Source organism: Squalius cephalus, assembly GCF_949319135.1.
Source record: "Squalius cephalus genome assembly, chromosome: 15".
In the NCBI taxonomy this organism is placed as follows: domain Eukaryota; kingdom Metazoa; phylum Chordata; class Actinopteri; order Cypriniformes; family Leuciscidae; genus Squalius; species Squalius cephalus.
In genome coordinates this window covers 27,117,919-27,246,894 of record NC_137136.1, presented here as the reverse complement: position 1 = coordinate 27,246,894, position 128,976 = coordinate 27,117,919, and the positions used below count along the sequence as shown (strand labels likewise).

Genomic DNA, 128,976 nt, shown 5'->3' with positions numbered 1-128,976 from the left:
CGTCTGCCGAGCCTATGTCTTCGGACAGGATGGCCGCCGCTGAGCCTGTGTCTTCAGACAAGATGGCCGCTGCCGAGCCGGATCCAGTGTTTGCGGACAAGATGGTTGCCGCCGAGCCTGTTCACGTCACGTCTGCTGAGCCTGTGTCTTCGGACAAGATGGCCACCGCCGAGCCTGTGTCTTCGGACAAGATGGCCACCACCGAGCCGGTGGTGTCTGTTCCTGAGCCGGTGTTGTCTGTTCCTGAGCCGGTGGTATCTGTTCCTGAGCCGGGGGTGTCTGAGCCGGTGGTGTCTGTTCCTGAGCCGGTGGTGTCTGAGCCGGTGGTGTCTGTTCCTGAGCCGGTGCCTGTTCCTTGGCCCGAGGGGTTGTCTCCGCCGTGGCCACCCGAAAGGTCGTCTCCGCCCTGGCCGCCTGAGGGGTCGTCTCCGCCCTGGCCGCCTGAGGGGTCGTCTCCGCCATGGCCGCCTGAGGGGTCGTCTCCGCCATGGCCGCCTGAGGGGTCGTCTCCGCCATGGCCGCCCGACGGGTCGTCTCAGCCCTGGCTGCCTGCACGATCTTCTCCGCCCTGGCCGCCCGAGGGAGAGTCTCCGCCGTGGCCGCTCGAGGGGTCGTCTCCGCCCTGGCCGCCTGAAGGGTCGTCTCCGCCCTGGCCGCCCGATGGACTGTCTGCTCCGCCCTGGCCGCCCGATGGACTGTCTGCTCCGCCCTGGCCGCCTGAAGGGTTGTCTCCACCCTGGTCGCCAGATGGACTGTCTGCCCCACCCTGGTCTGTCCCTCCCGTCCCGCCCTGGTCTGTCCCTCCCGTCCCACCCTGGTCTGTCCCTCCAGTCCCGCCCTGGTCTTATGGAGTGTCTGGTAGCTGCTCCGTAGGGAGGGGGTAATGTCACATGCCTGTCCTGTCTTGTGCTACACATGGGTGTTTTGTCTGATCCCTCCCCCTTGTTATCTGATTATTGTTTGAGTTCATCCACCTGTTCCCTCCTGATTAGTTTCCCCTTATATAGTTTCTCTAATGTTTTCTGTTCCCCGTGATCCTCCAGAAAGTTCTTGTTCTGTTCTGTTTTGGTTTGGTATTTATTAGTTATGTTTTCCCCCTCATGGGTTTTGTTTTGTGTTTAGTGTTTCTTTTATAAATAAACTTCATTTCTCTGCACTTGAGTCCTCGCACCTTTTTGCATTTATCCCACCGTGACACTGATGACATGTTGATTGGATAGATTATTTGAACGTGTTCCTTCTGAACTTTTCATATTATTGTACATCATATTGAAACATCATATTGTATAAATAAAATGTTAAGATCCCCTCAGGGAAGGGTGATGGGGAAACAGAAATGCTAGGGGATGAGACTTTCACTTAGTGGCTGAACAAGCCCAAAAGCTCTACACATCGCTCGCTGATGATTTTCTTAGTGCTTCCCTGCATCAGGAAAATTAACATTCCCTGAGTAATTCACTGCGAGAGCTGGATATGAATGCTTGGTTTAGAAAACAAAGATTTCACCTGGGGAGAGTGCAATTGCTGTCTGTCAAATTCAACCATACAGATGCATAAGGGAACAAAAGCCTATGAAGCTTTCACTACTTTCACCCATCAATGCATGAGATCAGCCCTCAACCAAGTCTATGATGCTTGGGTGACATCTGCACTTGGGAGAGAGCTACTACTCAATCTCAACCACATAGATTGAACCCAAGCATTGACAGTACACACATCCTAGCTAAGAGAGCAATACAATTTCTCTCTTCTGCCATAGGTGTCTTATATCCAACACTAACACAGATTTGATGACGCAGATGGAAAAACATGGGCAGACAATGGTTTCCCACCATGATGTCAATACCTTTCTGTTGAGATAAGGGAGAAACGGAAGGTTCGCGGGAGGTCAACGCCTATGACCCACTAAGAAACGCTCATCCAGTCTGCCTGGAGTTCCTGCTTTTCCACCAACCAGTTTAGATTAAGTCTGGCAGCAACTCATGCACAGGTGCAGGGGAGGAGGCAGTCTCACTAGACACATCTGCCTCAACTCCCGTCACATCTAGTTCCTTGGAACAACTTTGCATGCGTTTTGCCGCCCTGAAAGAGTACGACGAGTGGGCTTCCTGGTCTGGTTTGAGAGCATCGGGGATAGACCCATCTCAAGATCCTCAGCCAGATCCATCTGCGAGCCCTACAACCTCAATCACCGTGCTGTCTCAGCAGCAGCGGGACCCAAGCCATGGGGTTCAGACGCCTGGCTCCCATATCCCTTAAAGAGAGCCAGGCAGGAGCAGAGCTTCCTTACTGTGAAGCGTCACAGTGAGCACAGCCAGCCCCATCGAAGGCTGACCGAGAGTGCTCCGATTCCTAAACAAATGACACACAAATCATGTGTATCATTTGGTTTAATAAATATGTCGCATGGAAGCACACATCTCCTAAATCTGCTTGTCATTTATTTTTTTACTTCTGACACAGATGGAGATCACACACACACACACACACACACACACACACACACACACACACACACACATGGTCCCACCCTTTGGATTGGAATCTCACTTAAGATGGTGGAATACCCTGAGAAGTCCTCTTTGCTGAATTTGGTTTGTTAGATAAGAGAGACGTACAAAATGTACAATGTGATGGGTTGCCAGTTCACATCTCTTCATTTGTCTTCTACATGAAAGTCATGTAACCACTTGCTTCATGAATCAGTTAAAATTTCTGGTTCCTTCTATGGCCTGATTCAGTCTAGGAGAGGCAATGTGTGAATTTGATGCTTGCTATGATTTTAGATCCTCAGTGAAGTCTAGATTCACAGTCAATGGTGATGGTGGAACTCTGCTTATTTTTTCTAGACCAAGTGTATACCTTGTTTAGGATTCATGTATCTTAATTCTTAGATACATGAAGCCTGCGCAAGGGACACCTCTGTGAACGGCCTAGGCCTTTCATAGCAGATTTGTACCTCTTAGGCTTTACACTGATACCATTATGTTCATCCAGAATGTGCCCTATTTTCTATACTAATGCTTATGTAAGTGGAAATAAATAGGTTCTTTCTTAGAAGTTATAGTTAGTTATTGTTCCAAGTTTCTACCTTTCCTAGTTTTAGCTCAGATAAAGATGTTTTCTTGGTTATAATCTTTTTTTAAGTTCTGTGGTTCCTATAAGCAAAGATTCTGAAAGATCTGTCTCCTGAAACTAACTGTCACGGTAGACGTATTCTCTGTTCCTTTTAGTCTCGTGTTTATGTTGTTGTGTGAGCGCGTGTGTAGTGGGTGTGAGTGTATGACATCACCTGATCCGCTCCAGCTGATCATCATCACTTCACCAGCTGCAAGCAATTCACCCTTCTATAAATACTCACAGTTGTTGTATCATCTTTGTCAGATCGTTTGTTGATGTCCTCCGTGTTGGTGTTCCGGTGTCCTGTTCCTGCCTCGTGTTCCTGCCTCGTGTCCTGTTCCAGTTTCGTCGTGGATTCTCTGTCTTCTCACCGTCACCGTCACAGCACGTCTTCACGGATCCTGACCATCTAGTCCCTGCGTCACCCACCATCCACCTGCTTGTACTGTTGACTTGTGACCTAATAAATATTCTTGCACTTGCTTCCTGTCTCATCGAGTCTTTATGACACTAACAAGGTATTGGTTAGTCGTCTGGTATTCATTGTTAACATAATTATTTGCATTATGGTTTGCTTAGTCATTTCCTAAATCACTAACACAGACCTGAATGGTAGTAGTTATGGAGCAGACTTCAGGCAGTTTCCTGATTGAATGCATGAATACTTTAATGTAATGCTGTGTTCCAGATAACTTGGAATTCAAAATAACTTTGCATTTTTCCCACCTCCTACTTGGAAATAACATCTGGAACACCACTCGAAGTCAGACATGCAACTTTTGAACTAGGGGCAGATCGATCAAGCCTGACCTCAGCGAGACACATCATTTGATGTCACTTCCAAGATGGCGACAAGTCCTGCTTCCAACGAGCATTGCGTGGAGCTACCTTATGTCAAACGTAAAAACTAATTTTGACATTAGACATTGTTTACATATTGATAATTTCCTTTTGCTTTTCGTCAGCTGTTTTTCAAATTTAAAAAAAAAAAAAAATTCTGTTTTGAATGTGATGCGTGATTGACTGTTACTCACTGAGGTCAGAAGTGGGAGATTTTAAGTTCTGACCTTGTCTCGAACGTGGCATATGTCCAAGCATCTTGCTGACCAACTCAACTGGCTGGCCATTAAAAAAACTTAACACTGCATCATGTCTAAGGTAAAATCAACCTTTTTATCCAGCTCCTGGTAAATTCAGTTTATAGTTTCAATTAATCTCAAAACACATATTTAGCTAAGACCTTGAGCTTACCCTTGGATTGTTTCCAGGTTATTCATTCTCATTGCTATGCCTGGAGAGGGACAGGTTCTCCTCCAGACGTCTTAGGCCTTCTTAGATTGTAGAACCTTAACTCTGCCCAAAGCCCTTCATGTGGTTGGCTCTAACTTCTAAGAAAGATGAACTGGCCCATAATGTGGCCACAGAGTGACCGTCAGTGCACCACTACTGCGGTTGGGGAGATCTCACTGCGAGTGACTCAGGAAAGAAGAGTTTTAAGGAAATGCTTTTGACAGCCCCTTAAACAAATACAGTAGGGCAAAAACCATGGTACACATTCACTGATATTTTTTTTTCTCCCATGTGAAATTGGATCTCTTTTTGAATGAGAGACTTATTTCCATTCTGCACCTATCAATTTCTAGTGAAGGATTAAACAGTTTTCTCTGTTCTTCTTCCAGCTACAAAACCTCGCCAGACAAATATAGTTCTAAATGCCCTTTTACTGGCAATGAATTCATTTTATTTAGCCTTTCGTGTCTGGGATGTTACTGTAGTCAAATCATCTGCTCGTCTAGCCTTTGAGGAGAGTTTTGTCTTTACTTCCCTTAATCTGTGTAAAATTGGTTAGTGTTTGTATGTCCTTCATATCAAATTAATAAATGACAATTCCACTAAATGTGCCAGTTGCACCAGCAGTGCATAAAAATCTGAATTTGGCCTACCAGCATACTGTAAATGGGCACTAAGGGGGCCTTCACACTGGGGCAATTTTTTTGCAGACTGAGTGGGATTGTTCCCGGCATTCCCCGCAGCGTAGGTCACTTAACTACTGAACCCTAGTGCATTTTCATTCATCTTGCTTCATCACAAATCTTGGATGAGTTGAATCAGTTGTGTTTGATTAGAGCGAAATCTAAAATGTGCAGTGCTGGGGGTACTCCAGGACCAGGGTTGGGAACCACTGCCCTAAGACCTTAATCACTTGGAGCGAACTAAAGTTTTCCCCAAAAGCCTAAGCATACCTATAGACTGGTACAAAAAAAATAAATAATAATAATAATGCTAACATTAGTTAACTACTTTATTTAACATTAACTAACAATGAGAAATACTTCTAAAGCATTTATTAATCTTAGTTAATTTCAACAGTTTAAAAGTTATTAAAAGTTAATTTCAACATTTAATAATACATTACTAAAATCAAAAGTTCTCTTAATATTTTTAATGGACCTGAGCTAATATGAACTAACAATTTACAGTTGTCTTTTAAAATAACATTAACAGAGATTAAAACTGTAACAAATGTATTGCGTATAGCACATTCAGATAATTAACACGAGTGGAGAGCACTCAGCAATCAACGATAAGAGGTGTATATATATTCAGTAGTCTCACCTCAATTCATTGACAGTTTAGCAGCATCCCTCCACCACCCCTTCTCCACAGTTCTAGTCCTAACCACTTACATACGGGAGGAGTACTCTGGGTTTGGGCCGAACTCCGAGCTCGGAGCCCTCCCCCCGGACAGCACGGCAAATACGCATTAAACTTTACTCCCTCTAATTGTATGTTAGTGTGAACTCGTGAACTAATGTTAACTAATGAGACTTTATTGTACAGTGTTACCACAACTCTTTTTTTTATTATAGGTTTAGGTATGCTTAGGTTGTAGAGGAAAACTAAAAAATGACAGAAATGAAAATGACTAAACATACAAAACTATACAATTAACAATGTGTAAAAAACAGTAATAGGATGGTTGTGTGGGATGGGTATAAGTTATGCGTAATATGCTGTTACGTCACAATCGTGTTTCATTATGGTATATGAAGCTGCCTGAAGTGACTCCCTACGAAGATGAGGGTTTGTCAATATAAAATTGGCCTACAGTGGCCGAGAGAGCTCAACGCGCTGCAATTTACGAAAACACATGCAAATAGAAAAAAAAACCTCAAATTAAGAAAACATCTTCATCAGTTTTACAACACAACCAAATACAGAAACGCGCTGCAAAAGGTCACAACACAAACAAATACAGAAATGCGCTGCAAAAGTTCACAACACAACCAAATACAGAAACATGCTGCAAATAGCACAGAACACAAAATGTTTTCAGGGGACCCCAATAAGTGGCGAACCTGCCTGTGTGGCACTTCTTCAAGTGAACTGTATGTGGACTAACGTAGGGATTAATGAATGAGGGTTTAGGGGGCAATTTCGGATTCAGCCAACGTTATTTCCTCGTTATTTTCACCTGGGATGCTTCCATGACAATGCAGCACAGTGTCCAAAAGCTGAATGGTAACACTTTATAATAACATTCAGTTGTAAGTCATTTAAAAGTGGTTAGTTAATGATGAACTAATCATTTACAAAACATTCATAAATGATTAGCAAGCGATATACTAACATTTTATGTATGTTTTGTAAATTCCATTACAAGTCATTTACTTGTTTGCATGGTGTGCTCTCGTGTCCGCATAACAGCTTTTACATTACCAGTGTTCATGTGAACTAAACTTCCAGCACAAGTTACAAAAGCTAAAGTTTCCCACAAAAACTGATGTTAATTAACTTAGTTCATTAAATTTGTAAAAGTTAATAAGAAATAACTCTTGGAATACACTTTCCATTTGCATGATGCATAGCATGCATGTGTAGAATTGAAAATAATCCAAGATATTTTAAATGAACAAAGATATTTGCTTGACTGTTTTTCTACCCCCTCTTTCAGAGACAATGACCATTTGGAGTTCCTAAGGCACAGAGGGGCTGATAGTGATCTAGGCATGCAGGCCAAATGTTTGTACTTTGGGGGGTCGATGAAATGCATGTTTCTTATTTCTCAAATGTATGTTGTTTTTTTTAAGGGAGGGACAGACAGATGAACAGAGAAAGACAAATAGATGGATATATTGTGAATTGTTCTTAATGGTCTTGTTTACTGCACATTGAGTTCAATAACATGAGTTTTAGTGTTTTTCGATAAAAGCATCACACTTCCTATAAATATGTTAATTTGCATTTTAATATTTGTAATTGGTTAAAATACAAGGATTGTTTAATTGATTTAATAAATTGATTGTTTCAATCTTTTTTAAGATAGTATGGCGCTTTCATTTTTTGGCAAATAAATGACTGGACTTATTATGCGCTACATGGTAGAATTATATATGTCAGATATCAAACACTGTCTTGATTAATTTTCCATTACAGACTTATGTTTGTTTCCATGTTTGATATGGATGAAAACAAATCCTTATGAAAATAATTATTTTAAAAGACAGCTAGAAAAATCTGGTAAATCTGTGCTGATGCAAACCATGCCAGAAGCTTTTTTGTCATGTTTTGATGGAGATATACTCCATGGAAAATGCTTACAAAGATAGTTTTGGGATATAAAACAGTTAAAATGCCAGAAGTCCTTTTGGAAACACCATCAGTTTTGATCATTCAGTTTCTCTATTTGTTGAGAGGTATTGGATTCTGAAAGAAAGATGGATAATAATATCCTAAAGCTATAGTCCTACAGTGTATGGGAGTGCCATGGACAATAAACAGGAAGGAGGGAAGCCAACCCAAATTGTGGTGATTCAACATTTCCTCTGGCAGGAGATTAGAATAAAATTCATGACTTTTCTGTCAATCCAGTTCAACAGCTTCACTGACGTCTGAATATGCAAGAAATGGTGACCTTCATGAAGTGATTTCTTTCTGAAGGCATTGCTTACTGAGGGGGTGAGAGGTGTTACAGAGGAAGGCAGTATGTGAGGCTTATTTTGGTAGGTCTCCACCTGTAGATGGGTCTCTACAGAGAGAGCATTGCTTGACCACATTCTCGTTTTGGATTGCAAACACCAGGCACAAAACATACATTCATGTAGACACCCATGAAATGGAATTTTAAAAAAAGACAGAAAACAAGAACTTCCCTTCATTTGTTTACTTTCTTCAACCATGAGTTTTTACTCTTGGCAGTGAACTGTTTAACACATAAATGAATGCTATGATGTTTGTTTGAAATGCATAGTGGTGAATTCTGGGCAAGCATGGTCTGAAAGCTATTTTGTTTTAATGTAGGTGCCATGGATTTTAGGCTGCGCTATCACATTACAGTTTAAAGGAACTGATATGGGAATAAATCTTGAGATCAGAGGCAGCTGCTTTGCCACTTCAGTCAATGGCTTACAAGACAGCGTTTTTACATGAAGGAATTTCCAAAAAAAAAAAAAAAAAAAAGTTTTCAGACAGACTTCCAAGCCATCTTGACATCACATCTCATGATCTAAAACCAATTCAAGTCAAAGCCGAGACCAGAACAGGGTTGAGTCTGAGTCTGTACAACTCACACTTTGTAAATATGTTTTCCTTTAGAGTGAATGAAGCCTGGTTTCCGAGTAAACTGCAACACTGAGAATCCGACCTCCCTCGATGCCCTGAGGGGATATTTCTGCCAACCCTGCATCCTCTGATGTTTCGGGACACAGAAATTGCTGGAGGTTTATCTGCCTCAACTTCGCTCACCAGCGATCTTTTACTCCAGCCTGTTCAGTCAGTCCCTGCTAGTGTGTCAAGTCAATTCAGTCACCTTTATTCATAATGCACTTTTTACAATGCAGATTGTTTCAAAACAGCTTTGCATTTGCTTAGCAATGATAACAGGAAAATAATGCAATATGGTTGTTTCGGCTGTACAGCAGATCTAAAAGAAAATAATGTCATAGTCCAGCTTAAGTAAGTTCAGTTATGGTTCATTTTTGTTTTAGAAAAGTTATTAATTTAGTTTAGTTATCAGTTCCACTTTATTTCGATGGACTTTGCAACTACATGTCAACTAACTCTCATTAGAGTATTAGTAGACTGTCAGTAGACTGTTGGGTTATGGTTAGGTGTTAAGGTTAGGGTTAGGAGAATAAGTTGTTGTAGTTGCCAAGTTACTTATAGTCAGTAGAATATCTGTTGGGGGACCATCAAAATAAAGTGTTAGCAGATGTTAAGCATACAGTTTATTAATACTGTAATGACAGTTAGTTGACATGTAGTTGCAAAGTTACTTATAGTTAGTAGAATGTCTAAAGTGGACTATCAAAATAAAGTGTTACCAATTTATCTATACAGCCGCTCTGAAGAAAACAGTGATGTCATCGTCCAGCTCAGTTCTACCAGAAAGACTCGGGAGGCAAAATAACATAACAAGTATGCATTTATTAACAGCCCAGCAAGCAAGTATTATGATATAAATGTATTTGTTCGTAGCTCACAATCCGAGGGTCCGGACTTTTGCATTTCCTGCCTGAAGACGAAGACCCTCTGGGGAAAGACAGTTTCCACCTCATTATATGTGGGCCGTTCTGCCAACCCCCTGGCTAAACCTGGCTAAAACCAGACAATTACATTACTTTAAATGAGTCCACCCCCCAAGATTACTGTTATAAAAACGAGCCACGTCTGAAAGGAAAAGGGGGTGGTGTTGCTGTAATCTATAGTAATATCTTCAGAATAACTGAGAAGTCTAGTTTCAAATATAATTATTTTGAAGTGTTGGTGCTTAATGTAACACTATCTAGTGTAAATGATAAATCGCGCTTGACATTTGTGCTAGTAACAGGCCACCAGGGCACCATACAGACTTTGTCAAAGAATTTGCTGATTTTCTATCAAAGTTGATACTGGCTGCAGATAAAGTCCTAATTGTTGGTGATTTTAATATGCACATAGATAACGAAAAGACGCATTGGAATTGGCATTTAGAGACATTCTGAACTCTATTGGAGTTCTATCACTCATTGTCATAATCATACTTTAGATCTAATATTGTCACATGGAATCAATGTTAATGCCGTTGAAATTCTGCAACAGAGCAATGACATCTCAGATCATTATCTAGTCTTGTGCATACTCAAAGGTTGCAAAGCCGACTTTGTGTTACAAATATGTTAGAAGTAGAACTATCACTTTTGCCACTAAATATTGCTTTATTAATAATATTCCTGATCAGTTTCATCTCCTCAGCATCCCAGATAGCTTAGAATAACTCGATATTGTGACAGAAACTTTTGACTCTCTCTTTTCCAGCACTTTAGACACAGTTGCTCCTTTGCGCTTAAAGAAGATTAAAGAAAATAGCCCAACGCCGTGGAACAACGAGCACACTCAGGCACTTAAGAGAGCAGCCAGAAAAATGGAGTGCAACAAGAAGAAAACAAAACTACACATTTTTGAATTTCATGGAGAGAGAGCACGATTGCGTACAGAAAAGCCTTAAAAACTGCTCACATCTGCTTATTTTTCGACTCTCTTAGAAGAAAACAAACACAACCCTAGGTATTTATTTGACACAGTGGCTAAATTAACAAGAAATAAAGCTTCTACTTCTGAAGTTTCCAAAGAGCATAGCAGTAGACTTTATGAACTTCTTTACTTACAAAATTGATAATATTAGAGAGAAATTTATAACTATGCAACCATCTACTACAGTATCGTATCAGGCAGTACATTGTAGTCTCCCTGAGGAAAAATCCATTCATTCGTTGCAATAGGAGAGGAAGAATTGTCTTTAGTGATCCTTTAGTGATTGTTGAACACAATTGAATAAATTCAAGGCACACGTTTTTATTATGCAAAGCTCTTTGTCTTTTACAAGGAAGCGAGTCTCTTTTGAACTTCACTGAATGTGTGCCACTCAAACTAGCAACAGATAAAGGAACAAATGATCATCTAAATCAGACTGTATGGAAACACTTAACAATTAAAGCTACAAGCAGCATTTATCGGGGTTCAAGCAGTTAAGGCCTTTAAAGGGTTACTTCAGGATTTAGAATTAAGCTTTGTATTAGTAGAAAACCTGTAGTATTTTCGAATTACCATGCTTTCCATCCTCATATCCCCCTGAGACAAGAGATTTATGTATTTTTTGTCTGGAAAAAATCCTCCGATGACGCAAAAATCGTCATTTTGCGTCATCGGAGGATTTTCTGGACAGAGGCTAAAGACTACAGCCAGTAGAAGGCGTTGTTCCGCATATTTTCAGCCCGCCCATACAGGGTGGGATCTCACTCACAGAATGTACAGTGTCAGCCGTCTTTCTTTGGAAGCTAAGCTAGCAGGCTCTTGTTCTGTGGAGAAAGCTGAATAGTAGGAGAAAGCTGAGTAAGTAACCATCCTCCTTTCCCCGGACTTGTCCGGCGGGCGAGATCGTTCAAAATGTACGGGATTCAGCTTTTGCTTTCTGCGGTCGCCATTCATTGTTTAACGTTAACTTACATGCACACCTTTCAATCTAACTGAATTCATTCCGATTGGTGAATTTGAATGTAGTGTTTACATGAACGCTAAACAAGTGATCGGTTGATGTGCGTTTTACCATTGTTAAGAAAAAATTCCGCTCCTCCGTGAGAGATGCGAGACCCGGCGCGTCTCAGAAATCATTGCACCGGCCTCGCGCTGTTCTCCCGCGGCCGTCAGCCTCGTCCTGCTCGCCATAGTAAACATGATGAATGAATGGCGACTGTAGAACGCAAAAGCCGAATCCCGGACATTTTGGACGATCTCTAATCCCTCGCAAACTCATCACGTAGGCTAGCTATTGTTGTTGCTAGCCTACGCACTCTTACCGGTAGGCGTGGCCTCCTAAGGCAGCGAAGCAAGTGCATTATGGGAGTTGTTGTCTTTCATCCACATAAGCCAAAAATACATTTTCTGGCTTTTCTCAGTCTAGAAAGCTCCAAATTCAAAAATTTCTTCACATTTCTTCTACTTAAATGACCTATTTTAAATACACATTCATCTTCCCAGAGGTGAAGTATCCCTTTAAGCACAAAAGCATCAAAAGTGATTACGTTTTATTTAGCAAGCATGTAACCACTGACATAATAGATGGAAAACACCATTTACAGCCAATACAGGCAATTTACCATAGGAAATATGTGGTTTTTCAAAGCTTTGTCAGTTATAGCGCCACCTATGGTCCGATCTCCATGAAATTTTCCATGCTTTTTAAGCACGCCCCTTTTCTAAATGACCCTGTTACAGCCACCCAAATGCAAAACTTTTTTTCGATAACTATTGATCTAGAGAGTCCAGAGAATTGCCCTAGACTGCTCTGGTTCCGATCAGGCGAAAAACCAGGGACTAGTTCGCAAAAGTAAGTTTTGGACAAAATTCGACATAGCAGAAAATTTTTCCTGCCTAAATCGAAATTGGCTAAATAAACATTTCATGCTTGAACCCCTAATAAGGTTCATTAGTTAAATACCTTAGTTAACATGAACTAAGAATGAACAATACTTCTACAGCATTTATTAATCTTAGTTAATATTAATTTCAACATTCACTAATACATTATTAAAATCAAAGGTTGCATTTCTTAACATTAGTTAATACACTGTGAACTAACATGAACAAATAATCAACAGCTGTATTTTTATTAACTAACATTAACAAAGATTAACTAATATAGTTACAAATCTATTGCTCATTTTAATACGTAACCTAATGTTAAGTAATGAGCCTTATTGTAAAGTGTTAACTACTGACTTTGCTGTTTGATGATCATCCAACCATCAAACAATGAATGCAGTATCAAACTGAAATGTCAGAGGTGGTGGGTTTTTTTTTTTTTTTTTTTTTTTTGGCCTTGGCCTTGGCCTACAGCTCTAACTGCGGTGGACCAGTGTGAGCCTGCCTCCATTAGCGGCGCAGGCGGCCTATTTTCCACCCCAGCCACTTTTCCAGCCATTTGTGTCTAATTTGCTGGTATGTATGGAATCGACAATATCTAGGGCATTTTCAACAGGTTTCTCAGTGGGTGCGTCACTAAGTGGGGAGAACCTGTTTAATGTTTTGATCGGAATGAAACAGCTGTGTTTTGTCACAATGTATGATGTAGGATTTAGGAGTAGCTATAAGCTTTGACGTTATTTTAGTTTATAACATTTTTTTTTATAATTTATAATTTTATAATTTATAATTTTGGATGCACTTTTTGGGGGCATTAAAGTCAGGACCGCCATTCACTACCATTATAAAGCTTGGAAGAGCAAAACAATTTTTTTATATAAATCCAATTGTATTCATCTGAAAGAAGAAAGCTATATACACCTGGTTTGAGGTTGAACTATCTCTTTAAGCTTACAGTTGGAAATTCATCTCAGTAAGCCTATTTTTCACCTCTCCCCAGCACAGAAATGTACTGAGGGCAGCCAACTTTCAGTTAAAGTTCCTGTTCTTTTTATTTATGGAATCAGTTATGGAAATCAATTGAGTTTTGAGGGCCTCAATGTTATCAGTAGACTCATTCAATAGAGGAAGATCTCTATATCAATCTACAGTGTATGTAAATGAACTGGCTTTTTAGACTCACAGCTGCCCATGGTAAATCTGTTTACTTGTGTCAAATTTGCAAAATGGGGATCCTTTAGGAATTAGTCAGACTGCTGAGTGCTGAACTGAAAAAACTCTGACAAGAGTTTTGCATGTGAATGGCAGAACACAGTTGAAAATTATTTACCCCACCACAAGTAACACATATATTAGTCATTCAGTATATGCTATTCTCCAAAAAGAGGTGTAGGTTAATCTTCCTGAATGATTTTTTGGTGAAAACAAACTTATTAACTGTAGATGTGCAGACATTATGCTGTTCTTTATAGAAGTGACCACACAACACTTATTGTAAACGATTCGTTGCTGCATGCTATTCCAAAGAGAAAATGAAAGTGCTCCAATGACTTTAGTGGTGGTGCTTAGCAATGCCCAAATACTAATGTCAAAATAAGAAGAAAGAAAGAAAAAAAAAATTGGAAATGTTTCCTCTGTTGGAAAAAGGTGTCTGTGCAATGTGTTATAGTAAGTTTAATTTAAATTTGTTGCAGACATGAATTCATATTGACATTAATTGAACATTTTAGTTATAATCTTTTGGGGCTGTTTTACAGAAATTTCCTGTTTTAGTAATGTTCTATTTCCTAAGTGAAACTGAACAGATAGGATAGAATTATGAGTTAGGATGTTTCTGCAATACAGCACCTGGTCCCTTGTTTGTTTCACTGACCTTTTACCGTAGTTTGTGTGGTCAGTAGTATAAAACTGAAAATACAGTAGCCTTCAATGATTCAAAAGCATTGTCATTTTATGATGAGTGTGTCAGTAAGGGCTTTGAAATGGTTTGTAGACTGGCCACATGGAAGCACTGATGGTTGACCTCTTAACACCCACATCATGTCTGGGTATATATCGGTGAAGAATTCCACAATGCTTCACCACAGGTCGGGCAGCCGATCCACGCGTCACTGATGGCGTTGAGAGCTACGTCTGTCTTAGACTGCCTACATGCTGTGGTGTGTCTTCTCCCACAACCTTACGAGGTGTGGTCTGTATTGTTCCTACTGTTGAAGTAATGAACCACCCATTACGTCAGTTAAAAAAAAAAGTTCTTAGGGTCTTTTGTGAACTTATAGCATCTCTGTCGAAAGCACAATGATAACTGTTTTCTGGAAATGGTGGTCAGATATTTTAAATATATCAAGACTGCTAAAAAAACTTACAATATTTGACTTTTGGTTGAAAACATTTTAGGAAATAACTGAAAACTTAAATATCTAAAAAATTAACTCATAAAGGTAAAATTCAAAACCTAAGTTCGGTTGAAAGAGTAACCTGGAAAGGGGATGTGCCAGTGAAGACATCATTGGTGTTCTAACTTTGGGTAGAATCTCTCTGGACACACTCTGGTGTGGTTACATCAAATTTCAACATACTTTGTAGCTATGTCATAAAATAAGAACTGTTAAAGTACTTTACATGCAGCTGGTGTCTCTGTTGTCCTCTGTGACCTAAAGCATGTCGCTTGGCAGGACTCTTTAATCTCTGAGCTGACTATCAAGGGTGCAAAGACCACAGTGAAAGAGGATCTTTGCAATACTCTAAAAGAATAAGAGAGCCTATAATTGAAAAGTGCTTGTCAATATAAATTTGCAACTTATTTATTTTACTCAGTCAAGCCACCAAAGCAATCTACTGTTAAGGTCTCGGTTTAAAAGATTTTAAAGAATCAAAGATATTTATGAATAAGTAGTTTAGGATTTAAAAAAAGAAAAAAAACTGCCTTCCCATGAATTATAAAACAATGCTTCTTGATTCTGATTACAACACTCCTTCCTAAAGAATATGTGATAAAAAATGTTGTCAAAGAGTCTGCTTTATTGTGAATACAGTCACAGCTAAAGGGTTTACCAAAAAAATCAGTAAATTCATTATATAGCATAGCCTCTCTTACTGTTACAATGGGAAACACAGAGGCAGAGGATGAAGTATGGGGTTTTATTGGCAGGTGATGTCATAAACGAACAGTGCAGATGAATGAAAACAGTCTGTGAAAACAAACAATGAGTAAATAAAACTTAACTGAATTGTCTAGGGGGAAACAAATCTTGAGGCACACAAAGACTGATGAGGCAAAAATAAAACAGGAGAGCAATAGTTCAAAAGGGGTAGAAACAATCAGCCTTAAGGCCCGTTCACACCAAGCACGATAACTATAAAGATAACGATAAAGATAAATATATGCGTCCACACCAACGACCGATAACGGTCTTTTTATTCTAAGCATGCGCGCGCCCGGATGATCCAGATCCATTTTAAATGCGCGAGACCTTTAAATTAGAATGGATTCTGATTGGCTGTCAGTGTTTTATCGTTCGACAGCTGGAAAAAATCGTTCTGAAAGTGATCCCAACGATATCGTTCCTCATATCTTTATCGTTATAGTGGTGTGAACTCTGTTATTCTTTAATATAGAGAACGATATTTAGAATTATATCTTTATCGTATCTTTATAGTTATAGTCCTTGGTGTGAACGGGCCTTTAGGGTACATTTACACAACAACAATGTACTAAATATGGAAAAGAAAGTTTTGCACATGAATGTTGTCAAAACAATCCCCGTTCACAATCCACAAAAATGACTAAAAACACTGTATTATGCATAATTATAATTAATTAATTAATTCTTTACATTTATATAGCGCTTTTTCTTAGACCTCAAAGCACTTTACATAGATGGGGGAATCTCCTCAACCACCACCATGTGCAGCATCCACTTGGATGATGCGACGGCAGCCATATTGCGCCAGAACGCCCACCACACACCAGCTTGGTGGAGAGGAGACAGTGATGAAGCCAATCAGTATATGGGGATGATTAGGAGGCCATGATGGACAGAGGCCAAGGGGCAAAAATTTGGCCAGGATGCCGGGGTTACACCCCTGCTTTTTTTCGAAGGACATCCTGGGATTTTTAATGACCACAGAGAGTCAGGACCTCGGTTTAACGTCTCATCCGAAGGACGGATGCATGCCAGGCCAAAAACACTACATGATAGACTGAACATGTAATACACATGCACATGACGTAACCATTTTCACAAATCTGTGTAGTTTACTCAGAGATGATAATTGTATAATTTTCAAAAACTCTTTAAAACACATTTTCAAAAGTTTGTGTTTTCAGGCTTTTCATCTATGTTAAAAAACATTCCATAGACTTCTATTGTTTTTATATACGGTTAGTTATAAATACTCTAACCTAAAAGTAACCCACACCCTAACCCTAACAGAAAACTTTCCACTTTTTTATAATTTATTATAATTATGTTTAATTTATTTACTTGATTTTTATACTCTTTTACAAATGAGGACGGTGTAAAAATGAATATAAAACGAATATAATAATAATACATAATAATAATAATCTACTTATACTAATGCATTTCAAGTTGTACAAATAAACATCAATGTATTATATGTGAACATAAATAAATAAATTATATTACATTATATTATATATAAATGGCTCTAAAGACGTGTATGATAAAGAGAATGAACTAGAACCATTTTTAATGACAAACACTTAGGAGAACACTGGGAATACACCCATCAACGTAAACATAAACAATAACCGACAAAGGACTAAACTGAATGGGGGGTATATACAGAAATCGTCTTATTATTAGGAGATGAGAGGGTCTATGGTTCTAACCATTGGGAAAAGCGTAACGGCTAACTTGGATCACATGAGGCACCTCATGTGCTATTATATAATGGCAGTGAAGTCAGTGGCCAGTGTTCAGACTTTTATAAAAATGAGTTACAGTTTACATTACACACAGTTTCTTGTGATTAGAATGTTCATCTTGTTTGTGGAATGTGCTTTACTGGGCGGTAAAAAGAGCGCAAATTGCTCTATTAGCTGCAGATTACTGGTCACTAAGGTGGCCATAAAACCACATTAAAGATTAGATTTTAATCTGTTCATTAAAAAACAGCTTTATTTGTCATACATAGCAGTTGATACTAGTCACTATAAATGTAACTGTAATTTAATTGTTGAAATCTAGAAGCCATTGAAATAATACATTTATTTATTAAAAACTTTATATCATGTTTACCTTCATTCATTAAAAAGCGTTATTTTTATTAGGCATAGGGCCTACACAGCAGTCATAAATCATTACAATTCAAGTCTAATTCATTTGTTGAAACCTGGAAGCCATAGAGAGAACACATCATTATTTTATTTATTTATTCATTAAACAACAATATAATACAATATTTATGATTAAATTATTCATTTTCTCTTTATTTGTTAAAATGCATTATATCAGCATCATAGTGCAGTGCAGTCATAGTCATTCAAGTCTTAATATAATTGGTAAAACCTGAAAGCCAAAGAAAGAAAACATCAATATTGTTTATTTTCTTTAGACAATATACAATATCACTCAATATTACACAACACCTATTATTAAATACTTCTAAACATTTGCTGGTGGTAATGTCGTAAATGAGTCCTACATGTCGTGACATTCCCTATGTATCATGTATGTTACACAATGTCGCACACAAAGGCTCGCCTGCCTGGTGTGGGTCATTGAGGATCATTCGACAATTTTGTCTAGTGGGTGTTGGTGAACTGCACCCCTAACAGATGTCATTGAGGGAGTATTAATGGAACACGAGGGTTCAGAGGACAGTCCTGCCCACAATCCTGCCGCTGTGTGTGAGTCTGATTTGGTCTCTGGAGGACATTTTGATGATTTAAAGGATTTGTTTGAGGAGGACCTTATTGACTGGTTTGGAGAGTGATATCTAACACCCCATGGCGCGGATTAATGCACAGGCTTGCGTAGGCTGCAGCCTAGGGGCCCCACGTGTGCAGGGGCCTCGGATTGGCCAGACAATTGTTTTTAATTTTAAATTTACTTAAGCGCGAAGGCGTGGCGCCAGGATTACAGTTTGGGATGGGTCAGACCAATTGTTGGTGGGCCTTAAATTAAAAATGTTAAATTAAAAACCTTATCCAATCACTGTTTAACCTAATAAAAATTACTGACTAATATACTGTTATATTATCTGTGCGTATACATAATATAGATTTTAACAGCTTGATGCTCTTTAAAGGGGGGGTACAATGGTGTTTCATGTATTCAGAGTTGTTTACAGTGTTAAAGAGATAGATTCTCATGCTAAACATGGGCAAAGTTTTAAAAAAATATTTTGGACGAATAACGGAGAATTTCTATGCTGAAAATCTTACTTCCGGGTTGGTACAAGTTTCGGCTGGTTTTTTTTAGATCGTGGATCTAATGACGTAGATCAGAGTGCAACTCCTTATATGAGCATTTCTCTCGGAAAAGCGCGCCCGCGCGCACGTCGACCAGAGAAGAGCGAGACCGCGCACATCAACGCGCTTCAACAGGAAATCATCGGCAGCGCTGCATAGGATTTGTTCAAGAATGTCTCCAAAAAAGTGTGTATTTGGATGTGAGGGAAAGCTTACCGTGTTCAGTTTTCCAAAGAACCCAGTGTTACAGGAACAGTGGATGCAGTTTGTTTTTCCGGGGCAGCAACGGAGTGTAGGAAGTGCGGTTGTGTGTTCTGGTCGTTTCAGTGACGAATGTTTTATTAACAAGGCTCAGGTCGACGCTGGATTTGCAAATCGTTTGCTATTAAAACGTGGAGCGGTCCCAGTGATAAAAGACCCCATTCATGTAAGTACAACTGGATCAGATTTCTGTCTTTTGCTGGAAATCAAGAACTACCGCTTGACTCTATCCACCTTATTCTGCTCAGTCTAAACAATGCGCGCTGCCATGACGACGACTCCGGTTGCCTACTTCCGTTCGTAGCGCTTGACCTGTACTAGCAGCGAGAGAATGAGTTCAAGCTCCTCATGTGCTGTTGTTATTTGTTTTAACAATTCAAAGAAGATTTCAAACTTTTTAGAAACTGAGTGTTTCGAGCATAAGATAAGAAGGAGATAATGCCCATGTCCGATTCCGTATCAGATGCATTCAATAAAGTAAACGTTTAGAGTGGTTAGCGTTAAAACTGAACTTCTCTCGCTACTAGTACAGGTCAAGCGCTACGAACCGGAAGTATGGAACCGGAGTCGTCGTTATGGCAGCGCCCATTGTTTAGAGCAGAATAAGGTGGATAGCTCCGCCTCCAGGACCTCGGCTTTTTCCGGAGAGAATCGGAAAGCTGTATTTTTCTTTTCTAAATATAATAAAACTAAACACTTTTTTGAGATATTAAGGATGCACTACTACTCTATAGGTACTCAAGATTAACATGAGATTAGGTGAAACTGTGCATGTTATGTACCCTTTAAATATTTTGTTGCATTGTAAAAAGTTTCGGTGCTTAGGACGGACCTATCCGCGATCGCTCTCCATGTTTCTGACCAAAGAAGAGCGCTTTGGAATCTCCATTACGCATCATACGCATCATACCTGGGCTGCGTTTCCCAATAACTTTGTCTCTTAGCGCGCTACGAAGACTCTTAAGGTATAACTTAACTAAAGGTATACTACCGTCTTCAGGGCTATCATCCACTCGCGAGGCAGAGGCGCTGGCGCCCTCCTAGCAGCGCTAGCACCCTGGAGTGGCAGAGACGAAGATGTGCTAGGTGATGTGGATCTCAGCTCTCTTCATCTCCTGGTTCATTATGTTTTTTAATTTAATCAATGTTGATTATGAAAGTGAGCATGCAGTGAGCATGCAGCATGAGAAAGATATGATACATCATGAGATGCGCAATATGTCTGGAGACATGGAGTGGGTAAAACATGATTTTGACCACTTCATTGAGTTTTGTTTTGTAGAAAGTCTCTTTTTAAAAGATTATCATTTTGTATAAATTGTTTCTTAATTTTGATCAATGTTTTATCAACCAATTGCCTGTATTTAATAAATAAGAAGCAAATATATAGCAGACAATGCAATGCAAAGCCGCCGACAAGATCACTTGCATTGCACGTGAACTGGAGGGCGCCGAAACTCAGCTTGTGCCTCACAGATTTGAGAAACATAGGCTATATATTATAGAAAGCTTGAAATGTCTACTTTTAAACTAAAATATTCAAAACCAAAAGAAATAGGCTACTCTCTGAATATGTAATCCATATGAAATGTGCATTTCTCTCTGGCGTTCATTGCGAGTCCGCATCGTCAACTTCATCTTTGCAGCGACACAGAAAACACCAGTTTATTAATAAATTAATTAAATGTCTCCTTGCTATTTTAGACACATTCATAATCATTACTTTTACCGGTTATTTGTGGCAAGCTTTATGCGTGCGGTCGAGCGCTTGAGTGCGGCTATATTACGTAAACGGTCATTATCTATAGGGTATATAGCCTAAGTAATTAAATTAATATAAAGGGGCGATTTGTCCACGAATGGCTTAAATGAACAACTACTAGTCGACTAGAAAAAAATTTAGTCGGAGGCAGCCCTTATTCCACATATTTTCGAACCAGGCAGCAGGACATTCTGAGCGAGCGACTCTGCGGAATGAGCGAGCGGAGCGGAATATTCAGAAATGTGCTCTCTGCTCACAAGCTCTGATCGGAACAAACCCGAACCACTGTCATCTGAACTTGCACAGAAACATCAAAATAGACATAACCAGCTTTTTAAAATTGTTTTTAAAACTAAACATTTAGACTATTTTGTCTAAAATTAGGGGGGGGGGGGCTCACACAAAGAGCAGCCTAGGGGCCCCTGACCACCTTAATCCGCCCCTGATAAATCTCCAGTGCCCCCTGTATCTCCAGCGTTTCCTGAGCCTCCGGCTCCACCTTGGTCGGACATCGTCCCTCCTGCACCTTCGGCTCCGTCTAGCTCCACCTTCCCTCGGCTCCGCCTTCGTCCTCTGTCCCACTGACCACGCCTCTGTCATCTGTTTATCCGGCTACACCTTGGATGCTCATCGCCGCGGCTCCTCCTCGGTCTCCAGTGCCATCGGTCTCGCATGGGCTCATAAGCCTGTCATCTCCACTTGGGTCTCCATCTTCAGTGGCGGATTCTCCAACAGTCATACTGGTTCTACATCCATTAATGTAGAACCAGTTAAGACGCGTTAAAAACGGACACGTGCAAGAAAATTTGTCCTGAGTTTTACATCATCAATCAATGACATTCAGTGACAGTGAGCTGCGTTACACGCGGGATTGAAATGGTGGCTACAAAGAAATCTCTAACGTTAATTTTGGTCACGTCTTGAAAAACTAAGACAATTTGACGGTCGTCAGAGGAGAAGTCACACTGCAGGACTGTGAGCCAAATCTTCTGACACTGGCAGAATTTCGTCTGAGGTAAAATTTGATTTCAATGGTCAGTAAGCGGCTGTCGGTGAACATGTCAAACTTACGATCAAAAACTTCAGATTTAGCCTAGGATCTGAGTATTCTTTTATGATTTGCAAAATTTGTCTCAGACTGCAAAATCGTGGCCAAAAGCGCACAGTGTGCACCCAGCTTAAGTTTAGCAAAATCATCTGCTAAAGTCTGTTGCAGATATGGATAATTATATATGCGTCCAACTACGGTTGCAGATTGCAGATGGACAGTCAACTTGTGTTGTGACCGTTCCAATATGGTGGATGGCTTATGTATAGGCTCATTAAAAACAGCCACTAATGAGTCATCTATGTATATACAGTATATGGATTCAGCTGCTAGCGCCATCTTCTGGCAAGACACGGGAATTCATTCGACTTGCGACTCTCACAGTGCATCAAATGTACAATGGTCTGTTGTACACTTGTTATTCCAGTGCATTGAAGGATTGAATGAGTGCACTCAAAACATCCACTATGGTTTCGGACACCACTACAAATGGCTGTCCCCTCAAATAGTGCCCTATTTAAGGGTATAGGGGGCAATTTCGGACACAGCCGGGACATAAACTGAAACTAGCAGGAAAACATGAACTAAAGGAAACAGAACAAAATATCAAATAAGAGTCCATAACCATGACATATAGTATAGATTAATATGAACTAGATTAATAAATAAAAGAGGTTGTCCATTGTTAGTGAACTTATGTGAACAAATTTAACTGTAAAGTGTTTTCTTAAGTGTTTTAAATGAAGTGGGTGGGTTGGGTTGATGATGAAGTGAGAATGGATGCCATAATGAGCTGAGTTCTCGACTAGGCGCAATATCTCTTCTGAGATGAAACTAAATTGGGTTTTATCTTTACAAAAAATCCTTTCACAAGGCGTTCAAATTAAGAAAAAAATAAGGATCACAGAGCTTGGACAGAATTGGCTAGCACACTTTTGTGCGTGACCAGCTGTGAATATATGTGTGCAACACGTCAATGGAATTGACTTTGAGCTTTTATAGCCTCAGACAGTGACATCATTGGAATGCGCGCATGTCTGAGGCTATAATTAGATGAGCCACAGGTGCACTGGCAGGTCTTTTGTCTTCAGACCATACTGTGATGTGTGTCTGCTTCTCATGCTCTCAAAAACTCTCTGTTTCCTATGATATGAGTTAGTTTTTGGACTGGCGCATCATCGTATAACCACACGCCCCTGCACTCACGATAGTCTAATAAGTTGACGCCGAGGACACACGCCTTGTTGGCTGAACAGAGTTTGGTTCTCAGAAATAATATCGCTCCCCGGCGGCTCCCATTGGCCCCAGAAGGGTACCAACTGAGGGACACTGGGTTTTCAGCTGATATCATAGAGACCATTCTCAGTGCCAGGGCTCCCTCCACTAGAGGAAGTTATGCCAATAAATGGGGTGTCTTTGAAAGGTGGTGCACTGCACGTAATGCAGATCCAGTTAACTGCCAGATTGCTTCAGTTCTGGACTTCATGCAGAAAAAATTATCAGCAGGCACATGCCCCACCACTCTCAGGGTTTATGTGTATTTTTTCGGCTTGCCACACCTTGATTAACGGGGTGCCACTTGAGAAACATCCTCTGCTCGGGCTCTCACATCCATGAGTCGACATCACAAGCTCATGTCTGCGTTCTTCTTTGCGTTCTTGTGAGCTCACACTACTCAACTGTAAGAGGTCCAGACACCCACAGTGCAGCGGCATGGGTATTCACGTTTCCCATAGCGCTTAGATCAAGCGCAGCATTGAGTGTAGCTTTTGAAAGGGAACGTCTCTGGTTACTTGACTGTAACTCTGTTCCCTGAAAAAGCGACAACGAGATGCTGCGCTTTATTGCCGCACTGGGGATGTCCCAGGACTGCTCTTCAGACAAAATGATACCTGCCAATGCACCTGTGGCACATCTAATAATAGCCTCTGACGTGCACGCATTCCAATGACGTCACTAATCAAAGTCAATTCCATTGGCGTGCTGCACACATATATTAACAGCTGGTCACGCACAAAATAGCGCTTAAATCAAGTGCAGCATCTTTCGCGCTTTTTCAGGGAACAGGGTTACAGTCAAGTAACCCGAGACGTTTTTCCTGTTTGCTATTTCAAAGTCCTGTTACCGAAGTGTTGTGAACAACGACACAGAAGGTAAATGTGTAGATACAATGGGCATGTCTCTTTCCAAATAAAATATATTTGTATTTTATGGAAGTATTATTACATGTATGCTACTATATTAAAATAGACAAATAATATAGTGTCTCTTCTGCAATTGGAGATACATTCAGTCATGTCTGCAACTTGACAAATATGTTGTGAATATCATTAGGATTAAAAAAATGAATGGTCTATAAGTATTTTGGAGATCAGAGTTTTTGCAAACTTATTATATTGGGCTTTATTAAACTTTATGAAACTATATTAATATGCCTTTTTTTTTTTTGCTTTTTTTTTGCTTTCTTTTTTTTTTTTTTTTACTAAAAGTCAATTTATTGAACAATTTTCACAGTCTTTAAACTGAGATCTTCAAAGGATTTGCTATCCTGTGGCTCCCTCTAGTGGATAACATTAGTATTATGGTCTTCATTTCTGAATTGCATTGAAACAAATGGCTGATTTTTTTTTTAATGATTACACATTTTTTTAATGATTACTTTATTACTGATAACATACCCATGATTCGTGGTATATTATTTCATGCTTTAACATTTGAATTTTCCACTTCCATGTTTTTAGCTAAGCAGTTATATAATACATTATTATATCACTAGTTAAATGGTTATTTATCAATTACATTCAGTCTTGCATTACTAACAGTGTGATTCAGTTTGTTTGCGCGCAAACCAGCCGCCACTGCCTGGGACTCCTTATAAATAAATAACTTTTATAATAACTTTTAGAGTAAGAAAAATCCAGACATTACAAATAGCAATTTTCATTCTGGTTGTATCTTTCCGGAACATGTGATAAAAGGAGTTACTGGCATAAATAGCCTGAAATATCCCATCGTAGTTTGATCCATGCCCTTCACCAGTCACCACATTTCCCGAATAATCTAAAAATACGCATTTATTTCATACTGGCTTCATCAAAAGTTTACTTTCCGCAGGTAAAAATTATTCAAGCCAGAGGAACAGCCAGAGGACGGACTGCAGTGCCACAAAGTGGGTGGGTACATTCTGACCTTTTCCCTTAAACTATAAGTGTGGAAACGATCTTGTCCGTGCGGACTTCTGCGAGACTTATGAGTGTGCTGAATATGCCTCCACTGACAGCAGTGAAATTACAGATGGTGAGTATGATGAAACTCAGTGCCTGCGACACTTCAGTAAACCTTCTGCTTAGTTTGTGTTTTTTTCCCAATACATGATGCTGTTTTACATAATATGATAATATGAGATTATAAATTATGTTGAAAGCTATTTAAATCGCGTTGTGGTTGATGCTTTAACTTACAGGGATATTTTATATTCTGTCAAGTAGCGCAGGTGAATGAACCTGCCAATCAATTGGTCTTTTCGCGCGAAATCTACAAAAACGTTCGCATTTGGTGAATAATATCGGCTTGTTTGGAGTCGAATCTTTTTTTAGATTCCCCAGAATGCTGTCTATTTTGGCTTCCTACTTGGTTTTGATACATTTATGTTGCTTTATTTACGCAGAATTAACTTTGGCTTCTCGTGTGCCAAAAATACATTGTCCCTGAAGTATTTGCATCAAGAACCCTGTTAATGTGGCATCATATTTATTCTTTTAGTATTTTTTTCCTAAAGGTGTTATAAAAGAGTTGAGAATATTCCTGATAATATGCATCTTACAGTAATTTGGAGTTGTAAATAGTTAAATATATTATTATAAGAGTATTATTATAATAGTATGTAATAATACGTATAATAGTATGTTATAATAATGTGGATATACAGTATTTATAATAGTGGTTTTTGGAATTTTTATTCATGACGTGTTAGTGGAGACAGGAAACGATGGAGACTGTGGTTATGAGTGAATATTACCCTACCCCTAAACCTAAATTCTACTCATAACCTTAATGCAAACAATAATCATTATAGCCACAAATATAAATCCCCTGATAGATTTGCAAAGCATCAGGTATGTACCCAATGAGTACATTGATCATATCTTTCCATTTTAATGTTGGTGCACCTGATGTATGGTTTCACTGTCCTTCACGTTACCTGTGTACTTTTTGTACAGTTGTAGAGTGCTTTGCATGTGTAGCTCTTTGTGGTTCTGAAACATTATTTGCATGAATCCATGTTTTGGAGATTGTCAAACATCATTGGACTTTCCATGTGCCTTTTTTTAGGAAGACGTTTTTTTTTATGAGGCCATGTCGAATAATGAGGTACTCGAATAATGGTGGTTGAGCTGGGCTTTAGTATGGAAACTGTGAAGTTGTTGTCAAGGAGATGTTATCAGTTATCATGAAAGGGTGAAAGAGTCTGAACTTCCCTATAAATGGTGTCTCTCTATTCGGCTGTTACTATTACCTTGAGGATGTATAAAACTTGTTTTCACAGTTCATCTGTACAATAGGAGAGGCCATGATACATTAAATAAGTTATGAATATGATAACAGATAATAGTGTAGCTTATTCATAGCTAGTAGTTCTAATCAAGCTGAAGGCCATTTTTAATGATTGCTAGACAGCACTGTATTGAAACACATTGAAATACATATTGAAATACACCTCTTAATTTGTCTTTTTTTCCCCCCACCTTAATTGTCTGAAATTAATTTACAGCTTAATATGCTCCATGCAGACATTAGTCACGATTACATGAAATCTTTTTCTTTCAATTTGAACGAAATCAACATGATTTCAACATGGGGGAAGTTGTGGCCTAATGGTTAGAGTCGGACTTGAAACCTGAAGATCGTGGTTTCGAGTCTCAATACCGGCTGGAAATGTAGGTGGGGGGAATGAATGAATAGCACTGAAGTTACTCTTCCACTCTCATTACCCACAACTGAGGTGCCCTCGAGTAAGCACCTAATCCCCAATCGCTCCCCGGGCGCCGCAGAAAAAATGGCTGCCTACTGCTCCGGGAGTGTGTGTTCAATACTCACTGCTGTGTGTGTGCACATCGATGGGTGAAATGTAGAGCACAAATTCCAGGTATGGGACACCATACTTGGCTACAAGTCACTTCACTTTTTATGACTTTATGTTTACATGAATGTGAAATAAAGTGACCTGGTTGATGTCTGCACGTATAACACTTTATTTTGATGGTCCCTTTTGAACATTCTGTTGACAATTAGTAACTTTGCTACTATATGTCAACTAATTCTCATTAGAGTATAAGTAGACTGTCTGCTTAATATCTGCTAACTCTTTATTGTGATGGTCCTCCAACAGACATTCTACTGACCATAAGTAATTTTGCAACTACATGGCAACTCATTCTAACCCTACCAGTCTAATGAGAGTTAGTAGACATGTAGGTGCAATGTTACTTATAGTCAACAGAGTGTGTTAAAGGGACCATCAAAATAAAGTGAATCCGAATTTCCTGCTGTTGTCCCAACCTAACCATCCTCATCTTTCTTTGTTTTAAAATGTAGATTTAATATACAGTATATATTCCGGGTCCTAGTTAGGAGATGATGAGGACACAAAGCTTTGTGCCATGATGCTTATGTTTATCAAACAATGAAAACACCCATTCCCGCGCCATATTCAACAACAACATCAGCTCGTTATGTGCATCATAACTCATTAACGCCATTTCTACATCATTGCACTTAAGCAAAACGAGTTTTTTTTAATCCAATCAAGTGATTACATGTCCTATCAAAAGGATTAGAAAAGGTTTATCCCACCCCTCTCAAACCGATTGAAATTTCAATCAGATTGGGCTAGGGGTGTAACGATACCCTCATGTCACGATTCGATACACATCACGATACTGAACTCACGATACGATATTATTGCGATGCTCCAAGACATATGGTAAAAGGTTAATGAAAAATGTTCTGTTACATTTGATATAATGCTAAATTGGTTTTACATTGGGAGTGGAAAAGAATAGTCGTGGACTTGGTGCTGGTAACCCAATGCACAGGACAATGGTGACACCAGAATAAAAGTAATTGGTCATTGTACTGTTTTGTTGTTGTGTTTTTCATTAAGAATAATAGGCTAATGAACTTACCATTCAAGCAATCCGCCCCCGAATTTGAAAACGAAAATTAACTGCGATAATTTGAAAGCGAAAGTAAAATGTGCACAGCCGCATGGGCATTCATAACGGTGCGTGTCCACTGGCGCGGAATGAGCAGAACAGAGTGAGCTCAACTTCCATAGGAATTAATTAAAAACACTCACTCTGCTCCACACCATTATGAATGCCTGTGCGGACGTGCACATTTTTCTTTCGCTTTCAAATGAGCTATTTAAAAGCCTTGCGACAGCAAGTCAGGTTTTTGATTCGTTTAAATGTCTTTGGTCTGTGTTGAGTTCATATTTCATTTGAACAGCGCCAGAGTATTTTTGGAAGCTGATCGAGACCCATCATTTCAGCTGTCTTGGTCAACGCTACCATCTGAACCCTGGTGCGCACCAAACAAGCGGTTTGGTGCGCACCAGGGTTCAGATGGTAGCGTTGACATTTATTCAAATGAAATGCACTAACAGAGAAATCGCACCAGGATTAATTTTAATCTAACGAAATATGCCAAGTGTGAACACACCCTAAAGTTGCAGAAAGCTGTTTCTGAAACAAGTAATAAAAACTCAGTGAGTGTTTTAGCGCAATTTTCTCACCTCATGGGATCACAACACTAAGAGATAGTAAATCTTTTCCTGGATTTTTTTTTTGTGCGTTCCCGAGATTAGACCTTCCTTAACATAATGCCGAAAACCCGAAGTCTCTAGGTGGTCTGGTTGAGGAGTAGATAGAAGTGCAAGATTGGTGCGCACAGACGCACAGAACAGAAATCATGAGTTAACAATCGCAATTTGTCCGGTGGAAAATTGCGCTAAAAACACTGTTGAAAGTGTAATGGGCTTACAAACAAACTTAAACTTGTAGCACATCAGCAGTAGGGGCCTATACACTCGTGATAGGGTAGGTAGGATGGGGACACTCATCGATTGCTCCTGTCTGCCTCGTTGCTGCTGCTTAATTAGCTTGCGTCTGTAAGCTTCGTATATCTTTCTGTTTTTAATCATTATTTACTATCATTCCTTGTTGTTTATACTGCTAAATATAGCTTACTCAACATCACACATTAACCTGACATCGCTAGCTTCAATCTAAATCGTAATTGCTAGCACAACACGCTAGTAATTTGCTAGCCTGTTAGCGTGCCATCCGTGCGCTCTTTATTTATTTATTTATTTATTTTTCTCTCGTGCCTTTTACAAGTTCATCAAACCTTAGATGAGTAGGATCAGTTAACACGGTGAGTCATGTCATCTTCTCCTCTTATTGTCACTTGCACTTCATGTAACATGTATACACATCCAAACTTTAATCGAGGTTAATTGTAAGAGTGCAACTGCTTTGGATGCGACTAGCTTAGTGAACTCTGTACATTGTTCGGTTCCGGCTGTAGTAGAGCCCGTGCAGAAGGGCAATTGGGTGACGGTGAGATGCTGTAGTCGCAGGACAAAACACCGCTCTTTAAATTGAACATGTATCAAGCGTCACTCACTGGACATTTCACTTAAAAACTGCTGCGAAACAAGCAAGGTGCAACTTTGTATCAGTTTGGACGTTTTTTCAAACTTTATACTCAATAAAAACTTGATATACATAAGAATAAAATGTGAAATATCCCATTTCAAAATCAAACCATCAACGACATAATTATATTACTAAATTGTGATTTCTTTCTTGAATTTCTATATTCATATATGTTCTTTTCCTAGATAAAAACTGTAATGGAGGAATTGTTGTTTACTCCTCTTCGTGCCGTGGCCGCATTACCACCTCGGGTGTGTTTTATTTTTCTAATAATTCAACGGCCCATCGTCAATTATTCCTTACTTATTTAGTCAGTCTTGTTAGCCATCTTGTATCACACTTGAATCTTTTTGGATTCAAATCTTAATTTCAGTGTCCTGTTTTAGGACTCTTCGAACAATGAGATTTCTCTGAGAGCCTTATGTCTGCCTGAGATAAATGTAGCTTACCTTGGAATTAAGCATTTGAAATCAGCACTGACTGAAGGTCACTGGTTTCTTTGTGAGTTTCCTTTAGATCATTTGAACGGTGTAATTACAACTCTCAAAGACTCCATGGTAGTATGTAATTTGGGTTAGAGTACTGTACACATCTTCGTCAAATGGCAACCTTGCTTAGAGCTCCAAAAGGCTAAAAGTTCACAACGTTTTCCACAGTTTCACTCTATATCTGTGGCATTCACTATGCTAAAAAACGAGTTTAAGGACTTAATGATTTCCTTGCTGAAATCCACCACCTGCTGTATAGAACACAATTTATGGGTAGCTTGGCATCCTTTATCTCCTTCCCATACGGAAATGTAATATATGTACATATGTCCCTATATCCGAGCAGTGTTGGCATATTATAAGGCAATATATTATTATAACATATATACATCCTCAGGATATATAGGAATATAAGTTTATACCATGGATGAAATTCCCATAGTAGAATTATTATTTATACATATATTGAAATTATTGATATGATGACGTTTTATATGTTAAGGCCATAAATGTGAACAATATATAAATATGTAAATATGTACAATATATGCAAGTTTATTCACAGAACATATATGCAAACATTCGGTATGCTTATATATGATTTTCTATAGGTTTATACCATATATCAAATAGAAAATTGTATATGATACTCTATGTTAAGACCATATATGTGAACAATATATGTCTCATTTATATATGCAAGTTTTTTTAAACAACAAATATGCAAACATTCAGTATGCTTATATAGAGAGATTTTAGATTTTTTCATTTTGTTTTTAATTGGATCCCATGGGTAACGGTAAAAGGCAAATACTCCAAATGTGTGACCCTAGAATCATCACCACCATTTGCCCCTCCAGAGATTCCACACTTTTTGTCTGTGGAACATAAAAGATCATTTAAAATATGTCTGTTTTTTTTATTTTTCTCCAAAGTCAAGGCTAACCAAAATGGTTTAGTTACCAACATTCTTCAAAATACATTCTTCAAAAAAACATCTTTTATTATTTGTTTATGTCCTATTTGTTGTATTCATTTATTTATTCCAATTTAAGGCCCTAACCCTTGCAAAACGTCTGTGGCTGAAGTTGAACTTGTGGGCCGCATGGGCTGGATTTGTCGGTTTCAAGTTTCGCTTAGGCAGTACGTTCTTTTTTTGTGTGTGTTGTTGTATTTTGTGTAGCATGCGGCTCCTGTTTATTATTGGCTGTGAACTTTTATGTTGTGTTCTGTGTAGCATGCAGATCGTGTTCATCATCGGCCGTTTGCTTTCATGATGTGTTCTGTGTAGCATATGGCTCGTGTTTATCATCAACTGGGTGCTTTCATGTGGTGTTGTGGACACTCAGTCAGTGAGAGCTCTCACTGGCTGCGTGTTCATCTGCTCAGCTGTCTATTGTCTTAACCCCGCCCTTCTTATTACCTGATTGTTGGTTCATTTGTCCCACCTGCTCTCTCCCTCGTTACTCCCCTAATTTCCTTCCCTTCTTATTCTCCATGTGTTTTCAGTCCTGTTTCTTGTTGTGGATGTTTTCTCTGTAGGTGTTGCAGTGTACTGTTCTGTGCTGTCATGCTGTGCCTTGCTTAGTGGTGGGCAGATCGAGGCTTCGTGGAACACTAAAACAGTTTGAGGCAGATGTGCCATATTGTGTCGAGGCTTTGAAATAATCCGACGCCTGTCTCCACAGTGACCCCTAGTGGTCAGAACAGTATAAATGCAACAAAAACCCGGGCCAAACATGCATAAAAACACCTTTTGCAATTTTTTTTTTAAGTAAAATCTTTCAAATGCAATTATCTAATCATCTTATAAGATTGTCAAGTGTCTATATGTTCTTTTATCAATTGTCAGGTTTTTTTTTTTTGTTTGTTCTATGAATGGCTCAGCTAAACAGGCCAATAAGAGACTATTAACTACCATTATTCATTTTAATTATACTAATGTCTAATTAAAACATCTACGAATGTATAAAACTGATCAGAGATCAAGTATAACCCACAGACACTTGTTCATTGGTGACACTTGTTCACTCAGTGACTCCTCATGTTAATGGGTTTACAGAGATCATCGCCCCCAGCGGTGAACCATTGACATTTTGAAGTGTTTCAAAATGTTTCGAAACAGTTATGACGTAATGAGGCCTCGTTTACTGAAATCACGTGTCTCTGGCAGTTTGATACACGCTCCGAACCATTGATTCGGAACAAAAGATTCATAAAGGTTTCGAAGCTTCATGAAGCAGTGTTTTGAAATTGCCATCACTAGCATTGCTATACTGTGACCGTGTTTCCCCTTGGGGGTAGTTTTTGTTTTATTTTGTTTATTTTTGAAGTCTAATAAAAGCTCATTAAACTCTGCATCCTTGAGTCCTCCTCACATCCCTTACCTCACCTCACAATAAGTTACATATTCAAAATACATGTGCACACCATGTTTTTCATAAACTACATTTATATGTCCCACATATTTATCAAAAATACATTTAATTTTTGATATGTAAAATCTATACTAAGACTCTATGACATCTATATCAGTGACATATACGTCACATGTATGTAAACAATATGCTACGCATGAATGTGCAATTTGCATGTTACACATTCAAAGACATATTATTGATTATGTGTATCAGTAATTATAAATGAGACATATATGTAAAAATATGGATTATACATACATAAACATATATATTTATATGGGATATATTATATGTCAATATATGGAATCGTTCCAATTTCTTGTAGGTTATATATGGTTTTACTTTATATGAGCATATATTACATATATTGATATTTCATGTTTGTGCATATATTACATTTCCGTATGGTCTCTCTCTCTCTCTATGACATGAGCCAAGAGCTGTCACACCACGGCTTGTGCGATATCCAGACCATATTGTTTGTCATGGCAGCAGTGTGAAGGGGAAATCATCAAAATGACTTAGAAAACACTTCACATACATACCAAAATGCAATCTCTAAACTGTATTTCCTATTTGTTTCCTTAGCTGTTTGCCATGTCTTTTGCATGGGCCTACCAAGAAATACCCAAGTACCAGCACCGAGACCCTCTGACCTCTAAGGTGCTGCTTTGTGAGCAGTGTCCACCTGGCACGGCCGTGGAACGCCACTGCAGGATGGGGGAACCCACCATTTGTGTCCCCTGCCCAGAAAAACGCTTTGCGGAACAGTGGCATTGGGGAGACAGCTGTCAACATTGTACATCTGTTTGCAAAGAAAGGCAGATTGTACGAAGGGAATGTAACAGCACTCATGACAGGCTCTGTGAGTGTATACCTGGGTATCACCTGGTCGTAGAATTTTGTGTCCATCACACAGCTTGCTTACCTGGCTCTGGAGTCACTGTACAGGGTACGTACACTCATTCTTTGTCAACAGTGTGCTAGAACAATATTTATGAATTCAAGCATCGATGTTTGAACCAGTGTGTCTAAATACGTAATTTAGCAATGTCACAGACTTGCCAGATGCAAGTTATGTATCAAGTTTCAAACATCTCATTCACCAAAATATTATGAAGAAGAAATGCTACAGAATGTAACTTGCAAGGACTCCAATATTTCTGACCTCTAGAAAAGCTTCTTCAGCAAGGAGACACTTTTATTTTAAATTATCCAGGTGTGTTATTGCTTTTAAATGCCATTTTAAATATAATTGTTGGGGAGCCTCAGTGGTTTTCAGTAAAACTCCACACTCAGACAGTCAACTGACCCTGAATTAAACCCATAATGCACCCATATTCCTTATTTTACCATTTTTAATCCAGTATTCAGTATTCTTTGTGTCAAACCGGTTTCAAGGTTAAGAAAGCACATTCATTAGAAAGTATACATTAGCAGTCGGCCGTACCTCACTTAAGCTTTCTTGTCAGCTGGTGGAACATTTGGCAGCGTGTATGTGCTGTCAGTGTGCTATTTAATCATGCTGTTTGTTGTATCATGAGAAATTCACAGTGGCTGAATTCCAGCAGAGTAAGTGGAAGTAATCACTTCCCTGTTAGCAATGGAGAGTGTGAGTGACAGAGGTGTTCATTAAACAGAATAACACTGCTGGTTGTTACCACACTGACCACCCCACCCAGACTCCAGCCTGAGTCTAATGGGGATGATCTGTTCATTCTCAGAATTTGTGTTCAAGACCAGATGTTTTAATTTTGTCATTTATTTTTGTCTCTTTTTAATTAGGTCAAACATTATCCCTCGATGTTCCGTTGTGAATTACTGAATTCACAGCCCACATACATCACATTTTAAAAAGGAATTTACTGGCTAAAACCTCAAATTGAAGAATATATTATGAATACTTGGTTTCTGTAACCAAAGAAGATGGCAAGATTTTGCCTCTGATTTATCTCCAAATACAGTATGGGTGATTCCATCATTAGATCGTGTTTTTCATGAAAATATAATATGAGTAAAATAATTTTCCTTAAGCTTATCTCATAGTTTGTTGCAAATGTATATATTCATATATTATTGTTTTCAATGTCTTTCAAATGAAAAGTATTTAATGAAATACATTTTTTTAAATGAAAAAAATATTAGTTGAGCAGTTATACATTCACCATAAGATGGCGACAGAGGTCCTTGAACACTTTTTTTTTGGAACATTTGTGATGTCCTCTTCTGGCTTATGGGCTGTATGAGTTTTTCTTGATGAGCATACCCTTTACACCAAGTGTTACACTTCAGTACACAAATCAGTTTGTGCAATGAACAACAATGCAATCCCAAATTATGCAGCTTTATGGAGAGATGTGTTTTATTATTTTTCTAACCGATCAAACATATTGGAATTTTTGCCTGGTGGATAGACAATAAAATTACATACTCAAGACTTATCCAGAAGCCATAATATTATAGAGAATTGGATTGTTTTGACTTACCCCTGTAAGCAACCTCCCACAATGCCCTAGTAACACCCTAGCAACAAAACAAAATGCTAAAAGACAAAATAAATAACACTTTAGCCACTACACACCAACACTCTGCCCACCACTGAGCATTGTGGTGAGTTTTCCTTGTGCAAAAAACAAAATGGGGTCACTTAGTTGTGTCAATTGTTCTAACTTGTGTGTGCAGAAAAGGTTATCATGCAATATTTTCACCAGATTTGCAATAGGTACGTACAATAGGGTGACCATATTTTAGTTTTCAGAAAACAGGACGGGGGCGTGGTTGATGGGCGGGGCATGGTTTGGGGGTGAATGCATCAAAAAATACTTGACAAATGCATTCACAATCTTGCAACTATGTTATTGTACTTTAAAGGAGAACTCCGGTCAATTTTAACATTGAGCTCATTTTATTGTACATTTGGAGTGCTGTCAATACAGAGAACAACGACAAAAATCGGTGTTGCCAACACCGAGTTATTCTATTTTTAAAATTTGCACCCTGTTGACTTCAATAGGGCAAGTAGTAAGCCTGCTTTTTAGCCTCTTAACATCCTTTAAGTGTCATTACAAGTGCACAGAAAATGTGAGTGATTCCTTCCGAGTGAACACGGGTGGATCTGACTGCAGTAGATGTTAGAGATATTAATAAAAACGAAGTTAATTCAGCCAGCGCTCATACCTTTGTTTACATCCTGTTTTCGGTGGAAGGCCATAGTAATCGATTGTCGAGTTCACGCGCGTGATCATTGGTAACTAAACCTATGCGCGTGAACTCGACAATCGATTACTATGGCCTTCCACCGAAAACAGGATGTAAACAAAGGTATGAGCGCTGGCTGAATTAACTTCGTTTTTATTAATATCTCTAACATCTACTGCAGTCAGATCCACCCGTGTTCACTCGGAAGGAATCACTCACATTTTCTGTGCACTTGTAATGACACTTAAAGGATGTTAAGAGGCTAAAAAGCAGGCTTACTACTTGCCCTATTGAAGTCAACAGGGTGCAAATTTTAAAAATAGAATAACTCGGTGTAGGCAACACCGATTTTTGTCGTTGTTCTCTGTATTGACAGCACTCCAAATGTACAAAAAAATTAGCTCAATGTTAAAATTGACCGGAGTTCTCCTTTAATACATAAAGCAATACATCCTTTCCATTCAATGTTTGGCCCGCAACAATAGAATACTATTAAAAAAAAAGTTTAGCTTTTAACACCTTTTACATGACACTATTTCTTTTCATGGCCATAGCATAGGTTAAAAATCTACTACTAAAATAAAAAATCTACTACACTATTTCAGTAAAAAAACTATTTCAATCCTCATGATGTTCTCTTGTAGCCTATACTTTCTTTATATTGGCTTCTTGGTCGCTAGCACCTTTTTTTTACACTGACACGTGCCAGCTTTGCAGTTCATGCATTCTGCTTTACAAGGATCCCGACCGAAACGAAAACACGGGAATTTTCTCTGTAAATCGTCTGTGAATTTACATTTGGGCTTTTTTTTTTTACACTGTTAGCTACTTACATCTTATCTCGCACTTGACCGTAAACTGAAGCGTCGAGTCACGCTGTTAAAATTCTGTGAACGTAAAGTCTCTGGTAAAGTCCGCCTACTTTGATTTTATTGGTCATTTCAAATATTCTGACATTGACAAGCAGTGACAGACCAATGAGGCTGAGATGAACACACACACACACACACACACACACACACACACACACACAGGCCTCTGTATTCTGACGTGCTCTTTGCTTGCCGCTGCGGATTGAGGAACGCGCTGATTAAAACAAGACGAGGCGAAGCCGAAGTCGGTTTCATATGTTTTGTGTGCAAAGGCAAGCATGTATTTAAAGTACACGCTTAATGGCCCAATGAAAAATAATGAAAACCAGGACATCTTCATCACTTTATAAAAAACAGCCAGGACGGCCAGGACAGGACGTGAAAACAGGACATGTCCTGGGAAAACAGGACATTTGGTCACCCTAACGTACAAACATAAATGTGTTCTTTCTGACCCCATTTTGGTTTTTGCACAAGGTAAACTCACCACAATTCTCAGTGGTCAAATGAATAGGCAAACTGGCGTGTGCCTATTCATTTAGAATCCATCTACATTAGAACTATAGAGTAAGAACTATAGTTCTAATGTAGATGGATTCTAAATTAATAGGCTCACGCCAGTTAGCAATTAGCATAATAGATGCCCAAACCGTGCTTACCACAGAACCCTAACCAGTATTAGATTGAACAATATCACACTTGCTACTCTGAAAAAAGTACAAATTATTGTAAGTTTGGCTTATTGTCACTTTTTGGCTATGCACAGTTAAAGAATGAGAACCAAAAGTAAAAATCTAGTTCCTCAAAATTCCTTAGTTCCTTATTCACATAATTAAACTCCACTAATAGTGACCTAAACATGTGAGTAGATGGTTTCTTTTAGTCATGTGTGACATGACTGACATTTGTCTAAGTGATGAATCCTAAACAATTCTTCATAAAACTCTCACTTCCTATGTTTCATACACCAGACAGCATGGGTGTTTAGGTTGAATAAAATGAGATTCTTTTCTCATATATCTTTTCACAGTGGGTACATCCATATGATTATACATTCTTAATATAAAGAATGTTGGAGAAAATGTGGGAGTTTTAGCATTGAAAAAGCTTTAGTCATGTTTAAAATAGTAGCATTATTCCTTATTAGAAACCTTATTCCACATTATAATACATATTCACTTTCAATATAATATAATAACAAAGTAGCACAAAATAGAATTTAAACAATGTAGTGGGCAGGATTATTTATACAGTATGCTGTATATATATACATATACAGCAGAATAAATATTCAGATTAATTCCATGAATGTGCCTGCTTTGCATATAGAAGTAAACCTAGTTTTTGCTATTCAAAGTATTCTGTATTCTAAAATTACATATTGCAATTGTGCATTGAGAGTGTATGTACATGTCCTGTAGGCACACCAGAGAGGAACACAGTGTGTGAGAAGTGTCCCCAGGGTTATTTCTCCAGCACATCTTCATCCACTGAGCCGTGCATGCCCCACAGGGATTGCACTCAACTGGGCCTGAAGACTGTCAGACTTGGCACAACCACCCAGGACACACTGTGTGAATCTGAGAATAAAGAGTTCACCTTTGACTGCTCCCATCAGCACACAGAATGCCACACTGGTAAGCTTCATTAAACAATTCCAGCCCTTGTTTTATCATTGAAAAAGTTGCTTGCTTTGAAGATCATTTGTGCCAATTTTGGTATGGACACATTTTTTAAGGAATAGCTGTGCTGATTCCTGGTGCATCCCTAGGAATTGCCCTTGCTGGGTCCAGTGATAGTGTATTGCCATGGCCCCCTATGTACTGCTTACTGATTTCCGTTGGACCAGGGGAAGGGGTGTACAATCGCTGTCAGTCCAGGGGGTTGGGGCTGCCTGTTATATTGAACTGCATTGATAGGGTTGCCATATAAATGCATAATTCCGAGTCTGAGGATGCAAACAGCTCCATAAAACGTCACAAGTTCTCATCTCATAATTACGATAATAAGCTCATTGTTTTGGTTCAGGAGAAAGAGTAAAAGGTGGCTGCTTTGTTTGCAGTGTTCGGTGACTCTAGCAATGTGTCTACAACTCTGCATAGCCTGATGGAACACGCTGATGACATGTGATGTCTGCGCAAGCAGGGTGTGCGGAGGTATGCAAACTCATAGGTTGTCAGGCAGGTAGGACATCCTATCATAGCATTTCGGACCAAATGCAATGATTGGACAAACAGTTTTTGGTCCTGAGACTTCCATAGAAGATATATATTTATATATATATACAAAAAAAATGCACTTTAATTATTGATTGCTATTTGGATGTAAAGAGACTTTCAACCTCTATAATAAAAGAAAATTGCCTACCCTAGCTTTAAAAAAACAAAACAGCAAACACAAAATGAACAGGAACATGATTTTTTTTAGAGACTGATCTCTAACCATATAATGTTGGGTGAATAACTCAATGTTCATCTTCAACTATTGAGTCCAGGCTTTTGAAAACATCCGAAACACATGCTTGGAGAAAATATCACTCCTGATGGTAGTCAGAAAGATATGACAAAGGGTGTCAGTTTCTCCAAATCAGGCTTCTTGGTAATGTCACTACATATGATGTTTTATAAACAAAGTTCTGGAGGAGCACGTTCAAATAATCAATCCAATCAACTTGTCATAAAACAATTGCTATGTCTACCCCATCAGCATGAGAAGAAGCATATATATATTCACTCTGTCAACTCACCTAAAATTCCTTGACAGTTTTTCAGCATCCCTCCACCACCCCGACTCCTCACTCTTGGCTCATTCTTTTACAGCCAGGAATACGGGGGGAGTACTCTGGGTTCAGGCCGAATACCGAGCCCGGAGCCCTCTCCTCTGCAGCACGCCAAATACGCTTTCATTATATCTGACTTATTTGTAAGTGTGAACTCGTGAAGTGAGAGATTCTCACCATGCTCACATGGTACAACATTCTGATTAGAAGAGACAAAATGCCCACCACACACTAGCTTATTGGTGGAGAGGACACTGAGTGATGAAGACAATCAGTGTATATGGGGATGTGGTGTTGCATGATATTCGCTTAGAAAGATGCAGAGCTGCTATGTCCATGTATTGTTCCCACAATGCTGAGCACTTTTATCGTTAATGCATCGATCGTTCAGCAGAATGGTATGCATATGACATTCAATTAGAGTGGGAGGGCAGTTTGGAACAAGTATTATTATTGATGAGCTTGAGTGTCTATTGTCTGGTGTCTGTTTTCAGTGTGAATGGATTTCTGTAGATATAAAGGTGAAAATGTTTGCAACTCCACACAATTGCGAGTGATTCACGATCTGTTTGACAGAATCATCTTTCAACATCAGTGAGAGCTCTACTAGCATAAGCAATGATGGACATCTGTGGTTCTGAAGGAGAATTGCCCCTAGACCTACAGGGCTGGCATCAACTATGAGCTCAGTGTCTTTTCTAGAATCAGTGTATGCCATCACTGTGCTGCGATTGCTGTGATATGTATGAAACCCATTTCTTTGAGTTGCTGGAATAGTGAAGTCAGGCTTAGTGTTGTCACGGTTCTGGAATTTCTAAATTCGATATGATTCCTTGAAAAATATCGATATTCGATATAATTTTTCGATACCAGTGGGAAAACTGTCATATATGCTGCCATATAGATATTTTTATTATTATCATATTTTTTTGATAATTTGGGTAATTTTGTTGCAATAGCTTTCACACAGCACAGGGAGGCTTTTTTAAAACTCTGAACTCAATTTACAAAAAAGACAAGTGAACAGTCGGTAATAAAATAAGAACAAATAATTTGCAAATGATAGCATAAATAAATACAATAGAATTAAGAGAAAAATGTAATAAACATGGCTTTGTGTTTTTCAGGTGGGTCTAATAGTATTACTACAGAAATTAATTAAAGTAATCAAATGTAAAATAACACTGGATAGTCTTCATTGTAAAAATTAAATACAGTTTAATGCTTACAATTAAAGTTACAAAAGTTAATCAGTCAAGAGCAGTGAGTGATTTTCTCTTTGTCTTGTTCTTTGATTAACATGATAACAGTACATTAGGCTGCTGTCACTTTAAGAGCTGCACGGATCTTTAATTCTCAATGCCGACAACAGATCTCATTCCTGTGTCTTCCTGAATACTCGCCAAGACAGGAATTTTGACAATATTTTGTGTCTATTTGACCGTTTAAGTGCAATAAACCATGGAAAAGAACTCCAGAGAACTGTTTGAGGGGCAGCTTTATGTGTGCTCCTCTTATATAGATCAGTGGTGCACTTTTGGTATAAGCGTAAAACCTGCCGGAATGAACCAAATTATGTGCAATATTATGTGCAATTATGTGATCCATCTTGGAAAATACAGTAGCACCATTCAAATCATGTTGAACGCATTCTGCTGAACTGCTGAATTTGTGTCTTTTTCCTATATGCGAAACATTTGGCGACGAGGATGACTTTATTTATATGTCCTACTAGAGCTTAGGTTCTCTGCCCGAGCCTGAGCCCGAACTTGACCCGCGGGTCGGGACGATATTTCTAGTTACTATCCTCGGGCCGGGCCAGGCCCTTGTTCAAGCATTTGTGTTTTTTTAATCATCAAGTTAGGCTACAAAGTTACAAAATGCAACTCGTCACGTGACATGCGCAGCGTCTCCTCCACTCGCACGCATCACACCGGACCTGCTGTGCTGTATTGTGTAGCTTAAGTGCAACATGGAGCTTGAAGATGTAAAGAAAAAAAGAAAAAAGGAGAATTAACTTTGAGCAAGTTTGGAGGAAAGTCGGAGGTATGGAACCATTTTAAACAAGTCGTGGGCAGTGACAACCTATATGTTGGCTTTGTCGCGTGCATTATGCTCGCCTATGACAGCAAAAAAATGGGGACTTTGACGATGAACAGACACATGAAGCAGGCTTGCCATGACAGAAAGGATGATAGTCAGCCTTCAAAGTCCTCTTTTGTTACTTCTCCAAACATACCCCTGAGGGCAAGGCAAGCCCTCGCAGAGAAATGTGTTGAGTTTTGCTGCAGGTACATAAGGCCATTTTACGTTGTAAGTGGCCAGGGCTTCTAGGGGCTAGCTCAAGAATTGATCAATGTTGGTGCTACATATGGTCGTGTATCGGCCCAGTCCATCCTGCCTCACCATAGCACCGTTTCCAAGGCTTGCCTAGAAAATGCAGATGAGAGGAGGGAAGTTCTGGCACAGACACTCAAAGATGCTTTGAAGAATGGAGACGTAGGGATGAGCACGGATATGTGGATTGATGACTACAAAAAGCTAAATTACATCGCAATAACGTGCCATTATATCACAGACAACTATATATTAGTTGGTAAAACTCTCACCACAGCAATGTTTCCCGTGGAGGATGCTAAAACGGGGAAAAATATTAGACTTAAGATAGTGTGCCTGCTGGTCAACAAATTTGGTCTCAACCCTAGCTCCCTCAGCCGAATAGTGTGGGTAACAGATGAAGGCAGCAACATAATCAAAGCCCTGAAACCATATAGGAGGCTTTCTTATCTCGATCACCTAATTAATACTGTCCTTCGCCACGGTCTGCATGCCGACGCACTGGCCAACAACGCGCCGGATATAGGAGAGACCATATCTGCTGCTAAAGGACTCGTGAGTTATCTGAAACAATCTGGCCTGGTTGGGCAATTATCGAAGACAGTGCTACAGATGGGGGAGAAATGATTTAGCACAGTTTACCTCACACTCAAGTCAGTGCAGGACATATACCCAGAGCTACGGGAGAAGCTGGAGACCCGTGGTAAATTTGAGCGCATTGAAAATATTGCACCTGACTTATTGAGCTTTCTGGTCACCTTTTTGGAGCCATTCTATAATGCCCAGAGAGAATTGGAGGGAGACAAATATGTAACCATAAACCTGGTCTGCCTCTGGCTTGAGAGACTGAAGATACATTGCCAGCCCTCTCCCACTGACTCTTCGCAGCAAGCCTTTGTGTGCCAGAGACATGCCGAGTTCATAGTGCAAAAAATCCAGGTGATCATGCTGCACAAAGTTGTTCTTTTCCTCTGGCCCAAATTCAACAAATTGAGGATGATTTCTCCTGAAGAGATATCTGAAGTACATGCCCACATTCGCACCCTACTCTTGCCTGTGGAGAAAGATGCTGCAGCAGCTGACAGTGCAATGAGCAGAACTGGCTTCACACCACCAGCAGCCAGGCCCAGGAGAGACTCCGACTTTGCCGAGTGGGAGAACCAAGATGATGATAACGAACCAGATGAGGATGAAGTGGCCATGGACAATTCACAGAGGCATGCCATGGATGATGACAGGGACCTACTGAAATGGTGGAAAGTCAACGGATTGGTGTACCCAAAACTAGCCAGGCTGGCAAGATCCGTCCTCTGCATTCCAGCCAGCAGCAGCAGCGAGCGGGTGTTCAGGACCGCTCTGAAACCAGCAGCTGTAGACGCAATCTTGTTCTTGCATGACAACATGTAGAACCATGTAAATAGGCTATAGCTTTGTGATTAATATGCTATAATATAATGGTTACATTTATGTATAGCAGGAAGCATATAGCCTTGGCCTAATCAATTCCTCACACGTCATGGCTCATACACAGGCAGGAGGCTACCATCAGAATGAAGCAGCGTTTTTGTACTAGGCCTACGTTTTATAATAGGCTTTATTTTGTTTAAAAAATATTCTATATTCTAAAACCTTGTTGAATTACATTAGAGTAGTAGGCCTACTCCTAGGCCATCCAAAGTTCATTCTTGTTCATTTTCTGTGTTCATCATTGTTCACGTTTTTTTTTTTTTTACGTTTCTTCATTCGGATCCATTTGTGATCCATTCCATTCTGAATAAACAAACAACGCAGTTTACATGCTTCGTCCTTGTTGCATTGTTCATTAAGATTTCTGTAGTTCAAACAACTCGGAATTGTAGTTGAAAACGTCAGTTATAATGGCCCATGTATTAATAAATGGTCGGGTTTAAATCGGGCTTGGGCTCGAAATTACAGTTGTTGGGCCGGGCCGGGCTCGGGTAGGGTCGGGCTTGATTTTTTGGGCCCAATCTAAGCTGTAAAGCTCCTACTAAGCCATTTCTGTCCCAAGCTGGTGAACCTGTCATGCCGTGGGAGCGCTGGTATGTGTCATTTCAGACGTACTTGATGCTGCAGGCTTGGATGACTTCCCAAATGATAGAAAAAGCACGCTTCTCCTCCATTGTCTCAGAGTGGAATGATTACGGATCTACCAGATGCTTCTCAATCGCAAATACATACTCTGATGCTGTTGCATGAATAAAGGGACATTTTCAAAAGACTCCTAGCATGCATTTAACTTTCAAACAAAGATACCAATGGTCAGGTGAGTCAGCCAGCCAGTCTGTCGCTGATTTAAGAAGCCTTGCTGAGCCATGCAAATTTGGTGCTGTCCGTAACTAATTAATTAGAGACCAACTTATTGAAAAAAACAACAGAACATGAGTCAGAGAGAGACTGCTTATTGAAGATGATAAACTTACTCTGGATAGGGCTCTCACTCTGGTGCTATAAGTTGAAGAAGTATCACAATGTGCAGCTAAAGTAGTGTAGAATAATACAGTTCAAACAGGTTTCACCACTGTACCTGCAAATGCAGACACTGAGCTGCTCGGAGCCCTCCCCTCGGACAGCATGCCAAATACACATACCTTTACTCTATCTGATTATATGTAAGTGTGAACTCTCGTGAAATTCTCTACATGTTGTGTATAGCTGAAAGTTCTGTGGTTATGGCAGGCCTCATTTAAATTAAGGCCTCCGCTCTTTGAAGTCAGAGGTTGAGCTTTGCAGGTTGAGCGACCTCAGCAAAGGAATAAGGGGATTTCATCAAATCAGTAAAAAAAAAGGGGCAAATTTGAACTGGGGCCCTTGAGCTCCCATTTTTAGGGAAGGTTATCGTGACACCCTTACTATATGCCTCCTCTAACTAAGAGTTGTTTGTGAGGTCTTTATATGATGGGTAGCATTAGAATGAAACACATCACCTGTAGTGAGTGACTTGGCCTACTCTCAATTAGAGAGTCATTTCATCTGAGCTCCAGATAATTTATATGACAAGTGTTCGGCCCTCTAAAGAGGGGGCCGTCTTGATAATCATTCTGTTTGAGTTAGCTTCCTCTCGTTTTGAGAGTTATTCTGGAAAATAAGCCACCACTCTACTGAGCTCCAGGCAAGATTGATTTCAAGCATATGGTCCTCAGGGAGGCCTCCTTGTTAAACCCCCCTAAGTTGAGCTCCTCTCGCTGAGAGAGTAAAGGGCACTATGCTGAAACCTCCGCTCCCCCGAGCTCCAGATAGATCATAACTTCAAGTGCTGTCCTCTGTGGGCCACCTTGACAATCACCCTGTGACATCATGTTGAAGCCACCGCTCCATTGAGCTCCAGGCGTGGATAATGCGAGTTGCAGGCCCTGTGGCCTCCTCAACCTGCCTAGGTTGAGCTGGACTCCTCTTGATACAAGAGTAAAAACGATTTTCTGAGCTACAGTTCCCTAGTGGTGTTTGGCACAGACAAGTAGCCAGGTGTTGCAGGCTTTTTCTTCGAAAAGCCTCCCCTGTGGTTGTCACCTGGGCGTTGGCTTCCTCTCGCTTAGAGAGTGACAAGAACTATGCTGAAGCCTCCGCTCTCTAGAGCTCTGGTTAGTAGCGTTGTCTAGGTTGTGGCCTTTTAGAGCCCGCTCTCCTGTGAAAGCTCTTGATTTTGACCATCAAGTCGTGGGATTGAGTGTTTTAGGCCTCCTCCATGGAATTTCATCCTGTTGAGGCCTCCACTTCTCCAGAGCTTAGCTCAGACAGCAACCTGTCTTGGAGCAAGAGTCAGTATTTGTTCAGGCCTCTACCCTTGAGCTTTATCTCAGGTTAAGCTGATATCAACTCCCCTTGTTCAAAGTTTGTCTAAGAATACTTCACTCCCAGAGCTCTGAAGCCCCTTGTGCCCTGCACCAATGTTGCTCGGGTTGAGCCAACTAAGTATTCCCTCCTATTCAGGACATTGTTGAGTACGCTCCCTTAGAGCTCAAACAATTGCCCCGAGCACATGCCCGTGTTATTCTGGAGTAGTAGGTCCTACATAGGGGCCTCCTTGACAGTCTGGTTGCGTGAGATCTGTGCTCCTCTTGTTTAACCCCCTAGGGTCAGCGGTCGCGCCGGCGATACCAGTTCACTTTTTTTCAAAATACTCTGTTGATTTTGATCTTACATATAAGTGTTGTACATCATTCCGTCCATCCATACATGAAAAATGTTCTCTTTTTTTTCTAATAAAGTAATATTGACGGAACGTAAAAGGCGGAACTCTAAAGCGGACATGCAGTGCGCAGACAGTCTGTGGCGTGCACATAACAGAGACACATGATGGTTGAGCACCAAATTCAAACGGCACCCTCTTCGTTAAAAGCTAACGTATGGAAAATTGGTAATTTCATTGTGACCTATTTAGTATTTTTTGTTTGAGAGCTGCTTTCTGTATTGTTTAGTTTTCACATCAATATGCTGTAAACCGATCTGTTATACATACGTTATACTGCCCTCCACAGTCACAGTATGTATCAGTGCAATACCAGTCTCAAAAAGTTACATTTTGACTGTGTTCTCTGCAGATGTTCATTCACTTTTTTTGTATAAGCTGTTTTTGATTGTGGTATACAGCAAACATTTCAAGTCATAACTCTTTATTATTTAGTTGTGTATAAAAGCGGCTTTGTATGTTACTAATTATTCAGAATATGTGTAAGTCCACGAGCATTATGTTTGTATGAGAGCTCCTGGTACATAATTCTATATTTTTGAACGAAAACTGTTTGTGATTTTGCTACAGCAAAATGTTTTATTTGTCTGAAGGATTATATTGCTTATTGGAAATAACAGGAGGATGTTGGTTAGAAGTATATTATTAAATGTTGGAGATTCAGAATATGCTGAAGTTTGTATTCATTTACTATAAGTATGCTGCTAGTACACTACAGGCACACATTTATTTTCCTGTTGGTTCTTTGCAATGTTGGGACATATGCTGGCAAATGTAACCTTACAGTTGACTTGCCAAATCACTTCCATTTGTTTTATTAATAAAATTAATATAGGAAGTAGTGGAAGTAAATTCTTTATGGGTCATCATAAATACTTTGCTTTAAAAGTACCAAGTAGTCAAAAAAAAAAAAAGATGCATTGATAATCGTTACCCTCTGAATCGTAATCAAATCGAATCGTGAGGTGCCTAGAGATTCCCACCCCTAGTGTGTGAATGAGAATGATGTACAGTTATAGTAAACAACAGCGTGCATCTGTGCCGTTCATTCACAATCGCACTTACATTAGTAAACATGTTATTTTTACATGAGCACATCTACTAGTTTAGCTTTTACCAAACTATATTGCTATACTGAGATGAGTATAAATCGACTGAAATATGTTGAAATAAAATGTCTTTGTATAAGCATCATATTAAACTGCAAATTAACATTTCTATGCTAATATATCATAAAAACGATATGTTACAGACTAAATATGAATGTTTAGACAAGATTTTGTTGATTATTTTTGGATAGATTATAAAGTTTTTACTGTAAAAAAAGACTAAAGCCACATCAAATAAGCTTTTTTTCACCAATTTCTGCCCATATGTTTAATATATAGTATCGGATGTTTTCTCAAAAGTAAAGTAGGTATATTGAATTGTTAAAGGAGCTGTATGTAAGATTGTGGCCAAAACTGGTACTGCAATCACTTTCAAATTACTGTAGAGCGGTGTATCCCCTCCCCCTCCCCCCTGACTCGAGGTTGCCAGATAGGCTGCAGGATCCAGCAGGAACGTAGGCTGCAGTTTGTAGCTGCAGCTGTGGTAACTAGAGCAGAGCTGGCAACCCGGATGCCGAAACACTACTGACTTCGTGATTGGTTGATAGGTGGAGGGCGGTGCTTCAGGCCAAAACACAAGATGACAACATCAACATCAGTTGAGGGCTGCAACTTCACTTTTTAAATGACAATATCCTGGCCGGACTACTGTTGTCAGTGATATAAGTATTTGAAATGAACATGATTTCTTAATGTCTAGTTACATATCAGGGCCATTTTATGATTAATTATAATACATTTCTTACATACAGCTCCTTTAACTAAGATGTTATTATAGTGTTTGTTCCAATTTTCAAACTAATGAATCCTTAACTTTGAAATACGTATGATAAAATGTATACTTTTTACAAAGAAAGACACTTGACATATTGTTAAAATTGTAATTGTTGTTCTAATTGTAACCTTTTTAATAAAATAGGAAAAATATATATTTACAAGGTAAATCTAAACAAAACAAAATCTAAATTGGTCAATATAAGCCTTCTCATTAAATTATTTTTATTGTGTTTTATTAGTGACAAATTTGGGGAGAGGATACATATTCCACAGTATGAGAATTAACTGCACAATTACTAGAACCTTGTTTACCTTGGATATTATACAATTTGCATGCATACAAAATTTGTGGAAAAAGAAAAAAAAAAAATTCAAGATGTTTCCAACTCTAACTTTGAACCAATTCTGTAGAATATATATATATATATATATATATATATATATATATATATATATATATATATATATATATATATATATATATATATAATTTTTTTTTTCTTGTGGTACCCTCTCAGTGATATACCTGACTGAGAGGCTCATTATGCAGCTCATTATGTGGGTCATTGTCTTCTCAGGTGTGAACCACAACATTATTCATGATCATTCACACCCCCACGCATATTGCCTTTCTAAACAAAAAGTGTCTAACAAAATTTAAATCAATGTATTGTTTTATGTGAATGATTAGGCAGAATGATTTTCAGATCATTTTGAAGCAAAAACTCTGGGCGACAACATCCATTAGTCAAAAGTCTTGTGGACACATATTTAGTATGTGTTTTGTGGCCTTATTTCCAGAACTTTAATTTTTTGTTTTTTCAATAACAATGCATAAACATTATTCTCTCAAAAATACAAACATTTATATACATGTTGCTCACATATTATGGTAGCCCTGTCTGTGCTAAATAGAGTGTAATGCAATGGGGATTTCTTTAAGACTGCAAGGGAAGCTAGGCTTCCCCTATAATGTAAAAAAATGAATGGTCAAATATGTACTATTGTGTTAACATTTTATTGACTAAAATTGCGTTAGAACACATTCATCTCAAAGACAAGTTCGTTCAGGATCAGCTACATATAGCAGGGCGGATGACTCGATTTTCTTCTCATGCATTCCCGTAGCATCACAGTGCATTTCCCTGTTGAAGCCTATCATCCATTGACTTCAAGGGGGCTGCTTTGAACAGTTTTTTTCAGTGCTTCGAAACTAGATGGTCATTGGATAAATGCTGCGATTATGTCCCGCCCACGGACGCTCAGCGTCTCTGGAGGTGAATAGAGGAGTGGGCTGGCCTGGACTCCGGGCTTCTGCGTGATGATTGGAGGGTCTATCGAAAGACTGCATCTCCTTTTGATTGACAGCGATTTCATACTATAAAAAGTTGCTGACACTGAAGCTATTCAAGCTCAGTCCTGTCGCAGATTTTTCAGTCGAAAGACAAACTGCTGCAACCTATTTCTTGGTATTTGCTTGGCGAAATTGCTAGCCAATTTTCATCATACATTTCACACAATTATACATTTATACCTTTATTATATTACTACTTATTATATTGTTTATATTATTATTAGTAATAATTAAAAAAAATTTTTTTTTAAATAATTCAAAATATATATTATTATTAGTAGTATTATTATACTTTATTATATTATTATTTATACCTTTATTATATTATTACATTTATACAATTATACCTAGCTCTGCTGGCCATTGAGAGGACACTGGTCAAGTCACTGGAAAAGACGCCTAGTTGGTAAGACAGGGTCACAGAGCATTTTCTTGAAAAGGAACGTAGGGCAGAATTTACGTATAAATAAATGGACAATTTTTATGATTTCAGTCGATGCTCTACTCTGTTGAGCTTAGGTTCTCTCAACTCCCCTCAGTTGAGAGGGTCTTTCTGTAGAGTACTCTGCTCCCTGAGTCTGGTAAAAAGGTTGAAGGACACTCATGAGACCTCTGTGGTAGGTCAGTGTTTATTTGGCTGTTAGGAACTCCCTAGTTCAAGAGGGTCATCCCTTAGAGGAACCTCCCTCCCTGAGTTTGATCTGAAGGTCGAGAGATTCCTATGAACCGGTAGATCAGCTCCTGATAGAGCTGGAGGTACTTATCTCATTAGGGACCCTATTTAGAGTACACAGTGCTTTGAAAAGGATAGCGCTCTGTAGGTCCAAGGTCGAGCAGAGTAACTCCCCTCGATTATAAGGGTTTGGAAAGCGTTATGCTGAGTCCTGCTCCCCAGGATGCCCGTCTCTTTGTCCGGTGTGAGCTGGCTACTACCTTTTTTGCAGTCCCTTTTATCTGGCTATCTCTCATGAGGTACCTCTCACCTGACTCTTTGCGCCACTGAGCAGACCACCGCTGCGGTTGATAGGGCAATGGTGGCAATGGAGAGACACCTGTGGGTGAACTTGGCGGACATCGTTCCCCAGTCTTGGCATGCACTCCCCTCAGCATGGCAGCATGAGTATTTTGTTACCCAGTAGTGTCTCAGGACACAAGTGTCCTTTCGAAAGGGAACGTCTCGGGTTACGACTGTAACCCTTGTTCCCAGTTTCCCTGCATCTCGTTGCTATGCCTCCGGGCTGCCTGCACAGTCCCTTCAGATAATAAGTGGATGACATGTTCTCTAGGCGCCCCTTATATACTTCCTGGTCGCACTAGTGTGATGTCATGGGCTGTCGCTGGCCAATACGTGATTTGACAGTTGCTTCAGATACCAGTCACACTGAGGCATTCCCCAGTAGTGTCTCAGGATGCAGTGTCCCATTCCCTGTTCTCAGGGAACAAGGGTTACAGTCGTAACCCAAGACGTTCATGTATTAACCCCCTGAGGTCGGCGGTATCGCCGGCGATACCAGCTCGCTTTTTTTTTATCAGTGTAAAAGAAACTCATAAATACTCTGTTGACTTTGATTTTCCATAGGAGTTTCATACATCAATCGATTCTGTTAAATGTGTATTATTTTTGTGTATACTCACAATAAAAACAAAGTGTTGTGCTTTTTGCCAAATAAAGAAAAATAAACGTGATGCGAGTTCTGCCTTCTCTCTGTCAGTGTAGTCCATTCTGAAACGCGTCCGAAAAAGAACAATAACTCAGCGAATACTCAGTCAAACAGGCATACAGACACACAGGCATGAAGCTTGAATTCTCTTCTTTTAAATGAAGTAATTTATATAAAAAACAAATATTCTCATCTTGTGAAATCTGTATTAAAAGAGAGCGATTCCAGTCGAGCTCATTACAGCTGATTCAAATGTAATGTGACACGCCCACGGAGAGCGCACGCTATTCAAACGCAAATGGCAGAGGCAATCCGTGCAATCCTGTGAACGCCCCCATATCAGCTCGAGAAACACAAGTTTATTCAGATCATTACTTGTTTACACCGTCTCGCAGCGCTGTGAGGAATAATAATAATGGAAAATGTACCTCAGAAGTGCGGGTATATCGAGGAGCGAGCTTAGGAATACAGTAGTAAGTTTTTTTCCTTCTCACGTGAATCGGGTTTCTGTTTATAAATGAATGAACGGCAGAGATGTTTACCACAGCTCACAAAAGACAGTTTAAATTTAAATCGCGTGTGTGAATGAATGATGATGTTTTAGCAAACTGTATTGCTATACTGAGATGAGTAAAAATCGACTGAAATATGTTGAAATAAAATGTAGGCTATTTGTATAAGTGTCACGCTGAGGCAAGGATGAAGCAGAGAGAGAATCCAAGTGCAAGCATACATTTAATAAAACAAACAGGCAATCCAGGCGGAACACGGAACTCAGGACAAGAACAGGTAACAGAACATTAAACAACGACCGACAACCAACAACTGAAGCACAGAGGTTTAAATACACAGACAAACAAGCTAAACAAGATAACAAGGGGGTGTGGCTAATTAGAACACCTGGGAGACCTAATAAGCAAGAAAAACTACAAAGGACTACAAAACATGACACAGAACAGGAAATAACAAAAGTGCACACAAGACAAGGGAAACACAGGACAGGAAACATTACATAGCCCCCCACCTAAGGAGTGGATTCCAGACACTCCTCAGAAGAGAAAAAAAAAAAAAAAAAGTCCAGGAGGGTGGTGGGTCTGATCCGGGGGCGGGACGGGGGGCCAGGCCCGTGGAGCGGAAGAGGGCCTGAAGACTCCGGCAGGGCAGAAGGCCCGGGCGGAGCAGGCTGTGCAGGTGACCAGGGCAGAGCAGGCTGTGCAGGCGACCAGGGCGGAGCAGGCTGTGCAGGTGACCAGGGCAGAGCAGGCTGTGCAGGCGACCAGGGCAGAGCAGGCTGTGCAGGCGGCCAGGGCGGAGCAGGCTGTGCAGGCGGCCAGGGCGGAGCAGGTTGTGCAGGCGGCCAGGGCGGAGCAGGCTGTGCAGGCTGTGCAGGCGGCCAGGGCGGAGCAGGCGGTGCAGGCAGCCAGGGCGGAGCAGGCGGTGCAGGCGAACAGGGTGGAGGCGACCCTTCAGGCGGCCAGGGAGGAGACGACCCTTCAGGCGACCATGGCACAGGAACAGACACCGGCTCAGAGGAGACCATCTTGTCCGAAGACACCGGCGTGGAGTCTTCACCGCCGTGGAGTGGCCCTTCGGGCGGCCACGGCGGTGAAGACCCTTCGGGTGGCCACGGCGGAGAAGACCCTTCGGGTGGCCACGGCGGTGAAGACCCTTCGGGCGGCCACGGCGGAGAAGACCCTTCGGGCGGCCACGGTGGTGAAGACCCTTCGGGCGGCCACGGCGGTGAAGACCCTTCGGGCGGCCACGGCGGAGAAGACCCCTCGGGCGGCCAGGGCTGAGACGACCCTTTGGGCGGCCAGGGCGGAGACGACCCTTCGGGCGGCCAGGGCGGAGACGACCCTTCGGGCGGCCACGGCGGTGAAGACCCTTCGGGCGGCCACGGCGGTGAAGACCCTTCGGGCGGCCACGGCGGAGAAGACCCCTCGGGCGGCCAGGGCTGAGACGACCCTTCGGGCGGCCAGGGCGGAACAGGAGACCACCCCTCTGGCGGTCCTGGCGGATCGGGCTGGTCCGGAGGTGTATTGCCCCCCCCCCAAAATTTTCTTGGGGAGGCTCCCCGGTAAAGAGTCCTGGACCAGCGATGAAGAGGGCTTTGAGCTGGGCAGGACCAGCGGCGAAGAGGGCTCTGAGCTGGGCAGGACCAGCGGCGAAGAGGGCTCTGAGCTGGGCAGGACCAGCGGCGAAGAGGGCTCTGAGCTGGGCAGGACCAGCGGCGAAGAGGGCTCTGAGCTGGGCAGGACCAGCGGCGAAGAGGGCTCTGAGCTGGGCAGGACCAGCGGCGAAGAGGGCTCTGCACTGGGCAGGACCAGCGGCGAAGAGGGCTCTGAGCTGGGCAGATCCAGCGAAGAGGGCTTTGTGCTGGGCAGATCCAGCGGCGAAGAAGGCTCTGAGCTGGGCGGAACCAGCGGCGAAGAGGGCTCTGTGCTGGACGGGACCAGCGGTGAAGAGGGCTCTGTGCTGGACGGGACCAGCGGTGAAGGCTCAGTGCTGGACGGGACCAGCTGTGAAGAAGGCTCTGTGCTGGACGGGACCAGGGGTGAAGAAGGCTCAGTGCTGAACGGGACCAGCGGTGAAGAAGGCTCTGGGCTGGACGGGGCCAGCGGTGAAGAAGGCTCTGGGCTGGACGGGGCCAGCGGTGAAGAAGGCTCTGGGCTGGACGGGACCAGCGGTGAAGAAGGCTCTGGGCTGGCGTGAAGTGCAGGCTTGGCTGGACTGGCGTGAAGCTCTGGATCAGCAGAAGCGACGTGAACAGTCTCTGGATCAGCAGAAGCGACGTGAACAGTCTCTGGATCAGCAGAAGCGACGTGAACAGTCTCTGGATCAGCAGAAGCGACGTGAACAGTCTCTGGATCAGCAGAAGCGACGTGAACAGTCTCTGGATCAGCAGAAGCGCGCTCTGAGCTTGACGGGACCAGCGGCGGCGAAGATGCGGCTGACCTGGACGGGACGTGAAGATCAGGTGTTGACCTTGGATGCCACGGGAGGAAGCTCTCCAGACATCTGGAGAGTGCCTCTCTCCAATCCAGACCGGAGAGATCGGGGAGCTCCCTCGGGTCAACCTCCCTAGCCCCCAGCCGGTAACACACCTTAATTGCCTCGTCACCCAGAGAGCAAGAGGCAGCAAGAGGAACAAATCCCCAGGTGTACTGGAACAGATCGAGGCTATCCAGGGCCAAGGCCGCGATCTGTCCAGCAAACTCCCGGGTCAGGCTGTGAAAATCAGGCATGACGCGAAGAGACTCAGGCTTTGCAGGCATGACACGAAGAGACTCATTTAATGCTGCTGGATTCATCGTTTGGTCGGTCGTTCTGTCACGCTGAGGCAAGGATGAAGCAGAGAGAGAATCCAAGTGCAAGCATACATTTAATAAAACAAACAGGCAATCCAGGCGGAACACGGAACTCAGGACAAGAACAGGTAACAGAACATTAAACAACGACCGACAACCAACAACTGAAGCACAGAGGTTTAAATACACAGACAAACAAGCTAAACAAGATAACAAGGGGGTGTGGCTAATTAGAACACCTGGGAGACCTAATAAGCAAGAAAAACTACAAAGGACTACAAAACATGACACAGAACAGGAAATAACAAAAGTGCACACAAGACAAGGGAAACACAGGACAGGAAACATTACAATAAGCAACGTATTAAACTGCAAATTAACATTTATATGCCCTAATATTTCATAAAGACAACGTTACAGTCAGGCGAAATATGAAAGACAACATTTTGTTGACTAGATTTGGGTACAGTTTTTACTGTAGAATATACTGTAAGATTACACTTGAATTGTTGTTGTAATTGTAACCTTTTTAATAAAAAAATATATTTACAAGGTAGATGTAAACAAACTATTAAAAGGTAAATATAATTTTTTTCTTTAAATAATTTATATTGTGTTTTATTATTAACAAATTTGGGGAGAGGATAAATATTCCAAAACTGAAAATACAGTATGAGAATTAACTGCACAATTACTAGACATGTTTACCTTGGATATTATACAATTTGCAAGCATAAATATACACATATACGTATAAATATACACACATATATATATATATATATATGTGTGTGTGTATGCATATATATATATGTGTATATATATATATATATATATATATATATATATATATATATGTGTGTGTGTGTGTGTCAAGTCAAGTCAAGTCAAGTTTATTTATATAGCGCTTTTCACAACATAGGTTGTATCAAAGCAGCTTCACAGTAATAAATTAAAACAATACATCAATGTTTGTTTCTAATGGAACGTCCATGTTTGGTAATGCTGATCAATAGTATCGTTGATTGATTAGTTAAATTAAATATCCAAATATCCCCAACTGAGCAAGCCAAAGGCAACAGTGGCAAGGAACCGAAAAACTCCATCAGGTGACCTAATGGAGAAAAAAAAAAACCTTGGGAGAACCCGGGCTCAGTCGGGGGCCAGTTCTCCTCTGGCGTTTATGAACTAGAGGCCGGATTTAACTGTAAGATTAAAAGTATTATATGAATGCCTGGCTGAAGAGATGCGTCTTTAATCTAGTTTTAAACTGGGAGAGCGAGTCTGAGCAACGAACAGTATCCGGAAGACTATTCCAGAGTTTTGGAGCTAAATGTGAAAATGCTCTCCCTCCTTTGGTGGATCTGGATATCCTAGGTATGACCAAAAGCCTCGAATTTAGTGATCTTAAAGAGCGCGATGGATTATAGGGCGATAGAAGATCCGTTAAATAGACTGGAGCTAAGCCGTTTAGGGCTTTATAAGTCAGTAGCAATACCTTGTAATTAATACGGGACTTTATAGGTAACCAATGTAGTGATGATAAAATTGGTGTTATATGATCATATTTTCTTGATCTAGTTAGAACTCTAGCGGCGGCATTTTGGACTAACTGTAGCTTGTTTATTGAGGATGCAGGACAACCAGCTAATAAAGCATTACAGTAATCTAGTCTCGAGGTCATGAATGCATGAACTAACTTTTCTGCGTCAGAAACTGATAGCATATTACGTAGCTTAGCAATGTTTCTAAGGTGGAAAAAGGCTGTTTTTGTAACATATGAAATATGATTTTCAAAAGACAGGTTGCAGTCAAGTATAACACCCAGGTCTTTTACTGTAGAGGATGAAGTAACAGGACATCCTACTATGTTAAAGTTGTATTGTGAGAGGTTTTGTGGGTGGTTTTTTGAACCGATAAGTATTACCTCTGTCTTATCTGGATTTAATAAAAGAAAATTGCGCGTCATCCAATCTTTTATATCTTTAACACACTCTGTCAATTTGGATAATTTAGCGTTTTCATCTGGCCGTGATGAAATATAGATTTGAGTGTCATCAGCATAACAATGGAAACTAATTCCATGTTTCCTTATAATATTTCCAAGTGGCAGCATATATATTGAGAATAATAGAGGGCCTAACACAGATCCTTGCGGCACTCCATAGTTTACTGGAGTTATGATCGATTTTTCTCCATTTAAATAGACAAAATGGTATCGGTCAGATAAATACGATCTAAACCAGCTTAATGCTTGTCCTTGAACACCAGTATAATTTTGTAGTCGATCTAAGAGTATTGTATGATCTATAGTATCGAACGCAGCACTAAGATCAAGTAAAACTAGTATTGAGATATAGCCTTGGTCAGAAGCTAAAAGTAAATCATTTGTGATTTTAACGAGCGCAGTTTCAGTGCTATGATGCGGCCTGAACCCAGACTGAAACTTTTCATAGGTGTCATTTTCTTGCAAGAAGGAGCCCAGTTGAGCGGACACAACTTTTTCTAGTATTTTAGACATAAAAGGTAGATTTGAAATGGGTCTATAATTTGCTAGATCATGTGGATCTAATTGTGGTTTCTTAATGAGAGGTTTTATAACTGCCAGTTTAAATGTTCTTGGAACATAACCTAAAGATAAAGACGAGTTAATAATATTGAGGAGAGACTCTTCCACTACAGGTAACACTTCTTTCAATAGTTTAGTTGGTATAGGATCTAGTAAACATGTTGTTGTTTTAGAGGAAGTGATAAGTTTATTTAACTCTTTTTGTTCTATAGTTGTAAAGCACTGTAATTGTTCTTGCGGGGTGATAGTTGAGGCTGAGTTATAAGACGCGATTGAGGATTGAACGTTTACAATTGTGGTTCTGATGTTTTCTATTTTCTCAGTGAAGAACTTCATGAAATCATTACTACTAAACTCTAACGGAATATTTTGTTCAGGAGACATCTGTTTATTTGTTAGTCTAGCCACGGTGTTAAATAAGAACCTAGGATTGTTATGGTTGTTTTCTATTAGTGTGTGTGTGTGTGTGTGTGTGTATGAAGAGTTCAGATGCAAAAGCCTCTAAATGCCATCTGAAATTTTCTTCTAGAATGATCATTTTTATGAAGCTTGTATATTTAAGTTAGCTATAGGTGACACACCTGAATGAATGGCTCATTAAGTATGCAGGGGCATTGTCTCATCAGGTGTGAACTACTAAATATGCATGATCGTTTACGCCCCATCCGTATATTGCCTTTCCAAACTAAAAGTGTTTTGCAAAACTTAAATCAATGTATCGTTTTATGTGAATGATTAGGCAGGATGATTTTCACATCATTTTGAAGAAAAAACTCTAGGCGACGATTAGTCCAAAAGATCCATTAGATCCATTAGTCAAAAGTCTTATTGACATATATTTAGTATGTGTTTTGTGGCCTTATTTCAGAAACTTTCATTTTTAGTTTTTTCAATAACCATACATAAACATTATTCTCTCAAAAGTGAAAACATGTACATACATGTGGCTCACATATCATGGTAGTCCTGTTTGTGCTAAATAGAGTGTAATTTTTTTTTTTTGCCATTGATATGTTTATAAGCAACTGAAAAAAGCACAAATGTCAGGGCATGTCAGAACATCTCAAGGACCCCAAAAACACCCCAGACCCCAGAGGGTTAATTAATATGAATTTTCAATGGGCAAAAGTATACTGTATTTATAAAATATCCTAAATTAATAAATACTGTAAACAAGTTGTTTGTTTTGTTACTTCATGATACGCAGTGAATAATTAATGAATTATTATTATTATGAAATATGGGAAAGTGTTACCAACATTTCAAACTGATTGAAAATCAGTAACAACAATAACCAAATTGTCAAAAAGGGGCTTCATTTTAAATTTTTTAATTGGTTATGGTGGTACCATACTCTAGAGAGCAGTAGATTGTGTTCAGGGCAAAATGTAATACTGATAATGAAATTATATATTTTTATATACCGTATTGTTTCGAATATAAGACAGGCTTTTTGAGGACCAAATCTTGTCTTTTATTTAAAAAAAATATATTTTATTTGAAAATAATTTTTATATTTAAATTTTTATATTTAAAGTACTGTAAATACTTTATGGCACACCATGTCTGCGTTTACACTGGCACAGAAAATCCGATTTTGAAAAATGTATAATATAAAAAATATAAAAATTCATAATACAGACATTTTTTGTCGGAATAATCCCAACAACATTTTATCTGTACTGAGGTAAAGGGAAGGGAAGGAGGCCTTCACAGGGGGGGGACTGGTTGACACTTCAGGACTGCGTTGTCATCGTTTCCAGGTGCAGGTCCTTCATCAGATATGGATACGGCCTGGATCCGGCGGACTGCGGTAAACCTTGGATAAACAGAGAGACTAATATTAGCACAGACTCCATCCTTCTTAACAAGTACATCAGAATTTATGGGGAGTGTTCCCGGTTCCGGCTGACCTAATCTATGCAGCCTAGCATTGAATTATAGAAGTCTATAATGTGTTATGTGTATGCTAGGCCAAAGAGATGTGTTTTTAGTTTAGATTTGAACTAAATGTTAGGAAGATTGTTCCAAGGTTTTGGTGCTAAATAGGAAAAGGATCTACCGCCAGCAGTCAATTTTGATATTCTAGGTATTATCAACTGGCCGGAATTTTGAGATCGCAATAAACGTGAAGGACTATAATGCGTTAAGAGCTCGCTCAAGTACTGGGGAGCCATTTAGTAAACCATACACCATTTAGTGCTTTGTAAGTGATCAGCAATATTTTAAAATGTATACAATGTTTAATAGGGAGCCAATGCAGTGTTGACAGAACCGGGCTAATATGGTCATACTTCCTGGTTCTGGTAAGAACTCTAGCTGCTGCATTTTGGACCAGCTGTAGTTTGTTTATTAAGCGTGCAGTGCAACCACCCATAATAGCATTCAATAATCTATTGCATTGTTAGAATGCAATAGATTACTTGTTACAAGAATGTTTACTTGTTACAATTACAGCACAGATATCGGATACCAGTCCTGTCTAAAGTGAATGTAAACAGGTGGGCCAAAAAATCAGACATGGTCAAAAGATTGGATCTGTGCATTAAAACTTGCATTGTAAATGCAGCCAAAATAACCTGTAGTTCCAATCCAATCTCATGGCAATTCGTACGAATTTTACGAGGTGGCTAATTCGTACCAATTCATACGACCCACTCGTAATAATTCGTATGATTTTTGCTAAATCGTACATATTTTACGAGTTGCCAAATTCGTATGAATTCATACGAATGACCTACCCCTGACCCCGCCCCTAAACCTACCCATCACGTGGGTTTAGACAAATCGTACAAGTGAGGTCGTACGAATTCGTATAAATTAGCCACCTTTTAATCACTTGTACGAATTCGAATTGTTTGATGACTCCGCTGGGTTTATTATTCCTGGCCGGGGGTGACACTCGTTTTACACGTATTTTGCTTTCCCTATTGTTGCGGGTGTAAAAGTCTAGACCCTGAATATAAGACAACCTAATTTTTTTCTGATGCATTTCCAAGAAAAAAGAGAATCTTAGATTCAGAACAATACAGTAATACAAAGTTCTGTTATGAAACTCTGATGGCGCAGGCGATAGGTCCTTAACTCAGTCTGCTAGCAATCACATCGTTGTCTATATAGCGCAGCTGATTGGTTGCTTTTGCATCAGCAGCCAATGAGCTTGCTGCTCAACATTAAAATGCTTGGCAGTTTGCTGTTGGCAGTCTGCAGAACGCTTTCAGAAACCATCTGAAATCAAGATAAGCAATTTGATTCAGAATTGGGACTGATAATGTTGTCAGATACATTGGAGAAGCTCAGTCAAAATGATGACTATTCTGAATTATTAAGGATATTATTCAAAAAAGGATATTAAGTTAAAAGAATGTCCCCCGTGTTTTTCATGAAAATGCTCAGAGACACATTGAAAAAACAACATTTGCTGTTGTTTCTTTTATCCAGTCTACGCACACTGTAAAACCTAACAGTAATATGTACTAAATAAAATTGAGTTCACAGCACTCAATTATTACCGAAACTTGAATGACTGAAACAGAACTCAAACTGAATGAATTATAGAACATTTCTAGATCCCAGAATGATAATTGTATAATTAAGTGATTAATTAAGTGATGATTGAGCATTAGTGATGAGCACCTGCTGTTTAACAAGCAGAATCACTGAAGGAAAGAGAAACACAAGAACTACAACTGACTTCCAGCCACAGCAAAATCAACTGGAGATAAAAGAAGACATTAAATATCTCAAGATCTCAGCAGAGGAGGATTAAACAACTCCACAAACAGCATTACAAGCTTCACTTATTAACCACTTTAACTTTATTACTGCCATTCGTCTACAGAAGTTCTTATTAGAATTAACAAAGGTTTAGAAGTTGATGATTTGAGTTTCATTTAAGGTCACCATGATGGAGATCAGCGTTTGCTTTAGTTGGGCTCTTGACCCTTGACTTTTGCACTTAAGATTTTCTTTGGCTGCTATAATTGAGTGTTTATAAAACATATTTGTTATGGCACAAAAGGCAAGGAAAAGTCTGATCGGGTGTTGATGGTGAAGGATTGATGATGACAATCACCATTTAGTGACTTGATTCACTGATTTCATCTCTGATTAAAAGGGCAACATATTAGTTTTACTCAAAACTGTAATTCTACAGCATAAGAGCTAGCCATTTTGTGGCCATCAGATAATATGAAGGATTTTACAAATAGTTGTGCACAAAAAGTTTCACAGAAAAGGTATTGCATTACTAAGACTCACACAGACATCAAGAATCAGCATATGAATCTCAACAATGGTGACCATTAAAAAATGATTCATGCTGCAATGCTTGCTGGGTACTAGCATAATACAAAACTTATCCATGGCTCCCAGCATGCATTGCGCAATAAATCATTTTTTCATGGTCACCGTTGTTGAGATTCATATGCTGATTCTTGATTACTGTGTAAGTCAGCATGATAACATTAGTGGTGGGCAGATCGAGGCTTCGTGAAACAATGAAACAGTTGAAGCAAATGTGCCATATTGTGTCGAGGCTTCGAAACAATCCGACACCCGCCTCAACGGTGACACCTTGTGGTCACTTGTAGATGTTGATCTGAAACAACATTGACAACGAGCCATTAAAACATTTGTTGTTTTTTTTATTATTGTTTTTTTCTAATATGTGAAGCTTGTAACCTGTAGGCCCCTCACAGTGCATTGTTATTTTGGTCATGAAAAATGAATATTAATAAAAGAAATAAATCCTCTCTTAAAACCTACTTTTTTCTTTAGCTTTTAATACATTGTGAGCTTTTGTCATGAATATGTGGTTATGTTTTGTATCTTGTGTATTGTTCAGCACTTTGGTCAGCCCTGTTTGCTGTTTTTAAATGTGCTATATAAATAAATACAAACTTGAAACTTGAAAGTTCATTTAAAGTTTGTCATTTCACTGTTTATACTCAATAAAGTGAAGTTTCAGCTATATAAAGTATTTAAATGCAGAGTAAAGTTTAATTGTGTATTAAGAAATATTATTGTTTTAGTGGACTCGATTAAAATAAGTTCAGCGTACTCATAACTATTGTTTTTATAAACTTAATTGAATTGAGGCAATCGGTTTCCTCAAATGAAATGAGTTAGCTTAACTTGTTGGGTTTTACAGTGCAGTATTTAAATCTTGTAAATAGTTAGTGAATGTCTTTATTTGTAGACTTAAACATAAATGTAATTGTACATACATAATTGCAATCTTTTTTGTTTAGGTAACAAAATAATTATTATTGTAACTTGTATTGTATGTAATATTACATTAGATAACTTTACCTTAAGGTAAATTTACCATAAGGTATTCCCCTAAATATTACTAACCTACACATTATCCTAAAGCCATAAGACATGGGTGGAGTACAGTTTAAAGATGTGAATAGTCAAAGCTGCTCTCAACATGTGGGAACATTTTATTTATTAAAACATGAGAATCTATTGGCTAAAAGAGTACAGGGTAGCTGCAATACTGATATGGTTCATTGACTCTGGTATCTGTTTTTATTTTGTCTATGCAAAACCTTGTGATTTTTTTTTGCTCTTATCAGGCTTCCATAACATTCATAACACCTCTCTTCCATGGCCTTCCAGAAATTACTCTATGTGAGGAAGCAATATTTCAGTTCCTTGCATCACCTCCTTTGGTCTCTTTCCCTGTGGAGCGTCTTTCTGAGAGCCTTCCGGGACGCAAAGTGGACTGGAAGAGTGTTGAAAGGCTGAAGAAAAGCTGCAGTCCTCAGCAGCAGGCATTACATCTGCTTCGTCTCTGGAGAGAACAAAATAAGGACCAAGATAAACTCCTCAGCATCATCCGAGGTCAGTTTGTCTTATATAGATTCAACAGACACTTGGAGATTAAAAAAAAAAAAAAAACGGAACTGAATTTAGCAAATTTAGAGCCTTTTAATGTTAGACCATAAGTGGTCACCAGCATCGTTAGCATGGATACAAGTGGGAAAGTACAAGCATTAGCAATCCTGAAGGCTATTTTTTGTCTTATGTTGTGGTAATGTGGTTTACAGGTAATCCTAGTTCAAGAGATTTAAGTAATTGAAACCCATTCAGTCAATAAAAGGTCAAAAAATTACTGTAAATGTAAATCTCCTTCAAACTACTAATCAACACTAATCATGTTTTGAGTTCATATCCTAGCATTGAGGTATCAGCATGAATATAAAACAGAATGTATTCCGAAAAGTTTTGGATTCTTAATAAAACGGAAAAAAACACCAGATTTTTACTATAAATATTAGATCTTTAAATCTGTAAATGCTTTGATCTTTCAGTCTAGCAGTGTAATTACAAAGGGAGATTACCCAGTTATTGAGTACAATGAAATTTCACACTTTAACACTTTAACAAGGGAAAACTACAAAAATGTACAAAATGTTTAGGGGAAGGTGTAGGTTAGTTATATTTAGGTTAATGCCTTATTTAAAATGTATATTGCCTAATGTAATGTTACAATAATAATTGTTTTGTTACCTAAACAAAAAATATTCTACTGTACATTAAAACATTGGATTTTTGTCTAGATGAAGAGCTTTTATTGCACCTCCAACAACTTTTTTCGACACACATTTGCATTTGGATTTTTTTTAATGGATTTTATATACAGATGTATGGAAAATAACACATAGGTCTAGTTTAATAGAATTATATTTTTTTAAAGAAAATTTGTAAGAAAGAGAAGTATTTTTCAAGTTCAAGAACTTTAACAAAAAGGCTTGATACATTTATACTAGAGTCTTTTGATGTGTGTAGATAAGAACTTCGATGCAGTTTGTCCAGTTGCTATGCCTTAAGCTTTGTTGAAATGTAGTATCACATAATTTTTCTAATGCAAGGTGAACAATTTGTTCAAGTTTTGACTTCATCTACCAGCATTATATCAGTTACATACCTCTCTGATGTATTTTTTTTAACTTCAGTGCAAGGTACTTTAGGCTCATAGTACTAACATAATCCACCCACTTTCTCCTAGATGTAAAACACTGCGAGAGGAAGGTAAATCGCTGTGCCAGTGTAAAAAACCTCACTCTGGAAGACCTGTTGCTCTTGATGGACAGTTTACCTGGTGAGAAAGTGAGCGACAAGGATGTACGGGCTCTGGTTCACTCCTGTCCCTCACAACGTTACATTATACAGCTCCTCCACTTGTGGAAGATTCAGAATGGAGGTCAGGACCTGGCCAAGGCTTTATCTCACAGTATTCGCAAACTACGTTCGAAAGGCGCCCGCCGTCCCCTTCTAAAAATTCTAAAGAGGATCAGTCGGATTATTAGCGTGTCATCCATACACCGTATGTATGAGAAGATGATTGTCAACATGATCCAGGACAACACATGTTTCAAAACTAAACTGTACAATGACTAATTATTCTGTATCGAAGGACAATACAAATAGAGTAATTTAAATGAAAAGAAATTGTACATAAATTTGGACAGGTGTGGGCTAAAAGGGGACAGAGTTGGGGTACTGATTTGTTGTTAAGATGCTTTTTTTTTTCTTGTGGCTTTTTTTTTTATATATTAGACTGAAACTGAGTTTTATTGCAAAATGGAAATATAAGCAAAGTGCTGGAGGAAAATCATCAAGGTTATTGCTTGACCTGCTAGGTCTCTGAAATGGAATGCTTTATTAAAGTTGTAAATAATGGAAATTGGTTATGAATGTATAATAAAAGAGAGAGCAGTTATGTTTTATTTAACTGCAATTATGTATTGTCAGGTTTTAATTTGTTTATAACATTTAAAAAATAAAAAAACATACAGTACCAGTCAAAAGTTTGGAAACATTACTATTTTTAATGTTTTTGAAAGAAGTCTCTTATGCTCATCAAGCCTGCAGTTAAAAAAAAACAACAAAAAAAACAAACAAAAAAAAAACAGTAATATTATGAAATATTATTACAATTTAAAATAATGGTTCTCTTTTTTAATATATTTTAAAATGTAATTTATTTTTGTGATGCAAAGCTGAATTTTCATCAGCAAGTACTCCAGTCTTTGGTGTCTTATGATCCTTCAGAAATCATTCTAATATGATGATTTGATACTCAGTTATTATCAATGATGGAAACAGTTGTGCTGTTTAATATATATTTTTTGGAACACTTTTTTCAGGATTCATTGATGAGTAAAACGTTAACAGCATTTATTCATAAAAACAGCATTTATTCAAAAGAAAAACATTTCTAACAATATAAATCGTTACCATCACCTTTTATCAATTTAACGCATCCTTGTTGAATTAAAGTACTAATTTCTTTAAAAAAACATAGTTATTGTTCCCAAACTTTTGAACGGTAGTGTATATTGTTACAAAAGATTTCTATTCTAAATAAATACAGTTCTTTTTAACTTTTTATTCATCAAATAATCCTGAAAAAAGTATCTCAGGTTATAAAAAAAATATTAAGCAGCACAACTGTTTCCAACATTGATCATAAATCAGCATATTAGAATGATTTCTGAAGGATCATAAGACACCAAAGACTGGAGTACTTGCTGATGAAAATTCAGCTTTGCATCACAAAAATAAATTACATTTTAAAGTATATTAAAAAAGAGAACCATTATTTTAAATTGTAATAATATTTCATAATATTACTGTTTTTTTTTTTTTTTTTACTGCAGGCTTGATGAGCATAAGAGACTTCTTTCAAAAACATTAAAAATAGTAATGTTTCCAAACTTTTGACTGGTACTGTATATTTATCAATGTCAGAAAACTGGACTCTAAAAAATATATAGATAATTTGTTTTTAATTTATGGATGATGTGACTGTTTTGATATTGATGTTTACCACCACATATTCTCATAATCACAGTGATCTGATAAAAAAATAAGCTTTTAGGCTCCTAAATATTATATATATATGTGGCCACATTGTATGTATTTTTGACACATGTATTTTTGCATGATCTACATGTAAAGATAAGAAGGGTAAATTTAATTTAGAACAATAGGAAATTAGCCTATTATTTATTTACCTTTAAAATTAAATTTAAAATTGTTAAATATGTTTTTTAGTCTGTCAGGACTGTTCAGGCCCCAATTGTAATACAAGGGTTAACAGAAGTATCAGGTCTGCCAGGATGTAATAAAACACTTCTATTTACTGAGTCAACCCGATCTCATGGTAATTTCATACGTATTGTACGAGGTGGCTTATTCATACGAATTCATACGACCTCACTCGTACGAATTTGTACGAATTTTGCTAAATCGTACATATTTTACGAGTTGCCCAATTCGTATTTATCCGTACGAATGACCTACCCCTGACCCGCCCCTAAACCTACCCTTCATTGGGCTTTAGACAAATCGTATGAATTCGTACGAGTGAGGTCGAAAGAATTCGTATGAATTAGCAACCTCGTACTTACTCGTACGAATTCGTATGAATTGGTCGTGAGATAGCGTTGACTAGTCCTCATGTTTTTCAGTGGCTGTTGCATATCTTACAGGGCTGGGTTATGGAACAGGCAAGTGGGGCCAATGACCCAGGCCTCAGATTGTCAGAGGCCTTGGGGATGCTGAAGACCCTTAGCCCACACAGGGACCACTAGGGCCTAAGTCCCCTTATTAATATTTAGTCATCTATTGTAAGCCTATCGAAACTTGTAAATTGCCTGTCATTTAATGTAGTATAAGACTTTATCACTTGGGGACGTGGGGGTCTCCAGAGACAAGTGACCAGGAACCTTGCACTGACACTGAAAACTTGTAATCAGGGCAAGCTTGTAAAATATTTAATACTATTTGTGCTGAATCCAGTAGTCAAGGAAGCTATTAATGTAAACTTAATTATAATTTAAGATCTCCAACACCCTAGGATGTACTGTTTGATGGTAATTTCTCACTAGAACATGATAATACATAACATGTCTTTTTTACTATCAGTGTAAATTTGCATTAAATTAATTTTTTTGTATTAATCACTCTTTGTATTGTATGTTGTTTGACCAAGTATTCACTCACGTTGCTTCTGCTCATATATTCATTGAAAATATGCAGATATCATACAGAAAAATATCTAAATATGGTAGGAAGAAGTTAGAGTGACCACTGGAACAAGAGGAATCCATCAGACATCTCTGTATAAACACCATTAGTGGAGGACATGACTGAGAATTATATGACATACATGAGAGAAAGAGCATGACATACAAAACCTGTAAAACAGAAAAAAACTATTTTATACTGTGTTTAATTTAGATCTTACGTCATCTGTTACTTTCCAAAACAAAGATAGGAGGTACATTGTTGGGGGGAGTTCAGGAGTTCTCCTTTTAGATGACTGATGAATTATGGATGAAACATTTTCACGTCAGATACTTAAAATGGTCTCAACATAGCAATTCTTTCCCATGAAAATACCAAAAAGTTTGAACATCTCCCTCCTCTTAGATTGTGCCTCCTGCCTTTGAATCCTATAAAGTTTGTCAAATTGTACTTAACGTACCACTGATTTAACAGTGCGCTTCAGAAAATGTGTTAACATCACTTCTGTTCTGAATACTGTAATTATTTTTATATTTCCTTTGCAGTTTGTCATCCCTCCCTTTTCCTTAAATACCAATTACATAACAGACTTCTTCCTAATGCACCAATGGACTGATTCCAACTTTAGATGGAAGTATGATACTGAAAATTATGCTAGTGTGTAAAAAAATGCTAAGCATGATAGCTTTTTGAACCTATTTTCAAGTAGCAGACCTATAGTATCAGGTATGTGTCACCGCATGGTTGCAGCAGGGTAGAATAAAACACAGGATTTAATCGCAGCAGTTCATTTATTTTCCAAAACTCTAAACCGTAACAAACTTAGAATAAACACAACCAACATCATGATGAGAATAGACAATGAACTGAACAAAACACAGGGCTTAAATACACAAAGAAACTACAGGGTTCCCACTCTTTTTCAGCGATTATTTTCCAGGACATACGGCGGGAATAAAAGACAAGGATAGCAAAAAAAAAACGTCTCAGGTTACGACTGTAACCTATGTTCCCTGAGAACAGGGAACGAGACACTGCGTCAGAGCGCTATGGGGGGAACGCCTTCACATGAACCAGTGTCTGAAACGCTTATCTAATCACGGCAATCCTATTGGTCGGCGACAGCCTATGATATCATCACTAGTATGATAGTTATATACCTGGAAGTATATAAGGGGAGCCTGGTGAACATGTCAACAAGTTATCGTCTGAGAGGACTGTTCAGCAGGCATCCCCGAGGCATGGCGGGAAGACGCAGTGTCTCGTTCTCAGGGAAAATAGGTTACGTAACCTGAGACGTTCCCTTTCGAAAGGGAACTCGCACTGCGTCAGAGCGCTATGGGGAACGATCTACCCATGCTGCCATGCTGAGGGGAGTGCATGCCAAATTATGGCTATGACAAAAAAAATGTCAAAAAACGGCAGTTTCACTGCAATGCCAAAAACACTCCCCCTTCGGGTCACATATAGGCTGTCAATGACGGCCACTGCCCAAGCTTCATGCTAAGCGAGGGAGTAACTTTTTGCTTCACATAAAGGACTTGACCCAGAGCCAGCTCAAGGGCATGGATACCACAGACCAACTTTAGAGGGGGGTTCCTTTAAGGGAATATGGCCAGGGGGTCCAAAGGAGTCCCGTCCAGTCACTTTCTGAAGGGGACATGAAGTCAACTCCACATGCCACCAGGGAGGCTGACCTGGTCTAATTTAATGACCTAGTCTTGCCACAACCTGTCTGTTTCCTAAACAGAGCCTCTGTCATGGAAAGAGAAAAATGTCCAGGGTGCTCAAGGAGTTCAAAAAAGATTTTGAAGGTGCTCTTTGGGGTCGGGAATTCAGTGAAATGTAGTTGAAGGAAATCTTCTTTAGAAATTTATAAAAAGCCTTTATTTAACTGGCTATTTCATAATAGAACATTTAAAAGACATGGGGGAAAAAACAACCCACGCGTAGCGGCACAAACAGCCTTCTTCAGGGTATGAAGGCTACCTCTGTCATATTTTGCCTCACTTGTAGAACTGCAGATAGTAGCAGTGATCGCTCACAGACCGGATCATAGAGATGGGCATCCTGGAGAGTAGAACTCAGCATATCATTTTCTAACCCTTGCGAACGAGGGGAGTAACTTGATCCTGGATCTACACAGTGCTTCAGAGCCCTGTGGAGGCTGGGCACTCTGAAAGGGACCCTAATCAGGGGAGCGCCTCCAGCTTTAGGGCTGATCTAACAGGGAGGCCTTGTGAGAGTCCTTCAACCTTCTGACCAGATTTAGGGAGCCAAGTATTCATACAGAACGATCCTCAGATAGATTCTGGAACACTATACTCCAAACCTGATAAGTATGGACCAGGCTCTGGGCTACGTTTTGCCTTTGCAATGCTAAGCATCCAACTCAATGGGGATCTTCCTTCAAGGAGGCCTGTCAAGGCCTAACTACTTGATAGCGGGACTGTTAGCAGAGCTAGTCACAGAAGTCAGGTGCTCTCACAGACATCTCTGTGGGCCTGGTTATACTTATTTCACATAACCAACAGGCAGTGTACTCAGCAAAAGTGCTATCGACCCTTTAAAGCAAGGGGAGTACAATCTTACGCTACCGGATTATCGAGGAGGCCTACTGTAAGGCCTACACCTTAGAATTTCACGGACGTCAGCCTGGGTATTGCCTTGTTCCCTAAACAGAGTCTCTAATACTATTTGCCTCACTAGTGGAGGCATCCAATAGGGAGGACTTCAGAAAGTGGCAGTAAGCACTCACAGACCGGATCATAATGATGGGCATCCTGGAGAGTAGAACTTTCTAACCCTTGCAAACGAGGGGATTGACTCTACTCAATCCTGGATCTACATTGTGGTTCAGAGCCCTGTGCAGGCAGTGCTTCGGGTCTAAGGGAGCATACTCAACCATCCCAAGTCGGAGGGAGTAACTAATCTGTCTCTACCTGAGCCTGGGTGGTGAAGGGTGATATCATACAAGCTATGAGTAGCAAAGTACTCTAATAAAGATCCTAACAAGGGGAGTACTATCAGCATGACCCTGAGGAATGTATCAGGGTCTAGGCCTATTGTATTTTTTACAAGACAGATTTCACATTCTCTACTAAACCCAAGGAAATGGAGGCCACATTAAGCGGCCAACGACATTCAACCTTATGTCTTGAATTATTTTATTCAAGGGGCTCAGCAGAAAATTTTTTTTCAATTTTAAGGCCTAGCTGGATAAACTAGCTACAATAGTCAGCTCTAAAGGGCAGAGGCCTGAGCATACTGCTTCTTACTTTCTAGAAAGAAAAGGCCTGACAACGCCCATGAGATATCTGCATGGGAGGCTTTTGAAGATAGCCTGCTACCTATGCTGCTATCTTCCCTGTAACACCACTAACATTTTTGCGCCTAATGCAAAAGGCGGGCCTTGGCTAGACAACTCTTGTAGTAAGAGGAGGCCAGTACTAGCAACAACTAAATTTACAGGAATAACTTATCCTGATGGGCTCTAGCTCTGAGGAGCCTACACTCAGATACTGAGAGGCACGAGGCGATAACGCTTAGCAAACCGCCACCAATTTTCTAGTTACTAAGCCTAGCCAGAAATCAAGGCGGCCCCGTGAGTGCCGACACACGAATATAAGTGACTGAAGTTCAGAGCTATAATCTCAACGACTCTCTAAAGTAAGAGGAGAACTGCTGCTCAAGTATAAGGTGGCTATCAAGGTGGCTTGAAGAGGGCCAATGCTTGACTTTGTAGTTCTATCTGGAGCTTGACAAAGGGTTGGCCTCAGTAGAATAACTCCCGACAGGGAGGAAGCCATCTCACAAAAAAAAAGTCTATTAGGTGCTCGGATGAACGGTGACCTCACTAGAGAATTTTTCCATACAGCCAACCTGTTCACTACTACAGATTGGCACTACCCGTTATATAAGCCTGACAACTCTAACATAAGAGGAGGCCTATGGGAAGGGTATGCATAGCCTACTTGTATATGGGAACATCAGGGCCCTAATTCCACCATCCTATGAAAACCATATTTAAATGCTTCAAATCTGTCAGCAGATCAGCCTAGTATGCTTGCAAAACCGTCATTGTGTGCAAGTTATCACCAGTCAGACCTGCCACCGCGTATGCCCTGTCATTTAAGCATGCTGTCATATTTAGTGGATTAAGAGGCAGGGCTGGAGCACTTAGTGTCGGTGCCTCTCCAACCGTGAGATTTGCCGTTTGTCCAACCGTTTGTCAAAAGCGGTCTCTTCCCGCGCGTTCCATAATACTCAACAGCTTAAAGGACAAGTTCGGTATTTTACACTTAAAGCCCTGTTTACAGATCGTTTCTGATGAAATAGAATGGTTGAGATAAAAATGTGGACACATGCTGCTGTCCCGAGAATTTTAGGTTTATTTCGCTTCTCCCCCCCACCTACAGAATGGCAGCCTATGGGCACTGGAACAATCCTTCCTAAAACGCATTAAACTTTCGATTACAAAGACGTGAAACTCACCGAGTGGTCAGGGGTGTTCACTGATATGCTCACACAAAAATCGCTGCAAAAGATGCTTTCCAACAGGTTTTATCGTAGTTTTTGTCCAACTCCATTGACTTGAATTGGATGGGCTGTGTGCAGTACGGTATTACTCCGCTGCTTCTTCTTCTGCTTCTTCTGTGTATTCAATTAAATGCCAGTGGTTTGCTTGCAATTGGCAAAGGTGCATTATCGCCACCAACTGGGCTGGAGTGTTTATTATTCAAGCTCTCAACGGAAGAATCTACGGGTGTGAGACGTTTGGAAAAATAGGTCCACAGTTTTACAACGAATGGTAAAACACCTGTTGGAAAGCATCTTTTGCAGCGATTTTTGTGTGAGCATATCAGTGGACACCCCTGACCACTCGGTGAGTTTCACGTCTTTGTAAACGAAAGTTTCATGCGTTTTATGAAGGATTGTTCCAGTGCCCATAGGCTGCCATTCTGTAGGTGGGGGGGAAAGCGAAATAAACCTAAAATTCTCGGGACAGCAGCATGTGACCAAATTTTAATCTTAACCGTTCTATTTCATCAGAAACGATCTGTAAACAGGGCTTTAAGTGTAAAATACCGAACTTGTCCTTTAACATACGCGGTTTGGGTTGTATATCCTCTTCACCCTCATCAGCCATCTCCTACTCTCTTGGGCCGGTTGTTTTTATACACAGCAGAGCACTCGCTGCTGGATCAGAGGATGTTAGCGACAACACATCCTCATCCTGCAGCTCACCCTCGCGATACTCTGAAGGGTGTGAGAGAACTCTCTCAACTTCCTCAGCAAGCTCCCTCTGAAAACCCCCATGATTCTAGTCTCTGCTCTGCCTGGTACAGATGTCAGAGTGGAGTTTTCTCAAGGGAAAAAAACTCACAGTGGCACAAGCAGATCCCTCAGGAACTGATCGTGCATGCACTGAGCCCAAACAATAAACGCACAAGTTGTGTGTCATCAAGTATCTTAGACACAGATGCACACACTTCCTGAAGTTTTTCACAAGCCATGATTAGCTTTTTGAAGTTTCAGGTTGAAGCGTAACAAAACAGTCCCTGAAGACGAAAAACTTGACATGTTCTCCAGGCTCCCCTTACATACTCTGGGTCACACTAGTGATAATGTCATAGGCTGTCACCGGCCAATAGGATTGCCGTGATTAGATAAGCATTATAGACACCGGTTCTCGCGAAGGCGTTCCCCCCATAGCGCTCTGACACAGTGTCTCGTTCCCTTTTGAAAGGGAACTCTTGGGTCGCAATTGCGCCAGGTGTATGATAGGGCCCATAAAGTCAGAATTGTGAGTTATAAAGTCAGAATCCTGAAAAAAGAAGTCAGTCTTTTTTCCCTCAGAATTAGACTTTATAACTCGCAATTGTGAGTTTATATCTCCAATTCTAAAAATTGCAAGATATAAACACAATTGCAAGAAAAAAAAGTCAGTAAGAAAAGTACCATGCAATTCTGACATTATCTCACGAAAATTAAGAATTGTGAGATAAAAAGTTGCAATTACCATGGGCCATAAATTGTTTGTTACAAGTGTCTATTATAGCAAAAAATTGGAACTATTTTAATGTTTTGTTTAATAGAACACATAATAGAACATGTGGCAGGTCTTAATGCACACATCTATTTTGACATAAATTTTTTGCCCCATCCAATACTGGTTATCACTGTAACGCTGTCAGTCTGATGAAGACGAAAGGCAGAGAAGATCAGGTATAAGTCCTTTTATTTAAACTCAGATAATCCAAGGTGTAGAAACAGCAACTAGACAGAGTGTAGCACACAATACACCAACAATACCGGACAACTGAAGTGAGCACACAGAGGAACTTAAATACACAGTGATAATGAGACAATGACAAACTGTGACACTGTCACATTAATTTAAGTGTTTCTTTTGAAAACAGAAATGCTTATGATTGCTCAGGAGGTATTATATTGGTTCACCTAATGTTTATGTATGATGAATGATACTCCTGTGTATTCCTGTGTGATATGCTTAGCTTCCACTGTGTACGTTGGTAAGAGGGGATGTCTCTTTAAGGCTCGGCCGCCCGCACTTACTATGAAGGCGTGCCTAAGCTTATGAATGGAGGGTGAATCAATCAGGAAGGGCCAGAGGTGTGTTTGAATTCATGGCGCCAGCAATGTTTGCTGCAGCTATAATATTTAAAGCTTGTTCCTTATGGTTTGATAGCATTTTCAAACGTTACTTTAAGAGACTGCTTTAATGGTGGAGAGAGGACAGAAAATTATTCAACCACCTGGATTTTTCACTCGTGTACACATCTCTGGCAAACGGATTATTCTCACGGACTAATTCTTTCCTTTTTTGGTGTGTGTGTGGATTACTTTTTTGTCTCGTTCCGATCGAGGATCATTCCCATGGACTAATGGACTAAACGTTTCCCGGTTGGAAAGACTGTAGCGAGCTCATGAGGCAACCCGGACATTTTTTTTCTTATTTTTCCTGTACGGGGTGTTTGAAGGTGGTGAGTGCACGGGATAATTGTTTCATTATAATATACTGCGCTCAGCGCGTCATTCAATTGAGCTGTTTTGTGTGTTTTATGTTTAGGGTGTTCAGCGCCGTCTGAATATTATTGTTATCTTTTATGCTGTGTGACTTATTCACTATCATACATCTGCTCGTGCTAATTTATATGTTAGAGAAAGCATTGATGTAGGTGACAGTATTGAAGCTTTGGTGATATTCGCCATTATTGTATTCATTCCAAAGAATCTCCTTATGCGTTTATAGTAACACTGCTGTTTAAAAAGAATATTTGAGGGCGGACTGTTACAAAACAGCTGTGATAATGAGTGTCCATAGAAACTGGGCTGCGTTCAGCCCCGACAAAACATTGCACAATGTTTTTTAAACAGAAACGGTGATGCATTGAACACACTGTTCTGATGACGCAAGAGTTGCAACTATGGTAGCTGAGAAGGCCATTCTTTGTGAAGAATTTTCTGAGCCTGATGAAGTCGGTATAAATGTTTAATACTACAAAATATGCCCGATGTTACAGTTACTGCACTTGCCACCCAGAACAAAAGAGAACATCCCAATCGAGTGAAGGAATTGCTGAAACTGAAATGGAAGCACACATCTTAACTAATTCAGACTAAAACACATCTATTTAGCCTCACATACTGACATTGGACACATTTGTAAATTACTTTCCTTGAACCCATTGTGCGAGTTCACTTTAATACCGCATGCTTTATATACACATGTTGCTGCTGATTGGACTGCAGTTCTGACACATCCACCAAACAAGAGAAAACGCATCTCAAACCCCGTTGCACACTGGTGCACGCCGTTTCCAGGAAACATGACGTTCAACCTGGAAACCATTGCAAAACGTTGCACACCGTTTTGAACTTGAACGTGCCCCTGGTGAGTGGCGGGAAACTGAACAAGGAAACAGGCATGATGTCTGCAGCAGGGAATGGCTTGGTCTCTCGGTGGGCTCTGGCTCCGTATCCGCAGTGGGCGTGGTCACTGCGATCCTCTTCCATCTCACCCACCGTAAAAGAAGAGGGCAAAGTTGATGTACTCGGCCAGCATCTAGTATGAGTTTCCCTGTTCCATCACCAGCCGGATCTCGTTGTCCAGTCCGATCCAAAAATCCTCCATAAGCACAAAATCATTGCACTGGGCGAGGTGGCTAACATTGACGAAATCCTCAACATACTCCTCTAGATCTCTACCTCCCTGAATCAAAAATTGTTGCCCCATTGGGGCGACATATTTAAATTATTCTTGAGGTCCGGTATTCTGTAACACTGTCAGTCTGATGATGAAGACGAAAGGCAGAGAAGATCAGGTATAAGTCCTTTTATTTAAACTCAAAGTAGACTCAGATAATCCAATGTGTAGAAACAGCAACTAGACAGAGTGTGGCACACAATACACCAACAATTCCAGACAACTGAAGTGAGCACACAGAGGAACTTAAATACACAGTGATAATGAGAAAATGACAAACAGCTGTGATAATTAATGTGTGTCCATGGAAACTGATGAGTGGTGGGAAACTGAACAAGGAAACAGGCAACAGATGAATACAAACTAAAAGTCCATGAAAACGAAACTAACTAAACATAATTGTGACAATCAACATGCCAATCAATATAATTTTAGATTCAATCCCACATTTAAAGTTAGTCATTCCCAAAACTTTGCAGCGTGTATAGTTATATACAGATAGCAAACAAAGAGTTCTCTTATGAGAGGTTCTCTCGTACTGCGTAAGTCTTACGCTAGGGGAAAATCTCTTTTCCGCGAGATACTGAAGCCAAAAAATTATCCTTAATTTTTGAAATAATGTAAAACGCATTGCGGCAGCATGCAGACACAGGCGAGACGGCTCGCACGCCTATTGCCTGCCCTGCGGCAACTGCAGCAGCCTATCGATAAGGCCCTATCGTCACTACGTCACGTCCCGCCGAAACGGGCGTGGCCTTGGGCTATAAATATAGCTTCGAGAGGCTAGCTAGCTGATTTTTTATCTCTTCAGCTGAGCTCACGCATCGCTGGATCCTGAGAGAAAGAAGCCACGCCGTCAGAAAAAGCCTTTTCAGCAGGACGAGCCATTGCATCTGAAGCCGCTGGCCGCGCCGCCTTCAGTCGCCGTTCCTGCTACGCTATCCGGTGTTATATCCTTTTCTCCTCTATTGTGTTGTGTGTGTATGTGTGTATGTGTGTGTGTGTGTGTTCGCCGCCGCAACACACGCTCTCATTGCACTAAAAGAGCCGGGCGTCTTCCTGTGGCTCGTGCCGAGCCCCACTCAGCGACGGGGACCGCCATTTCATCCGTGTTTCCTGCCTGGGTGAGAAACATGCAGCTCTCGCGCTCTCCGACGGCATCTGCCCTCACTGCGAGCTATTGCCCATGGCGACTCTGAGGACTCGCCTGGCATCTTTCGTCGAGACTGCACCTCCGCCTGCTGCGGTGCCGCGCCATAAGCGCCGTACTCAGCGGGTCCCGGAACCTCCTCCAAAAGCTCGCCGGTTCGCCCGCCAGCTTCGCCACCTGCTTCGCTCGAGTCTCTCATTAACGGACAGCAGCCGCCGTCTGCCGCCGCTTCCGTCATAGATGACAACGAAGAAGCCACGTTTATGGAGGATTACAGCTGCTGAATGGTCGCCCCTCTCCCTCTGTTCGAGCCACGCAAACTGCGCCGCTCACATGGGATATCAGAAGCGGGCACGCCTGCAAACAAACACAGAACATAGAAAACATAGAACACAGGACCATTTTACTCGGGCATCTCGAGAATCTGGGTCTCGAAGTCAATTGGGCAAAAAGTTCACTGTCTCCCAGTCAGAGAATATCTTTTCTGGGCACAGAACTGGACTCGCTGTCTATGACAGCTCAACTATCGCTGCAGCGCAGACTGGTTATTCAGCGCATGATGGAAACCTTCCGCCGCGGCGCTATAGTCCCGCTCAAAAAGTTTCAAAGGATGCTGGGTCTCATGGCCTCAGCATCAGCAGTTCTTCAGCTGGGTCTGCTTCGGATGTGCCCGCTGCAGTTCTGGCTAAAAGCGCGAGTACTGCGCCGGGCGTGGACTTCCGGTCTTTTTCGCCTCAAGGTCGATCAGAAATGCATCTCAGCACTGAAACCTTGGAGAGCGACCGACTGGTACCAGTCAGGTGTAAGCCTGGGGACTTCCTCGAGTGTGAAGGTGGTGTCTACGGACGCCTCCACCTCGGGATGGGGAGTGCTGCTTGAGGGCCAGTGGTCAGAACGGGAAAAGCTTCTGCACATAAACTGCTTGGAAATGATGGCAGTCGACAACGCGCTGAGGCGCTTTCGTCCCCAGATAACAGGACACCACGTCTTGGTCCGCTCGGACAACATGTCAGTGGTAGCCTACATAAATCTCCAGGGAGGTATCACATCCCAAAACCTTTACAGGTTGACAGAACGCCTCCTGGTATGGGCTCAGCATAATCTGCGCTCGCTCAGAGCAGCGCACGTGCCTGACCACCTGAACGTGGGACCAGACAGACTGTCCAGGAACAATGTTCCAGCAGGGGAATGGTCTCTACACCTGCAGACAGTCCAACTGCTGTGGGAGACATTCGGTGGAGCAGAAATAGACCTGTTTGCGTCTCGAGAAAACGCTCACTGCCCGGAGTTTTTCTCCAAGAGCAGGGATGCGCTGGCCCACGTCTGGCCCCGCTGCCCGCTCTATGCTTTTCCCCCCGTCGCGCTCCTACCTCAGGTGTTAGAGCGGATCAGGGAAAATGGATGCTCAGTGCTACTGGTGGTTCTGTTCTGGAAGAACCAGGCTTGGTTCCCAGTTCTGATGCAGCTGACGAGCGCTGCCCCATGGCCAATACCAGTGAGGAGGGACCTCCTCTCTCAGGCCAGGGGCTCGATCTGGCATCCTCGCCCGGAGCTTTGGTCCCTACATGCGTGGGCCATCAACGGGTACCCACTGACCTCCCAGAGGGAGTGTTAAACACGATCGTGCAGGCTAGAGCCCCCTCTACGAGGCGGCTCTATTCCTCAAAATGGTCTGTGTTCTCTAGCTGGTGCACAGCACGCGGCTTTTCACCCCCAGACTGTGGAGTGACGGAGGTTCTCTCCTTCCTACAAGAGCTACTGGATGAGGGCAGGGCCCCATCCACGCTCAAAGTTTATGTGGTGGCTATAGCAGCATTTTCTAAACCAACGCTTGGCCAGTCACTTGGAAGGAACGATCTGGTCATTCGCTTCCTTAGAGGAGCTAAGAGGTTAAATCCTCCCAAACCTCCCTCAGTTCCCATGTGGGACCTTTCTACGGTCTTTAAGGCCATGAAAGGTGCCCCTTTCGAGCCGATCCATTCAGCGGATTTCAAGACAGTGTCTTCAAGACAGTGTTTCTCCTGGCTCTCGCTTCAGTAAAGCGTATAGGGGACTTACAAGCGCTCTCAGTGAGCGCAAAATGTATGGAGTTTGGGCCTAATGACTCAAAAGTCATACTCAAACCGAGGCACGGGTACGTTCCTAAATCCCTCAAGACACCGTTTAGGGCTCAGGTGATTTCCCTGTCCGCCCTGCCGGTCTCTAACGAGGAAAAGGACGCCAGCTTGCTTTGCCCGGTCAGGGCATTGAGGGCTTATGTGTCTCGCACTTCTGTTTTCAGACAGACAGAGCAGGTCTTTGTTTCATTCTACGGACGTTCTAAGGGACTTGCCGTGTCGAAACAGAGCCTATCCAGATGGATAGTCGATGCTATAGCGCTGGCTTACGCCTCTAAGGGCTTGCAGTGCCCATTAGGTGTCAGAGCGCACTCCACGAGAGGTATGGCCTCGTCGTGGGCTTGGTCTAGTGGGATTGCCTTGCAAGATATCTGTATGGCGGCAGGCTGCAGTTGCCGCAGGGCAGCCAATAGGCGCGCAAGCCGTCTCGCCTGTGTCTGCATGCTGCCGCAACGCGTTTTACATTATTTCAAAAATTAAGGATAATTTTTTGGTTTCAGTATCTCGCGGAAAAGAGATTTTCCCCTAGCGTAAGACTTACGCAGTACTCGTTCCCTCTCTAGAGAGAACCGAGGTTACGTTAGTAACCGATTACGTTTTCCCTTTTTAATCACTGCAACTGTCAATCACTTCAGAGCAAGCTCACAGAGTTCTGCACTGTTGTGAAAATTCCTGTTATAATCAATGAAGCTGGCTACAGTGCACAGTGAATCTCTTATTGAACTTATATTGCATCAAAATTATTAGTTAGCAAGGTACTGAATTAGGTAGCTGCTTACCAGTTAACATTTGCTGCATACATTTGAGCAGTTAATAGCATTAGCTAACTGCTGCAAGTGGCAACACAAAACTAAACATCATCATTTAAAATACTATTCTCACGTCAACTCAGCATTCCAGAACATTTTACTTTCTGTAACTAAAGGTAATTGTTTTTGGCCAGCGATAAACTCTATGTTCTCGGCTAAAGAAAAACCAAAGAACTTTAAAAATATATATATTTTTCAGGACAACAACAAGATTTTCCAGGACATTTCACATTTTCTCTAATTTTCCATGTGTTTTCTATGACTGGGAAGTTTTTCATCATCAATTTTCCAGGTTTTCAAGGTTTTCCAGGACGAGTGGGAACCCTGAACTAATAAACAAAATTAACATCAGGTGCAAATCATTATCAAATCAATGAAACACCATAGAAACAAATTGAAACACGGGAGACCAAAATGAAACGCGTATCAAACCCACCCAAAAACAGAAACTGGCACAGATGAGCAACCATTACAATATGAGCAACTTTTTTTTTTTTTTTTTAGGTTAACTGTTGTTTCTCTTTAAGACTTTTTGTAAATTTCAGAAGTTGAAGTAGAACAAAAGTTTAGTCAATTCATGAACGTTAATGTTTACTGTGGATGTCACCAAAGATTAGAGATTCAGAAGTTTCTTTTTTTATTATTATTCTCATATGGTAATCACATGTTATGACTGACATTACTTCCAGTTTCACTGAGAGCTTCCCTTCACCATTGAGAAGGGAAATGACCTTTAGCTTATCAAAGAGCTGTGCACGTATTTGCATCTACAGTACATCAGATAATAGAATAGAAAGTGTAAAATAGAACATGTGAAACCTGATCATAGATCACACCTGTAGGCAATAAAGTAACCTATTCTTTTTTACTGTAATAGCTGTCAAAGAGGCAAAAAAAGGCATCTTTTTCACTTTAATAAAACTGCCAAAAATTCAATGATTCATAAAGTAAAATTAATTAATGGATAAGCTAATGTTGTCAGGATACAGGCACGGAGACAGAGGTAAGTGAATCCAAACACAGCTTTATTCAAGTTAACAATAGTGCAAGGTGAGTATTTGGTGAGTTCAGGTGCAGATACAATGAAGATCACTCAGTGCTGGGCAGACAGCAGGTAAGCATGTTAACTTCAGGTTGGTTGATGTCAAGCAGTTACAGTTCAGTAATACTTGTCTTTTCTCTTTCAGATGCAGTCGATAGCAAGCAAGCTTGGAGGAAACACTGGAAGCTCGGGAGAACACAGGATCACAGGTAACATGGAATCAAATAGGATTTCTGGAGACATCAGAACAATGACACAGAGATTAGTGTTTCACAGGTAAGTATACATTACATCTCAGAATCTTGACGCATCAGAGGCTCAGAAGACAACAGCTAATAGTCTGTTCCTGTTGGAGGCTTGACAATGAACTGGGGCTATGGTGAGTGTTTTATAGTGCTTGATGACGAGGTTGCTGATGGTGAACAGGTGCAGGTGATTAGTAATCTGGAGAGCGTGAATGCAGGTGTGCCAAAGAGGATCCTGGGTAATGTAGTGCAGAGACAGATGGTGAACGTGACAAATGTGTTACTGATAGCAACATGGTAATTTTAATTTTAATTGCATTGATTCATGTAAAATTGTTATATGGTTATATAACATAATTCTCATAATTATTCTAATTATTCCCATAATGTATTAAGAGGGTGGGGATGTAATGAACTAACCCAAACTTCTGTCAGCAGTCCTGCCTCTGTGTGGGTGGGTAAAGATACATTTAAAGTGATGAAAGCCCTTTGTTTTTCCTATCATGTCAGGACGAGACAATAAAATGGGTCATAATTATGTAAGTACAGTAGGGAAATTTTAATGAATTAATTTTATTTGTAATTATTTTGTGTTATAAATGTAATTGCACATTAACTATTGTTATTAATTATAGTAGCGAATGTTTATAAAATATTTGATTGCACTTTATTTTACAGTATGTGCAGTAAAATAAATAAAAAAAAGTTTTCAGTACTTACACTTTACATACGAAGAAAGTACTGAGTAATATATGTTAACTACTTGGACTTAATATGGGATGGGGTTAGGTTTGGGGTTAGGTTAGTATCTAGTTATTAGAGTAAGTACATACATTTAGAACAGACTGTAAAATAAAGTATTAAAGTAATAAAGTATGCTTTCAAAAATGATACATTTTTATTGAAAAATAACAAAATGATATAGTAAAAACTTGGTTAAATGTTAATTACCAAGTTTTGATGGCGGCAAGATGGAGGCATAGGCGGCGCACACATCGCAACTCGCTCTGCTCCATTGAAAGTATAAACCCCTCTAATTGATTATATAGCCTATTGTTGGAGTCTCCAAACGAGTCAAGTTACAAGCCGTCTCATATTGGTTCTGGACTGGTTACTTATTGATTTTTTTTTACTATTACTACTACTTCGGAATGAGTTCCAGGAAGGGCCTGAGGAGAGGAGACGATGGCACGCCGGCAGCTGCACCTGTGGATAATACCACGCAATCACAGTCCTGTGAGGACACACCACCTGCTTGGTTTCTTTCGGAGATGGAAAAGGGTTTCTCAAGAATACACGACATGGTCGAGGACCGCTTGAGTAAAATAAACAAGGTAGTAGAGAAAATTCACAACGAACACTCGGCTATTAATAAAAAGTTGGCGGATCTTTCGGCCAAACAGTCAGAATATGAAGCAACCGCTGTGGATCTGTGTGCAGATATCGCCGACTCTAAGAAAGAGACTAATGCTGCAATTGAAGAGCTCCGAGGAAAACTTGATGATATGGAAAATAGAGCCCGGCGGAATAACCTCCGCTTGGTGGGTTTCCCTGAAGGAGTTGAAGGCAGAGATGGCGTAGCTTTCATACAAGAATGGCTACCAAAGATCCTGAAAGTAAGCATCTCTTTTGAAATTGAGGCCTGTCACCGCAATCTGCACCGTCGTTCAGCTGAACATGATAGACCACGGGCGCTGGTTATTCGTCTGCTGCGCAGTAGTGACACGGAGAAAATTCTCGCAGCCGCCCAACAACTAAAGAAGTTGGAGTACGGCAACTCTACTATTATGGTCTTCAGAGATGTTTCCACGGCGTTGTACAAAAGGCGCAAAGCATTCACTGACCTGAAGAAACTGCTACAGAGATGTGACACAAAATACAGCTTGCTTTACCCGGCAACGCTACGGATCGACCTTTCAGGAGGACGTCGATCCTTTACCTCTCCAAAATCAGCTGAGACATATCTGCGACAACACCATCCTGAATATTTTTTAGGCCGGGTCAACTTAATAACTAACCCCAGGCTCGCTCCCCGCAACAGCGGGACAAGGGCCATCTGATTAACAGGTGCCATATACAGACTTAAATGTATTTTATTTTTTTTGTTTGTTTTGCTTTGGGTTTTTTTTCTTTCTTTGTTTTTGTTTGTGTGGGCACAGATTATTGCTACCCTACAGTGGAATACTTTTGAACACGCTAACCTTCAAGGTATGCTTTTTTTTTTTTATGTACTTTATAAGTATTTTTTTCTCTTTCTCTTTCTTTCTCTCTCCTTTCTTCTCTTTTTCGTTTCTTTTTTCTGCTGGACAACTATAAGTGATATACTTTGGTATAGGCTATTATATGTCTGGATTTACTGGGAAGTTTAGATTAAATTGAAAATGAGGGATTCTAAGAAATAAAATGAAATACTATGCATATAATGACTAACCCTGTTTTTTATTTATTTATTTATTTTTAGTTTTTTTTAAGTTTTTTTAATTATAATTCTTAATATGAATTAAGTCCCTGCAATGGAGCAGTTGCTGGGTTGGGAAGGTGACTATATCACCAGTACGTGAAGTGTTTGATCGATCTGCATTTCTTTAGGAAGGCAGACACATAGATCAGGATAGGGTTGCTGTTAATGAAATATCAGGGTAACTTTTTTGATTTTGATAAGTTTTTTTTTTTTTTTTTTTTTTTGTTGTCGTTGTTTCTCTGTGTTTACTGTTGTTGAATGGTGATATTCTATTTTACTCGAGTTTAGTTATAGGGCCCCAATTAAGTTATGAATAGCTCTACACAGCATAAATATATGACATGGAATGTTAATGGGTTAAATCAAGCCTTGAAAAGGAAAAAAAAATTCTTAATTTTCTGTATAAGCAGAGTGTTGATTTCATTTTCCTACAAGAGACCCACTTAACAGTAGCAGACCATGTTAAATTAGGGTGCCAATGGAAAGGGCAGATTTTCTTTTCTTCATTTTCTTCACAAGCAAGAGGGGTTGCTACAGTACACTGATTAGTAATAAAGTACAATTTCAACAGGACAGAGTAATTAAAGATAAAGCGGGCCGCTTTGTCATAGTAAGAGGTTATGTAGCCTCAGAACCAATAGTTTTGGTAAATGTTTATGGACCAAATTTTGATGAACCACAATTTTTCTACAACTTGTTCTTGAATTTAAATTACCCCTCCTCCGAACTTATAATTGGTGGTGATCTGAATTTGACCCTGGGTATATTAGATAGATCGGCTACTAATAGGTTTTCACATACAGCTGCAGCTAAGGTATTAAAACAAGAAATGGCCTACCATAATCTTATTGATATTTGGAGGGCTCGTAATGTAAATGAAAGGAAATACTCTTTCTACTCTCACAAGTATAACAGCTACTCTAGAATAGACCTATTTTATATATATTCTGGGAAGCAACATCTTGTATCATTTTGTGATTACTTGCCAAGAGTAATCACTGACCACTCTCCGCTAGTGATGCTTGTTAAGTATGGACAAACAGCTGGGAAGAAGCGGTGGAGATTCTACCTTCTCAATGATTTAGAATACAGTATATTGACTTTATTAATACCAACACTGAGATCTTTTTAGAACTGAATAAAAACACTGCTTCCATATCAGTTATCTGGGACTGTTTGAAAGCTTTTTTAAGAGGTTTAACTATTTCATATACATCGAGGAAACGTAAACAGAATGAATTGAAACTAAGCTCCTTAGAATCGGCTATTTCTACCTTGGAAAAAAAACATATAGAAACTTAGGATGATAAATATCTATTACAGTTAAACACTAAAAGGCTTGAATATGATATCATTACCAGCCATAAAGCAGAGAATGCCCTTTTAAGAACTAAAGCACAATATTATGAACATGGAGAGAAGTCTGGTTCTTTACTTGCTTGGCAGATTAGAAGGGAAGATGCTAGTAAATTAATCCCCTCAATTAAACTAAAAGATGGTTCGATAACCAGGGACCCACAGCTAATTAATACTGCTTTTGCAGAGTTCTATAGGTCCCTATACTCTTCTCAGGGGAGTAATTTAGCTTCAATAAAAATGTTCTTAAACTCCTTATCCGTACCTGTTATATCGGAGGAGGATAAGGTAAGCTTAGAAGTTGATATTACTGAGGAGGAGGTTCAAAGGGCACTATGCAGTCTGTCAGGTGGTAAAGCCCCTGGGCAGGATGGATTCCCTATTGATTTTTATAGAAAGTTTCTACCAAAGCTTCTATGTCCTTTGGTAGAAATGTATAAGGAGACTTTATATAATGGGAAATTACCTGACACATTAGAACAAGCACTGATTATCATGCTACCCAAACCAGGGAAGGAAGTTAATCTATGCGGCTCCTATAGACCTATTTCTTTATTAAAAACAGACTATAAAATTTTAGCTAAAATTATTGCAAATAGACTGGCTCCCCTTATACCTGAACTGGTGGCTATGGATCAAACTGGGTTTGTCATTAACCGTTCTCCTTATGATAATGTCCGAAGGTTCTACAATATTATTCATTTTTCAAAAAAAATTAAAGTACCCGTCTTAGCTGTCTCTTTGGACGCGGAATGGAGTTTTTTATTCTGTGTTCTAGAGAAAATGAATTTTGGCCCCAGATTTATGGCGTTGATTAAAACTCTGTATCAATATTCAAAGGCATCAATTCTTACAAATTCCGATATCTCTTCTCAATTCCCACTTACAAGAGGAACCCGACAAGGGTGTCCCCTTTCGCCTCTTCTTTTCACTTTGGTAATTGAACTGTTAGCTATTGCAATACGATCAAACCCACAGATCCATGGAGTTGTAGTTGGAAATGATGAACATACCATTTCATTATATGCTGATGACATAATGCTTTTTTTAACCAAGCCTGAGTCATCTCTCCCCGCATTGGCCGACTTACTGGAGGCATATGGTTCTATCTCGGGGTATAAGGTAAACCGTGCAAAGAGTATTATCATGCCTCTCAATTCCTTTGCAGACGTTATGCCTCAATTAAATATACCATTTTCATGGAATGATACTAGCTTAACATTTCTCGGCCTACAAATTTCAAATAAGTTAGACCAGACATTTACGCTAAATTATGGCCCTTTGTTGAAGGTGGTGGGGCAAGAGTTAGATAGATGGAAAACACTGCCCATTTCACTAATAGGTAGAGTAAACTGCATTAAAATGAGTGTACTCCCCAGGTTTCTTTATTTATTTAGGACTCTCCCTTGTCATGTCCCTCAATCTTTTTTTAAGCACTTAAATAGCTTAATAACAAAATTTCTATGGCAGGGTAAGCCAGCAAGAATAAAATTGAAAGTCCTCTGTTTGAACCCATGTGAGGGAGGACTCGGTCTCCCTGACTTTTATTTATATTATTTAGCAGCACAATCAATGGTCATATGGGCTTGGCAAACTATTAGACATAACCCCCCTTCTTGGAGACAAATAGAGCAACATCAATTAGCAGATATTACTCTTTCTAGCTTACCTTATATTCCTTACGTGCATACCTTTAAAAGAACTCTTAATAACCCCTTTGTTCTACAGGGGTGTAAAATTTGGTCTGATATTAGGAAAGGGACTAAAAACCTTCAAATAATATACACAGGTACCCCCTTTTATGCTAACCCGGCATTACCTGAGATATTAAAAGATGAACTGTGCTTGTTATGGTATAGAAAAGGTATTCTGGTATTTGGTGACCTATTTGACAAAGGGTCATTATTATCCTTTGAACAGTTAAAGTTAAAATTTTCTCTGGAATCCAAGCACTTTTTAAGCATCTACAGGTTAGAGATTATATTAGAGTTCAGCAAGGAGGTAAATTGTTATCTCTATATCCTTTGGAACTAGACACCTTCATTGTGGGTAAAGATATAAAGAAATTAGTTTCAACTATGTATAAAATGTTGCTGAAGCTTTCTGTTTGTGGCCCAGTGGGGGCCAAGCTGAAATGGGAGCAAGACCTGGGGGTTGATTTTAAAGAGGAACAATGGGAAGCAATCTGTCAAAAGAGTCAGACATTCTCATTTAACAGTCGTCATAGACTGCAGCAATTTAATTTGATTCATCGAGTGTATTATACATCGCAGCGTCTAAATAAAATGAACCCTGACCTTTCAGCATTATGTCCCCGATGTAAAACACAGACTGGGTCTCTTATCCATATGTTTTGGTCATGCTCCCATTTGGATGACCTTTGGAAAACTGTTAAAGATACTATTGAAAAAGTTATTGGTTCTGACTTAGCTTTAAATCCAAGACTGGTTCTACTTGGAGATGAATCTACGTTACCTCTATATTCTCTTTATAATATTAGATTTGTTAAAATGGCTTTGATGGCTGCCAACAAGTGTATCGCATTGAAATGGAAAAGTGTTACACCCCCATGCTTCAATATGTGGTTGAATGAAATCTTGTCCTATATTCCACCGGAAAGAATAATGTACAATTTGAAGAAGAACTCGATGGCTTTTGACGAGGTATGGGGAAAATTTATTTTTTTAATGAGAAACTCTGACAGTTAAATTGATTTTTTAATTTTTTAATTTTTTTTTATTATTATTTTTGTTTATATATATTTGTTTTCTATTTAATTAATTAATTTATTTTTGTTTTTCTATGTGTATATGTATATTTTGATGTGTACAAATGGGTGTGTGTGTATACATGTATATGTGCGTGTGCATATGTATATATATGTATGTGCGGTATGCGAGTGTATGTGTGTATGTATGTATATGCATGCAGCGGTTGTGTAGATGCATATTTATTTAGATGCTTGTTATGTTAAGTATACCCTTCCTGTTGATATGTGGGGGGGGGGGGCAAATTCTCTGTAATTCTTAAATATCTTTGTTTTGTAACTTACTTTTTTTGAAAATCCTCTGTTAAATGAATTGTCTGCTGAAACACAAGAATGAAATAAAAAAAAGGGGGAAAAAAAGTTAATTACCTTGTTATATAATCATTAATGTAATTATACTGTAAAATATACTAAAATAACAGTTTATGAGTTACCTTGTCATTTATAACTGATATGAAAATAGTATTTAACAAACTAATGTTGAACATATATATTGAACAATAAAATATTGTTAAAATACATTTTTTAAAGTTAGTGTTTCTTAGTTTTTTAGTGTTTTATGTAGCATTTTGTTTAGTATAAGTTTAAAGCATAATTTTAGTGCTGTGTGTGTTAACCATATGGTGTTTTGTGTGGGTAACACTGTGCACTGTATCTTTAAGTCGATGACCACGTTTGCTGCAAAGATTGATTTTGATTAATTTGTTAGTCATTATGTGGCATTCTATTGTAAAACCTTTTTTACAATTGGTTTATTTTACTGTTTAACAAAAATATGTTTTCTTGGTATGTTAACATCATGGGCCCTATCTTGCACCCAGCGCAATTGACTTTGTACACCAACGCATGTATCATTTCTATTTTGCACCCGCGCACAGCGGACTTTTCCCTCCACAGACGCACGTCGGTAAACTAGGAAATACACTTGGCGGGGCGGTTCAGTGCAAAAAGGAGGCGTGTTCCGGCACAAACGTTCCCTGATGCTATTTTGCAGGTTTAGAAAACAATTCCGCCACTGACCAGGAAAAACCTAGTCTAAGTCAGTGGCGCGTTGCGCATGATATTCATATAGGGCACATGCTTGGCCATAATCAATGTAGTGTGTGCACAACGTGCGTACACTTTGATTCTCTCATCTACACAGAAGCAGCAGTTTTCATTTTTGCAAATCATACATTATTACAATAGTAGATAGATAGATAGACAGTTTATTATAAAAGCATACATCTAGCTTACACATTTACCCAAATTATCATACGCCTGTTTAACCGAAGTTAATTTGGATGGGTTTCTCCCATCCCCAATGTCACTTCTCTGTGTTTTACGGCCCTGACGAGAACGTCGGTCTCCTTGGCTGTGAACCGCTGCTGGCGCGCGCCTGGAAAATCTGCCGTTATAATAGGAATCCGCCATAGAACAAGCGTGCCTGCTCTTAAATGGAATGTGAGATATCGCTCTGATTGGTTTATTTCACGTTACGCCCAAACCACACCTATGAATAATGAAGCTACTTCAGACCAACCCATTTTAGATTTGCGTCGGGTGCAAGAGTCATTTATCCCGCTGGTATAATAGCAACAGTGCCCAAGACCCGCCCACAAAGTTACTTGCGTTTCGCGCTTGATATTTGCGTTTCAGATCGTTAAAATAGGGCCCATACAGTTAATCTACAAAACGACACTGTACTTTTATGATATAGTTGCATGAACCACAAAATAACAATAACTAAAAATATACTGGGCCCTATTTTAACGATCTGAAACGCAAGTATCAAGTGCGAAACGTAAGTAACTTTGTGGGCGGGTCTTGGGCGCTGTTGCTATTATACTGGCAGGATAAATGACTCTTGCGCCCAACGCAAATCTAAAATGGGTTGGTCTGAAGTAGCTTCATTATTCATAGGTGTGGTTTGGGCATAACGTGAAATAAACCAGTCAGAGCGACATCTCACATTCCCTTTAAGAGCAGGCGTGCTTGTTCCATGGCGGATTGCTATTATAACGGCGGATTTGCCAGGCACACGCCAGGAGCGGTTCACAGCCGAGGAGACCGACGTTCTCGTCAGGGCTGTAAAACACAGAGAAGTGACGTATGAGAAGAGAAGTTGTATGGGGATGGGAGAAACCCACCCAAATTAGCTTCGGTTAAACAGGCGCATAAAAATTTGGGTAAATGTGTAGCTAGATTTATGCCTATTTTTTCACATCTTCATGGACACAACAATGATTTCCCTTGTGTGTTAATATTTTTCCTTGTAATAATGTATGGTTTTCTAAAAATGAGAACTGCTGTGTGTAGATGAGATAAGCAAAGTGCATGCGCGTTGAGCATACGCTACATTGATTATGGCCAAGCATGCACTCTTAAAATAGCATATGAATAACATGCGCAACGCGCCACTGACAGTGATAGGTTTTTCCTGGTCAGTGGCGGAATTGCTTTCTAAACCTGCAAAATAGCACCAGGGAACGTTTGCGCCGGAACACGCCTCCTCTTTGCGCCGAACTGCCCCCGGGAGCGCAAGTTAATTTCCTAATTTACCGACGTGCGTCTGTGGAGGGAAAAGTCCGCTGTGCGTGGGTGCAAAATAGTAATGATACATGCGTCGGTGTACAAAGTCAATTGCGCTGGGTGCAAGATAGAGCCCACTGTGTTACATACTGTTACTGTTGATACTGTAATGTAAAATGACAACAATCGAAATGACATCGACAGTAGATGTCCCTACTTGCCAGCACGAAGACCCACTCACAAGGCAGATACTCACATGCACACGCTGCCCCGCTGGAACCCACATGAGTGCACACTGCACTGCAACTAAAGACACAGTCTGTTCGTCCTGTCCAAAGGACCATTTTACACAGTTCTGGAACTACTTGCCGAAATGCCTGTATTGCAGCACCTTCTGTGTAGAGAATCAATACATTAAGAAAGAATGCACTCCTACTAACAACAGAGTTTGTCAATGTAAAGAAGGCTATTTCTGGTAAGCTGACTTCTGCATCAAGCGCACAGAGTGTCCATCTGGATACGGCGTCCGGCAGAATGGTATTTTACATGTTTCTGGGGTGTTTTGTTTTTCTGTGCTTCTTGTTCATAAATGAAGTTTGTGAAACATTTTTAAATGTATCCATAGGTACCTCACACAGTGATACAAAATGTGAGAAGTGTGCACGAGAAATGTTTTCCGCAAACACATCCTCGACATCGCCGTGCGTAGAACACACCAATTGCACATCAATGGATCTTAAAGTGGTACTGAGAGGAACCGACAAGCATGACAACTTATGTTCAACATGCAAGAATCTTCAGAATGATGGTAAATTCACTAAACGTTAGTCACGTCAAGTCAGATTTATTGTCCTCTGGCCAAATGAACATCAGGCACAGTGTGATTTATTCCAGACTGCATCACAAATCAGATTGTAGATTGATATCATTAAAAATGTTGAGAAAACTCCTTCTGCTAGAAAATACATTGACATTTGGTGGGAACATGGTTGGTCATCGATGGACCAATGTTCTGATCCTAAGCTATACATCCCTATAATTTTATTTTATTTTTTATATTTTGCCATACAATGAGAGTTCATGGTGACCACTGGTTTGTCAAGCTCAAAAAGAAAAAAAGTTTGTGTGAGGTACTGTTTGACTGTCACGCATGGCTGGGGTAAATGCATGCTACGCGGGATGCATGTATAAAGGTAGACGAAGATGAAGGTAAACAGGTAATATTTAATAAATCCAACAGGTAATCCAATATGAACAGAACAACATACAACACATCCAAAACTGACAACACCGGACACCAGATGTGGGGCACTCGATTCGCATGACCTGTCCCGAGTCTGACTCGAGTCGCAAATTCAAGGACTTGAGACTTGCTCGACCAAATTAAGAAAATGACTTGACTTGACTTTGACCTGAGATCCAATGACTCGAGACTTGAATTGATGAATGACTCGAGAATGACTTTATAACAACTAAAGTAATCGATAAACGCTTTAAACAAAATGTAAGCTACGGAACCCCCCGCACCGGTGATCAGATGGGGCAAAATTCCACCAGAATTAATAAAATGCACCTAAAATTCAAGATATGGTGCAAAAATGTTTTTTATATTTAGAACATATGATGAAAGCCATTTTTCCAGAATATTAGCACGATTGCAAATGTGATATTGATTGTATACAACAGTAAAAATAAATATTGTGATAAGTGACATTTTAGACATAATTTTTTTGCTCTATTCTCCAAAGACAATAGTTCCAAACAAGCAACAGCAAAAGAGGTCCCTGCGGCACCCAACACACACAGTGTTTCGTTACTAAACGAATCCGTGGTTCAGTGACCCAGTAGTTTCTTGTTTCGTTCCAGAATAAATCTGCTGTTTTGAACGAATCAGTTAAATGAATGCTTCCGTGACTCATTTATTAAGAAAATAGCTGTGTCCCAATTCAAGTCAAGTCAAGTCACGTCACATTTATTTATATAGCGCATTTTATAATACAGATTGTTTCAAAGTAGCTTTACAGAGATAACAGGAAAATGCAACAAAATTCAGAGGCTGCATCCTACGAAGGCGGCGGACCATGCCTTCGAAGTGCATGAAGGTCGAACCGAGGGCTAGGGTTGCCAGGTCTGCACAACAAAACCCACCCAATTACTAATCAAAAGAAGCGGAATCACGACCAAACCTAACCCAAATGTGGGGAGCGGGGGAAATATCCCTAAAGTAAAGACAACTTCAACCTTTCAGCCTGTTGTTTGTTTAGAATGTCTCGGTTACGTATGTAACCCTCGTTCCCTGAAGGCCCTGAAGTTCCCTGAAGACTGATTGGGATCACGCTAGGGAGCCTGTCATCTTTGGGTATTGTAAAAACGAGCCAATGCACATTGGAGTGCGAGATTTGCATCTCACGCTCCGCCCCGCAGCGCAGGTGTAAATACGGAAGCGGATGCACGCACCAGTTGTTTTTCACTGAGGAGCCGAGCAGAACCCGGTCAGTACAGCAATAGTGGCTAGGGAACTACGTCTCCGTTCCCTCCTTTAGGGAATGAGGGTTGCATACGTAACCGAGACGTTCCCTTTCAGTCGGGCACGTTCGACGTAGTCCTATATAAATGAAGATGACTAGTCGACGTGTCGACTGATTGGGATCCCTACCAATACGCCACTAGTGCTGCCACCTTCCAGTGCCTGGAAGAAAGCCTCCTAATCATTCCGCAGCTTTTTGGGGCAGAAAAGGACAGGGCTTTAGACCAGGAAGTCACTGCTGTTCCAAAAAAAAAACATTCAGTAGACTTAAATAACACTGGGAAAGTGAGCCCTATCGAAGGAAGGAGGGACGCTACGGAACCCACTACCAGCCCAAGAGGGTGGGGAAGGGGAGTGGAGAATACTGCCGTGCAAAGGCAAAAGACCGTAACTTCGTTTTTGGTCGAAAATGAGTTATTTATATTTTTGGCACATTCAAGACCTTCTTTATCATGTGGATAAGTATCTTGAATCAATTCCGGGTTTTTTTCGAGAAAATAATGATTTGTCTTAACAGTAACTTCCAAAAGCCCATGAGAAACCAAGGCAGAACACCGTAACATCAGTTACCGCTCTTTGGCTTTGTTTTGGAACGCTCAAATTACGAGTTACGGTGCTCTGCCTTTGTTTAGCCGCGCGTTAATATGAAGTTACTGTGCCGGTGTTTAATCAAATAATGCTACCTACCAGATTGTACGGTTATCTGCCTTTGTTTTAATGTCCATTAAAATTAAAATTACGGTGTAGCCTGTGTACTTTGTACAGCTGCCATCAGTCGCTCTAACTTCTGATGTCCTCAGAGCGGTCAGAACATTTAGTATGGTCTGAACCGTCTCCATCAAACGTGCGATATCGATCGCGAAGGATTATGCAGAGTTGACAGAAAAACGTTACACATTGCCGTATCAGATGAATACAACCAAGAATTAAAGCTCGCAAGCTAGCTGGCAGAGTGCCAAAACTTCGCCTTCAGCCCCGCCCTAAACGCGGTCGATCGAGTCAACGCTGGACTAATAGGAGGTATTTTGTCATGTCAAATGTATTAATAATGCCATCAGAATGCAACCAAAGCACAGGATAGCAATAAGTAGATGGCTATAAATAATTGTAAATCATACAAAATAAATGCCATGATCACTAGATTTTATACAGGTGTGTACTATAATGATTTTGTTAATGGTGATCAGCAACTAAATATTGATAATGTGGAAGTTACTGCCTTTTGCCTTGGTATGACTTCTCACTTTTTGCTGACAATACAAAGGCAGAGTACAGTAACTTTAAAATAGTGGTTAAAAGTCAAGTTTGAGCTCAATATTTTTTTATGTATATAATTTCCATTACTAAAACATCTATTTGCCAGATTTCCAGTGTCCTACCTATAATTAATTTGGCGGGACAACTAAAAATCTTTAAAGTCATTTTTCTCAGTTCCACACTCTAGCGACTTAAGGTCTTTTGCCTTTGTAGGGCAGAATACACATATGGACTGTGTGAATTATCGGGCAGTACAACATATGGAATGTCACTGAGGTGGCTCCAGCCATAACAGGGGGAGACCGAACCATGGCAGGGTCTAACTCTAATGGCAGGGCCTAACCCTAACCTTTAGGGAGCCGTACCTTGGAAACACACATATGGATCCCCGTAGGGATACAACATATGGACCCAGCCTAGCACAAGTTCCACTAGCTTACAGGTGATAGGCCTAGCATCGGACGCTCCACCATGTCCAATGCCGAAGGGGTTGTGGAGGAACTCACAGGGTTCTAATAAGAAGAACTCAACTGGAGCAAGAATGGCGCACGTATCCGGTCCATAGGAGGGGAATGGCGCAGCAAGCCGACACATTGAGCGTGCTTACTGTGTTATCTGGCTTCTATGCGAAGAGAGCACACGGCAAGCAATTGACTCGACACGTAGGCTATAGAATCTAGCGAACGTTTTGGGTGTCGCCCAGCTCTACATACATCTGTCAGCGAGGCATCCTGCGCCAACGACCCCAGGAACCGGCTACACTTCCTGTGGAGTGAGCTCGCAGGCCCGGGGGACAAGGTGTATCTTGGGACTCATACGCCAATATGATGGCATCCACTATCCAGTGGGCCAACCTCTGCTTGGAGACAGTCTTTCCCTTCTGCTGGCCTCCGTAACAGATGAAGAGCTGATCTGAGGTCCTGAGGCTTTGCATTCTGTCCACATATATACGCAAAGAGCAGACGGGACAGAGAAAAGGGACCTAAAATGCATACCCTACCCTCTTGATAAAGGCCAATGCAAGCCGAGAACTATTTTTAACGACAGAATTTTTAACTCGAGTGACTGCAGAGGCTCAAAGGGAGGTCTCTGAAGTGCAGATAGTACCAGAGATAAGGTGGAGGGAGACAGCCTTCACTCCAACCCCTCTTGCAGGAAAGAAGGTCTAGCACGGATCCTCTGCCCGGGGGTGAGTTTGCTCTTTTCCCAGTTGACCCGAAGACCCAACTGGCTGACATGTTGGAACAATGTAGTACAGCCAATCATCAAGGTAGTTGAGGACACAAACACCACACTCTCTCATGGGAGCAATGGCCGCCTCCGCGATCTTCGTAAAGATGCAGGGCGACAGGGCCAGCCCGAAGGGTTGGACTTTGTACTGATACGCTCGACCCTTGAACGCGAAACGCAGGAAGGGCCTGTGTCACGGCAGGATGGAAACATGAAAGTACGCGTCCTTCAGGTCGATCGCTGCAAACTAATCAATGCAATGGCAGCACTCAGCACTGTTTCTAATGGTCGGCATTGGGTACGGGAGAAGGCGTAATCAGCTCCTCGGATCGTACCCATCTGTCGGCTGGTGACACAAGAGAGGATCGATGGTTGCAAGGCTTTACAGGGTCGCAGACTATCAATCTGACCCTCTTGGAACCCAGGAATAGAGGAATTTGTTCTTCTGACAATTCGGGAACCACTGGACTCTGGAGGGCCGGCAGTGGAACAGAAACCATCTGAAGAACTCCTCCCCCCATCCCGGGGTAGAATGTGTCGGATCTCCTCCATCTGCTCCTGAGCAGCAGAGAACTGTTGGGCACAGTTCTCTGCCGCGTCGCCAAACAACCCAACCTGGGAAATTGGGGAGTACAGGAACCGAACCTTGTCCGCATCCGCCATATCAACCAGGCTGAGCCAACTATGGTGCTTCTGAACCACCAGGGTGGACATCGCTAGACCGATCGCGCAGGCTGCAATGCTTGTGCTCCGGAGAGCCAAGTCAGTTGCAGTGCAGAGCTCACTCATGAGTGCACGGTCTAGACTACCCTCGTGCATATCCATGAGTGTTTTGGCCTGGTAGACCTGTAACAACGCCATGGGATGCAGAGAGGAAGCATGCAATAGAGGAATAGAGAAATTTGTTCTTCTGACAATTTGGTAACAGACGAAACAGACGTCAAACAGACGAAAACTCACAGGCCTGCGAGGGGAACCGAGGCTCCCCGACCCAGATGCAGCGGCTGCCGGACACAGGTGTGCCGCGACAGACCGCTCCACTGGAGGGACAGCCACGTAACCTCTCACTGCTCCTCCTTCAATGGTAGTGAGGAGGGAGAAACTGTCCAGGTCGTTTCCAGCAGTAAAAGGTGCCATCCACGACCTAGTCAGTTCTCCATCCACCTTGGGAAAGAAAGGTACTGTGGTGGCGGGCTGAGAACCAGCATGGTCTGACCCGAGAAACCAATCATCCTACCAAGACTGAGCGGGACACGGTGGAGGATTCCACTTGGGAACCACTTCCATAGCTTATAACTGTGGATCCGGCTCAGGCAACGTTGTACTCCCCGAAGGGGACAATGCAAGCTGAGTCATCATCTCCATAGCCCAGCTCACCCTCCGATGTTGCAGTCGGCATCCTATCCTCCTGGGGAACCTCCAATGGAACCTCTGGCCCATCCATTACAGACAGGCCAGTGCGCTCAACAAAGGAATCCATCGGTATCAGTGTGATGGAATCGTGAGGAGTCCACGGGGAATGGTTACCGGGCAGAAACTCCATCACTATCCTACGATCACCCAACTCAAACGGCACCCGAGGGTGGGGTGTGGAAATGGGGACTCCACCTTCGCGGACGAATCTTGATCTCAACACCGAGACAGTCATGTTCCCGCAATAAGAATACAAACTATCCACAAAAGCTGCTTCGGCGTGCTGTGAGCCCAAACACGTGATGCAACAATTGTGACCGTCACAGGGAGACAGGGAACAACCACATCCAGAAACACACGGGCGGAATGACATCTTGAAAAAGACGCAAACGCACCTGTGTTGCTCTTTCAGGAAATAAACGCTCTCACCAGTGCCAGAGCACACAGGGGAATGATCGCGGAAACACTGACATGGATGGTGCAGCCTATACCAGTGAAGCACTCATTCTCATCACCCTCAACCAGCCACGGACTTGCGGGCCGTCCGTTGCACTCCGCCCCTCCACCCCAAAGGCTGCAGCAGGTTCCTCCTTCCCCTTGGCGTCGCCTCTGTCCTCACTCACACAGGCTTTGCCTCAGCCCTCGGGCAATCCTGCTCCACCTCCACCGCTCGTCACCGCGACAGCGCCTTGGTCTCCAGTGCCAGCAACTCCGCTCAGTACCGCCGGTCTTCCGTCTGCGCCTTTGGATCCACCAGCTCAGTCTCCCTCGGTCGTCACCCAGAAGTTGACAGCCCTGCCAGCAACATCTTGGCTCCTCCCTCTATATACTTCGCCGTGGGCTGTTGGCTCTGGGATGCTCTGGGTCTGTGTCATCAACCAACCAGCATCTTCGTCCCCATGGATGCTCCCTCCATCTGTTCCTCTGTGGAGTCTCTGCATGCTCCTTTCCAGCCCCTCTCCAGCTCCTTGCCCGCATCCAAAACCTCCACCCTCCCTCCTTCCTCCTTCCCTCATCTGTACGTTGTTGTTCTCACGGCGCGAGGTCACGCCTACTCGGAGGGGACGTTATGTCACTATTATGTTCAGTTTGTTTTCATTAGTCACAGGTTTTCCTTTGTTCAGTTTTCCCACCACTCCTTTGTTACCATGGTCACCGTCATTATTACTTAATTTGTACCAGCTGTGTTCTGTTAATCATCTCGTTTGTGTTTATTACTTAAGTTGTGCCCTTGCCTTCATTCCCTGTCCGATCACCATTATGTTAAGTTGTGTTTGCTATCGCCTGCCTGAGGTATTAAGATTAAACTTGAGTATACTTAACTGGATCTGTCTGTCTTCGTCTTCCTGCCTGAAACACAACGTGACAATCGTCAGCATACAGAGATTTACCCATACTTGGCTCAACATTCTTAGAAAATATTATTAGGTTACAAATACATTCAAAAGAGCACTGAATCCATAGTATTTCGACCTTGCTGAAATCCACTTTATATGGTGAGAACAGGTTTCTGCTTTCAATAAAATACATTAATCTTTTAGTCACCATTTTTCCATAATTTTACACATAATTGATGTTAGTTCTATAGGTCTATAGCTAGTGACTTCTGATTGATCCTTTCCATGTTTTTTAATAGGAATAACAATTGAATGTTTCCAGCTAGAAGGGAGCATACATGTTATCCTGTTACTTTATTGTATCGTTTCAGTATAACTTGACTAGCCTCTTCAGAAAGGTGTTCTATCATACTGTAGCATATCTCATCTTCCCCTGGGGATGTTTCAGTACCTCTTTTAAGTTCAAATAAAGAGAATTGAACATCCATGGAACTTTCAATTCCATTATATTTCTCTAGTCTAGAACATAAGGGTTTTCTCTTTTAACTATCTCCCTAGATCTCTTTTCCTCTTCTGATAGATTCTCATTACTATGGATCTTAATAAATGCTTTGGGTAACATTTCAGATTTATTGCTGTCAGATATAGCATTTTTCCTTCATATTTTAACACAGGTACATCTTTGTTTTTTCTAATTCCTTCCATTTTCCTTATCATCCCAGATGTCTGAGATCTGTTTTTCATCCTATTGAGTTCCAATAAAATCCTTCCAATACGCTCTTTGCTACTCTTATAGTTATTTGCTTTTGCTTGAGCTTTTCTGTAACAAACAAGATCACAGAAAGCAAATGTTAATTTAACTTTTCTAAATGCATTATTCCTTTCGTTTACTGCATCTCCACATTCATTATTCCATCATGGCACTGCTTTCCTTTTCTTTGTTTCTTTGATTTCAGTACCTTCCCAGTTATCTCCATTGTTGAATTATGTATAGCACTACAAATTATGTGTTATACTCTTCTACTTCAACATCTTGTTAATCTAATTTAATTAATCTATTATTACCTTCTATTTTAAATTTCTTCCAATCTACAATCCTTAGTTTCCATTTGGGTATATAATCTTTATCTGACATCTGTACCTCTATTCCAGTATAACAGTATATAGGGTAACGGTCACTGCCAATAGCTGACCCCTTTAAAACTTCTCACAAACTTTTCCCATACATATCTTTAGAAACTAAAGTGAGATCCAACACTGATTCTTGGCCATGTACTATATCCAACCCTATACCATTACCATCATTAAGGCAAATCAATGCTTGTTCATCTAACATTTCCCCAACTATACTCCCATTAAAAGCTGTAAAAATTCATTTTATTGGAGGATAACCCCTTGAGATGGAACATCTCGTTTTCGAGGGGGTCCTCAAGATAACACCAAACACTTACACACTTGCACATATTAAAGCTCTTCCTCACAACCAACCACCCCAACCTGTCCTACCTCTGTCCAAAGTGTATTCACATAAACAGTATAGTATGATATTAAGATATTACAGGAGAGAACCATATTTGACGAATATTTGACGAAGCCACCAAAACAAACAAATTTATAGCCCCAATACATACTGTACATCTATAACAATACATACCCATATACATATACATACACATATGCACGCAAACATACATACATACATACCTACATACCTACATACACATGTACACATGCATGCACATATGCTCTCATGCACACATACATACATAATCTCTTACTAAAGGCATTAATAAAAGAGAAGGTGCATTAGTGAAAGAAAAAAAAAAAAAATTACAGATCATACACCAGGGAAACATTTACATTGGTCACAGTGTTGCAAGTAAATTAAAAGGGCTGACTTAAAGAGTGGAAAGGAAGAGATGGACCTTAAGTCAGTGGTTCTCAATTCCAGTCCTCGGGACCCGCTGCTCTGCACATTTTGTATGTCTCCCTTATTTAACACACCTGAACCAGATCATCAGCTCATTAGGAGAGACTCCATGAACTGAACTGAGTGTGTCAGATAAGAGAGACATACAAAATGTGCAGAGCAAGGGGTCCCGAGGACTGGAATTGAGAACCACTGTTTAAGTCACCTGCAATCCATGGTAAATGTCTACCCTTCACTTTGACTGATGCCCATGGTGCATGTTTATCTATAACTTTTAATACCTCAGTATAAAAAAAATCCAGGCATCATCAACATAAGGAATTAATTCCATCCTGTTCCAGTTAATACATAACAAATCTTGAATAAATGCATCATTATTCATATTTTTAAATTGTCTTACCTTGATAATTTTAGGTGGCAGACGAGGTAACCTTAGTTTCCAGATACAAAAGATAACTGAGTGGTCACTGAAGCAATCAGATAAAACACCTGAATCAGCAATCCTATTGGGATGCGTGACCAGGATCCAGTCTAAGAGAGATCTGGAGTTCCCCTCCACTCTGGTGGGCTCCCGTATTAGTTGAGTAAGATTTAGGCTTTTCAAACTGATTCCTCTCTTTCAAAGAGGACCTATCAAGCCAGTTTCGATTGAAATCTCCCAATATTATAATTTCGTCAAAACAATTTAAAGAATTAATAGTACTAAGAATATTATTTGTTGATTCGGATGGAGAATTAGGAGGTCTGTATATGTTTCCTATGATCAACCGTTTGTTTTGATGAAAACATATTCTAACAAAAAGACATTCAAAGTGCATGGGGCTTTCACTTGCAATAATAAGTTCAGAAGATGACAACTCCTCCACCACGACTGCCTCTGTCTGCTCTATATACATTATAGCCATCAAGACTTATTTCATCATCACGTACATTACTATTTAACCAGGTTTCAGACAGAGTAATAACAGCAGGTTTGTTATAAGAGAGCCATGCTCTAAGAAGGTCAATTTTATGAGGTAGACTCCTAATATTTAAGTGAATAACTAATAAGCCTTTAACCATAGTCATTCAGAAATAGATAAGAGAGAGGGACAAGGGATTGGATGGAAGAGCAACACACATAGACAAACACACACATCCACACTCGTTTCTCTAAGCACACACAAACAAGCACAGACTGCCTGGTCCAAAACATTAAAAAGAACAAATAAAAAAGGAGAAAAGGAAGGAAACAGACTATCTGGCAATATATTCTGAATGTTATATTTACATTTACTTCTTAAGCCCCAAATATGAACAGAACAAAAGAGAGCCCATTCTAGTAACATTATAAAAATAATTAAATCGCACCATACAACTAAGGGGGGGATATGCTTCAACTTTTTAATCAGCAAGGGCTTATAGAACACAATTTACTTAAAGGGATACTTCACCTCTGGGAAGATGAATGTGTATTTAAAATAGGTCATTTAAGTAGAAGAAATGTGAAGAAATTTTTGAATTTGGAGCTTTCTAGACTGAGAAAAGCCAGAAAATGTATTTTTGGCTTATGTGAATGAAAGACAACAACTCCCAGAATGCACTTGCTTCGCTGCCTTAGGAGGCCACGCCTACCGGTAAGAGTGCGCAGTTGTAAACAACAAAGCTAGCCTACGTGATGAGTTTGCGAGGGATTTAGAGATCGTACAAAATGTCCGGGATTCGGCTTTTGCGTTCTACAGTGGCCATTCATCATGCTTACTGTGGCGAGCAGGACGAGGCTGACGGCCGCGGGAGAACAGCGCGAGGGCGGTGGCGTCATTACTGAGACGCGCCGGGTCTCGCATCTCTCACGGAGGAGCGGGAATTTTTCTTAGCAATGGTAAAACGCACATCAACCCATCACTTGTTTAGCGTTCATGTAAACACTACATTCACATTCACCAATCGGAATGAATTCAGTTAGATTGAAAGGTGTGCATGTAAACAATGAATGGCGACCGCAGAAAGCAAAAGCTGAATCCCGGACATTTTGAACGATCTCGCCCGCCGGACAAGTCCGGGAAAAGGAGGATGGTTACTTACTCAGCTTTCTCCTACTATTCAGCTTTCTCCACAGAACAAGAGCCTGCTAGCTTAGCTTCCAATGAAAGAGGCTGACAGTGACACTGTGTACATTCTGTGAGTGAGATCCCCCTATGGGCGGGCTGAAAACATGCGGAACAACGCCATCTACTGGCTGTAGTCTTTAGCCTCTGTCCAGAAAATCCTCCGATGACGCAAAATGACGATTTTTGCGTCATCGGAGGATTTTTTCCAGACAAAAAATACATAAATCTCTTGTCTCAGGGGGATATGAGGGTGGAAAGCATGGTAATTCGAAAATACTACAGGTTTTCTACTAATACAAAGCTTAATGCTAAATCCTGAAGTAACCCTTTAAAGCAAGGGGAGAGTTAAAGTGATGTAGTTTCTCATCTATTCAATTCAAATCAATTGACCGTTCGCAAAACCCCGCCCTCGAACGGTCCTCGTCCAATCCTAGCTCAACAACTGTAACTAAGGAGAAGGACCTCCGTCAAACATTGCGATTTCAGCACATGGTGAAACGATGCGCCTATGGCACCTGCAAGTCTGACAAAAAAGTTTAGAGGGAGGGGTCGTTTTTTTCGCCTTTCCAAAGCCCAAGACCCAAGCGGAAAGATGCCGACAATGGATTAAGCAGTGTGGGAGACCTCACTCACAGCTAAATGCCTCGAAGATTAATAAGCATACACATGTCAGCGTATATAATATATAAGCGTCAGTCACGCCCGTTTCACATATACTCCGTAGTCCGTTTACAGTGCGTTTACAGTGCGTTTTTTTTTTTCGCACCCATGTTAACAGGTAAAGCTTTCACACTGCACCAGGCACGGCGTTATGGGTGGGCCTGACGGGCCAAGGCCCACCCACTTTTCAACAGGCCCACCCAAAACTTTTCTTCAAAAAAACCCCCAAAACGTTTAATATATTCTAATTTTGTCGAGAACTATAAAAAATCGTCAAGCTCATAATTTGTGCTAAAATAGTCTAAATGTTTAGTTTCAGTGCTCGAAGTGGGGCGGTACTCACCGGTACGCAGTACCGGCACTTCTACATTTTACTCTTAAGCGTACCTGCACTTTTTCTTGCGTACTGCTACTTCTCGCATGTAGCCGGTACCACTGACAGAAAAAGCATCAGTGTCACGCCCGTTACACATATACTTTTTCCGCACCATGTTAACAAGTTAGAGCTTTCACACTGCACACGGATGCGGTCCGGCGATCCGTTCCAGGTGCAGTGCGTATACAGCAGTGCAGAGATCGTTTCCGCGCCGAGTCTATTTCTGCTGTGCTGCACGCGCTGAATTAAAGTGCAGCGCATGGTTCGTGGTCAAAATTAACACAGAATGACATGAAAATATAATAATCTCACCATAAATTAATTTAATTAAATAAAATGTAGTAATCTCTCCATAATTGTATTTTTGGACTTGCAGACTTGGAGGAGTTCCGTTTCCGCACGCACGCACGCACGCACGACTTGTTTAAATGCATTTATGTTGTTAATAAATAACAATAAATTGTTGTTGTACCTGCAATGTCTCCAAGTTTCGTTTTTCACTGACAAATCGCCCCTGTATATTATTTTAATTATGCTAGGCCTACTTAAATAAGATATATAGCCTATACACAGGATAATCAGGGCCGGCGCGTCCAGCAATTGCCTAGAGCGGCACTTTTGTAAGGGCGGCAAAATGTGTGGCATTCGGGAATGAACAATTCACAAAATAGGCTATATGATTTGCTGAGCTGCCGCTGTGCCGCCCCACGCAGAGTGTGTACCCACTGAGCAAGCGACGTCTGTGGACGTACAAAACAGGTTGATATCAAGTCCGCCCGTCCAGGCCATGATCTGAACGTCCATTGACAGCCAGAATTAGTAAATTAATGACACTGAGAAATTATGTCCAATCTGGCCATAATCTAAACGTCCACAGACAGCCAGAACTAGTTCAGAAAAGACGTTCATACTGGCTATAATCTGGACTTTCGTTGACATCCAGAAACAGTCCATAAATGACGTGAATAAAGATGTCCAATCCGGCCATAATCTAAACGTCCACTGACAGCCAGAACTAGTTCAGAAAAGACGTTCATACTGACTATAATCTGGACGTCCGTTGACATCCAGAAACAGTCCATAAATTACGAGAATAAAGATGTCCAATCCGGCCATAATCTAAACGTCCACAGACAGCCAGAACTAGTTCAGAAAAGACGTTCATACTGACTATAATCTGGACGTCCGTTGACATCCAGAAACAGTCCATAAATTACGAGAATAAAGATGTCCAATCCGGCCATAATCTAAACGTCCACAGACAGCCAGAACTAGTTCAGAAAAGACGTTCATACTGACTATAATCTGGACGTCCGTTGACATCCAGAAAAAGTCCATAAATTACGAGAATAAAGATGTCCAATCCGGCCATAATCTAAACGTCCACAGACAGCCAGAACTAGTTCAGAAAAGACGTTCATACTGGCTATAATCTGGACTTTCGTTGACATCCAGAAACAGTCCATAAATGACGTGAATAAAGATGTCCAATCCGGCCATAATCTAAACGTCCACTGACAGCCAGAACTAGTTCAGAAAAGACGTTCATACTGACTATAATCTGGACGTCCGTTGACATCCAGAAACAGTCCATAAATTACGAGAATAAAGATGTCCAATCCGGCCATAATCTAAACGTCCACAGACAGCCAGAACTAGTTCAGAAAAGACGTTCATACTGGCTATAATCTGGACGTCCATTAACATCCCAGTCCATAAAAGACGTAAATAAAGATGTCCAATATGGCCATAATCTAAACGTCCACAGACAGCCAGAACTAGTTCAGAAAAGACGTTCATACTGACTATAATCTGGACGTCCGTTGACATCCAGAAACAGTCCATAAAAGACGTGAATAAAGATGTCCAATATGGCCATAATCTAAACAGACAGCCAGAACTAGTTCAGAAAAGACGTTCATACTGACTATAATCTGGACGTCCGTTGACATCCAGAAACAGTCCATAAATGACGTGAATAAAGATGTCCAATCCGGCCATAATCTAAACGTCCACTGACAGCTAGAACTAGTTCAGAAAAGACGTTCATACTGACTATAATCTGGACGTCCGTTGACATCCAGAAACAGTCCATAAATGACGTGAATAAAGATGTCCAATCCGGCCATAATCTAAACGTCCACTGACAGCCAGAACTAGTTGAGAACAGACGTTCATACTGACTATAATCTGGACGTCCGTTGACATCCAGAAACAGTCCATAAATGACGTGAATAAAGATGTCCAATCCGGCCATAATCTAAATGTCCACTGACAGCCAGAACTAGTTCAGAAAAGATGTTCATACTGACTATAATCTGGATGTCCGTTGACATCCAGAAACAGTCCATAAATGACGTGTATAAAGATGTCCAATCCGGCCATAATCTAAACGTCCACTGACAGCCAGAACTAGTTCAGAAAAGACGCTCATACTGACTATAATCTGGACGTCCGTTGACATCCAGAAACAGTCCATAAAAGACGTGAATAAAGATGTCCAATATGGCCATAATCTAAACGTCCACTGACAGCCAGAACTAGTTGAGAACAGACGTTCATACTGACTATAATCTGGACGTCAGTTGAAATCCAGCAACAATCAATGACTGACAGCCAGAACTAGTTCAGAACAAAATGACAAACAATATCTGTAAATTAATTAACTGACTGTTACGGACTATATCATTAACTGTTAAATTGATCTTGCTGGTCAGACACCAACAGGGTTCATGATGCACACATGACACATGGTGCTTTTAAGTCCTCCTGGGAAGTTTGTATTCATGAGGTTTTACTTTTTTTTTTTTTTTATGTTTTAAATTAATTTATGAAGCCACTGTAAAATTTATCATTAGCCTACATTTTATATTGTTATACTATAACACTGTCATATTTTGTGCAGGCATTAGCTTACTTCATCGTAAATAGAAAAGCCTGACAATGTAACTGCTAAATACCCAAGTATTGTGGTATTCCACAATGTTTCTCACTGACACACTCATAACTCGAGATTGTGGATTAAAGAAAATCCCAAGATTCCTACTCATATTTTCATCATTGTGGCTGCGTTCATGTGTGTTCAATTTGTAAATACGATCTTTATGATACTAGGTATGTCTTGAATGCATCAATAGCTCTAGTTTAGGGACAATCCATACAAACAATCTTTACTAAACAGACTGTCACAGTGAGAAGATTTTTGTCCTTTATCAATGCTAAAGGCCTAACCACTGCAGTTAACACCATGCTATTAAATAAAAGTCTGTAGACAAGTCTTAAGGTTAGGGTTAGGGTTAACCTTAACCCTTAATTTCTAACCCAGACCCGGTTTCACAGACAGGGTTTAGATAAAGCCAGGATTTGTCCTTAGTTCAATTTGGGTATTTAATTATAGCTTTTAAAAATGTGCCTTAGAAAAAAAAAACATTACTGGCATGCATCTTGAGACAAAACAAGATAAACATAAGATATGCCTGTACAAGTTGCTCTCAGGTAATACTGCTCAAACATGCATTTTAGTCTGGGACTACAGGCTTGCCTGTGAAGTGTGAAACCCGGGGTATTATGTTGTAACTTGTATGCCAATGTTACCAAAATGTTGCGTTGGACAGAGGATTAACTCTAAACCAACAGGTTGTGTACCAGTGCCACACAGGATGAAAAGGGATGTTGACATTATTAGGCATATGAGTGTTTCTAAAGGAAAGGTCAAGAATTTGTGAAAGTGTAAAAGGGTCATTATGGGTCACATGAATGTAACTGTCACCACCATGATACCAATTCATTAGATTTTCATATAGATCTACATACAGAATTGTATATGAATATATGCAGTGTTTGCTCTGTTTAATATACTGTTTGCTCTATTAAATTGCACTATTTCAGAACAGTGGTAAATAAATATTATATATGGTCAGTTACTGTAAGTTATTACAGTATTTTTAATCTTTCATTTTTATTGTTTAATTTTTAATCATGCAATGCAATGAAAAAACAATTTAACCAATTGATTAAATATAACAGCCAGCCTACAAATACAACCAAATAAATAGCACATACATAATATATATATATATGTGTGTGTGTGTGTGTGTGTGTGTGTGTGTGTGTGTGTGTGTATTATATTCATATTTTCCTGTAATTGCAATGTTGCCACACTATTGGCTGTCTCTCCTAGCTGTTTTGAGCATGATTGGTTATTCTCTGTTTATTCTGACTGTCATCCAGGAATCTAGCCAATGACAACTATGCGCGCCGCCGCCTTTACGAGTCAAGTTTGAATAAACGTCAGTTGAGTGAGTCGGTGTTTGCTTTGCTGCTGCGCGGGATCTTCCCTACTGTCTATGGGATCTTCAATATTTGCCTATTCTGTGGGATTTACATCGTTTAAAACATGGATTATTTTTCATCGGACTGCTAAATGTTTATTTTGACCGAGTTGCTGGGTGTTGCTGGATGTAAATGAAGAACAGGAATATGGACAAAGAATTTTAACAACGGACATATTGCAATCTACGGAAGGTAAAACTTTATTTTATACAAATTCTAACGTTACTAACGTTACATCAAGATAAAGTGTATTAAATTGAGAATCTAAACGCGATTAGAGCAATATTATTAGTGCATACGGTATTCCAATGTATTAATGTTATGTGCTGCTAGCATGTGTAAGTTAACTTGTCTAACTTATGATAAAAAATTAAACTCAGCATGGGAGCTTTACAACGAGTGAACTGAGAATATATTTTGTATCTTTAGACAGAAAGGAACTGTCACAGTCTTATACTATCTGCAAACTAGGCTTATGAATCTATTGATCGCGGGATGGCTAACCGATTAGTTAAATTTCGTAATAATATGTTTTGGAGCTGGTGAGTCAATTTTGCAAGCTTTTGCAAATGTCTCGTTATTAAGTAAAACAAATAACTAATATTGATGTGTATGTGTGTGTTTCCTTCATGATCCAGGCATTTGGGGAATAAATATTATCCAGCCACACGATGTTCAGATGCGGTGAGTATTGTCATAAAATGCACGTGAAATAGAGGCAGAACATGTGAAATAGAGGCAGAACATGTGAATCTGCTCAAATGCACTAATTCAAACCCTCCAGACAAGCTTTATCTTCTTGAGTTTACAGGCCTAGCTGACCCAAAACAAATGTCTTTCAAAATGAAAGTATTTTCAAACTTACTTTTGTGAAACACAAGAATTTTGGGAATAAAACAACTGTATTCATTGTAGCCTATGACAAAAATAAAAGGCATTTTTCAAGATATCTTAATGATGGTTCTAGATAAGAAACTCATACAATTTCGAACATATGGGTGAGTAGGCTAAGCTACATAATAAGATAACTTTTTTTTTTTTTTTTTATGTGCTGTTCTTTTAAAGGATTAGTTCACCTCAAAGTTGAAAATTGTGTCATCATTTACTCAACCTCAAGTTGTTTCAAACCTGTATGAATTCTTTCTTCTGCTGAACACAAAGAAATATATTTTGAAGAATGTCTGTAACTTGGGTAACTTTTTTTTCCTACTATGGAAGTCAATGGGACCCAAGTCTGTCTGTTTACCGACATTCTTCAAAATATCTTTCTTTGTGTTCAGCAGAAGAAAGAAATTCATACAGGTTTAAAACAACTTATGGGTGAGTAAATGATGACACAATTTTCAACTTTAAGGTGAACTAATCCTTTAAGGACATTTGCTAAATTAACCATGTTTTTTATAGTGTAGTAGAAACCATGTTTTTATGGTGGATTGATTACAATAATTTATTAAGTGAGTATAGGAGCAGTTTTCACTGCATATATTAATAAACTTTTAGAGTGCTGGCCTGGATAATTGTAATACGTAAAATAGAAAAGAGGCCGCACTATGCATAAACTTTTATTTGCAAAAATGCGTTTCGGCGCGTGCAAACTGATGAAGGCACGCGCCGAAACGTGTTTTTGCAAATAAAAGTTTATGCATAGTGCGGCCTCTTTCCTATTTTACGTATTACAATAATTTATTACCATTTGGTTAGTGTCGCAAAACAATGTTAATTTTTAGTAAGGGTTCTCCAGATTTATATAACACTTATGGAACATTAAAAAATGGTCCTATATGTTACGCGATCAATAATCCTATTAACACACTTTTTTTTTTTAAATATATTTTTAGATCAAGCATTGGACTTACGGAGCAGAATAGGCACCAACAGAGAAACAAGTCCATCACTAGTAAGTATCCACTGCAGTATCTGGTTACACTTTATTTCGATAGTCCACTTTCACTAACATGTCAACTAACTCTCATTAGAGTATTTGTAGGCTGTAGTAGACAGTCAATAGACTGGCAGGTTAAGTTTAGATGTTAGGATTCGGGTTAGGAGAATAAGTTGACTTGTAGTTGCCGAGTAACTTATAGTCAGTAGAATGTCTGTTAGGGGACCAACAATACAGAGTGTTAGCAAATATTAAGCAGACAGTCTACTAATACTCTAATGACGGATAGTTGACATGTAGTTGCAAAGTTACTTATAGTTAGTAGAATGTCTAAAGTGGACTATCGAAATAAAGAGTTACCCAGTATTTAAATCCGCAGTCAATTTTAAAGGCACAATGCACTCCGAAATTAAAAAATGATCTCTTTTTTTCTTCTCTCGTGCCATTCCAGATATATATCTGACTTTCTTTCCACAAAGATTTTTTGAAAAATTATCCATTATTGTAAGCCAATATAATGCAAGTGCATACGCCAGAAACTTCATACAGCCTACTCACAGTTTGCTGTGTTGTTCACACAAGATGTTTTCTGCACTTATCATGTGAGCTTTACAATGCTCTTGGACTTTTTCGACCTTCAGCATTTTGGTGTCTATTCACTTGCATTATTTGACACACAAACACAAGAGATGGATAATATTTCTAAAAGTCTAGTTTATTTTTTCTAAAATATGTGTTTTCATCTGAAGAAAGAAAATCATATACCTTTCGGTCGGCATAAGGTAGATAAAATGAAGGGGGAATCAGTTTGCTCTCCTTTACCTAGTATTATTTATAAACCTTTGCATGTGATTTAATAAATGTACAATTAAAGGGGTGTTCGAAGCAAACATCTAAATCCCTTCACAAAGAGCCCTTCCACAAAAGGGTTAGCAAAGGGGGACATGCATCTGATGGTAAATTAACTGAAGTCATTTTATCTTATAGTAATTTTATATTTATGGTAATGTGACCTAGGATGGCAAGTTCCTGTGTTTCATTTTAAAGTAGATATGGTGGAAGAGTTAAAATTAACATAGAATAATTTAGTTGTTTGTTTGGGTTTGCTATATTACACACATTTTCATCATACCGAAGTTCCATAGGTAAAACTTTTATTAATAGATGCGTTAATGTAACTACCTGCAGGGTTAAAAGAAAAGACGTCAAGAACACACAAACTTAAGGAACTTTTACACATCAACAATGTACTAAAAACGGAAGAGTTTTTTCTTTGTACAGATGACAACGTTATTAAAACGATTACCGTTTGGACAGATCCACTGTGTTAATCTACATGTTCCTTCTTTTGGTGATGCACATTTTTCTATCAGACATAGGCTAAGTTTTAGATACCAGACAAACGAATGAAATGTGACCCATGCTAATTAATTCCCCCCTTTTACCTCTCTCTTTTATCTTTCTGTGGTCAGGATCCATCATTCATCAGAACAGCTACCAAGAGAAGTGAGTATTCGTCCTCTACCTCCTTTGTCTCAATGTTATTTCAACACAATTGGTCTCCAAAGTACTATATGTATGTGTTTATATTAGGAATTAAGAAAATGTCATAATTCGATACAATTGCGATTTTCGATGCAAAAGCGATTCACAGTATGTAAAATGTAGTTACTTTTCCTATGTAGGAATTAGGGATGTGCATCTACATAACTGAGGCCGATACGATACGCATCTCGATGCATAGCCAACGATACAATACATTAATGATACATATAAGCAGCTGCCAGCTACCGATGCAATGCAATACGATTCACTTTTATTACGATCCGGTGCGATTCGATTTCGATACAACGCATTGCAAAAATATGATGCTATGCAATTCAATATGGTATAGATAGTTAAAGGGTTAGTTCACCCAAAAATGAAAATTCTGTCAGTAATTACTCACCCTCATGTTGTTCCAACCCTGTAAGACCTTCGTTCATCTTCGGAACACAAATTAAGATATTTTTGATTAAATCTGAGAGCTGATCACTCCTCCATAGGCTTCTAAGTGATTGAAACTTGCTGGCCCAGAAAAGTTATTAAAGAGATCGTTAATATAGTCCAAGTGACTCCAGTGGCTCAATCTTAAGTTTATCAAGCGACGAGAATACTTTTTGTGCGCAAAAACAAACAAAAATAACGACTTTATTCTACTATTCATTTCCTTCTCTCTGGGCCTCGTAGTGTTTTTGCGTAGCGCTTCTGTGTTGCACGTCATCACGCATCACACACATGACAAGCGTCGACCAATAGTGAGCATACGTGGTGACGTGCAACATAGACGCGCTACGAGCCGATCTTGATCAAGTGACACTGTTACTACACGGCGCTAAGAGATCCCCACTGAAGTAATAACATCGCTGCGAGATCTAGTGAGAAGCATTCATATTTCTCTGTTATTAACGGATCAAACAGCGCTGACGTGGAAACATTGTGCCATGAATGAACAATCCAGTGTCCACATATCAGCAACATTCACCATGGATTTACTGTAGTAAAACTAACTGTAACCATGGAAGTGTGGCAGGAATAGTAGGCTATAATGCTTTCAAGTTACATTACGTTGGTTTTATTTTGACATGAATAAAATTACTGCCCTCAAATGTTAATCTGAACTAAAATAAACCTTTGTTTATAACTACAATATTACATTTCATTTTTTTCAAGGAGCTGTTTTACATGCTTCTAAGAGTCAATTATAGCTTCATCATTCCTCAAAGTAAAAAAAAAATTCATACTTTATGATGTTACGTTTAATACAAAAAAAAAGTTAAAAATTTTAAATCAAGGAAATTTCTCTGGCATTTCTTTCTTTTTCCTGTATCGAAAACGTACCGAACCATGACACAAGTGTATCGTATTGAACCGAACCATGAATTTTGTGAACCGTTAACTTACACCCCTAATATGTGTGTGTGTGTGTGTGTGTGTGTGTGTATGGGGCTGTTTAAACCTGGCCACTTGATGCGTTTTCTCAGATCGGATAGCTATCTGTTTTATCACAACAATTCCATTTACACCTGGTCACATAAATGTGTTTTTGCAAAACGGATATAAATCCGATCTTCGATTCCCTCTCTATGCAAATTTAATGGCGTTCACGTCACCGAAAGCAACAGATATGAACTGCATTTTATTGATCATCCGTTAAAATTTCTAAATCAAAGACCACAATAAGAGAGAGAGGCAACAGCCCTGGTAAGATTATTTTGTTTCTTTACTTTTAATGATGATAACTGTGTGTTAAGCATCGGGGACTTACTTTCACTTTGATTTGCGATAGTTTGCACGTTGATTAATGAATAACGTTAGATGGTCAGCGGCGATGCTGCAGTATAGGCTGGCTATAACATGACATATACTGTAGCCTATAACATGCTCTCACACATTTATTTTAGAGCGTTTTTGGGAGGAGTAAAATTTACATGTGGTTTCAACAACCAGATGCATATACACTTGTCCAGTTTCTTCTGGAATGCGGCCCAGACCACCTCCTGAAGTGGTTTGAGCAATCAGATTCAAATGCGTCACGAATGCGTTTCGGAGGGCATTTACACCTGGTCTTTTTAAGATCATATAGCTATCCGATCACCAAAATCGCATGAAGTTGTAAATGGCACCTATACAGGTGCTGGTCATAAAATTAGAATATCATCAAAAAGTTGATTTATTTCAGTAATTCCGTTAAAAATGTGAAACTTGTATATTATATAGACTCACTACATGCAAAGTGAGATATCTCAAGCCTTTATTTGTTATAATTTTGATGATTATGGCTTACAGCTTATGAAAACCACAAAATCAAAATCTCAGAAAATTAGAATATTACATGAAATCACACAGTAATTACACAGTAATCCCATGGTCATTGAACCAGGTTTTGGTTATTTTGGCAGTGTGGGCCGGTGCAAATCCTGCTGGAAAATGAAGGAAGCATCTCCATAAAGCTTGTCTGCTGAAGGAAGCATGAAGTGCTCTGGAAATGTCCTGGTGGACGGCTGCGTTGAGTGGACAGCACAGTGGACCAACACCAGCCGATGACATGGCTCCCCAAACCAACGCAGACTGTGGAAACTTCATACTGGACTTCAAGCATCTTGGATTGTGTGCCTCTCCATTCTTCCTCCAGACTCTGGGACCTTGGTTTCCAAATGAGATGCAAAATTTGCTCTCATCAGAAAAGAGGACTTTGGTCCACTGTGCTTTATTAGATCCAGAGTCAACGCAGCCGTCTACCAGGACATTTTCAGAGCACTTCATGCTTCCTTCATTTTCCAGCAGGATTTGCACCGGCCCACACTGCCAAAAGAACCAAAACCTGGTTCAATGACCATGGGATTACTGTGTAATTACTGTGTGATTTCATGTAGGCTAATATTCTAATTTTCTGAGATTTTGATTTTGTGGTTTTCATAAGCTGTAAGCCATAATAATCAAAATTATAACAAATAAAGGCTTGAGATATCTCACTTTGTATGTAATGAGTCTATATAATATACAAGTTTCACTTTTTTAACGGAATTACTGAAATAAATAAACTTTTTGATGATATTCTAATTTTATGACCAGCACCTGTATGTGTGTGTGTGTGTGTATGTATGTGGAATGCCTTATATCAGGCTTGATGTAATTTTACTTGATTTGTGATTTATTTCATTGAATTGATTCGAGTACTCAAATTTTCAACTATGTATCTGCTATAAGCTAAACCACAACAGTGGCATTTGTATTTATTTATTTAACATGTGGATTTTTTTGCTTTGATTGTAGCTGCTGTCATGAAATGGGACCCAGCTGCAACAGAGGCCCAAATAAAGTCTGTAGCCGATCATCTGAAACTGCTTGCTGCTATAAATGAAGCTTGTGAACCTTATAGCAGCCATATTTTGTTAATTGTTGTGTTATATTGTTTTAACAACATTTTATAGATTATTTAAATGGAAATTGTGTTAATTTACAACTTTACTGTTCAGGCTTTTAAGTTGTATTGTGTTAATTTATACTTTAGTCTTCCGGCTGTTAAGTTTTGGTCCAGCAGAACAAAATAGTAATAAAAATATATTTTGAGATTTCAATAGTTGATTTCTGGGAGTGATTAGTTTGTTTTACAGGAAAATGGTAAGCAGTTTATTACAGTTATATTGTTAAGATATACAAATGCAAGTATATACACTACACATTTATTCAATTGAATATTCAATATTATCAATATTCTTTAAAATCTTATTTAGGTCTATGGTCTGTGTGTCTGCAGTTTCATGACACGAAAACCATTAACAATGAGTAACTGGGTTTTTCTCAGTGAGAACTAGCTCCCTCACTGCCACTGTTTTGTAAATATTTGTAAATATTTTTTTAAAGTTGGATCCTTGAAAAATGCACATATAGGATTTCCATGTCAGTATGGGTCTTTAACAGACTTTGACATTTCTAATACAGATAACACGTCTTTTATTCTGAATGCCTTTAGATGTCTAACAATTACGTCTGTAGCAAGTCTTTACTCTATAGAATGTTCAGAAAAGACGTAAAAAAAACTTTCATTCTGGCTCCTGTGAGGACGTCTTCTGGATGTCTAAGAATGACGTCTGTAGCACGTCTTTAATTTACGTCAATACAATGTCCAGAAAAGACGTCAAAAAAACTTTCATTCTGGCTCCTGTGAGGACGTCTTCTGGATGTCTAAGAATGACGTCTGTAGCACGTCTTTAATTTACGTCTATACAATGTCCAGAAAAGACGTCAAAAAAAACTTTCATTCTGGCTCCTGTGAGGACGTCTTCTGGATGTCTAAGAATGACGTCTGTAGCACGTCTTTAATTTACGTCTATACAATGTCCAGAAAAGACGTATAAAAACTTTCATTCTGGCTCCTGTGAGGACGTCTTCTGGATGTCTAAGAATGACGTTTTTAGCACGTCTTTAATTGACATCTATACAATGTCCAGAAAAGACGTAAAAAAAACTTTCATTCTGGCTCCTGAGAGGACGTCTTCTGGATGTCTAAGAATGACGTCTTTAGCACATCTTTAATTGACGTCTATACAATGTCCAGAAAAGACGTATAAAAAACTTTCATTCTGGCTCCTGTGAGGACGTCTTCTGGATGTCTAAGAATGACGTCTGTAGCACGTCTTTAATTTACGTTTATACAATGTCCAGAAAAGACGTATAAAAAACTTTCATTCTGGCTCCTGTGAGGACGTCTTCTGGATGTTTAAGAATGACGTCTGTAGCACGTCTTTAATAGACGTCTATACAATGTCCAGAAAAGACGTATAAAAAACTTTCATTCTGGCTCCTGTGAGGACGTCTTCTGGATGTTTAAGAATGACGTCTGTAGCACGTCTTTAATTGACGTCTACAATGTCCAGAAAAGACGTATAAAAAACTTTCATTCTGGCTCCTGTGAGGACGTCTTCGGGATGTCTAAGAATGATGTCTTTTAGACGTCTTCTAGACGACTTTTTGCCCGCTGGGTATGGACCGAAGTGCATGTCTGAGCCTGTGTTTTGGGTTAAGCTGCGTTGCTTTGACATTGTGGAAAATAGAATATAGAAACAAAATGTATTAGCCTATTTAAATTTCGTTTTTCTTTATTTAAATTCCGTTTTTCTTTATTTAAATTTCGTTTTTTCTTTATTTAAATTTAAAATTTTGTTTTTTCTTTATTTAAATTTCGTTTTTTCTTTCTTTAATTTTTTTTTCTTTATTTAAATTTCGTTTTTTCTTTCTTTAAATTTAAAATTTCGTTTTTTCTTTATTTAAATTTAAAATTTAGTTTTTTCTTTATTTAAATTTTGTTTTTCTTTATTTAAATTTCGTTTTTTATTTATTTAAATTTTGTTTTTTTTCTGTATTTAAATTTTGTTTTTCTTTATTTAAATTTTGTTTTTCTTTTTTAAATCTACCCTTTACTGTGTCAGTAATATGTTAGTCAGAAAAATATAGACTAACTTAAAGTATTGCTTAATTTAACAGACCTGTGTGTGTGCATTTATATCATTAGTGCAGCGTGCATTAATAAGCCCTCCCCGCGTGAGGCGCGCCGTTTCCTGCTCGCGCTGTTCTGTAGTTTACTAAAAGTTTATTAATTCTGAACTTGTCGCGTCTCGCGTATCCATATTGCACCAAATGCGACACTGCACTCCCTTGTGAAGTCGATTGGATGAACGGTTCTCGAAATAATCAAAATGCAAACGGACATACAGACACATAGAGATTCCTGCCTTTATTAGAGAGAAGAATATGAACCCTCTCGAAGCTTTGAATATTCGATGTTCATTACTACCGAAGCTTCGAAGCTTAAAAAATGGTATTCGGACCAGCCCTAGGGGCGGCACATTGTTTTTCGCCTAGAGCGGCAGAAGTGCACTCGCCGGCCCTGAGGATAATGAGCGTTTACGTAATAGCCGCACTCAGGCCCACGGCCGCACTTAAAGCTAGCCACAAAGAACCGGTAAAAGTAATGATTATGAATGTGTCTAAAATAGCAAGGAGACATTTAATTATTTATTAATAAACTGGTGTTTTCTGTGTCGCTGCAAAGATGAAGTTGACGATGCGGACTCACCATGAACGCCAGAGAGAAATGCACACTTCATATGGATTTCATAATCAGAGAGTATCCTATTTCTTTTGGTTTTGAATATTTTCGTTTAAAAGTAGACATTTCAAGCTTTCTGTAATAGATAGCCTATATTTCTCAAATCTGTGAGGCACAAGCTAGGTTTCGGCTCCCTCCAGTTCACGTGTTCGTGCCGGCGCCTTATTACATTGTCTGCTATATATTTGCTTCTTATTTATTAAATGCAGGCAATTGGTTGATAAAACATTGATCAAAATTAAGATACAATTTCTACAAAACGAAAATCTTTTAAAAAGAGTCTTTCTACAAAACAAAACTCAATGAAGTGGTCAAAATCATGTCTTACATGTCATGTCTCGAGACATATTTGCGCATCTCATGATGTATCATATCTTTCTCGGTGACCAGCGCCGTTGCTAGGAGGGCGCCAGCGCCTCTGCCTCGCGAGTGGATGATAGCCCTGAACACGCCTAGCAATGGTATACCTTTAGTGGTAGTATACCTTTAGTTAATTATACCTCAAAAGTCTTCGTAGCGCACTAAGAGACAACGCCAGGTATGATGCGTATGATGCATAATGGAGATTCCAAAGCGCTCTTCTTTGGTCAGAACCACGGCGATCGCGGCGAGGTCCGTCCTATGCACCGAAACTTTTTACAATGCAACAAAATATTTAAAGAGCATCAAGCTATTAAAATCTATATTATACACACATATAATATAACAGTATATTAGTCAGTAATTTTTATTAGGTTAAACAGTGATTGGATAACGTTTTTAATTTAATGTTTTTAATTTAAGGCCCACCCACAATTGGTCTGGCCCATCCAAAACTGGAATCCTGGCGCCGTGCCTGCACTGCACGCGGATGCTGCAATCGTTTCTGCACCGAGTCTATTTTAGCTGTGCTGCACGCGCTGAATTAAAGTGACAGCGCATGGTTCTTGGTCAAAACGAACACAGATTGACATGAAAATATAATAATCTCACCATAAATGCATTTAATAAAATAAAATGTAGTAAACTCACCATAGCCTAAATGTATTTTTGGACTTGCAGACTTGGAGGAGTTCCGTTTGCACACAAGCACACACACACACGACTTGTTTAAATACATTTATATTGTTAATAAATAACAATAAATTGTTGTTGTACCAGCAATATCTTCAAGTTTTGTTTTTCACTGTATTAATCTCAAATGTCATGATTTGCCAATGCAAGAGAGTAACAGTTAGCCTACTGGCACCTTTTTTCCCCCACTTCAAGCACTGGCCTCGATTGTTGTAATATTCCCTTCTTTGCTTATTTTAACATTTTGAACATATCCCTCCACTGCATATTGCAGCCCTTTCTGTCGTGCCCTGGAGGATAAGTCTGCTGTATTACTCCAAAACCAATCACTTATACCGGTATGGAGCTCAACCCAGCCATGTGTCTGTTTCTCAATTGTTTGACGGGCGTAGTAACAATAACTAGGGGGCGTGGCTTTTGCGAAGGGTCAATTCAAAGCCATAACAAAAAAAAAAAAGATCTATAGGCAATTACAAATTACACCATTTTACAAATTACACCATTTTGCAGCAAGCTCCCTCAAATAAAGTAAAGTCAGTCAGCGTTTTACAGCACCCTGTAGAAAACAGTTCGCTTCTGCTGGAGTTTTGAACAGAAGAGGTTTCCCATTGAAGATAATCCTGAGAGTGGCCGGGTAAATCAGAGTGTATTCCAATTTACGTTGTTGGAGTTGTTTCTTGATGTCATCGAATTGACGTCGCTTGTTAAGCAAAGCAGCACTAAAGTCAAGAAAAATATGGATACGATCACCGTTATACTCAAGTTGTTTTTTCTCCCGGGCAAGTCGGAGGATTTTATGTCTGTCAAGAAGACTGAGACACTTCACCATAATCACCCTTGGCCTAGCGCTTTCCTTGGTCCGATGCATTGGAGAGCGGTGAGCCCTCTCTATAGCAGGGGGAGTAGTAAAGTTTTCTTTCCCAAATAGCTGCTGGATCAGACTGGAAATAAATCCACGTGTGTCCTTGCCCTCCGACTCCTCGGGAACGTGAATAAAGCGCAGGTTATAAACCCTGTTACGATTCTCGGCATCATCCACCTTGTCCCGCAGGTAAGCGTTTTCACTCTCAAGTGTTTTGATCCGCTTTCCGAGATCAGATATATTATCCTCGTTGCCACCGACTCTTTGTTCAAGCTCCGATATATGTTCTCCCAGATTTGATAGGGAAAGCTTTATTGTGTCTAAGTTCATCTGTAGATTGTCCATCTTTACATCAAAATGGGAAACCATTTTGGACTTTAATTGTTGCAGTGCGTCCAAGAGAAATTAGTTTGACGCGGAATGCTCCATTGTAGCGCTTGCACAAATCAGAGCTGACTGCTCCTTGTAGAGCTTGCTTAAGTCAATAATCGGTGAAAACTTTGTTTATAGGCTTTCAAATTCAGAATAATACTTATCTCAAAATTAATTAAAGGCAAATAATTCCATAATGAGCAGACCAGTCTGCACCCAACCCTCACGCCGCCGCCATCTTTTATTAACACAGTGTCTATTTACTTCCTCATAAAGTATTATGTGCGTTAAAATCACCACACCAAATTACCTTATTATTATTAGATTTCCCTATATCTTCAAGTATCTCTTTAGTAAGTCTATTACAAGGATTATAAAAATGTATCACTGTAATACTCCTATTATCTGGCCAAATTTCAACAACTACTGCCTCAGCCTCTTAATTCACTTTCTTGTTAAAATTCAAACCTTGTTTTATAAAAGTAACCACTCCACCTCCATTACCTGTTTCCCTATCCTTTTGTACACTTGTATATCCATTTAATTCAAAATCAAGATGTTGTTCTCTTACGAGAGGTCTCTCGTACTGCGTAAGATATCTTACGCTAGGGGAAATTCCTTTTTCCGCGAGATATTGAAGCCAAAAATTATCCTTAATTTTTCAATAATGCAAAACGCGTTGCGGCAGCATACAGACATAGGCGAGGCAGCTCGCGCGCCTATTGGCTGTTCTGCGGCAACTGCAGCAGCCTATCGAGCGAGGCCTGGCGTGACGCCAGACCCAATGAGGGTGCTTCACGCCCGCTGCGTCACATCCCGCCGAAACGGGCGTGGTCTAGGCCTATAAATACAGCTCGCAGGCAGCTAATATCTGATTTTTCATCCTTCAAGCGAAGCACACGCATCGCTGGAGCTGGAGAGAAGCCGCGCCGTTGAGAGTAAGGGAAATTAGGCTGTTCGTGGAAATCTTCCCATTCATTTAAGTTGCCATTGGACGCGTAAGCACTCGGAGGGATCTCTGCTCCAAATGGACTCCCATTTGCCGCTTAAGTTAATGACGAAATGGACACTTTGCGTTTTTGAGGGGTAATGCGTAGTAATGCGTGCCATTGCCCATAGGGCCCGTGATGGACACCTTTAGGGGGCGATCTCGCTCCACGGTGGTTTCCACAGATGGCTTACAAAGTCCACTGGGCCGCTACGTCCACGAACTGCCTATACCATCCACCTAACAGCCTATTCTTCATCCCTTTGTACACGAAGTGCGTTAGGTGTCCCCTGACAGCCTATCACTACCGTAGTCTTCCTCTTCTCTTGTCCACGAAGTGCCTAGGGTGTCCCCTGACAGCCTATTATTCATCCCTTTGTCCACGAAGCGCCTATGGTGTCCCCTGACAGCCTATCCCACCGTAGTCTTCCTCTTCTCTTGTCCACGAAGTGCCTATAGTGTCCCCTGACAGCCTATCTGTGCGGAAGTCGTCCACAAAGTGCCTAGGGTGTCCCCTAACAGCCTATATGTGCGGAAGTCGTCCACAAAGTGCCTAGGGTGTCCCCTGACAGCCTATTCTTCATCCCTTTGTCCACAAAGCGCCTATGGTGTCCCCTGACAGCCTATCCCACCATAGTCTTCCTCTTGTCCACGAAGTGCCTAGGGTGTCCCCTTACAGCCTATCTCCTGCCTACCCGCACCACGCCATTGGCCGAAGTCACGGGGTGGGTGGGGCTGTCCACAGAGAGCCTATTTGTCCACTTCCAGCCTAAATGTAACCAGAGGGCGGGGATTGATCCCAAAAACGCCCCCTGTCCACGGACAGCCTAAACGTCCCCCTTACAGCCTATTTCCCTCCTACCCGCACCACACCATTGGCCGAAGTCGCAGGGTGGGTGGGGCTGTCCACAGAAAGCCTATTTGTCCCCTTTCAGCCTATAATTCATCCCTTTGTCCACAAAGTGCTTATGGTGTCCCCTGACAGCCTATATGTGCGGAAGTTGTCCACGAAGTGCCTATAGTGTCCCCTGGCAGCCTATATGTGCGGAAGTCGTCCACGAAGTGCCTATAGTGTCCCCTGACAGCCTATCTGTGCGGAAGTTGTCCATGAAGAGCCTACAGTGTCCTCAAACAGCTTATATGTGCTGAAGTCGTCCACAAAGTGCCTATGGTGTCCGCCATAACCCTGAGTAACTTATTTGACAGTGCCCCAGAGCTGTCCGTGGACAGTGTGATTTTATGCAAATTTTGCACAATTAATGGGTGAAATGTACATCAGTGTGTTGTGTTGTGTCCCCTGAGTGGTGTACAGTAGGTTTGACCACATAAAAGCACTGTAGTTAGTTACAGGTGGCCAATCACCCTAAAACTCACACGTATCTTTCTTAAAACTCACATGCTGAAAATGTCTAAGTCAAAAACAGCATCCCACCTGCAACCTATTTGACAGGGCCCCTGTGAGCTGTCCGTGGACAGTGTGATTTTATGCAAATTTTGCACAATTAATGGGTGAAATGTACATCAGTGTGTTGTGTTGTGTCCCCTGAGTGCTGTACAGTAGGTTTGACCACATAAAAGTACTGTAGTTAGTTACAGGTGGCCAATCACCCTAAAACTCACACGTATCTTTCTTAAAACTCACATGCTGAAAATGTCTAAGTCAAAAACAGCATCCCACCTGCAACCTATTTGACAGGGCCCCTGTGAGCTGTCCGTGGACAGTGTGATTTTATGCAAATTTTGCACAATTAATGGGTGAAATGTACATCAGTCTGTTGCATTGTGTCCCCTGTGTGGTGTACAGTAGTTTTAACCAAATAAAAGCACTGTAGTTAGTTACAGGTGGCCAATCACCCTAAAACTCACGTATCTTCCCTAAAACTCACATGCTGAAAATGTCTAAGTCAAAAACAGCATCCCACCTGCAACCTATTTGACAGGGCCCCTGTGAGCTGTCCGTGGACAGTGTGATTTTATGCAAATTTTGCACAATTAATGGGTGAAATGTACATCGTGGGTTGCGTTGTGTCCCCTGAGTGGTGTACAGTAGGTTTGACCACAAGTAACCATTTTATTTATGAAATATGACCTTTTAATGCAATGTCCACGGACAGCGTACAGGGGCTCCGTCGAATAAGTTGCAGGTGGGCTCCGAACTTTGACCGGGTGTATCTTGGGAACCAAGCCGAATTAGAGCTCCACACTCTGGGCATGGGGAGGTACCAGTGGGCCCCCCATGACCCCAGAGTATGGAGCCCCAAGTCGGCTCCGTTCCCGAGATATGGCCACTTCCTGTGGAACTTTGACCGGGTGTATCTCGGAAAGCACGCCGACTTTGAGCTCCAAACTCCGGGTGTAGGGAGGTACCCATGTGCCCCCCTCAAGCCGGGAGTATGGAGCTCCAAGTCGGCTTGGTTTTGGAGTTATGCCCGGTCAAAGATGGGACTTTGACCGGGTGTATCTTGGGAACCAAGCCGAATTAGAGCTCCACACTCTGGGCATAGGGGGGGTACCAGTGGGCCCCCCATGACCCCAGAGTATGGAGCCCCAAGTCGGCTCCGTTCCCGAGATATGGCCACTTCCTGTGGGACTTTGACCGGGTGTATCTTGGGAACCAAGCCGAATTAGAGCTCCATACTCTGGGCATGGGGGGGGGGGGGGGGGGGGGTACCAATGGGGCCCCCATGACCCCAGAGTATGGAGCCCCAAGTCGGCTTAGCTCCCGAGATACATCCGGTCAAAGTCCCGCATCCCACCTGTAACTTATTTGACAGAGCCCCTGTATGCTGTCTGTGGACAGTTGAATTTTATGCAAATTATGCATAATTAATGGCTGTAATGTACATCAGTGTGTGGGGCTGTGTCCCCTGAGTGGTGTACAGTAGGTTTCACCTCATACAATCACTGTATATATGAAATATGACCCATTAATATACTCAGCATCCCACCTGTAACTTAATAAGTTACTCACTGGCCTTCACCAGATCTGGTGAAATCCCCAATTCGTTACAGGGATTCACCCGCTGAAAATGTCTAAGTCAAAAACGGCATCCCACCGGCAACTTATTTGACAGGGCCCCTTTAGGCTGTCCGTGGACAGTGTGTTTTTATGCAAATTTTGCACAATTAATGGGTCAAATGTACATCAGTGTGTTGTACAGTGTCCCCTGAGTGGTGTACAGTTGGTTTGACCACAAGTAACCACTTTATTTATGAAATATGACCTTTTTAATGCAATGTCCACGGACAGCGCACAGGGGCTCCGTCGAATAAGTTGCAGGTGGGCTCCGAACTTTGAACGGCCATAACTCGGGGACCCGGCCGCCTAGCGACACCAAACTCGGGTCAAAGTAGGTCCCCGAGGGGCCCTCTCCAACGGGCCCTAGGCTCTAGCGCCCCCACGGTCCGAGATACGGGGCCCAACAGGAAAGGGTGCCCTTCAGAAGGAAGGGTCCCAGAGGCTCGGGACTCTGGGGTCTTAGATGGCCCCTAGGGGCCCCTCACCACCCCAAAGGACGAACCGCTGGGACACGTCCTTTTCGAGATATCGACCATTTTGTCTAAAAGTCCCTTATGTATAACTGGGTGTATCTTGGGAGTTAAGCCGAGTTGGAGCTCCAAACTCCGGGCGTGAGGAGGGCCCTTAGGGCCCCTTCTGACCCCACCGTCCCCAGCTCCTGGGACCTTCCAGTTCCGAGATACGGCCACTTCCGGTCCAGCTTTGACCGGGCGTATCTCGGAAAGCACGCCGACTTTGAGCTCCAAACTCCGGGTGTGGGGAGGTACCCATGTGCCCCCCTCAAGCCGGGAGAATGGAGCCCCAAGTCGGCTTGGTTTTGGAGTTTTGCCCGGTCAAAGATGGGACTTTGACCGGGTGTATCTTGGGAACCAAGCCGAATTAGAGCTCCAAACTCCGGGTGTGGGGAAGTACCCATGTGCCCCCCTCATGCCGGGAGTATGGAGCCCCAAGTCGGCTTGGTATGACCTTGTTACATGACCAAGGTCATGATACATGATACACCCGGTCATGGGACTTTGACCGGGTGTATCTTGGGAACCAAGCCGACTTTGAGCTCCAAACTCCGGGTGTGGGGAGGTACCCATGTGCCCCCCTCATGCCGGGAGTATGGAGCCCCAAGTCGGCTTGGTTTTGGAGTTATGCCCGGTCAAAGATGGGACTTTGACCGGGTGTATCTTGGGAACCAAGCCGAATTAGAGCTCCATACTCTGGGCGTGGGGGGGGTACCAGTGGGCCCCCCATGACCCCAGAGTATGGAGCCCCAAGTCGGCTCCGTTCCCGAGATATGGTCACTTCCTGTGGGACTTTGACCGGGTGTATCTTGGGAACCAAGCCGAATTAGAGATCCATACTCTGGGCATGGGGGGGTACCAATGGGGCCCCCATGACCCCATAGTATGGAGCCCCAAGTCGGCTTAGCTCCCGGGATACATCCGGTCAAAGTCCCGCATCCCACCTGCAACCTATTTGACAGGGCCCCTGTGAGCTGTCCGTGGACAGTGTGATTTTATGTAAATTTTGCACAATTAATGGGTGAAATGTACATCATTGTGTTGCGTTGTGTCCCCTGAGTGGTGTACAGTAGGTTTGACCACATAAAAGTACTGTAGTTAGTTACAGGTGGCCAATCACCCTAAAACTCACACGTATCTTTCTTAAAACTCACATGCTGAAAATGTCTAAGTCAAAAACGGCATCCCACCTGCAACCTATTTGACAGGGCCCCTGTGAGCTGTCCGTGGACAGTGTGTTTTTATGCAAATTTTATGCAGCGTGTTGTACAGTGTCCCCTGAGTGGTGTACAGTAGGTTTGACCACAAGTAACCACTTTATTTATGAAATATGACCTTTTAATGCAATGTCCACGGACAGCGTACAGGGGCTCCGTCGAATAAGTTGCCGGTGGGCTCCGAACTTTGAACGGCCATAAGTCAGGGACCCGGCCGCCTAGCGACACCAAACTCGGGTCAAAGTAGGGTCCCGAGGGTCCCTCTCCAACGGGCCCTAGCCCGAGGCTCTAGCGCCCCCACGGTCCGAGATACGGGGCCCAACAGGAAAGGGTGCACTTGAGAAGGATGGGTCCCAGTGGCCCGGGACTCTGGGGTCTGAGAGGGCCCCTAGGGGCCCCTCACCACCCCAAAGGACGATCCGCTGGGACACGCCCTTTTCGAGATATCGACCATTTTGTCTAAAAGTCCCTTATGTATAACCGGGTGTATCTTGGGAGTTAAGCCGAGTTGGAGCTCCAAACTCCGGGCGTGAGGAGGGCCCTTAGGGCCCCTTCTGACCCCACCGTACCCAACTCCTGGGACCTTCCAGTTCCGAGATACGACCACTTCCTGTCCAGCTTTGACCGGGTGTATCTCGGAAAGCACGCCGACTTTGAGCTCCAAGGGGAGGTACCATGTGCCCCCCTCAAGCCGGGAGTATGGAGCCCCAAGTCGGCTTGGTTTTGGAGTTATGCCCGGTCAAAGATGGGACTTTGACCGGGTGTATCTTGGGAACCGAGCCGAATTAGAGGTCCACACTCTGGGCATGGGGAGGTACCAGTGAGCCCCCCATGACCCCCGAGTATTGGGCCCCAAGTCGGCTCCGTTCCCGAGATACGGCCACTTCCTGTGGATCTTTGACCGGGTGTATCTCGGAAAGCACGCCGACTTTGAGCTCCAAACTCCGGGTGTGGGGAGGTACCCCTGGGCCCCCCATGACCCCAGAGTATGGAGCCCCAAGTCGGCTTGGTTTTGGAGTTATGCCCGGTCAAAAACAGCATCCCACCTGCAACCTATTTGACAGGGCCCCTGTGAGCTATCCGTGGACAGTGTGATTTTATGCAAATTTTGCACAATTAATGGGTCAAATGTACACCAGTGTGTTGTACAGTGTCCCCTGAGTGGTGTACAGTAGGTTTGACCACAAAAAATATTCAAAGGGATGAAGAATAGGCTGTCAGGGGACACCATATGCACTTACTGGACAAAGGGATAAAGAATAGGCTGTCAGGGGACACCATAGGGACTTCGTGGACAAACCGATGAAGAATAGGCTGTCAGGGGACACAGTAGGCACTTTGTGGACCTAGGGATGAAGAATAGGCTGTTAGGGGACATCATAGGCACTTTGTGGACAAACCGATGAAGAATAGGCTGTCAGGGGACACAATAGGCACTTCGTGGACAAAGGGATGAAGAATAGGCTGTCAGGGGACACCATAGGCACTTTGTGGACAAAATGATGAAGAATAGGCTGTCAGGGGACACAATAGGCACTTGGTGGACAAAGGGATGAAGAATAGGCTGTCAGGGGACACCATAGGCACTTTGTTTACAAAACGATGAAGAATAGGCTGTCAGGGGACACCATAGGCACTTCGTGGACAAACCGATGAAGAATAGGCTGTCAGGGGACACCATAGGCACTTTGTGGACAAAGGGATGAAGAATAGGCTGTCAGGGGACACCATAAGCACTTCGTGGACAAAGGGATGAAGAATAGGCTGTCAGGGGACACAATAGGCACTTCGTGGACAAAGGGATGAAGAATAGGCTGTCAGGGGACACCGTAGGCACTTCGTGTACAAACCGATGAAGAATAGGCTGCCAGGGGACAAATAGGCCTTTATCGGACAGCAGTAAGGCTGTTGTGACTTTGGACCCCCGTTGCGGGGCCCCTGGGGGGTCTAGAAACATGGGGGTTTCTCCGCGGGCGTCGGGGGAGTCCCAAGATGAGGCCAGGGGCGTTTCCTTGTCCCTAAAAAAATATTTGAGGTCAGCGCGCAGCGTCCAGGAACTGCCGTCCACCGTGTGTCATTTCAGTGGGGCCAGTAAGGCAGTTCCCTTGGGAAATTAGGCTGTTCGTGGAAATTTCCCCATTCATTCATTTCCCCATTCTATGGTGTCCCCTAACAGCCTATTTGTGCCATAGTCTTCCTCTTGTCCACGAAGCACTTATGGTGTCCCCTGTCAGCCTAGTCTTCGTCCCTTTGTCCACGAAACGCCTATGGTGTCACCTTCCAACCTATTTCCATCACGGCAACCCCCGTTGGAGTGTTTATGTTCTTCAGGGGTCAAAAGGTCGCAGGGGCTCCAAATTTGGCATCGGGGAAGTCCAGGGGCCCCCGGCCCAAGACCCCGGACCCCGGGGTCCAGGGTCATTTCCGAGTGTGTTATTCAGCCAACGGGTTGGTTATAAAGGTCCGTTCGACCCGAAACCGGGTCGTGCGTCTCGTCACGGGCCCCTGGGGCGGCGTCCGAAGTTCCGTGCCCTTTCGACTTTTTTCCGTTCTTATTTGGTCTAGTTGGACACCAACAGCTTATGTCAAATAAGTTACAGATGGGACTACAGTTAGGGTTAGGGTTAAGTCAGGGTTCGGCACTGTCGTCCCGAAACTGACTTGGGCGCCTCGTCACGGGCCCCTGGGACGGTGTGTGAAGTTCCGTGTCCCTTCGACCTATTTTCGTGCTTAATTGGCCCAATTGGACACCAACAGCCTATGTCGAATAAGTTGCAGGTGGGACATCTGGAAAACTGGGGTCAAAAGGTCGCAGGGGCTCCAAATTTTGTACGGTGGTAATCCGGGGGCCCCCGGGGTCCTATATTAGTCATATGTCTATTTTTTGGCAGAAAAACATTCTCCTCCCTATTTTTCAATTTGCCCATTCAAGAGGGTCTGTAGGTCTATGTGAGAAAGAGGGCCTTTTGAGAATTTTCGACAAAGCACACCAAAAATATGTCCCCTGTGTTCTAGACGCCCTTCCTATTGATATGCTGTCGTGGGGCCCCCAGACGACCGGCACGTGAAGTTTCGGGCCCCTCGAAGCTCCGGGTGCCGGACGGGACCTGTGTACACGTGTAACTTATACCATTCATTTTCGTAGGTGATTCGTGGACAACGGACAGAATGGTCCGATCGACCCGAAACTGACTTGGGCGTCTCGTCACCGGCCCCTGGGACGGTGTGTGAAGTTCCGTGTCCCTTTGACCTATTTTCGTGCTTAATTGGCCCAATTGGACACCAACAGCCTATGTCAAATAAGTTACAGATGGGACTACAGTTAGGGTTAGGGTTAAGTCAGGGTTCGGCACTGTCATCCCGAAACTGACTTGGGGGCCTCGTCACGGGCCCCTGGGACGGTGTGTGAAGTTCCGTGTCCCTTCGACCTATTTTCGTGCTTAATTGGCCCAATTGGACACCAACAGCCTATGTCGAATAAGTTGCAGGTGGGACGTCTGGAAAACTGGGGTCAAAAGGTCGCAGGGACTCAAAAAAATTTTCAGTTGGTGGTCCGGGGCCCACCGTGGGGCCCCAGATGGCCAGCACGTGAAATTGTACCTCATAAAAGCACTGTAATTATGAACTATGATCCATTATTACATTGTCCACGGACAGCCTACAGGTGCCCTGTCGAATAAGTTACAGATGGGACTTCAAAACATCCCACCGGCAACTTATTTGACAGGGCCCCTGAGAGCTGTCCGTGGACAGTGTGATTTTATGCAAATTTTGCACAATTAATGGGTGAAATGTACATCAGTGTGTTGTACAGTGTCCCCTGAGTGGTGTACAGTAGGTTTGACCACAAGTAACCACTTTATTTATGAAATATGACCTTTTTAATGCAATGTCCACGGGGAGCCTACAGGTGCCCTGTTGAATAAGTTACAGATGGGACTTCAAAACATCCCACCGGCAACTTATTTGACAGGGCCCCTTTAGGCTGTCCGTGGACAGTGTGTTTTTATGCAAATTTTGCACAATTAATGGGTGAAATGTACACCAGTGTGTTGTACAGTGTCCCCTGAGTGGTGTACAGTAGGTTTGACCACAAGTAAGCACTTTATTTATGAAATATGACCCTTTTAATGCAATGTCCACGGACAGCGCACAGGGCCTCCATCGAATAAGTTACAGGTGGGCTGCGAACTTTGAACGGCCATAACTCGGGGACCCGGCCGCCTAGCGACACCAAACTCGGGTCAAAGTAGGGTCCCGAGGGTCCCTCTCCAACGGGCCCTAGCCCGAGGCTCTAGCGCCCCCACGGTCCGAGATACGGGGCCCAACAGGAAAGGGTGCACTTGAGAAGGATGGGTCCCAGCGGCCCGGGACTCTGGGGTCTGAGAGGGCCCCTAGGGGCCCCTCACCACCCCAAAGGACGAACCGCTGGGACACGCCCTTTTTGAGATATCGACCATTTTGTCTAAAATTCCCTTATGTATAACCGGGTGTATCTTGGGAGTTAAGCCGAGTTGGAGCTCCAAACTCCGGGCGTGAGGAGGGCCCTTAGGGCCCCTTCTGACCCCACCGTCCCCAGCTCCTGGGACCTTCCAGTTCCGAGATACGGCCACTTCCGGTCCAGCTTTGACCGGGTGTATCTCGGAAAGCACGCCGACTTTGAGCTCCAAACTCCGGGTGTGGGGAGGTACCCATGTGCCCCCC

General features: G+C 40.9%; 1 protein-coding gene and 1 long non-coding RNA gene across 2 annotated transcripts; both read left to right on the top strand.

Annotated features, from left to right (window-relative positions):
- Positions 1 to 25,252: 25,252 nt before the first annotated feature.
- On the top strand, positions 25,253 to 64,718 carry LOC307172732 (tumor necrosis factor receptor superfamily member 11B-like). The gene is made up of 5 exons (XM_079895309.1): positions 25,253 to 25,329; positions 33,250 to 33,613; positions 38,153 to 38,368; positions 62,458 to 62,682; positions 63,851 to 64,718. The coding sequence occupies exons 1-5, from the start codon at positions 25,282 to 25,284 to the stop codon at positions 64,240 to 64,242; spliced, it is 1,245 nt and encodes a 414-aa protein (XP_079751435.1). The 5' UTR covers positions 25,253 to 25,281; the 3' UTR covers positions 64,243 to 64,718.
- Positions 64,719 to 108,575: 43,857 nt separating this feature from the next.
- On the top strand, positions 108,576 to 113,486 carry LOC307172737. The gene is made up of 3 exons (XR_013823753.1): positions 108,576 to 108,613; positions 110,071 to 110,104; positions 113,414 to 113,486. It is a non-coding gene; the product is annotated as an uncharacterized lncRNA (long non-coding RNA).
- The last annotated feature ends 15,490 nt before the right edge of the window (positions 113,487 to 128,976 follow it).

Excerpts from the sequence above, each read along its gene's own strand:
- LOC307172732 (XM_079895309.1), top strand. The coding sequence starts at position 25,282 with ATGAGTGTGCTGAATATGCCTCCACTGACAGCAGTGAAATTACAGATG. Across the intron at positions 33,614-38,152 it reads CTCTGGAGTCACTGTACAGG|GCACACCAGAGAGGAACACA; the intron begins GTACGTACACTC and ends CATGTCCTGTAG. Across the intron at positions 38,369-62,457 it reads GCACACAGAATGCCACACTG|AAATTACTCTATGTGAGGAA; the intron begins GTAAGCTTCATT and ends ATGGCCTTCCAG.